The 144179-nt window shown below is 44.1% G+C and overlaps 1 protein-coding gene across 3 annotated transcripts; it reads right to left on the bottom strand.

Annotated features, from left to right (window-relative positions):
- Positions 1 to 21535: 21535 nt before the first annotated feature.
- On the bottom strand, positions 21536 to 97720 carry Uxs1 (UDP-glucuronate decarboxylase 1). Of its 3 annotated transcripts, none has more exons than XM_048430182.3 (15): positions 97563 to 97720; positions 76017 to 76044; positions 74191 to 74239; positions 73865 to 73908; positions 62768 to 62828; positions 57770 to 57950; positions 51255 to 51359; positions 49543 to 49602; positions 46635 to 46756; positions 38635 to 38754; positions 32412 to 32455; positions 29010 to 29070; positions 27497 to 27554; positions 25749 to 25852; positions 21536 to 22364 (listed from the first exon to the last, which is right to left on the bottom strand). In XM_048430182.3, the coding sequence occupies exons 1-15, from the start codon at positions 97654 to 97656 to the stop codon at positions 22233 to 22235; spliced, it is 1263 nt and encodes a 420-aa protein (XP_048286139.2). In that variant the 5' UTR covers positions 97657 to 97720; the 3' UTR covers positions 21536 to 22232. The 3 variants fall into 3 exon arrangements, with proteins under 3 accessions (XP_048286139.2, XP_048286138.2, XP_048286140.2); XM_048430181.3 differs by having other exon boundaries at positions 74191 to 74254; XM_048430183.3 differs by lacking the exon at positions 97563 to 97720 and adding an exon at positions 97004 to 97022.
- Positions 97721 to 144179: the final 46459 nt, after the last annotated feature.

Raw genomic sequence — 144179 nt, forward strand, 5'->3', positions numbered from 1 at the left:
TCTCTGGTTTTGTGTCTCCTATATTACATTGCAAAACTGAGTTCCTGTAAGAAAGATAAACATATGTCCCATCCCCTTCCATCTCCCTCACCCTCTAGGCTGCTGTCTCCTCACCAACAGCCCCCTTCTACTTTCATGACATATGTATTTTGAATCTAGATTCCATTAGGAGAGAAAACATACAGTATCTTCTCTGTGCTGCCTTAGTTCATTTGCCGTGATTATCGCCAGTTCTTTTTCCTTCTCCTTGCAAAAGACAGAATTTTGTTCATTTATATATGTGCCCACATGTGTGTATAGTATGTGTGTGCACATACACACATGTGGATGTGGAGGTTAGTGACCAATGCTGGGTGTCTTATTTGGCCCATTTCCACCTTGTTATTATTGTTGTTGTCTGTTTTTCACATAAAGATATAAAGTGTCTTAGTTATTTTTCTATTGCTGTGATAATATAACACAATCAAAACAACTTATAGAAGAGTTTATTTGGAGCTTACCGTTTCAGAGGGTTAGAGGCCATGACCATCATGGGGTGGGGGGGGCATGGCAATAGGCAGGCAAGCATGATGCGGACGCAAGTGCAAGGCAGAGAGAGCTCACTGGGAAATATAGGAGCTTTTGAAATATCAAAGCCCACCCCCAGTGAGACACCTTCTCAAACAAGGCCATACCTCCTAAATCTTCCCAAATAGTTCCACCAACTTTGAGCGAAGTATTCAAGCATATGAGCCTGTGGGAGGCCGTTCTCATTAAAACTACCATGCAGGATCTCTCACTGAATGGGAAGCTCACCAATTAGTTAGACTGAGCTTTGAGCTCCAGAGATTTGCTTGTCCTTGCCTTCGCTATTTACCCCTGTCCCTTCAGCACAAGAGTTACAGACTTGCACTGCCCAACTAGACTTTTACACAGGTGTTAGGGACCAGGAAGTCAAGTCCTTACATCTGTGAAACCGGCACTTTATTTACTAAGCCATCTATCCACACAGAATTATATATATATATATATATATATATATATATATATATATATATATATATATGTATATATACACATATATATAATTCTGCCTAAGTACCAAACAAGAATCAAAAGAGTCTTCCTTTGGACCAAGAGTAAACCCAAATTTGGATTCTCCACTGCTCTCTCCGAGTTTTCTCTCTACCTGTAGTTTGTTGTCTATGGCCTGCCTGTTGTTTACCTCATGTGTCTGATAGCTTTCTTCATTGTCTCTCCCTAACAAATGGCTCTGCTCTATTTTACTGAACACCATAAAAAATATAGTATAGCAAAGAGATGTGGCATTCTTTTCTACAGAAATCTTTAACAAAATTTTACGAGGGAAGAAGTCACTTGACGGACTCAAAACAGCACTCAAAACCATGCACAGATGTTATCAGCATACAACCACATGTTGCTTCCAACATGTATGGTGGATGTTTGTTTTTGTTTAAGGAGTCTGTCAACATGCTGTCTGATTTCAGCAAATGATTACCACAGCACACACATTCATTGTTCTGGGTCAGGGGTATAGAAGAGCACATGGTTTTTAAAGCTATGTATTTAGCTTAGGTTATAAAAGCTATATACAGGAAACCCAGGCATGCAAGGCTGGTCACACTGTTTTCTTAAAGGCAAGTTAAACTCAACGCAGGCTGATTATGACATAGGGAAACAGACTGAGGGTAATTTTAAATGATCTCCAGGCAGTCGGTAAGGTCTGCCAAAGTTCAGTTTCTGAAAGCAAGGGGTATTTTCAGAAAAAGACTTCATTGTATATTTATATGGCATTTTTTAAAAATCAATTCATCTGTTGACGGGCATTCCAGCTGGTTGTACACCTGGGTCCTTGTGTGTAGTGCCACAGGTAACATGGATGTGCAAGTGTCCCCGTGATGTGTTGATGTAAATCTAGGAGTGGTACATCTGGGTCTTGTGAAAGTTCTTGTTTGTTTGTTTTGTTTTGCTCTAATTTTGTTTTGTTTTTGAGGACTTTCCCCTGGCTGTGCTTGTTTATATATCCAGATGACACTTGTATAGAAGAATTCAGTGTAAAGGACCCCTCATATCACACCCTCGCCAGCATTTGTGGGTGTGCACAGCTCTACTCTCTGTGTGTATGAATTTGATTGCACTAGCTACCTCACCTACATAGTCTTACAGTGTTATGCTTTAAATATAAACTGTTTCCCACAGGCTCGCCTGGCGAATATTTGGTTCCCAGGTTGTGGTGGTATTTGGGAGTTTGTGGTAATTTTAGGAGGTGGGGTCCACCTGGAGAAATGGGTCCTTAGTGGGACATGCCTTTGAAGGTTTTATCTGGTTCCCAGTCCCTTCTTTGTTCTTTTACATGCCAACCCCAGTTCCCCCTCCCTCTCCTTCTCCCAACCCTATCTCTCCCCTTTCAATCCCCTATCCACTTCTCAGAGGAGGTGAGGCCTTCCTTGGGGAGTCAACAATGTCTGGGATGCCAATTTGAGGTAGGACCAAGTCCCCCTACACCCGTATCAAGGATGAGCAAGTTATCCCAACATAGGGAATTGGCTCCAGAAAGCCAGTTCATGTACCTGGGATAGGTCCTGGCATGACTGCCGTGCCACCCACAACATATTAAGCCATATAACTGTCACTCACATCCAGAGGGCCTAGTTCCGTCCCATGCAGTTTCTCCAGCTGTCAATCTGCAGTCTGTGAACTCCCAACTATAGCTCAAGTCAGTTTTTTCTGTGGGTTTGCCCACCATGCTCCTGACTCCCTTTAATTCATATAATCCCTCCTCCCTCTCTTCAGCTGAACTCCAGGAACTCAGCCCAGAGCTTGACTGTGGGTCACTGCATCTGGTCAGTTCCTGGATGTGGGTTCTATGATGGCAACTAGGGAATTCACTAATCTGATTAAAGGGGAAGGCCCTTTCAGGGACCCTCTCCACTACTGCTAGGAATCTTAGCCGGGGGTCATCCTGTGGATTCCTGAGAATTTCTCTAACACCAGGTTTCTCCCTAACCCCATCATGGCTCCCTCTATCAAGATAATCTCTTACGTTGCTCTTCCCTCCTCCCCTCCCCGAACTCGATCTTCCTGATCCCTTATGTTCCTATCCCCCATCCCCTCCCTTCTACCCCTCACAGTTTACCCAGGAGATCTTAACTATATTACTTTCTGGGACCCTCCATGTGTTCCCTTAGGGTTCCCTTTTCTCACCTAGCTTCTTTGGGATTGTGGACTGTGGCTTGGTTGTCCTTTGCTTTACATCTAATATCCTCTTATGAGTGAACTCATACCATGTTTGTCATTTGGGATCTGGGTTATCTCACCTAGGAGTTTTATTTTTTCTAGTTCCATCCATTTGCCTGCAATTTTTCAAGATGTCTTTTTTTTAAACCACTGAATAATACACCATTGTGTAAATGTACCACATTTTATTTAGCCATTCTTCGGTTGATGGGATTCTAGATTGTTTCCAGGTTCTGGCTATTACAAATAATGCTGCTATGCAGTTTCCCCATTTTACATTATCAGGGTTTTTTTTTTTCCTTTTTTTCACTCATGCTGGGCTGGCTCAAATGCAAGTGTAATGTTAAAGAGGAGGGAGACTGGACCACTGTGCCAGAGGACACCTTTCTCTTTGCTCCTGATCTCAAAGAGGGTGCTATGTTAATTAATTTCTTCATTAATTATATTTTCTGGTTTTGGCAGATGTCCATATTAGTCAGAATTCTCTAGAGAGCAGAACCAATAGAATAACGTTATCCATATGAAATATGGATCTGTTTAGGCTTGCTTACACACTCCCAGGATGTTGTGAGGCTGACTACCTGTAAGCTGAAGAAACAGGTAGGCAAGGTCACAACTGAGTCCAAGAAGCCTGAAATCTTACAACCAAGGAGGCTGGTGAGATAAACCCCAGTCCTAGACAGAGGCCCCTGAAGAGACACTGATACAAGCACCTGAGTCCAAATGGACAAGAAACCTGGGTTCTGCTGTCCATTCTCAGAAAGCCTGTGGGTAGGAAAGAGGTTTTTTTCTCATTTCTTCTTCCTGTCCTCCTGACTAGACACTCCCCTATCAGACAGTGCTGTGTGCATTCAAAGCCCATCCTGCCCACTTCCATCACTGATCCACATGCCAGTCTTTAGAGATGCTGTAGGAAGGACAGTCTGCCGGTTCTGTCACTGTCCCCCAGGCCAGCAATGTTACATCATTGTGTGCTTGTTCCAGTCAAGAAAATTTATTCTAAAAATATACTAAAAGGCCTGAACTTTTAAAGTGAAATAATATAACCTTTTCTTTAAAATAGGTTAATAGAGAGAATTTCATTAATACTAACCAAGTAAATGAATTCATCAGTTTAATTTCTGGGATACATCTAACTTGGCTATGATAGAGTTTTTGCCCATTGGTAGCATTGTTTCGTGATATCTGTTTGGAATCTCTGCATCCTGTCTCACTTTCGGTTCTGCTGAATTCAGTTCCAATGTCAAGATTGCAGTGGTCTCAAATGAATCAGGGTGGTTTCCCTGAGACTCTCTGTGTCTGAATGTTATGAATGAAGCTTCTCGCTAAAGAAAATGGAGAGCATCACACAAAACCACAACTGAACACAAAGCAGAAATTGCTGGACTGACTGTGGAAAGCCAAGCCCCAGTGGATGTATCTGCATCATGGTTGCTGGCCTATGTCTCAGGGCACATCACAGAAGAGCAACACGAGCCAGAATACCAGGAAGACTGCGGTGTAACAGTCTCTCCTAGAAGGCTGCATAAACAAGACCGGAACCATGGCAGTATCGATAGACATGCTAACACAGAAGGAGGGAATTTCACAGGATCCCACCCCTAGACAAATAACTGCAAGCAACTATTTATTGACTGCCAGAAGATGGAAAATTAGCTTCTCCCAGGGATGATCCCCTTACTGGTTATCCAATGAAGAGTGGTCAGCCATGAAACTATGTATACACACCATTCGTAGAATTGGTCTCAGTCACTGTGTGTGTGTGTGTGTATGGATATATGCATATATATGTTCATATATACATATATGTAACAGACATAGTCGAGAAAATGTAGCTGTCATCTTGAGAGTCAGGGGAATGAGAGGTTTGAAGGAGCAGCCGAAAAAGGCTAGAGAGAAGAAAGGGAGAAGAAAGAAAAGTGGTGTGATTTTATTTCAATTAGAAACATTTTTAAAAGAGACAAATGTGACAAACTGCAATGATACACATGTATAAAAATACCACGATGAAGCCCGTTATTTTGTAAGCTAATTAAAAGCAGATTTTTTTTAACAATAAAAAATAACAGAACAGCCTGTTTCCCTAGTGTTTGGTAGCACTCAGAATAAAGTTGTTTATGTGCAATGATTTCTTCATGAGAAAATTCTGGTAATTGTTTTTGACTACTGATTTGACTCTAACTTTACAGCCAAGAGGACTGTTCTAATTGTGTGTTTCTTTTTTAGTCTGTGTGCCTAACTACTGTCTTTCCAGGAAGCCGTCTATGATCTCAGCATTCTGAAGTGTGTCACAGCTTCTCAATATTCACTTGATCAGTTTTTCTCCGAATCTGTGGTTATGTTCTGGTCTACCGTATTTCATCCATGCCTTTACAAGTGACTCACACCCTTTGAGACAGGAAGCTTTACTATGCCGCCCTCTTCTTGTGTGGGTCTAGTTAGTGACTCTCTTGTTTGTTTGTTTGTTTGTTTGTTTTTACCAGTGTGAGCCTCCAGCTTAATTAGATGTCTACTCCATTCTGAGCTTCGTTGTGTAAAGGCAAATACTCAGTGTTCCAGCCATTGTTTTCCAACAGTTTGAATGAAAAATTAGATGATGGAATCTTCTAATTTCAATTACGATTTGTTTGGACCTCGGCTATGAGTATTGTTAAGACTCTAAGGGAATACATTTTTCTGATTATCATCGTGTCTTTGTGTTCAGGCCTCATTGCCTCCTGGTAAGCGGTACAGTGGGGCAGATCCTTTGATGTGCACTGCAGTCAACTGTGGTGTGTGTGTGTGGGGGGGTGGGGGGACTGCCAGCAACTCCACCTGTGCTTGGAAGGAAAGTTTCCCCCCACATGTTAGACACAGGGGTAGTTATTGTTCAAATTTCATGAATTTACAGTTAAATTTATTTTCTTACTGGGGTTATTGGTTTCTGCTTTTTGTTTGTTTGGCTTGGTTTGTGCTCGTTTTTTTGTTTTTTTTTTGTTGTTTTTTTTTTTGGTCAGGTTTACCTAGCAATTACTAAGAATTGTGTTAAAGTCTACTGTTATTATGGCTTAAGTACTATGTCCCTTTAACTTGTTGGCTTGACTTTGTATATATTATGTGGTATAACATACATTCAGGTGCTACACATATGTTTAAGTGCAAACATTTCCCAGTGATTGGAATGATCTTTTCCTTATTTTGAGTAATGTTTCTGCTCAAACTCTCCTTTGGTGTGAATATTTTTATCCTTTAGTAAAATATTCGTTACTATTTTACTAGCCTGTCAGGTCTATTAGCAGATTTCTACTCTTTCTGTATGCTTTAAGAATGCCTGTTGTAATAAGTCCATGGCTGGATTTTGTTTCATTTCTAAATTATACCAAGTCCCTAACTGGAGAACTTAATCCATTTATGCTTGCTGTCATTATCAGTTGCTTGTTCAGGCCCTCTGAGTGCTGTGAATGAATCCTACCCCGATCTACAATTCCAGCCCCTATTCCCAATACCACACTTGGGATTTCTGTCCCATTTTATTTTTTTCCTACTTTTATTTTTTTAACTTCATTTGACAGTTTTTTTTTTCCTTTCCTGATTTTTTTTTAATATTTCTTTGAAGGTCCACACTGGGTCTAGTCTACTATCATTTGCTGGACAGACGGACAGTTACAGGTAGTGCATGGTTGTTGTCTGTTCCTGGACCATGCTTAGGCTTGGATCCCACCTACCCCTTACCTATGTGCTAGTGTGACTTGGTAGTTCAAGTGTAGTCTGCCATAGTCTCCCCGTGGATGGCTTGCTAGGTCATCTCCACTCCCTTTGAGTCACATCCCTCAGAGACTGTCTAGTGAGGGTCCCATTGGATAATCTTGCTTGTGTGTTTCTGTATGTGTAGCATAAAATTCTCATAGAATTATTCAGTCGGTACTTTCAAAATATTACTTCACTGCCTATGGTGTATACCACTGATCTTAATTATAAATTTCACCCCTCGCCCAGTTGCCATTAGACACTGATACCACCCTCCCCAGCAGACTCTATTGGCTCTTCTTTCTCCCTATACCAGCGGGTTTGCCCGAGTGTGCTAATATTGCTTGACTGAGTTTCCCAATCTGAAAATCCATGTCTCCAAAGGTTTAGAAAATTCTCACCCATTATTTCTTGAAATGTCATTTATTTCTGGAGTTATCATCCTCAAGAGCACATTTTAGCATTTTCTTTCTTTTCCAAATGTGCTTGGCTAGGTTTTCTGTTCCCTGACCGAGTTTCTGAGCTTCTTTTTTATTTCCTTAAAAGCATATTTTAATTTTCTATTTTTGTCATTTCTTATTTTGTCATTTTTGTGACTCTTTCTGAGTCCATGTCACATCAATGTGATTTTACATGTTTTTAAAAGTATTGAGATGACACCTTTTAATTTCTTTCTCATTTTATACACATGGGTGTTTTGCTTCAGCGTGTGAATTTATTCCACATGCGTGTGTGGTACCTGTGGAGCTCAGAAGTACTGGAGCTGCGTGTGCTGGCACAAGCATTTAATCCGAGCACTCCAGAGGCAGGGGCAGAGACAGGGGATCTCTGTGAGTTCCAGGCCAGTCTGGTGTATATAGTGAATTCATGAGGGCTTTGGATCCCCTGGGAAATGGAGTTACAGATGGCTGTGAGCCTCTGTGTGGGAGCTTTGAATTGAACCCGGGTCCTCCGCAAGAGTAGCTATTCTTAACTGCTGAGCGCTCTGTCCAGCCCAGATTTTATATACCTAATAGCCCCAATCCATTTATTTTCTTTGGAGCCGGAGTTAATTCCTCCAGGCGGTTCCTGCATTTCCTTTTGCTAGTGGCTTGGGTCCACCATACTGCAACCACTTCAGATTCTGCTCTTGTGAATGGGGAGACAAGTCAGGCACCTTGCACTTGCTTGTCTCCACCCACCTGTTCTGCAAGTTTGAAAAGAAGCATCCACACTGCCCTCTTCTGTGGGACGCCCTGCTTTCACTGCTGCCTCAAGACACAGCGTCTCAGCCTGCTTTTCTGATTTGCTCCACAAGAGTCCGGCTGTGTGCCCCAAGCCCTCTGCAGCCTTCAAAGAAGGCGTGGCTCTGTAGGATTTGTGAGAGTCCTGAAGGCAAGGGTTGGTTGATTTGGGTTCTGCAGATTCCTTACTTTTCTTCATCATCAGAGGGATGCACCAACAAGATGTTACAACATCTAAAAGTTGGTGATTGTTGGGGGACATGTCCTATGTAGCCAGGCTCACCTGAATTTGAGGACCCTCCAGCTTTGGTCTCTTAAGTGTTAGTGTGGCTTGTTGCCTATATTTACCGTTGAAAGAACTACTAAGCTTGAGTTGGGAATTTGTAGAAATATGTATGTTTGATCCCCATTCCCATCTGTGAAATCCCTTATTTGAAACACCTCGTAGTTTAATGTGGCCTAGCAAGCTCCTGTGTTGCACACTGTAGGCAACAGCATTTGGAGGTGACAGGTGCTTCACTCCTGTTCTTATGAGTGCTTTGGGCCGTCCTAGGAGTGAGAGCTTGTCGGAAGAGTGGCTGTGACCCTTTCTTTGTTCTTATACTCTCCTACTCCTCCGTCTTCTGCAACAGAATGCTGAAGCAAGAAGGCCCTTGGGAGAAGCCAGCTCCTTGTGCTTGGACCTTCCAGTTTCCCAGAACTGTAACAAATAAACCTGTCCTTTCTAATTTACCCATCTCTTCATTGAGACAAGGGACATCTGCTCTAATTCCTGTAATACTTTTAGAGTCAGCACTCCCAGTTATTCTCAGGATAAAGATGCTGTGTGTTCTTGCTTGTCTCTGCAGCTCCCTCATTTTCCCATCCCTTAATTTGTATTACATTCATCTCAGCTGTTCAGTCTCTCGACGTGCCAAGCTCCTGTTAGCTTCTGGAAGGTTCCTGTGTGCCTAGCCAGCTTCCAAACTTGTTTAGCACTCGCTGTTGTCAACTTGTCTTCGCTATTTATCTAAGCCGGGTTTCTCTCCTCCCTCGAGAAAACCATGTGTCACTGATGTCACCAGTGTCTCTCACTTTGCTACACGGAGACCTTCTTGATAGGGTTCACACCCATCTGCTCACTGTGGAACCCTTGGAGTCCAGTTCTTTTTAATATGTGCAGAACGGCTTGTGACTGCATATAGGGAGGAAGAATTGTTAGTCTCATTGTTACACATGAAAATCTCAGCCAGAGAGATCTCACAGCAGAAAGCTCCTAGGGCTATCAAGTGAGTTAGGAACAAAACAGCCTCTCCCCGTACAATCTCAATTCCTCCCCTTCCGTCAGGCCATGTGGTCCATGTCAACCGATCTATTTATATCATTGTTGAGTCCTAATCCTCCTCCCAAAGTGTATTAATTACCTTTTTGTTTGGGAGTCCTCAGCTCTCAGCTTCCAGCTCCCGTCTTCATCCTCCCTGTGGTCATGCTTTCCCACCATGATGGTGCTGGACTTACATCTCCCTGGAATCCAAAGCCCAGGGAAGCCCTCTTTTTCTCGCCAATGGCATGGGAAGAGAGCAGTGTAGCGCTGCCCTCTTCTGAAGCTTCTGGCAGCTACTGCAAAGCAGCAGATGTGTCAGCTCTGAAGGATACATGGAAGCTCCCTTGCTACAAAGGACATGCCCATCGAGTGTGACTCAGAGCCATGCTGCTGCTGTTTCTGAATTGAGATGGCCTGTCCTAGCATTGTGATTTTTGGCTCCTTTCTTCTTGCTGAGAAGCAAATTTTATAAAGTAGGAAACAGGATATTCTGAATACTTTTGCGGAAGTGGCCCTGCCGGCTACTCAAGAGGCCCAGGCAGGAGCGTGACATGAACCCATGGGTTTAAAACCGGTCTGAACAACCCATTAATACCCATATGAAAAACAACAAAGGGGGAAAAGATTGCAAGCGAAGAATGCCAGAATGCAGAGAGAAATACTACTGAACGTAGCTGGACCACACTGTCAATAGATGAGTTTTACTTAGCTCAGGCCATCTGACTGAGAAACTGGAAAAGAAATTTGATGAACTGTCAAGTCATGAACTTCTGGTGGGTGCAGTTCTGCTCTGGGAAGTAATGAAGAGACACCGTCACTCTCATTTCTCTCCACTGCCATTTTGTGACATGGGAAAGCTAGGTGTCAGTCACCTCTCATCATTTTCAGTTTGGGTCTTTGTGCTGGACAGTTTTATGTCAACTAGACACAAGCTAAAGACATTCGAGAGGAGGAAATATCAATTAAGAAAATGCCTCCACAAGATCTGGCTGCGCGGAAGCACACAAGGCATTTTCTTAATTAGTGATTGATAGGGAAGGGCCTAGCACATTGTGGGTGGTATCATCCCTGGGCTGGTGGTCCTGGGTTCTCTAAGAAAACAGGCTGAGAAAGCCAGAGGGATCAAGCCAGTAAGCAGTACCCCTCGATAGCCTTTGCATCAGCTCCTGTCCTCACTGCTTTTGATGATTACTGTGAATATGTTTTATTACCATTGGTTAATAAAGAAGCTGCTTCAGCTTATATCAGGGCAGAATATAGCCAGGCTGGAAGAGATATATATATATAGAGAGAGTAGATGGAGTCAAAGAGACACCTTGTAGCTGCTGAAGGAGATAGACACCAGAACTTTACCCAGTAAGCCACAACCTTGCGATGATACACAGAATAATAGAAATGGGTTAATTCAAGATGAGAAATCACCATACTGATTTTCAAAGCAACTGTACAAGTTTGCACTTCCACCAGCAATGGAGGAGTGATCCCTTTACCCCACATCCTCTCCAGTATAAATTGTCATCAGTGTTTTTGATCTTGGCCATTCTGACAGGTGTAAGATGAAATCTCAGAGTTGTTTTGATTTGCATTTCTCTGATGGTGATGGATGTTGAACATGTCTCTAAGTGTCTTTCAGTCATTTGAGATTCGTCTGTTGAGAGTTTTCTGTTTAGGTCTGTACACCATTTTTTATTGGATTATTTGTTCTTTTGATGTCAAACTTCTTGAGTTCTTAGTATATTTTGGAGATTAGTCCTCTGTCTGATGTGGGGTTGGTGAAGATCTTTTCCCATTCTGTAGGTTGTCATTTTTTCTTGTTGACCATGCCCTTTGCTTTACAGTAGCTTCTTAGTTTCAGGGGGGTCTCAGTGTTGCTCTCAGTGTCTATGCTACTAGGGTTATATTTAGGAAGTGGTCTCCTGTGACAAATGTGTTCAAATGTACTTTCCACTTTCTCTTCTATGAGGTTCAGTGTGATTGGTTATATGTTGTGGTGTTTGGTCCATTTTGATTTGAGTTTTGTGCATGGCAATAGATATGAATCTATTTTCATTCTTCTACATGCTGATATCCAGTTATACCAGCATCATTTCATGAATATTTTCTCTTTTTTCCATTTTATATATTTAGATTCTTTGTCAAAAACTAGGTGTTTGTAGGTGTGTGGATTGATATCTAGGTCTTCAATTAAATTCCATTGGTCCTCCTTTCTGTTTCTATGCCAATACCAGGCTGCTTTCATTACTGAAACTCTATAGTAGAGTTTGAAGTCAGGGATTATGATGCCTCCAGATGTTTCTTTATTGCATAGGTTTGTCTTGACTATCCAAACTAAATGGAGAGAAACGCAAAGTGATCCTACTGAAATCAGGAGCAAGACAAGGTTGTACTCTCTCTCCATATCTATTCAATATAGTACTTGAAGTTCTAGCTAGAACAATCAGACAGCAAAAGGAGATCAAGGGGATACAAATCAGAAAAGAAGAAATCAGACTTTAACTATTTGCTTATAATATAATAGTATACATAAGTGACACCCCAAATTCTACCAGGAAACCCCTACAACTCATAAACCCCTTCAGTAATGTAGCAGGATACAAGATTAACTAAAAAAATCAGTAGTCCTCCTTTATACAGATGATAAATGAGCTGAGAAAGAAATCAGAGAAACATCACCCTTCACAACAGCCACAAATAACATAAAATATCTTGGAGTAACTTTAACCAAACAAGTAGAAGACCTGTATGATGAGAATTTTAAGTTTGAAGAAAAAAACTGAAGAAGGCACCAGAAAATAGAAAGATCTCCCATGCTCTTGGGTAGGTAGGATTAACAGAGTAACATGCCAATCTTACCAAAAGCAATCTATAGATTCAATGCAATTCCCATCAAAATCCCAGCAAAATTCTCCACAGACATTGAAAGAATAATACTCAACTTCACATGGAAAAACAACTATTTTCTTAATGTCAGGCTAAGCTGTAATCCACAACAGCTCTCAGTGGGAATTTATAATCCCTGATTTAGGTTACAAGCATTTCTTTGTATTTATTTTTATTCATCAAAGCGCTATATAAGTTAACATTATTAACATCAATTAGACTATATAGCTTAAGGAGGAGTCACCTTCCTGACAACCCACAGATAAAAATGCCCAGTAGAGTGGGATGTAATCGTGAGATAAACACACTGCAATACAGGCAGTGGGGGACCCCCCACATATAAATACATCATATCAGATACCAGAGAAGAGGGTGTAGTAGAAGCAATATAAAGGCACAGCATAAGCAAAAGACATTCTGGAGTCTACATTCTCGTAAGCTTTGCTTGAACAAGACATTCCCATCAGAGCTGAACTTCTGGTGGGCTGAAAACTGATTAGTAATTGCCATCTGCTCTATCAAATGATAACGGCCTCCAGCATCTCACACTTTCAGTTGTGGTGCTGGGAGCTCAAGGTCCTGATTTAAAGTTGCTTGTTCATTTCTTTTCTTTTCCCCCACTGACTTAAGTATTTTAGTGCTACAGCTTTTCCTCCTAGAACATCTTTGACTATATCCCTCAAATTTTCATGCATTTTAACTTTCAGTGATATCGATACCTTTTTAAATGTTTATTCTTCTTTTTAAACAACATAATATTTTTATCGATTATTTGGGAATTTTATACAACGCACCCTGATCACACTTGTTAACCATTCCTCCCAGGTCCATCCTCCCATCTTTGTGATACCCCCCTCGAAACACAGCAAGTACGATTTGTGTTGCCCATATGCTCATTAGAGCATGGTCAGATTCCCAGTGACCAGCCTCTTAAAGATAAGTGAGTATGTTCCTGTCCCCCCGCCGGAGTCATTGACTGTGAAAAGTTACACTTTGGCATCTTTATTACAATTTTTAAGGAGTCTCTTCGATGCCTTTCTGTCTAGACTGCTTCTTTTTTTGGTGGTGTGTGTGTGTGTGGAGGGGAGAGGTTGTAGCAGAAGCCTTGAAGGTTTCTCATTCTCAATTATGAGTCTGGAGTCATCGATACTACTGTAACTGAAGCCTCCTTTTCCACAACAACCATCAGCAGCTCAGATCATGGACTCCACATGGTTTCCGGAGGCTGCACAGAACATGGGCACCCACATGGCCTCCGGCTGCATCACAGAAGATGGATCCAACATGGTCCCCCTCAGCAGCACAAACCTCCAGACATCAACACGGCCCCCACCCACAGCATGGATCCCAGACGTCACCATGATCTCCTGTGGTAGCCCTGATCATGGACATCGACATGGTCTCTGGTGGTAGCACTGATCACAGATACCCACATGGCTGGCCTCCGGTGGTAACACCACAGACATGAAATGATGATTCTTGAGATGCCCTCTCTGGCCCATGGGGGAATAAATTGTGATAGCTTCCTGTTATCATTCCATTGAGGATTTCTCGCTCCATCTCGTTATAGCCCTATCCATCACATCCATGTTCTGAGTTTTGTTTTACAGCCCAGTGTGCCTGCAGCATCCTAACGGGAAGAGTGTGCTATAGATACCAGCTAGGTACTGTCAGTGGACGGTGTTTGAGTCCATCTCCACCTCACTCATTACCTGTCTAGCCGTGCTGCGATTGAGAGTGATGCTGTTTCTAACTACAGCCAAGGAACTCTGTGGCTTTCTTCTCAGGTCTGTTCTTGCTTTGTATAGTTTGAAGCCACGTTCCTTGCTGCACACACATTCAGAAATGCTGTGTCTTCTTGATGGTCTGACTCTTCTATACTAATGCACTCTCTCTGACTGGCAACTACTTTTAACTATTCAATTTGATGTGAACGCATCAATCTTTACATCAATCTTACAATTTTACTTTGCATAATTCTTCTGTTCTTCTGCCTTCATATATGCCCTATTCTAAGTGAGTTTTTTTAAAGTTCCTTGTAGCATATAACTAATCCCTAAAAAACCTCTATCCACCTGTTTCTTAATTTCTGTCATTAGACATTTACATTTTTTCCTGCTTATTATGTTGAACCCTCAATCTGCTACTTTGCTTTTTGTTACACTCTTTCCTGCCTTCCTGTGGCTAAAAGTTGCAGTTTCTGAGTTCTATATGTATGCATGAGACTGTTCACTCCTATAGTACCTTCCCACACTGCCACAGGTGCATCCAAGGCCCCCACAGATGCCAGATAACTTGGACAGTGCAGATTTTTGTACACTGATTCTACATCATGTCTTGATAAAGCTTAATTTATAGATGAGTAGAATAAGAACTTAATTAGAGAGGACACTTGCATACACTGTGATAAAATTATCTCCCAGTCCTAATGGCTTCTGCTCCTTCCCCCACGACAGACCCAATGCCTACTCCATAGGATGAAGTGAGGGAGGGCACAAACCATGTGATGCAGCAGGAGGCTTCGGTGGATACTCAGAATCAAGCTGTGACACCAGTACACAGTAGGGAATGGATTTCCAATCAACACAGACCATGCACAGGGAATACTTTGGGTGACCACTTTAGGTAAGACATTACACAGACATACAGCTTGTCTAAATATAATGGTTCCACCTTTCCCAGTATGAAGCTTTTATCTCCTTTGAGCATCTGGCATTTTTAATATACTCATCGATTTCCTCTTCACATCACATGAATAGTAACATTATTATTTAACTTTATGGCATCCAAGAGAATAAGAGCTGTTGCATTTCCCATTGTTGGGCTCCTGCATTCTGCCTTCCTATTGCTGTTTTCAGAGGACTAGTTTGAATTTTACCTCAGTAGGTTTATTAACAAACACATATCTAGAAATTTGGGAACTTTGGACTTTTTTTAATGACAGGGTGCGGTGGCTATTCTTGGTTGTCAACTTGACTACATCTGCTACATCTGGAATTAACTAAAATCTAAATGGCTGGGCACAACTGTGAGGGAGTTTTCTTCTTCCTCTTCCTCTTCCTCCTCCTCCTGCTCCTCCTTCTTCTTTTTTTGAGGCAGGGTTTCTCTGTAGCTTTGGAGCCTGACCTGGAACTAGCTCTTGTAGACCAGGCTTGCCTTGAACTTGGAGATCTATCTGCCTCTGCCTCCCTAGTGCTGGGATTAAAAGCGTGTGCCACCACCACCCGTCTTTCTTCTTTTTTCTTAATTAAATCATCTGAATCCACTTCCAATCCAGATCTTTGAGGTGGGAAGACACACCTTTAATCCAGATCTCCTGAGGTGGCCAGATCCACCTTTAATCTGGGCCACATCTTCTTCTGGCTGCCTATATAAAAAACATGGAAAAAAGCTCTTCTCTTTGCGCTCTCTCTCTCCTCTCTCTCTCTCTCTCTCTTTCTCTCTCTCTCTCTCCCTCTCTCTCTCTCTCTCTCTCTCTCGTCTATTTCTTCACTGGCATTGGGGCCTACTTCTTTGGGATTCTGGCATATACTGAGACATCTAGCCTCACACTAAACAACTACTGGGTTGATTCTTGGACCTTCCATTGGTAGGGCAGTCACTGTTTGACTGGCTGGACCACAGCCTGTAAGCCATTCTAATAAATCTCATACACAAACATGCATGCATGTTCCTCTGCAGAATCCTAATACACAGGGTCTCATTTTGCCCTGGCGAGTTGGCTCTGAACTCAGAAATCCTGCAGCACATTTTTGAAGGCTATAGTCCCAACTCCAAATTGATGTTTTTATTTTATTTTTTTTTCCCACTAGAAGCTGCAGCCATTCTAACAGCTTTGCCTCTGGGGATCAAGTGCCATTCATCTGAGCGGTTTTAGGGATTATCTCCACATTCTCCGTTAGTTCCATGGTGTGGGAGAATTTTCTGTATTCTGTCAATCATGTATTTTAATAAAACGCTGATTGGCCAGGCGGGAAGGATAGGTGGGTCAACCAGACAGAAAGTAGAGGCGGGGTGATGAGAACAGGAATTTTCTGGGAAGCACGAAGCTCCCTCTGCCATTCCTGCCCAGACCACCAGGGAGGAAAGATGTAAGCTGCCCCGCTGGAAAAGGTACTGAGCCATGTGGCTAACGTAGATAAGGATAATGGGGTAACATAAGTTATAAGAGCTAATAAGTTGCCTGACCTAATGGGCCAATCAGTTTATAACCTAATGTAGACTTCGTGTGATTTTCTTTGGGGTTTGCTGGCTGTGGGGTACTGGGTGGGACAGAAACCCCAACAAGCCAGCCCTCATGTTACAGTTCCAGGCCCAGCTTGACAGTAAAGCATCAGGTATGGATTTCTCTCGGTAGTTTTTTGCTTAGGATTTTTATTCTGTTGTCTGCTTTGCCTCTAAATGTGAAAAGTTGTCAGAACTTTTTTGAGTTGTCTTCAGCTCTGTCCTCCTTCTGGGACTCTCAAAACATGGCAGGTCTGTTCTTGGAATTGCACATTGAGCCCACCAGCAGTTCTTGATTTAGTTACCATTTTAATTTAAAATTTCCATTATTTTTTAATGCCTGATATTTGAGATGTCTTAATTTTTCCTTCTTTTATGTATGTGTGTGTATCAGTTATTTTTTGCTACTGTGATGAAGCACCATGACCAAGGCAACTTACAGAACGGCTTGTTTTGACTTACAGTTCCAGTGGGTTGAGTCCGTCATGGTGCAGAGGCATGGCAGTAGATAGGCATGCATGGCAGTAGGTAGGCATGCATGGTAGTAGGTAGGCATGCATGGTGCAGGAGAGGAAAGCTGAGCGCTCAGGTGCAAGCGTGACACAGAGGGAGCAAACAGGAAGCAGGGCAAAGCTGTGAACTCCCTTCCACAGTGGCATTTTCACCCCTCCCCTGCTTCCTGACACAACTGGGGACCAAGTGTCCAAATGCCTGATGCCACAGGGAACATTTCTCATTCAAACCACCCAGCTTGAGACCCCAATTGCTTTTAGACAGTAGTCAGATCTGGCCATGGAACCCTCGGTACAACATCTGCTCCCCTGCCATGTAGTTTGGGGATCGTCTTGTGTCTTGGGCAGAGTGACCTCTGACTGAAAACAGTGTTATAAGGTCCTGGCTGTGTTCTGAATATTGGTTTCAGCAGCTTCCTCAGACAGGGCTCTGGGGCTGGGGTAGAAGTTCCAACTCCTCCAGGCATCAATGGTGACATTCAACTGGGAGGGGTGGCTGCCTCGGCACTACTCCCCTCACTTCCGTGGGTTACCTATTGTGGTAACAGTCAAAAGCGCTCCACGCAGCCACCTTTGGACACCACTCTAATGGGAAGAGAGGGCTTCTCCATTGGAAGTCTAGGATCTCCACATGATCTCTCTGATAGCATAGTAGTCATACCAGCCAGCAGAGACTCAAGTCCAATCTCATGTCTAATCCCTGCTTTAAGAAATGCTACAACATGGTTGAGAATTGGAGGTGTTAAAAACCGCACCCCAGTGTTTTCACCAGTACTTCCTTGGTGCCAACGTGGTATGGAAGGGGTGAAGAGCATCTTGAACACTATTTGCTTCTAGCGGACCCATTATAGTAAAAATTGTGTTCTCCCAGGCACAGTGACTACAGGGAGCAATTTTTGCCCCCCCCCAAACTGTCTTGTTACAATCCTGGCTTGTGGGTTACTCCAGTTCCAAGTCTTGAATTCTGGAGACAAAAAAGAAAACTCAAGGAACTTACCACAAATGCTAGCTTGTTAGGGTGGCTACAGATGTTGCAGGTGGCTAAAATAATGGCAATTTGCTTGCAATGCTAGAGAATGGAAACCCAAGATCAGGAATAGGCAGGTACCAGGTACGGTAATGACTGAGTCAACATTTAAGAGGCTGAGGGAAAAGGGTCATGAGTGTGAGCGAGACTCTATCTTTACAGTCAAAACAAAATTGCCAGCAGGAATTTTCTTGACACACACACACACACACCTCCACCCTGCCCTTGCCTGGGCTTACATGTGGCTGTCTTACTGTGTTTTCACAGGGCCTTTGTGTGTGCAAAAGTACGGTGCTTAACTTTCCCTTTGTAAGGACACTAGTCTGGAATAGAGCCCACCCTGAAGACCTTGTTACAACTTAACCAACTTTACAGAACATATTTCTGAATTCTGGGTTTCTGAAGTAGAAGGGAAAGCTTAGATCACATTAGTTTGGGACAATGCAGTATAGCCCCTAAGACCAGTACGTCTTCTACCAAGTCCTGAGGGCCCTGGGCAGCCTACCGTTTCTATTTACATTCAGTCTGACGCCTGTTACATAGTTGATGTCCAAAATGCTTTACTGTACTTAGTTGGAAGTGTATGAGAGTATATCTACCTTGATCTCTTGGAAATGTTTCTTCCTTGCATTTTGAACATTTCAAATGATGTAGAGTCAGGTATTTGGACTTTTAAACTGGGTTTTTATATTACATTAGCTTAACTTCAAACATATGCTCAGAAATCAAAAAACGCAGATCCCAGCAAGTACCCAGACTTTTTAAAACGCTGGTTTGTATGAGTCTTTTGTTACTACATCAAAACACCTGAAGCAGGTAAAATTTTCTTTATTGGTGTTTTATGCTGTTAAAATGCTATAGACTTGGGTATCTTTTAAAGAAAAGAGGTTTTATTTGGATCCATCCCAGCAGTCATGTGGCTACAGCTTCCCAGTACAATGGTCCATGGCTTTAAACGGAGACAGGGAACAGACGCTTCTACTGCTGGCTCCTTGGAACTGGATCTCACGCAGGGGGCTGTGTTCTGATGACCGACCTTACCCTAATGAACCCCGGATGACGACACCTTGGAGCACCATCTGGGGCTTGAGTTCCCACCCTCTCAGTACCTCACGGAAGGGAGCTGAATTTTATCACATGAACCAGTGAGCTACATTCCAGCCCCACCCAGTCCACAGCTCATGTTTCCTGATAAAAATCTGTATTTTCCTTCTTGCAACCCAGTTGTCGGTGAAAATGCAAACAGAACCCAATCAAGAAAATGTGTGGGCAAACCTTGGCGATGAGAACAGCAAAGCTGTGTTGCCTCCGGATACTGTGGTATCAAATTCTCAGAACAGTGGAATTTTCTAACACCCCAACAAAGATACCAACTAACCACCAAGAAAGGGTAGGTCAACTAAACAAATTATTTTGATAGGTACATGGAAAAGTTAACTCACAAGTATTGTTTTAGAATAATCACTGAAGAATCCCCAAATCCCCCACAATCTTACTAGACAAAACTAACAGCAATTACAGGAGTAATGCTCCATTCACCCCAACTTCTGCCAAGGTCACATGACTGAGGACCACCATCCAGGACCAGGATCATAATCAAAGACAACGCCACGAGGTTCCACCTGGCTGGTAGGCTGGGCTCAGTATTCAATTCCCCAGTTGCAATCCAGTTCAGACTACGGCTACCTTGCTCAAGCCCACGTTGACTGTCACTAAATGAACAAGAGAACTGTGTCACTCTCTCCCCAAGAGCCACAGCAGTGACATCCCAACTGGGGACCACTTCCAAAATGCAGATTCAGGTGGCTCTAACAAGATGCTATAGAATCAGTAGTTAATAAACAGTAGGAAAACATCGCTCATAGTCTGAGGGCTACAGAGTCCAAAGGCGCTGACAAATTTTAGTGTTTGGTGAGGACCACTTTCTAGCCCACAGACAGTACCTTCTCAGAGTAACAGAAGGCAAGCAGGAGCCACTGGCTCTCAGGAAAGGTCCCCTTCTGGCCTCATCTCTCAACACTACTGCACTGAAAAGCAGGTATCTAGCTATACGGGGAGAACCAGAGGGGTCGAACATCTGGACCACAGCAGACACCTCCATTCCATCCCTCAATTTCACTTTCCTCTCTGCCCAAGATACTATCATGTTTATTTCAAAGCTCATGTTCTCCTTGACCCCCTCTCTTAGAGGATATTATACACATCTCTGTTTCTCTTCTACTACTTGGAAAACATTCTATGGATACAAGAATGAGTCTTAAGAAAGAATTTCAGTTATTAGTGAGTAATAAGCTAAGAGAATTCTGGGTCCTTGGGCTACTGGATATTCCCAGATTATACTGGCTAGCTTAGCAACACAAAACTCAGCTATTTCTGTCTACATTCTTCTCTGGTCCGATGCACCATTACAAATTTCCAAGCAAGCTTCCATTTGTTCACTGTATCTTACTTAGTTCAGATCAAAATAATGGAAACTAAAAATAAGAGGCTGGGGGTGTAGTTAGTGACTGAGTAATTATGCACGTGTGTGCATGTGTGCATGCAAGCACGTAGGGTTATTCTTGATTCTTCTTTCTTACACCATATTCAATCTTAGCCCCAGTTCCAGAATCTTAGGGTCAATTTAGCATGACAGAGTCACATGGATTCCAGGGCCTTTCATTCAAAAAACATATCCCCCTTTTTTTTTTAAAGCCCAACATGGTTTTGAAGGACAGACAAAGCTGAGATACTTACCTTTACCTCTTGGGCTTTGGGTTTCTGCTGCCACCATGCAGGGCCAATCGTTTGGAGATAGGCTGCTTTTGTGCACTGTGCTGTTCTTCCGTTCATAGGGCAAAGTTAGATACGAGCTGACACAACCCCGAGCAAGCTCTGCATGGAAATGATACCCCCAAGGCTTTCATTTCCCTTACCAAAGCTTGCCTGAATCCTACGCCAGAAAAATAAAAGGTTTTGTTTCATCTGGTTTGTGCGGCTACAGGATGCAAAGCCTATCCTAACCCAGGCTGAGTTCTGAGAACTTCACACCATAGTTAACAGAGCCTGAGTGCCCCTAAGCTCCACATTCCTGAGGCCGAAAGGACATTCGGACTACAGACTTCAGGACAGTTCAGGTTTGGGATTTAGGATGCTCAAGCTATACTCTATGAAAATATTCCCCAGTTAAACAAAATTTGAAACACTTGATCTCAAGCATTTCAGGAAGACACATAGAGTGTGTATCATATGTCAAAGCACAGACTCGGCCCAAGGAGCACACAGTTGATTCTAAACACCACATGAAGTTAAGTATGGTGGAAACCAGACATTTGCAGAATTCCCTCAAGCTAACATCTCCAGTGTTATTCTCAGCAACCCAACATCTGACACAAAGCAGAAAGCCAAGCTTTGTAGATCAAAGTCCATGACCAGCGAGTTTCAATATTTTATTAAAATAGCATATTTAACCAAGGTTAACCAAGAATACATTAACATTGTTTCCCTGCCCCACCCCAATATGCAGCACAACACAGTAGTGATTTCAAATATCCTTGATCAAGAACCAACAGAGATGTTTCAAAGTCAAGTTTGCAACTAAAAACCAAATTCTTCAGATAATTCTAAATTAAAAAAAAAACAGTACTTTCCAATGGAGTTTTCATTTGTCCCCAAATAAACGCTGGTGCACCGCCCACCTGACAATACCGCTAGAATTCTTATTCTTTATGCATAGTGTAACGTCTCATTTATAAGTACCCACTTTTATAAATAAAATCAGCATTTCCACCCCATTTAATGTTTCTTCTCAGCTTCACAAAGAAACCAGTAAATAAAACTGTCAACGACAGTTACAGCATACACTCTAACAGCAAGATAAAAAAACCTGAAAATAGCAGAGATGCATCTAGGCTGTTGTACATAAAAAGACAGATTTAAAAAGTGCAAGGCAAAGTCTGCAGGTTTCAAGGGAGCTTTTAGGCACATCCATGTCTTTAAAGCAAGCTTCAGAATGAAATTCCAGTTTGTTCTTCATGACACCTGTTTAAGTCTTTAAAAAAAAAATCCCACAAAAGTCCATTTCATTAAGTGTAAAACGGAGTCTCAGGTCCTAAGGTAACTCAGCTGTGGCGCGTCCGGCCCTTCTTCACTCTGGCGGGCTTAGGTTTGGGGATGTACTGGTTATTGGCCTGGTATTCTAGCTCCTTCCGGAAGTAGTGAATGGCTTTGTTCAACCCTTCCTCCAATGGAACCTGTTGAGAAAAAGGAACAAGGTCCTGTCAACAGAAAGGCTTCCTTGAAGCAAACTGAAGCAGAGCGCCCTGGAGGTAAGAGGGTGCAGTCAGCTGTCCACTTCGTGAGGACACTCAAGGACTCACACCGGCCAGGAGTACATCAAGGCCACTTTGGAGAGGCTTGAAGTTCTTTAGAGCTACTTTCAGAACACACTTTGCAACTTAGCAAGTGACACCTCAAGTTCCCAAAGCCCCCGAGTCCCCTCTTGCAGGCATGCCTACTCAGTCAGCTGCAGAGACCGTTTCTGAAATGTATGTGGGCCCACTCTTTTGAGGGAATCCTCCAAGGACTGAGGGGAGATGCTCTGAGGAGGCTGTCCCCACGACACACTCGCACTCACACTGACAGCACAGGTAGGGAAGGCCTCACGAAAGGTGACATTTGAGGCAATCTTAACCTGAGCTGGGAACAGGAAACAGTCAATTGGCGGCTGAGTCATACAGGCTAAAGAGAAAGCCAAGGAGGGAGGCATTGCTGAGAACTCCAGTAAATTTGCTGGTGTTTGTCTCTCTTGATTATGGTGCAAGTTTTATAGGTGTCAAAAATACAACAAAACATCGTTTTACATGTTTTAAATATGAAAATTTAGCTATTTATGCATTACATAAGACCCTAAAAAACAGAGGAAACAAAGTTGGACAAAAACCTTCTCTCAGTAAAATAAAAAGGCATGCAGAGATATGGAAGAAAATACCTGTCAACTATGTATCTGATAAGGAGTTGACGATAAAAACATATCAGGGCCACAATTTAAAAAATAGAGTTAAGTAGGCATTTTTTTTTCAAAGGAAGACACAAAAATAGCCAACAGGTTTATGAAAATGCTCAGGATCACCGAATATCAGAGGAACACACATAAAAACACCGCTTCCTCAATTTAAGATGCTTTCTCTATCTCAAAAGTTGTCCCCATTCACATGTACACACAATAATCATGGTATCTTTGAATGAGACTTTTCCTATCAATTAAGACTCATGTTACAAAGAAGCCAATGGCAAATGTCTCATATTCTGTATGTCTATGTCAGATACAACTTCTTACACATATCCTGGCTCTACATACACCTCCAAAACTAAGAGTGTATATTTAGTAAATATACATTGAATATTTTCCTAACACATCTTGTTTAAATACATGCTGTGGTGACAAAAGCACAAATGACAAACTCTTTCAAAAAGTTTGAGAACCTTAGGAGTGACAGAGATGGCTCAGCTGTTGAGACCACTTGTTGCTCTTGCAGAGGCCCTGAGTTCAGCTCCCAAAACCTATGGAATAGCTCTCAACCACCTGGAACTCCAGTTGCAAAGGTTCTGATGCCCTCTGTGGGCACTACATGAACATAGCACACATGTATACAAGGTAAAACATAAACATGGAAAAAAAAACATGGAGAATCCCTACCTCTGTTTCTGAAATTTGCTCTGTTTAGATGGGATGAGTAGATTTTAAGTCTGGGCATATTCATTTCTATTTCACGTACTAATTTTCTGTACACAGCCAGAGTTGGACTAAAGTTCTAATATCCCTTCAGAGTCCATCAGTTAGATTCTCCTTCCTCAGCATTTACTGTGCCATGCCTTTTTAACAGGTAAGCTGAGCTCTGGGCAGCACTCTGCTTCCTGGGGGGGGGGGGGAGGGGTTGTCCTCAAAAGCTCCTAGAGTGAGGTGGCGCCACCTGCCCTACGTTTATCTTCCGTCTGATAAGGTTTTGCTTCGGCAACAGTCGTTGGGATGGCTGTCATGATATGTGGGAAAATCACTCTCCAGAGGAGCAGAGCAAAGAGCAAAGAGCTAGACACAGTAGATGGACAGAAGCATCCTTGTTCCTGCAGCCTGGCAGGCCAGGAGAATTTTCTATAAGGAGGTGAGAACTTTCTATAAAGGTCAGACACTTGAGAGGTTACACACAGCCCTGGGACACTGGTGTTCACAGAAAGGGGAAGAGCTCTCCACCAAGAGACGAAGAAGCAGGGACTGAGGGTTTAGAGTGCAAATACAGTCTAGCAGTGAGGGAGAAGGAACAGGACAGATGTTGTGTCTAGTCCAGTGGTTCTCAACCTCATGAATGGTGCAACCCTTTAATATAGTTCACGTTGTGGTGACCTCCAACCATAAAATTATTTCGTTGCTACTTCATAAGTGTAACTTGCTACTGTTGTGCATTGTAATGTGACTATCTGACAGGTAACCCAAAGGGGTTGGGCCGCACAGGTCTGGTCTAACAGGTCAGTCTGTGGAGAGCCTGGCGGTCGAGGAGCACCAGGAAGTATGGAAGTCCACCTTCGTCCTTGTCTTTCAGTCTTCACGCTCTCTAGCTGGGGTTCCATCAACACGGGGACTGATATGTCCAGATGAAATCCCACTCAGTTCAGCCTGGACACCAGGCCCCTGCATTGAAGCTGCTGCCATTTTCTGATGCTCTGAACCTGAAATGTCCCCCAGCTCATGGCACCAGGTCAAGGCAGTGGAGTCCTTAGAAGGTGTGACCCTGACAGCAGATGTAAGTGCTATGGCGGGCCTTTGACGGCTATAGCTACCCCTGGCTCTTTACTTGGTTCTGTCCCTGCATTACATGAGGCCACTGCCATGGACTGCAGCTCTGGCTGCCACACCTCCCCCCTGCCCACTGGGAACCAAAACAAACCTTTGCTCCCTTTTAAGTTGCTTGTGTAAGCATTTTGTTAGAGCAGTGAGGAGAACAACAAGTGCACCCCCTTCATCCTGCCTTTAGATACTGCTGTATGTCGGGGTTCACAGTAACTGTCAGCCTGACAGACTAGAAACCCCTGGAAAGCAGTCTCAACGCAGCAACTGTCTTTATCAGGTTGACCTATGGACACGTCTGTGAGACATTGCCTTGGTTGTCTTTACTGATAGGGGAAGTCCAGCCCACTGAGGATGGGGCTGTTTCCTAGGCAGGTTATTATGGGATGTGTAGGAAAGCTAGCTAAGCATGAACCAGGGAGCGTCACTCCTCCACGGTACCTGATTCTGGGTTCCTGCCTCCAGGTCCCTGCCCTGACTTCCCTCAGTGAGAGACTATGACCTGGAAGTGTACAGATAACCTCATTTTCTCAAGCTTTTGGTCAGTGCTTCATCACAGAAACAGAATGAAAAGGGACATGTTTACACACTCTCCTGAAAACAACTCATGGGAGGCCTATGTCATTTTCACCAACAGAGGATGAGGCACCATTAAGTAGAGAAAATCTCGTAGCTGCCTGGACACTCAAGCCCACCCTACTTTGCTAGAAACCTGCCAACAAGGCCATGGACTGGGAGGAGAAGGCCCTGGGATGTTGATGTCTCTCTCCTGAGGCAGTGACCTCTTTATACTCACCACAGGCTCCCACCCCAGCATCAGCTTTGCTTTTTTGATGTCTGGTTTTCTTTTTTGTGGGTCATCCTGGGCTTCCGAGAGAAACTGAATTTCACTTCCACTACCTGAGTTTTTTAAAAAGAAAAAGAAAAAGAAAAAAAAAACCGGTAAGGACATGTGAATCCTTTATCACTAGGGGGCACTGTTTTCCCGTCTACGCCAGAAGATAATCAGACCTATGGTAGAAGAGCAAGGACCCAACACAAGCCGCTCTGACAAAGCCGTAGGACAGTCCTCACAATCTAGGTGTGTGCCTGCATGGTCATTGCCAAACAGTCACGTGCAGAATGGTTCTGGTTCCCCATGATCCTCCCACGAGAACAAAAGGGCTTGTGTCAAGAACAAAGCTCCATGTCAGGTAACAGATGCAGATGTGCCTATGGGGCACAATCCCTTAAACACAACATATAAATGTGGATGGGGCCACCCTGAAGGTGGATGCTCCTAATGGGTCACACCTGGGTATCCAGAATCTAGGAATCCCCTCCCCTGGAAATCAGACAGTCTATACCCCACTTAACCTACGGCATGCAGAAGGTAACTTAGAGTGCACGATGACCTGACCATCAATGCTCTAGCCAGAACAAACCCAGAGCCAACGTGTAATTGTCTGGACGAAGCATGCAGATGACAGAAAAGCCTTGTCTACCTTCCTGAGGTGAGGGGCTTGACCCTAGTGACCACAAGAGAAAGCTACTATAGTGACCGCTATGCAGACCCGGGGAAGTGCGACATGCAGCCCCACAGTAGTAACGCGGGGATCCCAAGTCCTCCTCAGTGGGCAGGTAGGGGTTTCCTAAACTCGGAAGTACACCTGGGTCACTGTGCACACTCTTATCTAGGGGGCCAGGGCTCGCATCTACAGTGCCATTATACCAAAGCCTCTGACCCATGGTTTCACCTGCACAGCAAAGGTTTCAAAGGCATGGTGACTGTAGGCACAGTGACCGAAGCAGGCCCTGCCTCACCAGTGGGGTTGTACAGATGGAAAGCGAATCTGCATGGGACTGCTGGGACCATAGAGCACTGGGCTTTTGTGGCAGAAAGACTGTCTCCACTGTCTGTCACACAGAATAGGATCCCAGCTGTCCACAGCTGCTCACCACAACTCTGATCCAGGAATGTCAACATGGAGGAGTCCATTCAGCCAACGGGGGCAGCAGGGTCAAATCAGAGCAGCCTGCAGCACACGCTTACGATGGTCCAGGCCAGACTAACACGTCCTGAACTCAAATTTCTGACCTGGAGACCAGACTTCCTAGAGCTGCAGCAAGCCTGAGGAAGAGGCCCGGCTACCTCCTTGGCACTTGTAACCCAAGGGCCGGGCCAGACCCAGGAACACCCTGCTGCTTCATGGGCACACTGTTCCAATGTCACATGGCCAAAGCCAGAATGGACAGAACTAATGTCACTCTTTCCTTGCTCCTGAAATTTGGTCTCAGTGGGGGTGATGCTTGGATATCAGTAATGGTCACCTGTGCAGGATGCGCTAACCTAACCTCATCACACCTGGAGGACAGATCTCTGTCCCACACTGCACCAGACCTGCAACTAACTAGACCTGGGAGCCAAGCTGAACGTGTTCCTCATAAACAACGGCTCTGGGCCAATCAGTTGGCAGCTTGTACCAATTCCCTACTTTCTAGGGACAGTGCTACCAATAGACACCGTAAATGCCGACGAGCCCTGAAGTGGTTGAGCATACTTACCAACAAGGTTTTTAATTAACTGAGCAAATTCCAGGATTGTGTGTTCTTCTGGGTTCCCCTAAGGAAGAAATGGATTCTCCTATAAGCGTTTGACAACGGCAGTACTCTCCTACTTGGGTACACATATGAATTCAGAGGCATTTTCTGTACGAATCATCATCAGCCCCCAGACTAGCCTGCCTCCAAGTAACGTCACCCCAGCTTCTTGTGCCACTGGAGCACTTTGGATGGGTTTCATTCTGGCCAGGTACAAACCTATACAACCTTAGGCCTTTATCTGTCCTGAAGAATAGTCTTCAGGCAGGACAAAGTCATTTAAAGTGGGGTTCCATACAGTGGGTGAGCTTCCAGGACAATCTACTCCCTTTTCTGTCACTTTAGTGTTACTCTGCATGTTTGGCTTCACATTACTGGCTCTGCTAGGACAACAAACTTCCTCTATGAGAACCATGCATGTGGCGGGTGTGGTCGATCGATAATTAACCAGACCAATTCAATACAAAGATTTAGCTTTTAATAAATGGGGAAAAACTTACAAGACCAGAGATCCTACGAACATCATACGAGCCAGGAACCAAAGAGAGAGAGAAGTGGCAAAGCACTTCGATTTTGTATTTGTTTTGTGTGCCCTGAGGGGTCCACACCTTAAGCAGAATGTGACTGACTGAGATTCCCCATCACGTGCAAACACCTTTTATGGTGCAGGATCAAAGATCTATAGAGAAAGCTGCAGCAGCAAGGGATGCTGTCACAGACCAGCTTACTGGGGTGGGGCAGAGAAGCTGCTATGCAAACCTGTCCCTTCCACCACATTTTCTGACAATTGCTGCCTTCACTTTTGCAATGCTGGAGATGGAGCTCAGGGCTCCGCCCACACCGGGAGCCACTTCACCACTGCTCCAACTCTTACCCCACAAGGACCGCCCAGCAGAGACCACAGAAAAGCCCAGCAGCTGTACAGTTTAAAATCCTCCAGCTCCCATTTTCGAGGCTACCCTGGACCCAGAGATCACAGTGTCAGGAAGGCCCGGGCCTAACTGTACGCACAAAGAAAGGCCCTAGGAAACAGAGCGGAGTGATGGAAGGAACATGGGAGAAAGGGAGGCGTCTGTGGGAGACGCCTGGCAGACACTTTCCTGATTTGACGGAAGATGGATTTTTAAGTAGATACAGTTCCTAAATGCTCTTGTGCAGAAGTTTCCTAAAAAGAGTAAAGCAATGAGATGCACAGAGAACAAGCAGGCATAAACAACGAAGCAGGGCCTTTTATCGTAAGCCTTTATCCATTCGGAGCTTTGATTCGCCTTACAAGTGTGACCTTTACACAAAGCCCTTCAGGCAGAGGGAGTTCACACACTGCTCACACATGCCTTGCAAGTGTTGTTTTTCAATCCCTTTCTCTGCTTTGTTTTACTTCTGTACTTAGCAGATGCCCTACACGAGCTAGTCGTGAGCAGGGAAAGCCTTCACCAAAGACCCTGCAGCTGGTGCAGAGAGGCAGAACGGTACTCACCAGGTTGACAGGGCTGCTGACATTGCTGTTCATGAGCGCTACCAGGCCATTCACCAGATCACTGAAAAAGAGGGAGACCTGGGTCAGGCAATGCTCGCCATAGAGCAGGAATGCTGAGGGCACACACCAAACCTCCCCAGACAAAAATGAAAACCCAAATGGAAACTGAATGTGGAAACGAAATCCTGTGAATTAAGATGGTGTCTGTAATGCTAGCATGTTCATGGATGAAATGAATCCTGTAACACTGGGATTTGCTTTTGGTGGGTGTGGAAGGGTGGTGAACAGGGTGGAAAGAATGGGTTAAATCTACCCTTTCTGTGCATTTCTGAAAACAATCAAGGACCAAAAGTAAGTTAAAGTAGGTATACACCCCCCAAGAGTCTCTGATGAAGCCCCACGTTTAATGTGAACCCATGTTAGTCAACCAAAACAAAAGCTACGACTATTTCATAAAACAAGCTCCACAGAAATGAATGGACTTCAGTATGCAAACTCCATACTGGCAAATCACAGCGAAAGCCAAACAAACTGAGCACTGAAATCAATGCGCACTGCTGCCCCCTCCCCCAGTCTAGTGCATCCTATGAGCTCGCTGTCAGGGGCAGCGGGATGTTTCCGATGGATTGTGATTGGCCGAGCCATGAAGGTGAAGAGAGAAGTAAGCAAACTTCCGCTTACCAAGGTTTGGTTCTTAGTTTCAGAAGCGTTAAAGTGTGGCTCTGTTAAAGAAAAGTTACTTCGTAAAAATGACACCTCACTGGGAATCGTAAGCGCTTGTTCTACGCCCATGTCCAGCAGCTACGGTTCTGAATGAATTCCACTTGGGAACCTCCCCCTCTTCCTCCGGCTTCCCCACAAGGCATAAGCCACTATGGGCCATGATTGGCTTCCAAAACAAAACCCAAGATAGTTTTTCTTTTCTTTTAATTGGAATAAAAATTTTTTTTTGGTGTGTCATTTCGGCTTTTCTAGTTTCAACAATGGGGATTTTATATAAATATGCTTAATGTTCTGTTCTCACAGATCAAGTGCAAAATGCAAACCACCATTGACCTTGAATGATTTCTTTTCTAGGAGAAACTGGCAAAAAAAGTCACTTCATTACCACGGCAGTAGTCACTACATCTACCACGCATTCTTACGGCATCCATCTGTGTGTCTGTAAGGAGACATTAAAAGCTACCATTCAGTAGCATCCACAATGGCTCCTAACACTGGAAGTAAGGGCAGGGTCATGTGGAGTTGGAAGACGGCTGGTTCTTAAGCAGTCATCCTCTTTGGGAGAGGAGGGAAGGAGGGAGGGCCATGCACCTAATACCTAACAGGTAGGCAACTTTTAAAGTCAAAGTCGTGTAAGTCATGCTCATTCAGCCTGAAGCTCTTTCAGTGTCATTTTGACAAAGTGACTTTTAAGGAATATATAACATGCCTTTGTTATGTGAATGAGGACAGAACCCAACCATGAAAGTCTCAGACACGTCATGCCAGATGTCAATGCAGATGACCATGTAGGCCTTGGGTCCCTGCAGCACTGCTGAGGCAACTGTGGCTCTGGAAACAGTTAACCCAGGACTGTAACTACAGATCCAAACCCTCTTACAAAGGAAGGGACTTTCAGTTTCTTAAAAGGGTAGGGGGTATATTTAAAACAGCAAGCCCCTGGTCAGTTCTCTGTGGAGACTTGAACCACTAAATGGTGTACATCAGGAAACTGACCCACAATGTCCCTAAGTCCTGGTGATCTCAGATGCCACCACAATGGCAGCATTACAGAAAGGGAATCTGCTGAAAGGGTCTGCTTCTATGAAGAGGGAAATGACTTACATCCTCTTTCCAAGGTGTCAGATAGTCTGGGAGGTGACCATGTGCAGGTCATAGCAACTAGGTGTGTGAATTGAGGCCATAACAGGCCTGACGCCAGGAGTGTGTTTTGTTCTAGGCTGGGTTAGCACACAGCATAGGCATTACTGGATTCTTAAAGTATTCTAACTACCTACCCCTTGTCTCCCCACCAAATGTATCTGAAGCTATTCAACTTAATTTCATAGGAGCTGCCACTGAAGCAGTGTGACCAGAGAGAAGGCAGGCTTCTAACCAGCCCCCCCCTTTTTAATCAGGTCTTAAAATGGTGGAGTATAAGGAAGTTTGGGACCCCGATTATGTAGTTCGAGGTTGAATCTGTGTACTTGAAGACATTATTCCTCCTTGGAAGTGCACGACTGGGGAGGGGGTGAAAGGGGATGGGATGAAAACGCAGTGCTACTATTATTATGAAGAGGTGGTTCAGTAATAGTGGTCTGACCAGAGACAGAAATTCACCCTAACATATTTCTCCAAGCACACAACCTCAGCTCTATACGCTAAAACAGAAACTGTCCCGGGGGAGGGATGGCCACTTGACCCCTGTGAAACCGTCTCTTGAAACTGTGAAGTTAACCTATCTGGACAACACATGAGCAGCTAGGTCTCCTTTCCAGGCTTTCGGCCCTGTTTCACAAGATACACATGGGTAAGGAGAGATAAATACTGCCTCTGGTATGTATTTATGCAGAGCACCTTCTGGATCACATTCAGGGAAAAATCTATACTGGTTGTTTTAACTTTGGGGGAAAATTAAAGCAGCATTTTTACTTTACTAAGTGACTTCTACTGAGCTCCTCAGCTACTGAGATAAGGTTGGTAATCAGACCCACACCCCATAGCTAACATCTTACCCTACAGTACCCTTGGATGGGTCTAAGACACCCGGGACAACATTTTCTGGACAAGAGGAATTTGGGGTATTTGCATTTAAAACAAAAGTACATGGTGTCAAAATCTACATGTGGGTTTTACAGTGATCAAGGGTGTTGGAAACAGCCATGCAATTTGTAATTGTTACCCATAAGCAGACGATACTTCAGCGTTGTAATTGTTTATTATTTCTAACTGCATTGACCAACAAAACCCTAGGTAGGCTTCCAAAGACAAAAGCACAAGTCCCCAAGTACATGAGCCCGTCTCAGCTTCAACATGAGGTCGCTGTTAAGAAACTTTGATCTCACATTCTTAAAGACTCTCTTCAAGCTAGAGAACTATGATTTAAACCATTTGTTGGACAACTGAATCTGAGGTTTGATGGGTGATTAATTGGCCTGCAGCATTAATTATCCAAGCTACCCTCACAGTGCTAGATAACATCATCTATGCAACACTAGGTGGCAGTGAAAGATTAGCCAGGAGTCACAGAAACGGTGGATGAAAACCAACTTTAACAGAGAGAAGAAAGAGGTTCCTAATCAAATACTGAAATGAACTTACTACATAGTTGAGCTGTGGAAATAGTCAGTATGTACAATATACACTGAACTCTTACTACATTCCTCTACTCAGAACCCAGGCTAAGGACCGGAGCCTTACCTGACATACTGGAACGCCCTTGTCTGAGACCCGGAACCATACACCTAGAAGGAAACCAAGAGTTAGATCTGAGAGAAACACCCTGACACTATTAGTGGGGCTCCTTGGAATTCTGTGGGTCTGATTTCAGAATCAGTCATTGACAAGGCACTGACAGGCTTACGTCTCGAAGTTCACAAATCCTCTTTGCCTGATACACGTGACTATGATCCTTAGCAAAGAAGCTTCTCATTGCAGCCACAGAACCCATCACAGAAAACCATGACTGGTCAAAATACAGAGAACTGAAGAGATGCTCAGCCTCAACAGATGCGTTTACAACACAACTCCTGTACCTAGGTTCAGGGAACATATGAAAAAGGAGGTGGAAAGATTCTGAGAGCCAGGGGAACAAGAAACCTGCTATGGTGTTGAATGGTGTCTCCTAGATGACTAGGAAGATACAAACACAATACTGCAGCAATATGGCTGATAAACAAGACTCAAACAATGACACACTTATAAACACATTAACAAGACCCCAATCCTAGAAAAAAACCAAAACTATAGGCAGCTAACAACTACTGAGAGAGGGAAAGCCAGTCTTCCCCAAGAATAGACCCCTTAGCTAGTTATCCAATACCAAATGGTGAAATCATATGCATATAAGCCACAGTGAATGGACTCAGCAGGTGCATTTATATATTATGCTTCTCTGTGAGTATGTGCAACAATAATAATCAAAGGAAATGAGATCATCAATCTGAAAGGGAGGAAAATGGGAAGTGTTGGAGGTAAAGGACACAGAAGGGGCTGAGGGAAGGGGAGGGGAGGAAACGAGGCAATTATATTTTAATCAAAACAAATTAAGGAAAACGAAAACATCTTGAACCATATCTCACACTCTGTACTTCAGCACTGATACTTAACATGAGCATGTACACCTATACCAACTTTTTCCTCAAAAGACAGAATTCAAGAACTGGCTTCTTGAATTAGGGTATGTCAGGATCTATGTAAAACTCAGGGGCTTTTTTCCTGGAGTCCAGTTGTGTAGCACACACTAATGTGAACAATATTTAGTGGAGGCTACACACATACATGCACACACACAAATGTGAACAATATTCAGTGGGGGCTCTATCCCCCCACGCAAGCATAAACACACACACACACACACAAACACACACAAACAACATTCAATGGGGGCTCTCCACTCTGGATGTATTACAAATGATAGATTTCTGCCTAATAGATTAGTAAACTATGGGGGCAGGCTTCTTCATAGCTATATAGCTGGCTCCTAGGGAATTCCAACATATGGCTAAGGCCGAACCGAGACCTTCCAGGAGAGTAATAGAATTCAGAGGTACAGGTTTGGAACATCTGTAGTCCCACTGAGCCAGGAACTGAGTTAAGGGTCCTCAGTGTTCATAAAAAGTCCAGGATGACAGAACTCAGCAGTTAAAATCAATTAACAATGGGAACCAGGTGGTCCTAGCTGGTGGGATAAACTATTTCTTGTGTGGCTACCAACCTTTCCTATCTGTCTGGGTCTGGACAGTTGTATTCCTATTGCCCTAAAAGCAATGCCTGAACACTAGCCACAGCTGGGTTGAGTTTCTGTGGGGGAGACCAAGTTTTATATTCCTCAAGCTCCTGCGGAGACTCTGAGGTGCAGCCCAGGCTCAGAACTACTTAGCAAATATCCAGAGGCTCCCCAAATCCCAGGCTTACTAAAACGTATGTTTCACTTCTTGCTGCGGGAGTACCTTCTGCTCCTTCAGCCAACAGTCCCTGAAGTACGAGCCCACGGTGCTGACTTCAGCGACTACTGGCTGAAGGAGCGGAAGGTACTCCTGCAGCAACTTCTGATTTGCAAGATCTTGGGAGCCGAGCCTGAAAATTCATCTTTCTGAGACTTCTGATGTGTGGTGTTGATATTCCTGGGTTCACAATCTGAGAAGCTTTGCACTAAAGGACATGAATATTTACAAAAATTCCATAATGACAGAAATGCAGCTACAACACCACTGTGGCGATGTTTGTCTTGACTTTTCCATATTGAATAATGGATACAAGAAAATGCTGTCTCAAGCATCTTAGGACCATCCAGGGGCACTGTAGAGTGAGGTGGGAGCTATAAGGACATGGGCTATATAGATCTGAGCAGCCCTCCTTCCTGTCTTAGTTGGAACAACTATGGAACTTTTTTTCTGCTTAAGTAAGGAGCCTAGTAGAAATCTCTCAGAAAAAAATGAAAATTGTACTTAAAAAATTCAAAAGTTCTAACAACCACTGTAGATTTTTCTGGAAAGTAAAGAAAAGCATAGTCTAGACTGTGAAGCTGTAACATGACACATTCAGAGATCTGGGCTTTCAGCTTCTGCTCAGGACCAGAGGGCCAGCGAGAAAAGGCACTGTGTATGGAGTGGTCTGCTGACAGGCTACAAAAGCCACGGGACCAAATCTCAGCAAAGGAGCACCGAGGACAGGGCCTCAAGAAGCACCCAATGTCTTATTGGTTGGGGGTGGGCATGCCCTTCTGGCTCACTGCCACACCTGCCTGGGGCCTGGAGGCTACTCTGTGTCCACAGGCCAGGTAGAGAGGACGCTCAGCCACACTCATGAGTCTGTACAGTCCCGCACTCTGGCTTCACTTCACAGGATGAGAGAGAGTCAAGGAGATTCTGGGGACGCAAAACTGCTCTCAGGGGACTAAGTGCTGTCTGTGTTCAGGTCACAGCAGTAGTGACCCAGGAGTCACTGAGATGTTTAGCGAGTAGGGGTGACAAGAACCGCAAAGGGAGCTGTCACAGCACTGTCCTCTACCATGTGCACTAGGGACTTTAGCTACAACAGCCTCTGCCGAACAAGCTCCAGAGTCTCCAGCTGGAAACTTCTCACAGAACTGTGTTAACAGAAGCTCTGCTTAGTGAATCCAGCCCTCATAACTGCCTGGGTTTCTCATCTCTCTCCAATCCGCCAAGTTGTGAGGCTCCCTGGCCTCCTTCAGCAAGAATCCTCTGATGAATCCCCCTCCCGAAATGCTTCTTCCTCTTTCTTTTTTCTCTCCACAGACTCACTCCGCTCCTTGGCTGGGATTCCTGCTTGCTCTTTCTGCTAAGGCTGCGCTTGATCTCCAGCATCTCTCCCCACTCTACCCCGCTGACCTCTACCAGAGCCACCTGTCAAGGGAGGAAACGCTTTTTCAATCCAGAGAAAAGCACCGGCAGTTCATCAGGTTCTTGGTGGGCAGAGAAGTCTGTGAAACAACAACAACAACAACAGAAAACCACAAAACACTCTAACTGGCTCCTCAGGCCTTCCGCCTGGGTGCTAGGAAAGAAGGAAGTCTGGCAGGCTCCGGATTAATGGCATTCGGATGGCGCCACTGATCTCTCCCTGTATCTCTGGCACAGAGTCATACCGGGCCTGAAGACAACATGAGACATGACCTCTGCCAACAATGTGCGCATTCTTGAGGCTGCCAGAGGACTTACTTTTCTCCTTAACATGGGGCCCTTGAAGCCGCCAAGGAGGCAATAAATTGAAAAGTTGTTTCTTCGAAGGCTGCTAACAGTTTTCTCTGCAAACAGGGTGAGCCACAGTCAGAGCTTCAGGGGTGTCTCCCTTCCCAATAGAGATCACCTGACCCTTAATATAACTGTCCCCTACTTTCCAGAACTTGGTTCCAGAACACTCCACAGATATTAAAATCCAGGACAGTCAAGAAATGGTTTAGTATTTGCATATAAGCTATGCACATTCTACATACAGGAAAACAACATCTGTCCGCGTTATCACAGACACCATGCTTCCTAACATTTTCTACTGCAGCTGGCTGAATCTGCAGCTGGGAAACCTGTGGAGAGAAGCCAGATGCAGCAAGAGAGGATCTGGAAGGCAGGTTGGCCTGGAAGTTACAGCCACAACTGCAGGCTTCTGTAGCTAACCGCTGAGTCACTTCTCACCCGCTACATCAGAGAGCAGTCACCACTCACCCGGTCATTAGTCCAATCATCATTTGTCTCACACTGCCTGCTGGGCCAGGGCCACAGCTGCACAGGGAGGGAACAGAGCGCCTGGTTTCCAGGGCGAACGCTGCGCTAGTGTCCTGGAACTGTAGTGTTTCAGTCGGCAGTGAGTGCAATGGAAAGAAACCCATGGTGACTGAAAGCCAAACGGTGCATTTGTACAGACAGTGCTCCAGTTGGCACTGGCTACAGAGAATGGGGAAGAGTGCCCAGGAAATACTCTCAGAACAGGCAAGACAGGAGCTGAAGGAGTCAGTCTGAGGAGTGGGAAGTGGGGAGGGTAGGAGCCATTAGAAAGGTCCGTGGCATATGCTGCTTCTGAGATGAGGGATCTTTGGGTTTGTCCTCTTCAGAAGGCTGACTCTAGGCCAGGCAGAGAGAAGACAGAGAACAAGGACGGAAGTACCGCACAGACAGGACACTATGATGGCAGTGTGGATCCAGAGCCAGGCCACCAGGATGAGCTGCTGGAGTCCATAATGGGAAGGAAAGAGAAGCAGGTGTGACTTCAGAACCTTCATCAAGGGGCAGCAAGGTGCCACTGAGGAGAAGGAGCAGAATGGGCTCGGCCCGTTAGGACCCAGAGCTGAGGTCTAGAATTACATCTTTTCTGGGATGTACTTATCAAAATTCACCAACACAGTGTGCCTGCCTTGAGGGCTACCCCACTACGGACAGGGAGGCTCCATCCTACATCAGCAGTGGAGCTGACACATATGAAGGAGAAATAACAGACAACAGGGATTCAGAGGACAGCCCCAGGTCCAAACCATGTCGTCACACTTTAATCTCTGTAGCTCAGTCTCCTTACCTGGAAAATCAAGGTAAGAGGAACCTGTAGCCCTGCTCTGAGTAGCAAACAAGTCATCAGAAATAGAGATCACACGACAGAGAACAGGTCTCTAACTCTGTTGATTAATCTGTTGGTGAACACACATGCACACACAATTCCTGAGATATCAACTTTACAGTGGGGTCACCTGTGGGAAGCCCCTCACGAGTCAAGGCACAAGTAGACCCAGAATGGTCTGACATGACATTTTCTGACTTTTCAGTGTGTCTATCAGGAGGAAACTTGTAGAATGGGGATAAGTATGTGAATAGTCAAAAGAGCTTTGCCTCTGAGAGATAATCTGGAAGTAAGCTAGAGAGATGGCTCACAGGGTAGTGGGCTTACCGTACAAACAGAAGGACCTGAATTCAGGTACCCAGCACTCACATTCAAATCCAGGTGTGGCAGTGTGCACTTGTAATTCTAGCAATAGGAAGGTTGGGACTGGAGGGATTCTAGAGGATTCTGGCCAGCCAGTCTAGTCAATTGGTTAGTTCCATGTTCAATAAGAGACCATGCCTCAGAAAAAAAGGTAGAATGCAACAGTCAACATCTAGACTCCACATATGTGCACATGCACACACATGTGCACACACACTAAATAATTTTAAAAAGGGAAAAAGATTTTAAAAAGAAAAAAAAATCAATAAACTATTATGCTGAACTCTGGAGAAAAAGGACGTTTAACCCCTACAGAAAGGAAGAACAAAGACATGGAGGCAGATCACCAAGGAGAGCCTGGGAAGGACAGAGGAAAGAAGAGCAGAGATGGGGAGAGCTAGGGCACTCATCAAACAAGGGAACCCAAGCCAAGTTCTACGTAGGCCAGGGGTACAGCGCCCCAGGCAGGCGAGGGCTATGGATGAGTGTGGGGTGCTCAGTTCTGCCGTCTAGATGATGCCCTGGGAGCAGCACGTGCCCTTATTTCTCACACATTCAGACCACTGAGCCGAGACCACGGGAGTTCTAGTGCACTATAGGAGCCTCTGAGAAATGGCACGAGCAGCTTTCATTCTTGCTTGTAAAAGTGCAAAGACCCGACAAAGCCAGGGCTCAATTTCCTTCCCACACGGACCTGCGCCTTCCTAGAACTACATTCATTCACCCCCGGGCCTTCGCTAAGAGGCTAAGGAAACAGTGGGGGCAGGTTAAGCAGGCCAGGGGGCACAGGTGGAGTTCAGGAGTACAGGGTGAAGGCAATAGGCACCCAGGCTCACTGGAAGGCCATTCCTGGTCTGTGTTCCACCCATTTGCTTCTATTCCTTTCACTCAGGTAGCACAAATACACATGAGTATGAAGAATCAACTCTGGAAACCCAAGTCCCTGAATCAAGTCACACTTTCTTCGCTATATGCAGACTCCGGGCAGACTTACCGTGAGTGGCTCCCCCTGGAGTGCTTGCAGGATGAAGTTGCTGACCACCCGCCCATCATTCATGTGCATTCGTGGCCCGAAGGTGTTGAAGATCCTTGCCACCCGCACTTCCACACCTTCCTGGAACAGAGAGAAAGGATGTGAGGCACGCGCATCTGCAGTGTGCAGCCCTCACACACAGTCAGTGCTTTGCACGGATGGAGAACAAAAGACGAGACCTCTTCTGTTCTGATTCTCTAATATGCTTATCATAAAGTAACTGGGTGTTGCAGAGCTACATCAAAGCTAAAGCTGCCTCAGATTCACTGCAGAAAGGCCAGTAGGATGGGCCTCTGGTGGGGAAGCTACAAGACAGTTGTGTAAAGGTAAACTGTTTATATAAACTATTCTCCAACAGGTGCCTATTTTCCGTGGAGAGGGGTTCATGCCCTAAAATTTATTAGGGAATTTCTGCCTATGAAGCCGATGACAGTAAGCAGACACATGCTTGTTATGCACTTCAAGTACAGCCATGGTGCATGCCAAATGTATGGTTAAGATGGAAATGGCATTAAATTATACCGTGCAGGCTAGTCTGTGGTTTCAGGAATCCGCCATAGATCTTAGTGCCTATCCCCTGGGGATGGCAGGGTTGATGAACTAACGAGGGAAAAGCAGGGATGCTGCTCTCGTCAGAGGATAACTCAAAGGTGTCCACTTGCATTTAACTGATGAGAAAGAGGATGATCAGAATATGGCATTATTCTCTGAAGAGGCTGGAAAACCTCAGCGATTACAGTACTCAAACAGGCATGCCCAGCAGAGGGGAGCACAAGTCAGATGCTCTTGCCCTCTTGATCTCCTTTCTTGGAAATGAGCATCCAGAGCATGGTCTTATGAACTGACCTCTACAAACAGTTAGTGCTCAACACATAAACAGGCAGCCCTGCTGATTTTTCTGTCTGAACCTGAAGCCATTAGGCAAGCTAACTGGAATGAGCTAAAGATTCTTAAGAGCTCACAAGAAACACTGAAGCAGTGAACCACTGAACCACTATAGCCACTGTTGCTACTCCCTCTGCACACAGCAGCCTCATGGCTTTCCAAATGAACACACTCAGGTCCAGAGATCACACCAAGATTAGCTATACCGAAGGAGATAAACTAGAAGCTCCTTTCAGTTGAGCCCTGTTCTCTTCCTGGACACTGGCATCTTCTGGAATTAGTATGCCCAGCTCTTTCTTCATGGTGTCAGCAAACCTTTGCCTTGACACAAAGTGACAAGTGTACAGTTCTCCTGACACACTCATCCTCTACCCTGGCAGTGGCATACTGCAGGTATAACCAGTAGGTGTCAGCAGGCTGAAAAACTAGGAAAATGCCCATCAGGGCACTATGTCATTGTGGGCAGAGCCAGCTTCTGAAGGATCAGTGGGCAAGCACATTCCTGTGTTCTAGACCACATGACACCAATCTACACAGCTGAGCCTGTCACCCACCACACTCACGAGTTTCCATCATGCCACAGTGCAGAGACTCAACATAGCCACGGCCAACAATCACAGAATTAACTACTGACTCATTCTTAGCAACAGCTTCATGTTGCTGTGTGCTCTGTCCTTTATAGGGAGCCATGAGTCATGACCCAAGACTCTGGACACTGAGGACAGGAACATCTCAGCAAGTATGCATTAGGTCAGCATAAAACCATAAAGCCCCAGGCAGAGAGGACAGGCCTGAACACTTGGCCACTGAACACAAGCATGTAGGCATAGCGGGAACACTCCAGGTTCGTCCCAGTAGTCTCCAGCTGTGTTTAACTGTCTAAGACTTAATGATACCAATGCCTGAAGTGGGAACAATGTCCACTCTGCTGTGTTCCACGGGTTAGAAAGGTGATGCTGTTTTGAAAACTGATCATGTCACAATTCTGAGCACAAGACAGACAGATGTTTTCTGGTATCCAGTATCCCTTGGACAGAAAAATCTGATGATGCTCAAGTCCTGAACAGGGTAGCACAAAGCCTTCATGATCATACATGTCAGCTCTGGATGACTTCAATACCTAGTTCAATATAAGTGCCCTGCACAAAGCTGTATACTCTATCACTCAAGGGAAGAGTGGATTCAATTTCAGCACCTGCACCATTTTTCCTATGCTTTCCCTTCATGGCTGGCACTACACCCTAATTATTCATGAAGGAGAGATGCCTGCACTTGTACCCAGCCTTTGTCTCCTGATTATGGTATCTATCAACCCAGCTACAAAACCTGAGATCTACAATGGTGACCTGCTAGCATGATGTGTCGGTACAATAGTGACACAAATGATGTGGGAGAACCAACACTGGATTTATATCCCCACTTGGAGATGAAACCCAAGATGGACAACGGTTGGGCGGCCAAGAACCTGTCCTGAATAGGATAGGGAGTCCAGGGTCAAGTCAAATACTATTGCTTTACTAAAAGGACACAGCAACAAATAACTCCTAACGACCTACCCAGAGATCAGCACCTTGCTCAATCCTCATCAGTGAAGCTGCTCGTTGCAGTAGATGGTAATTAACACAGAGACCCACAAGTGGACCCTGTGCAGAGAGTGAGAAACCTTGGAACACTCAGTCCTAACAGGGGTGTCGTCATCAAGCCCCTCCCCTCAGGGATCAGGGAGCAATATGGAAGAGGAGGTGGGAAGACTGTAAGAATAAGAGGGGATGGATGATACTAAGGACTCAGTGTCCTTCAAGACAACAGGACAACAGAACTAACATATCCATGTGAACTCAGAGTGGGGCCGCATGCACAGAGCCTGCACAGGGTCGAGCCTAATGGGGTTCTAGGGCTCAGAAGGCAAAGGGGACATGTGTTCCCACCCCAAACCAAGAAGCTATCAACAAATGACGTCTACTTGCAAAGGAAAAACTAGTTTTCTCCAATGGAGTCTCACTAGGGATACTAACCACACTTAAGGATAGGCCCCAGGCCCAGCAGTAGACGGCTAACACAAAATGAACTTGGTGGTATTTTTGTAGACTTTTGTCTCACATTGCTTTATTTAGGCAATTTTTGTCTTATTGGTCTTTTGTTTGTGTATTATGGTTTCCAATTTTCTGTCTGTATGTGTTTCTTGTGTTTTTACCTTGTTATTTTTTTTTAAACTCTGGTTTGTTTGTTTTCTTTGTATTTTCTAAAGAGAAAAAAGAAGCTTGGGTGGGAAGGTAGGATCTGGTAAGAGTTGGGGGAGGGGAAATCATAATCAGACTATATTGTTAAAAATTATTTTCAATTAAAAAAAGGGGATCATGTAGAGTGTTTCTCAGTTACCCCATGAGGTTGAGAGGGCTACATGATAGAAAGCCACAGCACTCTGGGTTTAATCACAGGCCTGGGGAAGAGAAACCGGATGGGACTAGTATGCCATCCCACAAGGATAAGCTGGCATCAGACAGGGCATTGTTCACTTACAGTGGCTAAATCTTGAGGTATGGCTCAAATGGCTCTCCCTCAAGACTGCTCTTAAATATAAGCTATGTTCTATCAGCCATGGATGGTGTGGCATGATCAGTGTACAAGGATGAAAAGTCCTTAAAGGACAAAGGAGCACTACAAAGGCTGGGGATTGGGTCTACCCAGAAGGCCACCCCACTACACAAAGACCTGTCCTGCAGGAGAAGCATTGAGTATACGGACCTGAAAGCTATAAATTGTGCTCCCAAGAATGGTAGCTCCTACTTTGCCATGTTTCCTTATTCTTTCCCACACCCTGCACATGGGTGAAGCAATGAGGGCAAGAGGCTGAATCATTTTATTCTCTGCCGCCTCTCACACTTGAACCTAAGGACAAAGTCTTGGCCACTGGGGAATGCGGTTCACTAGCCTGGATGACTCTCAAATTCACTCTGGAGGGCGGCAGAAGGTCACATAGGGTGGGTGATGGCAGATGTGTGTCTGTAGTTGCCGGACAATCCTCTTCAACTGACTACCTTAGCAGTGGATCTGCTATCTAGCCATCCAGACAGCAAGGAGGGTAAGTGCAGTACAGAGAGATATTATGGGGGCAGTATATGCCTATGAGTTTTACTACAGTGTATTGCTACATTGCTCTATTTTGTTACTGCAAGTAATCTCTTACCATGCCTAACTCATATTAAATTTTATCATAGTTATATACACCCATAAAAAGCATAACATGTATATAGATTACTGCACTTTCAGTTTCAGATACCCACTGGGGTCTTGAAGTTTATCTCCTTCAAAAATAACAGGGGACTACTGATGTGGGATTCCCCTCTGTATGCTGTGAATACCATTGATTAATAAAGAAACTGTCTTGGGCCTGTGCAGGGAATAAAGGTAGGTGGGGAAAACTAAACTGAATGCTGGGAGAAAGAAGGAGGAGTGAAGGAGAAGCCTCTGGGGTCGCTGCCAGAGACAGACATGCTGGAATCTTGCCGGTAGGTCACAAGCCTCCTGGTATAAAATAATGGAGATGGGTTAAATTAATATGTAAGAGTTAGCCAATAAGAAGTGAGACCTAATGGGCCAAGCAGTGATTTAACTAATATAGTTTCTGTGTGATTATTTCAGGGCTGAGCAGCTGGGAACCAACAAGCGGCCTCCCTCCAACAGACTACTCAAATGGACCCTCTTATACTTGCTATGCATCATACTGACACCACTGCAAAGTCAGGAGGGAGTGGATACCACACTGCAAACGCCTATGTGGGGTAGCAGGATATGGCCAGTGGGCACCCTGGGAACAAGGCCAGGGCCAGCAAACACAGTAAGTCTTCTAGGGCGAGTTTTACCCATGGAACACTGGGCTTGTTTGGCTGCTTATTTTCTTTCATTTTAAGTGTAATGTACATAGCAACTAGTAATCTAATGCCAAAAAATAAATGAAAGCCATGCCCTCAAGGTTACTGCCCCAGATGACTTCTGACTTCAAGTTCTCCTTCTGCTCTGTTGGTCTGTGGTTCCATGAATGGTGGCCTGTTATGCAGACCCAGCCGAGCGAGTGGGTGGGCCATGACTTCAGAAGCCGACTCACAGGGGGCTAGGAGTGCAAATGTACCCTGAGCCCTGACCACAGCCCCAGGGCGAGCCCCCACATTATAAAATCTCCATCCCACAGGCACACAGAAGCAGGAAACGAGTTCCTCCCTGACAAGTTCAACTATTCATGAAGGACACTCTGCTCTGTCCTTTGATCTCCATAAAATATGTGCAGTGAAACAGAACTTTACACTGAATATATTAGGGTAGTCACTAACTATGAGAATCATGGAAAACAACCTTTAAGAAAATGCGGTTTTATTTAATAAAAAAGGATATTCAGACTTCTATTTGTTTTGTTTACATTTTCATTCTTTACACGGGATTTATTTACACACCATGCAGGTCCCTGAAAAAAGATGATTATTAACAAAAAGGGATACATTCTTGTGTGTAAAAAACTAGTCATTAAAATAATCAAGCCAACAATATGCTAATATACACCACTCAGATTTTCTAACAACAGAAACCCTAACAACTAAAATGCATTTCTCTAAAACTACCAGAAAAGGCTGCATAGTTAGAATTCAAAATCGATGTCACCACGGAGTGACTCGCATATTCAGCTCCAGTTGAGGCGCAACTGGGACCTAGAGTATCACCACGTGGGCTGCTGCTCTGGGCATCATCAGAGACTGTGCTTACTGCCCTAGAGTTGATGCCCTTGGATTCCAATTGTGTCGCCTTCTCACTCAGCGGTACTTCCTTATCCACAGCAACCTGTCAAGACAGCAGGACAGAGCATGCTACACAGGTAGCCAGCCACAGGCTCAACCTCCACTTAGGAGCCAGGGTTCTGAGAGCAAGTTTGGAGCCCACTCTTTTATCTGAACAGCAGGCAACCCACACACAACTCAAGGATGCTTGGTGCAAAGACAGAAGGTTAAACAGACCTAGACAAAGCCAAAGCACGTTGCTGGTACTCTAGCCCCAGCTCCTGATCCTTCGAGCTTTCACTCTAGGCATGCATGGTAACCCCATATGCTATGGCATCTCTAGATGGTAGCATGCCTGACAGGCAGGACACCATGGTAGCCAGCAGAGCAGTGGGCTCGGTAATCAGGATCTGTGGGTTATAGTCTTTAAAGTGAGAAGTGAAGATCAGCAAATTCTCAGTCACAGACAGGAACTGCCACCATAAAGTCTGGGCCCCGAAGGAGTTCAGTACCAGTTCTGAAGACATCTTACCCCGAGGGCAAATTCACACAGGGTCACAGGTACCTGACTCAAGCTGCTGGTTTCTAAGGTGAAAGCTGGAGCTAAAGGATGCTCACTGTGTCTTGGATGCCCTGTGGCTTTCACAGTGGTGGTGGTTGTCTCATTTATTTCCCCTCTGGCACTATGAGCAGCAACTTTTCTTCTGTTTATCTGTGTCTTCTGACATTCCTGCAGCTCACAGATCATCCTGCTATACCCAGACCAGTCTCACAAGCACGGGGCCTGTTCTCCCAGGGTAAGAGGAAAGGCGGCATTTCTCTCCCTCCTGAGGATCTACTCAGACCCAGAGGAACAGGTGCTAGGGTGCATCTTTGAGTTGGCTGAAGTCACGGTCTAGACTCACGGCTCTTCCCACGTGAGAGCCCACTATTTACAGCAGGGGGAACAGGGACAGAAAGCTGGACGCTCACCCCATGACTTACGTTACATCTATTAGCATTCAGGCCCACTTCTGGCAGAGAAAGAAAGCAGAGAGGTCTAAAGCCTGATACGCACACAAGTTATTTTAGCATTAAAAACCGGAGGAAGCTAAGTGCTCCAGGCCCATGTTCATCCATGGAGCAGAATGTCTCCAGAAATTAGACAGAAGCCAAGGACTGCCCCAGCACCTTGTTTCCACACTCCAGTACCCAGGGACTCACATACTGTCCCCCTTGCTTGCCCACTGGCTAGACGTGGTAGACACCATATCTATACACAGCTGTCCTGAAACTACATCCCATACTCATGCTTACTTCCCATCATTCCCTGCTTCCTGAGGACCAGAGAGTACTGGTCTAGGCACAGAACAATTTCAGTGAGAAAATTCACAGAACAGCACAGGACCTCACCTGACCATACAACATGCCCTCTGCTGCTCTGCCCAACGCTACAGGGCAAAGCCACAAGCCCACATCAGAGGTCAGAGGTAAAAAGTGAGTGACCAGACATCTTCAGCTCGTGTTACAGTAGAGTCAGCAAGGGAACCTTGGCCTCTTGGTCTGTGTGTGAGACGAAACAGCCATGATGGAAGCTCCCAGTGTAACAATGAATAATAAGGCATGTGGGAGAGGGAGGTGAAACAGAAGCTCTCCTGAAGGTCCACAGTAAAGCACCCAGCGATATTAAAGCACCCAGCGATTCCATTCTACACTTAATAGATGACAAGAGGATGATTTAAAAATTCTACCAAGGCTAGTGAGGTGGCTCAGAGGGTGAAGTGCATGCTATACTAAGATGAAGGTCAGTGCCCCAGACCCAACATCAAAACCAGATGGGCAAGGCAGCCACCATAACACACTGGGAGGAAACAGGATTCCTGGAGCAAGCTGGCCAGCAAGGCCAGGTGATCTGAAAGTTCCTGAGACCTCCACAAAAGTACTCCTGCATGCAAATGTACATGAGCCCCCATACACAAACATAAATATACATACATAATAAATATTAAATATTAAAAATTAAATAAATAAAGATTAAAAATAAACCACACCAACTTGGAGGCCTTCGAAAAAGAGGCAGATATTAGCTGCTGATGGAGCAAAATGACACTAGGGACACATGTTGCTCCCAGCCCTCTTAGAGTACCGGAAACAAGTTCATCTCATTTTGAAAATGAGGAACTATGCAGAAATGGTTGGCAATGCTATTCATCTGTAACAGTGGACATCAAGTCTGGCCAACATTGGCTGATGTCATTGGCCCTGCGGTTGACCCTGCACAGAGAGTGCCTCACACATGTCTAGAGCACCAATGTGAATCTCAACCAATACCTGCTTCATGTAGGCATAGCACATGGTCTCCGCAACACGTTTGCCCTCGTCGTAGCAGGCCCGGGGTCCTATGGGATTCACGTGGCCCCAGTAGTCCTCACTTTGAGGGTGGACCTCAGGATCTATGAGAAAGCACAAGACAATGAGACTTCACTTTTCCTCCCCCACGCAGTTCCCAGCTCATTACTAGGAACAATGTCTATTTATGATGGGCCTAGGAAACCATTTACAACAGAGGCGTGCTCAAGGAAAGCTGTGCTCTGGGCCCCATCCTCAGTTTCAGGCCCTCTGGCATTCGCTCTGCCTCAGTAGTCAGGACAGCAGTCCACACATGAAAAAGCAGAGGCTCAGGGTCTCTCACTTTTGTTGTCCCTCTATTCCCTAAATCATGTTAATTCCCTAAGTTATGCGTGATGTTTGGATCGTGACACCAACTGTGGAAGACACAGGGCAGGGTCTCATGAGGTGTGCAGCGAGAGTAAAGCAGACACTCATAAGAAGGCTCTAAAACGCCTTTCTGTGGAGCGTGACGGCTTTCACACTGTCTCTGTCCAACAAATCTGAGGCCCGGGACAAAGACAATCCTGGGGCCCTGTGCAGGGAAGGTATTGGGGCAACGGATCCACAGGCAAACAGAATTCCCAATCCTAGCTTTTCTACTACATAAATAAATACTTTAAGATGTATCCAAGAAACAAACTATTTAAAATAACCAAATAACAAACCCTTTAACTCCTGTATTTGTAGAATATGAATTAATATCTACTTTATCTAGTGCACCAAGACCTTCCCACATATACATGTGCATCCAACCATGTTATAAAACGCTATAAATTTCTCCCAAGAAATATAGACAAAGCCATAAGCAACTCTGTGTTATAAATCCATAGTTGATTTATTTTGCACATGGCTTGACCCCAGACTTGTCAGGAAAAGGGGAAAGGAAAATAATGTATGGGTGGACCCTTGGCACATGGACCTGAGTCAGCTAAGCCTTCAGAAGGCAGCTTTGAGTCTGTAATCTTGTAAGATGTAGAGCGAGGCTTGAGTCTTGAGGGATAATTCCCCCAGCAAGAGGCAAGTTACACATGAGAGAAGAGGTCTAAGGCAAAGACTCCCTGAACAAGAAAACTAATGACTTACATCCATAAAGATAAGACCAAGAGCACTCTTTCTCCTTGCTTCAGACAGGCCAGATCCCAGAGGGTTCTGACATTTCTGGCACAGGAGGAAGCCAGGCATGGCCATTCAGTCTTGGCACCATACTGGGCTGGAATGCCCAGGGCGTCAAGCTTCTCAAAAATCTCCTTCACAAAATCACTTCAGAAAACCGTGGGGGTGGGGTGGGGGTGGGGGCAGTGGGGGTAAAGGGCCTGGAAGGTGACTCAGTAAAGTAAACAGAAAAGGGCTGGTGTAGCAGTACCCACTTTGTAATCTCAGCATCAAGGAGGCAGAGTCGGGTAGATTCCTGGGGTCTGCTGGCCAGGCACCCTACCCTACTTGGTGAGCTCTACACTAGGTGAACAACACTGAGGAACGAGACTGTAGAGTATTCTCTGCCCTTCACAAACACATGTGCACCTACATGCACATGGAATACCTACATGTGCTCATACTCCTATCATGTGTATGTGAGCATGTATGTACATGAAGGTTTAATAAAAATGATTCTTTGCCAGGTGTTATGTAGTGAGTGCCTATCATCTTGGCACAAGTGGAGCCAGCCTAAGATACACAGCACACTGGAGCCCAGCTGGGCTGTATTCTGTTTCAAAAGACAAAAGAGAACAAGGGGAAGTTTTCTGACCCTGGCCCTCTTAATCCCCATTTTGTGAGGCTGGCAGCATCGGCAAACGCCCCATTAACAGCACCAGTGGAGAAAGTGCCAAACCACAGGAACCACACCACCCCCATTCCCTAAGACTCCCAAAACACAGCTCTTAGCAAATATGAAGTAAATGCTGGTGAGGAAGGCAGGGTGTCCCTTGTGTCTTTTAGACAGAGATGGGTAGGGGCTAGGGCACCTACTTTGTCCTTTAATTGCCCAGAACCTCAAAGAAGAGGAGGATGTGCTACCCTTCCATGGCAGCCAGAATTACTCTCTGTGGAATTTCCCTACAGCTATGTGGTTGCTTGACCTGGCAAACTTACTTCAAAAGTGGTCTCTTTCAATTTTACACTTTCACATCCTCATTTCCCTTGTTCAGAAGAATAATGTAAAAAGAGAAAAAAATACAGCAGGTCAGGGTCTGGGGCCCCATTGTTCCAGGTGGAGGGTCTTCCACACCCTGTAGCCACCTGGTTTTGGACTGTGTAGGAACCAACATGAATTGAAAATCCAGCCTCCTTCCTGTTCCTGACCCAAGTTTCCGGGTACTGAAGCTCCAGAGAGACCACGAAGGTGGTGGGGAGGTAACAGGTGACCTGGCATTTATTGGCATGATCTAAGTTCCCGGGTGTTGAAACTCCAGAAGACTGTGAGGTGGTGGGCAGGTAAAATGTGGCCTGGCAGTTATTGGCACTAAGCGTTCTTTCAGTGATCTTTCTAAACAGGTGAGACAATGAGCAAGTGTCCATCACCAGCTAGCTCCCAGGTTACCCTGCGGGTGGTTGGTGGCTGGCCAGGCAGCACTCACTGCTCTCACTGAAGAATAATGTGCCAGCAACAGGTGAAGAGCAACTTCATGTTGGTGATCTCTGAGATCCAGAGCAGAATGGAGAAACTCCACATCCTCATCATTGGACAACTCACCTGACCCAGGCCTCACAGAGAAGGCACCAAAGAGAGGCGGTGTTGACAGTCTGAGTCTTCTAAATGGAATCCTGGACTCTGATTACATCTTACCTAGGATAGGATGCAAACAGCCCCATGGGTCAGTGGGCATCTTTCAGGGGCCCCACCACTCACCTCCATATACCTCAGATGTGGAGGCCAGGAGCAGACGGGCACCCACGCGCTTGGCCAGTCCTGCAGAAAGCACACACATCATCAGAGAAACTGACAGCTTACACGGGCAGGTACATTTGTGTGTGTGTGTGTGTGTGTGTGTGTGTGTGTGTGTGTGTGGTGCAATTTAAACAATGTTTTAGTCCTGCAGGTGCTGAGTCTCCCCCAGCTTACCTTTTCCTAGTCCATCTGCTGTGGAGCCACAGGAAAACAAAACAAAACAAAAAACAGCAACAAGGAAAATGCAAACGGACCTTAAAAAGCAGCATTTAGGTGGAAAATGGGAGTTCCAAGCAGGGCCAGATCTAGACTGTTGAGCAGTGTGGCTCCAGGAGCTTTACACAGATGTCTATGCTCCCCAAACACTAATTCACACCATCGTTTTGTTTTTATTAAAAAAATTTAATCATGGAATATATTCTGATCATGGTTTCCCCTTCCAACTCCCCCCAGCTCCTCCCCACCTTCCCACGCACCCAACTCTCTCTCTCTCTCTAGAAAACAAGTAGGCAAACGAAAAGCAAACAAACCGGAATTTAAAAATTCTGAAAGAAAAAGAACAAGAAACACACACACACACAGATATCCACTCAAAAACAAAACCCACGCAAACACAAAATTTTGGAAACCATAATATACAAGCCATACAAACACAAAATTGGAAACCATAACACACAAGCAACAGACCTATAAGCCATACGATGCCCAAATACTGCACTGCGAGACACAAAAGTCTACAAGAAGAGCGCTGCTCTTGTTTTGCCTTGACCATCTCTGCTGGGCTTTGGGCCTACCCTGAAACTGTAGTTGATATATCCAGTGAGAATCCATTGGAGAAAAGTAATTTTTCCTTTGCAAGCAGATGCCAGCTGGAGAAAGCTTCTTTGTTAGGAGTGGGAGCGTATCTACTGTGCCCTTCAGTGCTGGGAACCTGTCTATCTGTGCAAGCCCTGTGCGCGCTGCCGCAGTCTCTCTGAGTCACACGTACACCAGTCCTCTAGTGTCTGGACGACTGTTTCTTCTGAATCATCTTTTGTGGCTACCCTATATTTTACTAAGTAACCACCCTGGCAGGCTACATAGCGAGACAGGATGCTTCTCATCCTACTCCCCAAATGGCATACCTACTACCTCGCCTGCATACCCCACCTGGGCAACTACCTGTGTCCTTCTGCTGTCTTCCAAGCTCCACACACAGACATCTTTTAGAATGGAGCCACCACAATCCCAAGTCCTGTCCCACACCTACACTCAGCACCCATGGACAAGAACTAGACAATCACCAAGTGTGGGGTCAAGCAAACATGGAAAATTCTCCAAACTTTTCCAGACTCCCAACATAAAGAGGGAAAGCCCATCACCTTCTCTTAATCCTGAGGCTTCCTACCCTCAGGTTGAGGTGAAAAGAGCTACAGTAAGAATGAATCTTCTATCAGAGTACAGTGAAGAAAGAGAAATAGGTACTGGCTTTGCTTGTAAAGCAAAGTACACAGGGTTCAAGCACTGACTCTACATGGAAAAGGGACAAAGTTACAGGATTTGGTACAATCTAAGTTTGAGCAATCAAAGGGGTCTTGGAATATACATTATAGATGGAAGTCTTGCTACTGTGCACATTTGGAATTGCTTAAAATATCCCCAGAAAGAGAGAGAAAAAAGGACAGCTTACTGACCCAACATGTTTAGCGTTCCGATTGTATTAGTCTTCAGTGTCTTGATGGGGTTGTACATGTAGTTTGGAGGGGAGGCTGGAGATGCCAAATGGTAAATCTGGTCAACTAAAGAGGCAAAAGAGAAGTGTATTATTTCCAAGAAAAATGACTTTGCTTCTAAATCAAAAACTCTTGGGCACTATAGTATAAAGCAACAGCACCAGTTTTTCTTGTGCTGAAATTCTCCTTGCTAATATATTGTTGCCTATAGATACCAATTACATCCTTAATAACTTCAAACAAAGCGAACACTAATAATAATCACAAAGAAATTTATCTTAGAATAATTCTTTAGCATATGCATAATTGCAGCATTTATTGAAGATGAAAGCAAATCTACACTAAGGAGATGGAATCTTGGTTGAACGTTGCTACCGCGGGGCATAAGCACCTTAATGCTTTTTCAGAGCTGATGGAGAGTCCCACTTCAGAACCATCCACGTTGAGCGCATCACTTCCTGTAAGTGTGCAGTACAAACAGCAGAGTGTGCTTAGGACAGTTCAGAAAACTCTGAAAACTCTGGCTATTTCCAAGTTAGCAACCCACACAGCATTTTTAAAAATCAAACTCCATAACATAAACACAGTTCATAAGACACAACAGTCTCAAATCTGAGCGCGGCATGGCACTGCACCACAGGAATTGCATGTGCATGCAGTGCAGTGTGCATGCTGTGTGTTCAGTTCAAGGCTACAGCGAGGATGCACATTGAAACATGGGCGGGCACTGCCAGAAATGCCTGAGTCATTACAAATTTCACGTTTCATTTGTTTGTTTTCCTTTTTTGGGGACAGAGTCTCATGTAGTGCAGGACCTTAGACTTCTGTCCTCCCTGCCTTGCCTCTAATTTCCAAGTGCCTGGATTCCCAGTGTGTCCCTCAGCTACAGAACAAGATTAAGTCAGTCTGGGCTACAGAAGACCCTGCCCAAAGGGGGCAGAGCCAGGGGAACAAGAGGGAGAGTGCATCCTGTGGGCCCATTGCACTTCTCTGACATCGAACAGAAGCCATGAAACTGTAACCCCCTCCTGTCCATCACTTTAGTCCAGCCCTCTGCAAGGCTCACCTGATGCCATCATGTATGGGAAACTTCCTGCTGCCCTACTCAGAAATAATTCCTCTTGGGCTGGTCACTCACGCTGCTAGCATGTTAACTGATCTATCTGCCCAGAAGCCAACAAGCTACTTGGGCACTGTTTTCCCACCTCCACTCAGACAGAGCTACAGACCACAAATGCAGAGTCCCAAGCCCATTGCAGTGATTAGCTGCAATTAGCTGCAACTGACTCTGAACAGTCAATGGGAAACAAATAGCCGTCCACAGTGCTTCAGCCCCGGCCCTTGGGAACAGCACCGAGAAGAGAGTGGTGAACAAGATATAAACTAGGTCTTTTCCACTCCCTCCCCATTTACAGTTAGGCTATCTGGTTTGCTTTACTGCCATCTGACAGGCTGGCCTTTCGATTTCCCTGGAAAGATGAGGGGTGTCCTTCACAGGTATATCAGGACCTCTTCTGAAACAGGACTTAGGTGCAGTGGCCCAGTTAAGGAGAACCTGGACACCGCATGAAGATTCAGGGTCTACAGAGCCTGTCTCCCTGTGTACATGTGTTCTGCCTGTAACACTGCCCGCAACACCCCTGCTCCTGTCCTAAAAAGGACATTGCATGGACTGTTGACTTAATTAATCTGCTGAGGAATTATGAAGAGGGAAGGAAACTTTAGAGTAGGGGCAAACAAGTTCAAAGGTTAGAAGCCTTGAGGGATATTAATAGCTGGCTCTGGAATGTAAATAAAGCCACAAAGTTAACAGCGCTCACCACCCAGAGAAAAAGCCTGAGAATGTGACAGCCGTGAGTTCAAAGCACAGTAAGAAAGAGCCTAACACTCAGGCTGGAAGTGGGAGTGGCCTTCCAATTCATCTGCTGCACCTGCTGCTCTATGGCGTCTCCGGATGCAGGCTGCCAGCGCTGCTGCCCTGACCCTTTTGCATTTACAAGGCTATGAGCTGTGATCTTAGCTAGAAAAAGAAATCGAGAGAAAAATCTCTCGAGACTTTCAGTCATCAGGCATGCTTCCCAAAAGCAGGCAGTAGCCTGCAGCCTGGGAAAAGTAGAGCAGGAGGACACTGAGGCTTGCCAGGGGAGGGGGAAACACTGGTACTAGAAAGGGGCTTCCCATGTGTGCTGCAGGTGAAGAGAAAAACTCCCGAGAGAACCCAGAGCCATTTTCAGAAGCCACCAGAGAAATCAGGACTTGTCTTCCCCCAGACACAGATCCTTATGCAGCCAACTGCAGAATAACATGCTCTCCTGCTGTCCCAGGTGGCACTAAGATTCCCTGGGGATGGTGCCCGTGCTATGAACAGCTCTGGTACACACCAGCTAAGGACTACACCATGACGCGGGTATCACTAGGAGTCTCTCTGTGAAAATGTGCATAAAGAAAGCTTCTGTAAGATTCTCTTGGCTACAAGTCAAAGATTGCAGAAATGCAGTTAGCTCTGTTTTCACAGGATCTATATCCACAGATGAGACCAACCATAGGCCAAAACTATCCCCAGGACTGCATCTATCTTGAACACATGCAGCCTTTCCCTGCCGTGATTCTACATATTGCAACCATGGTGCATATGAGACTATGGGTGCTCTCGCTTCTGTGTGGGACCTGAGCATCTATGGATGCTGTAGCCATGGGGATATGGGACCATCCTCCACGGACACTGTCTTCTCTAGGCTTTCTACAGTGTGATAAAACATTATGACTGAAAGCAACTTGAGGGGAAAGGTTTATTTCATCTTACACTTCCATATCATAGCTCATCATCAAAGGAAGTCAGGGCAGGAATTCAAGACAGTAATCTGGAGAGAGGACTGATACAGAGGACATGGTAGAACCGTGCTTACCTGGCTTGTTCGTCTTCATGGCTTTCTCAGCTTGCTGTATTATAGCTCCTAGGCCCAGGGGTGGAACTGACCACAGGAAGTTGGGACCTCCAATAGCAATCAAGAGAATACACCCATAGGCTTGCCCAAAGGGCAATCTAGTGGGGCATTTTCTCAGGTGAGGCTTTCTCTTCTCAAACCACTCTAGCTGTGCCAAGCTGACACAATGAGCCAGCTAGCACAGACACTTAGAGAGGACTGTTCTGGATGAGTGCCTAGCATGGGGCTAAGTAGCCCCCAGCCTCATCTGTGACTGCAGTATTTACAGGGAGAAGCAGGGTTCCAGGACATGGACAAACTTTCACATTCCTCTCAGCTCCATGGAAGAGGGGGACTGGGCCTTGGTTCCTACCAAACAGAACTCCAGGTGAAGGCTGCACATGCCAGAGGCCTGGCTCAGCCTGGGGCTGGGACTTTTCAGGGCTCTCTTATCATGTCCCACAATGCTCTGCATGAAGCCCTCTGGTACAAATTAAACAGACAAGACCTCTGAGATCTACCACCTCCTTCAGGATATATTTGTACTTGGGCGTAAAAATCAAAGTTGAGACATTAATTCATAATTACAGTTAACTAAAATATTCTCACAAACACAACATGTCCCTAATGCTTATATCACCAAAGACCCAAGTCCCTCCGCACAAACTTTCCCAAGCCTGCTTTTCACCTGGGTGCCCATGAGAGGCAGCCCTGCATCTCTTACTTCCCCCTCCCTGGTGTCCTTTCCCAGGCCTCTCACAGCACTGAAGCGTTTGCGAAGGGGTTGCTGAGGCTGGGTGTAAATGAGGGTCCACTGCTGCCACGTGAACACGGGAAAAGCTGAGCTTGCCAAGGGGACAGGGTTGGTATTAGTGCTACCAAGCACTCTCGCCCCTTCTGCCCTAGGCTCTTTCATGGGTGCTGCTGCTGTCTGAGCGCTGCAGAAGTGCTGGTCTCCACATCTGTGTTCATGCAGATGCTGGAAAACCAAAATAGAAGAGCTCCCAGCAAGGTGCAGGCTTTTTGCCTCAGGGATGACCACAGAGGATGGCTTTTGAAGTAGGTTTCTGACAGCTTCAATTACCAACACTCTAACACCCAACAAAGAGAGTGAGACTATACCAAATTCATACGACGAGACTTTGTAGTAACACTAGAGAGAAGTGTGTCTTTGCAGAGAGATCTGGGAAGCCACATAACAGGACACCAGGTACCTGCTTAAAACAAGCAGATTAGCCCACTGAAGAAAATGAGATGCAGGGCTACGCCACAGGCTGCTTTCTGAGAAAGGAGAGCACGGATTTCCACTTGTACTAGGTGGTCTCTAGCAGACACTGCCAAGGAGAAAGTCTCTGCAGCAGTTTCCAAGGTCCGGTTGGGAACAGAGACTTAGAAGACTGCCTACAGCATTTATTCTTAATTCTGTGCAGATGAGACCTACGTAACTCCGCTGCCCACTACTCCTGATTTTAGAAGAATGGTTGAATGCAAAATTCAACAGATTCATTTCTGAAATGAAGATTCCGGATAGTTTTCTTTAGCTTATGATTTGTTTCCAAATTTCCTTTAACATACACATATTTTATTTTCATCACTAGGAAAGAAAGAATAATATTTTTTTAAAAAGAGAAAAAACAACATTTATCTCTCATTTAATTCTTTATCAATTATACATAAGCAAGAAACTAAACTTTCATTTAATCCAATAAACTTGTATGTTTGCTGCACGTAGACATACGAACATGAGTGTGCAGGTGTGCATGTGCATGTGAGTGCATGCAGACTCTAGAGTGGTCCTATTGACTATGGCAGGCTCCAGCTAGCCTGGAGTTGCTGGATCGTTAAGGGAGGTGGAGTGTGACACTATTTAGCTCCTATGCTACTGGTAGATTAACAAGAGCATGATGCTAGGTCCCCAGATGGCAGTTCTCACCAGCACACTATGGAGAACTTCAGAGGATGCTGTCAAGGTTATCTAAGGTCCCTGGACCATTCCCTTTGACAGATGTGGCTGTCATGCCATAACTCAGGGGTAAAACACCAGATGTTTACTTTCGTGCAGTTCTAGAAACCAGATGTCTAACACAAAGTTCTGGCTGTCCATGCACAAAGGCTCCAAGTGCAAACTTCCTTTCTAGGGCTGGGACTGCACAATGGCACCTGGGCTGAACCTTCACAGGCCCTTTCCCCCCAGTGTCTATGTCCTTTCTACTATAAGGACAGCCCCCACTGAAACTGAGAGTCACACTGCAACTCTCAATCACCTATGCAACGACACACTTGGAGCAGAAGAGCTCACCGACAGCTTCTGCAGGTTATAACATTGGCTGAGCCACCATCCTCCCACTAATGCCCGAACCACAATCTTATAAAGTGCCCAGGTTCCCTGAAGGCTTTATACAGTTAAAACTGAGATTTTATTATTCAAAACCTGGGATAACCACGTTCTAGCTGGGTGGTGGTGGTGCCTTTGATCTGGAGGCAGAGACAGGTGAATCTCTGTGAATCCTGAGTTTGAGGTCAGCCTGGTCTACAGAGTGAGTTCCAGGGTAGCCAGGGCTACATAGAGAAACCAAACCTTGTCACAAACAAAACAACAAACAAACAAAAAACCCTCTAAAACAACAACAACAACAACAAAACCCCACAGCATTTTGTCACTGTATCAAAATACCAAAAATAACTAATTTACAAGAGAAAAGGGTTCTTTTAGTTGACAATTCTATAGGCTATCACCCAAAATCAGATGGCTTTGTGATCTAAGGACTTTGGGAAAAAGCCACAATATGGCACAAGTGTAGAGTGGAACAAAGTATTTTTATGACAAACCCGAGGCAGAGAAAGAGAATGGGAACAGCCCCACAATTAATTCTCTTTAGAGTATAGCCCTGACAACCTAAGGGCTTCTCTATGGAACCCACCCCAAAGGCCCATAGTACTGGCCAATAAAGCCAAAGTTTTATAGACGTATCTTTGGTCCATTTTATAATAGCCAATTTCCTATAAAATACTAAAAGTAACGACACATAAGCACTAAGCATCGGCCTTATCAGAGAGCAGAGATGTTGTCTGGTTCACTCAGTGTAGTACAAAGAAACGCCATTTTGCCGCTGGCATGTAAACAGAAGAATCACTTCCACACTGGAGGCTGGGAAGTCAAAGAGAGTGGTGCTTGATGATATGGGGTCTGGGGAGGACACACTTCTTGGTTTATAAATGGTATCTTCTCATTGTGTTCTAAGGGTGGGGGTGCTTTTAACATTTTTAAGGGCACTAATCCCTATATGAGGGAATCACCCCATGAACCAACCATCCTCCAAAAGTCACACCTCCCAGCACCATTACCCTGGGAATTAGAACCTCAACCCGCAACATTTAGACCATAAATGATGTGCACCACATAGGCTATATTCACATGCCAATTTCAAGACTTGGGAGACCCCATGACAGTGGACAGGCATTCACCTGGCAATAACCACACTTTTCATGGAAACCAGGGTTGCACCTTACATATGATAAAAACATCAAAGAATAAAATGCGAAAACAATCACCTTCAATGTAGAGGGGCTCCACCACATCATGGTTAATCAACTCGAAGTTCTCATGGCCAATCCAGTGTTCCACATTTCTCTTTCTGCCTGTGAAGAAGTTGTCCACCACGGTCACCTCATGGCCATCCATCATGAGTTTGTCAGTCAGATGGGAGCCCACGAAGCCTGCGCCTCCAGTGATCTGTATTGGGACAGCCCCCGAAACAACAGAGATGGCATGGAGACAAAGCTCTGGCATAAACTAAATCTCTGGGGCAACTACCCTGTCCTGTTCTTCCTCACTAGGACTCTAGTGTACTGATGTTCTAATTCCCCTACAATATTACACTGGATAGGCTGAGGCAGAAGAATTAAAAGTGTTTTTAAGTACTGAGAAAATATCTGATTCAAATGCGACACACTCTAGTACCTGACTCAGGATGAGAGCTCATTTCATTTAATCTCTTCTTTCGGGAGTTCTGGGGGTTGAATCCGGGACCTCACACATGCGAAGCAAATGTTCTGTCCCAGAGCTGTGCACATCCAGACCCATGACCATCTTTTGCTTGCTGTTTTCTTTTCACTTCTGAGACAGGGTCTTGCTACATTGCCTGACCTCACTTTGTAGTCCAGGGAGGCCTTGGTTTAATTTCCTGTCTCGGCCTTCTGAGTAGCTAGGACTGCTGGCCAGAGGGGCCACCAGCTCCAGCAAATGTTCAGCTGTTTCACCCAGTACCCTTTCTCAAGATGTCCATGATTACAAACTTACGAACTCTCACTGTTTTGACTGACACTACACATACCACTGAGCGAAAGCTTCTGACATGAGCTCCTCTGTGGTGCTCTAGCGTCTCTGCAGCAAGAAGACCTGCAGTCACCCACGGGAGAAGAAGTGCACTGGCCAACGATACATGCCCGCTTCTAACATTCCCACAGCCTCAGCAGGCAACTCTTGGAGGCATCGTGTGCAGCAAGGACTAACGTGCACTAGATTTCTTTTGTTTCCTTCTTCAGGAATAATTCCTTCTAGCGAAAATGACGAAGGGTTTTTATAATATACACTATGTTTGTTCTAATGCTCTAACTGTAAATTTTATCTCGTCAGACAATCATCTCAAATGGAAACACCAGCAGAAATTCAGCCTTTACAAAGCTTTCCCAAGAGGACCAACTATGAACCCAAATGTGGCACAGCTCTGAACTTACAGCTCATCTCAACGCCACGTACTTCTTGCTTTTCTGGGCACTAATGAGTTGCTCAAATAGGCTTGTTCAAGGTGAGCATTTAACTTATGCTGCCCAGCAAAATCAACAAAAAGAAATATCCAGACAAACCTTCTCTGTGTACAAGGCTTTGACCATTATGCAAAAGGCTTTAGGTTTTAATAATATGTCAGATGTGGGCCCCGAATGATGCTGAAATGTCCTTAACCTATGAGCTGGCAGATGAACCAAAAATTCTAAGTACATTTGTGGCAGGAAGGTATAACGAGAAAGAAAATCTGCAAAAGAAAACCTTGGCAAGACCATGTGGTATTTACCAGTGTGCCTATGCTTTGAGTCCACCAAAGTCCCCTTGTTAGAAATTCACGTCATGAGGCACCTATGATGGGAGGTGGAGCCAAGGCCCTTCCTTAGGGATCTGCCCTCCTGGGTGCATCAGGGCCTGGGTGCACTGTGAGAGTGGGGTCCTTATAAAAGCGGAGGCTCAGCCTCTGTCTTCCCTTGCTCTCTACCTCTGCCGCTGTATGACATGGTAACTGGGTCAGATGCAGGACCCTGGTCTCTAGAATCACACAAGCCAGGACATTTCTCATCATCAGAAGCTATCACTCTGTGCGTGGAAATTATGTGCACGGGAAATTACAGCAACACAAGCACACAACTGCAGACCATCAGATCTGTGGTCAGTCTGTAACACGGCCACAGACAGACTAGAACAGCCTTTGCTACTGGTACCCTAAGACGTCCAGAACAACAGAAAGACATCCACGATCCCATCAAGGGTAATACAGCCTAAGGTTAAGACAGCAAGATGGCCCAAAGTGAGCTACAAATTTAACAGCTTCTACCAGAAGCACAGAGGGGGAAAGTTTGACAAGCTGATCCTAAAATTTTTAAGGAATTGCAAAGGAGTTCAGAATAGTCAAACCATCTTGGAGAAACACACACACACACACACACACACACACGCACGCACGCACGCACAAATGCATGTGAGCATGTGCACGCTCACACACTCACACACAAGGAGGGGGATAACAAAGTGGTATGGCATGCCGCTTAACTTCAAAACTTACTATGAAACCACAACAATCAATACTGATTTATAAGTCAGTGGATATGACAGTCCAGATATAACTACTTATATTCAAATGATTTTCCCAACAAAGGTACCAGATTGTGAAGGACAACTGAAGCAAAAGAAAGAATGCCCCTCACTTAACATCATATTCAGAAATTAACTCATAATATAATTGTGAGGTCCAAAAGAAACTCAGGACAAACGGCTAACTACAGTTCCTAGTAGCATACCAAAGTGTTTGCTGGACTCCAGGCTCACTCAGTACCCGAGGCTCCTCTCAGTTCTTCTCGCTCTACCCCCCTACCCTAAACTTCTCCAGCTCCTGGGCTTCCCTTTCCCCAGCTTCTCATTCCTATATAACCTGTCATTTGGCCATGTGCCTTCTTGATCCTTTAAGCTCCACCCCCGCCCTTTCTCCTCTTTGCTCTTGCTCCCTCCCCCACCTTTCCTCTCATGGCCTGCCCCAGTCCACTGGCCATATTTAGCCTACTATGCTAGGTTCTCTCCCTGCTCTGGACTCTTCCAGACGCCTCTGGCTGTGCTCTCCCTCATCTACAACAGAAACCTTCCCTTCACTTTTTATAACAATGCAGACCTAAATTTAAGTTTCAACCTAAAAAACTCTTAGAAAAAGACATGACAAATCTTTGTGACTTTAGATTAGATAGTAACTTCTGAACTATTCCATTAAAACACAAGCAACAAATTAAAAAAGTAAAATAGAGCACCTGAAGTAGAGTTGATAGGGACACACACACAGAGAAAGACAGACAGACAGACATACACACACATTTTCATGCACGTCTAACAAAATGAAATTACTAGTCTACATTATGACAGTGTAGTAGAAATCTTGCATTATGTTTTATTGTTGTGCTGGTACCCACCTGCTAACTAAAGTCCCTACTCCTTATCTGGGGAAGAGAAACACTTGCCAGAAACCGCCTGGAGGGCAGGTGCCCTCTCTCCCTTCCTCTGTCCAGCTATCTGAACAGAAGTCCTATTGTGGTCCGCTGGCTAAGAAAGGCACACTTTTATTGCTACCTGCTCTATCTGTGGCTTCACCACTGCTGGCAACTTTCTCTGTGTGCATTTATTGCTACCTTCAAAACATCAACCAGCAAAACATCTGTTCCTACCATTTCTGCTCTTGTAAACAGGCCTCACTGTGAGGAAAATTCCTTTCGGTGGGCAGGGGACCCAGAGACTACTCTTGGGTGGCTACACTGCCCCCTGACCTATGAAGGCTTTAAGAAATTGTGGAGGGTGTTGGACTTCTCCAAGGCATTAGCCGAGTCACAGCCCATGCAAAAAGAGGAGCTCTTCCATCTCTCCAAGGGCATGCTGATTATTTACTGGTTATTATTTTCACAAAATGGGAAAACAATATGCAAAAAAAAACTGTGGTAAAGAACTTATAAAAATATACAAAATCTCTATTATGATCCAACAATAAGAAGGAAAACCTTTTTAAAATAAGTAGCCAAAGAACAAAGACCGCCAATTAGCCCAAGAATAATCCCAGTGAACCATGGATGAACCTTGGAAACATGCTAACTGAAAGGAGCCATCACAGCCAAGCCAACATGGCATTAGTCTATCTGAGTGAAGAAGCCAACTGGTAGACTCAGGCAGACAGCGATGTGAGAAGCTGCCTAGTGTTGCTATATGGATGATGAAGTCAACTGGTGGCCTTAGGCAGACAGAGAGGTGAGCAATTGCCCAGGGTCGCCACACGGTAGCTCTGGGGCATCATGACTATGGTAAGCTGGATCTGGTGAGGGTTGTGCTATTTTGGGATTACAATAGAAACCAACGAATTACACTTTAAACAATGAATTACATGTTATGTGTATGGTACCCCAATAAAGGTGTGACTTCAAAGGAAATACAACAGTAAAAACTCTGTGTAGTGCCCTACAAAATAAGATACAGTTTTTCTCCTGAAGAGCTCGAGTTAATATTTATCAAGGAGACTCTTAGCCAGGGAAATTCCCAGGGTAATCACCACTGTGGTCCAAGCACCAGAGAAGGTTAAGGCTGCAAGGCTGAAGTTTCAAGGATTTCCATATAGACTGTACCCTTCAACTCTGAACTCTTTGGTTAGTTCTAGTAATTCTATTTAAGGGGAGCCTTTGGGCTTTATACATATGAACGTGTGTCTTCTCTATAGACAGTCTAATTTTGGCCTTTTAGTACACAAGAGAAAGCCACATGTCTACACAACATCACCTATATTCACAGCAACATGGTTCACAACAGCTTCAGAGCAGAAACCGCTCGCGTCCATCAACTGAGAAATGGACAAACAAGGTCTGGGACATCAATAAGACACAGTATTGTTCACCCATGGAAAGAAAGGTAGTGGGTAACACTGGAAACATCACTCTAAGTCAAAGAAGCCAGACTCAAGAAGACAGTGCATCACTTCAGCACATGAAACATCTGAATGGGGCAAAGCCCTGGGGACAGACAGCAGCCATAGTGGATGCTGGGAGCCAATGGAGAAAGGGAAAGCAACCGCTAATGGTCAGTATGTGATGCCACTAAAGCAGTGCAAACAAAATACAAAACACTGCATTGGATATAAATACACACAAATTTATACGCTCCAAATTTGTATTTTTTTAAATAAAAAAGTATAAAGCTTCATTTGAAGAGGTAGAAAAGCAAATTTCTTAATAACATAAATGGAATCTGGTGTGCAAACTTACCAAAATCCTTTTCCGGTCCTTTTCTGATAAAAACTTCACTGGTGGGTATTTCTGGGTAAAACTATAATACAAAGAGATTAAAAGGGAAAGTCAGCTCATTGTGGTTCCCAGGTCACTCCCCAGAAGCCTGTGGGCAAAGCCTGGCTTGACAATCCATGCAGGAAACAGCGTCACTCCACCAAGCTGTGTGCCAGCCCTGCCTGGTTGAAGACAAACAGCTTTGATCCCCTTTCTGTACTGATAAAGGAATGCCTTGTTTAAAAGTATATATACATGTATATCTTTTTGCTAAAACATCTCAGTTGACTATTTTTTTCTATTTGTTCTCAGAGCATGGCTGCCACTCCTTTCCCCTGCAGAGAGGAGCAGAGGCGACAGCGGCTAGTTTCCGTGTGAGACGCTCCTCACCTACCCCTGTTGGGACCCAACTGGAAAGAGACTGAAAGTTAAGGGAGCTGCTGGCTGGCAGCGGCAGATGAGAAGCATAGCTGTGCCTGGCAGGTCAGGTCAGGAATGCACTAGACGTGGTAGCACCACACAGCAATCCTCAGCCTGTGGCTGGGAGGAAAGAGGATCAACATTCCCAGGCCAGCCTCTCTCTCTCTCTCTCTCTCTCTCTCTCTCTCACACACACACACACACACACACACACACACACACACACACACACACTTCGTACTGTGGGGGTACTACATCAGATAAAGCACAAGAACAATGTGAAGTCACAGGTCCATGTGGAAGACTGATTCTCAAGACAGCAGAGGCAGAATAAAACTCCCCTGCTCTAGAAGTTTCTGCAGCTCCTTCCTAGTCAGAGTCCCCGACAGAGCTTTAATGAGTCTGTGCAGATTTGTAGTAGTTACTGTTGTAACAGGAGAGGGGTGGGGCTGCCTGCAATCTCCTTGTCCAGCACAGAGCTGGTACAAAATGCGCGCGTTAATGGTCACTGAATCGAACAGAGTAGCACACTCATTATATGGGGGCTGCTCCCTGAGAACAGACAGTCAGGCTGAAACGGAGCAGAGGCCTTCCTTTTACAGTATAGAATTTTCCTCGGAAGAGCTCCCATGCTCTCAGAATGGCAGGCTCCCTTGTACACTGTAAGCACAGGCAGACAAGAGTGGCAATCCGGGCTCCCAGTTCTGTGGCCTCCAAGCTGTGCCAGGCAGCTGTGTAGAGCTCATCACTTCCTGCCTCACCCAGGGCCCGCAGAGGCCATCCCAGCCACCAACTGTCCTTGTCACAGATTGCTTAGAGTCAGCACTTGAGGAATGTTCTCCGGGCTGTGGAGAGCAGACGGGGGTCTATGCTTTCACAGGGGAGGCTACGCTGGAAACGCTGGAAACGTTGGACAGATGTCCTACTCGCCAAATGGTCCTCTGCTAACCTATCTCCTTCCTTCAGGCATGTGGGAGCTGGTGTATAAGTCACTTGGTCTAGTCACACCTCGTCCGTCCCTCTCCAGCTTCTCAGTCGGGTCATAGGTCACTTTCTTTTCCCACACTAGACTGAGAGGAGGCAATGAAAGAAGTCACCAGCTGCCAGAAACAGAGAGCAGAGACATGGCCTCTACTAGGCGGGAAAGAACTGGACAGGATGGTGGCTCCTTCCCTCCCCGCGGCTTCCTCTTCAAGACTCCCTCTACTTTGTTGCTGCTGTCACAGAGCTGGGTATCATCTAGTCAAGCTCTCTATACTGTTGAATTACATCCCCAACCCAGGAGTTCCACTCTCTGTGTCTCAGGGGAGTGAGCTGGCAGGTACACACTGAGAAACAAAGGGGAAGGAAAGAGACATGGTTCAGAGAGGACCAGAGGCACAAGACTGCCAAGTAAATGCCAGGAGTGAGCATACCCATCAGTCACAGAACAAACTGAATCTAAGTTACTAGCTTTGGGTGTGGTGTCCTCCCTCAGCATTCCCAGGGGTTAGTTTGAAGACTCCAGAAGACCCTAATAAGGGAGGATGCTCAAGTCCCTTACACAAAGGATCAGTACTTACACAGTCCTCACACAACCCCTAGCATGCTTTTAAGACTAGGACTCAGACCAATCCCAGATGAGCAGATAAATAATAAGGGCCACAAATGGGTAACAAAGATGTCAACTTCCGGCTTCTTCCTCAAACTCCTGATAAGAGACAAAGGCTTGAAGGCCTGGTGGAATCCCCCCTACCCTGGCCCCCAGTAGAGACTCCCTGCATCAGACTTGTTTGATAAGTTCAAGTTTAAGGTGGGGACCAGGCCATGCTTACCACAAAACTATGGGTCTGTCAAACCCTTGATATTATTCAAGCTGACCAACCCCAAATTAGGGAAGGAAGGCCCCCTCAAAGATCCCAATTGTGGAGGGGGTACCAAGCCCTACCTCCCACCCCCACCTCCACAGCCAGGGGTTCAAAATTCTTCCCCAGAGGGTCTTCCCCTGTGTGCTTGCTGTGTGTGTGTTCCCTTACCTCTAACAAAAGCTGGTGGATCCGTGTGCAGTGTCTGCGATTTCCCTGCTGCAGCTGTGTGCTGCACTCAAGATCTTCCCTGCCTTTAAAGCCTTTAAAGGGAAGAGAGAACGAACCTAATCCAGACCCTGGACAGTAATGCTTTGAATCCTCTCAAGTGATGTCCAACACCAGCACAAGGTGTAGGCTATGTCAACAGTCACTACTTCACAGTGTGGGGAATAACAACCAAAACCGTGGCTCATGCTCAGTACAGACGCAGTTCTTCCCCAAATACTGTCAAACTACAGTTGGTTGAAAGCGATGTGGAACCTGAGGACATGGAAGGCCAATTACAGTTCCTTAAAGGAAACTTGCTGTATTATTTATACCAGGAAGGAAATGGCAAGTAGTCTTCTCAGAGGAGGATATACTTTTAATTTATAACTGATTTTTATTGAGCTACACATTTTTCTCTGTTCTCCTCCCTTCCTCTCCCCTCTCCTTCAACCCTCTTCCATGGTCCCATGCTCCCAATTTACTCAGGAGATCTTGTCTTTTTCTATTTCCCATGTGGATTAGATCCATGTATACCTCTGTTAGGGTTCTCATTGTTGTCCAGGTTCTCCCAGAGGTTACACTTGAGAACTAAAGCCGATGGTGTGCACTCCTGCTAACAAAGTAGCACCTCACCAGAAAGCAACTAGGACCCAGCTATCACTTTATCAGTTTTTAAAACCCTTCTAGACCTCAGCCTTAGGGTTTTAGGCCACACTCATAAGAATAAGAAGCTCTCTCATTAGGAATCTAAGTCACCCACCACTGGGTTAAGAATGCAGCTTAGCAGGAAGCGCTTGCAGTGCATTCAGAGTCCCTAAGTTCCATCCCCTAGACCACAATAAAGGTAAATAAAACCATCACCACTACTCAGGATATTCAAAGAATATTTAGAGAAATAGAGATGAATTAAGGCAACAGCATGCAAAAGGCTTCCTGAGTTCGCAGATCAGAAATGCTTTTCGTGTGTGGAGTTAGTGGACACATTCCCCGTCAATACTTCCTACTGCACAGCATGTTCGTTTACCAAAGCGGATCGTTAGAGATGATTTAAGTGTTCAGATTATGCCACCTTATGTATGGAAGAGCCGAGGATTTACTTTTCCATGGAAGGTACTAGAACTACACCAAACACCAAGACTGACTGCAAAATCAGTATTAATAAATGGAAACCAATGTGCAGGCTCAGGATAACATGAGCTACAGTGTGAGTCTGTCTGCAGATAGGAGGGGAGAGAATGGGAGCTATGTAGGGGAGGGAATGAAGGATGTGAGGAGAGAAGGGCAGAACCGGTTATGGCAGGAAGGTCACATATAACCCCTAGCAGCCGTGTGCAGAACCACTGCCCTCGCATATTTCCCTATACTATTTCCCTATACACAATCATCAATCACCTTGTTTCTTGTAGGGCACTTTGCACAAAGTAACAAGTCCATTAAAAACAAAACAAATGACAAAAAAAGCACATTATTTCCAGAAACATTCTTATCTCATCAAAAGGATGTTTCAATTGAGCAAGTGAAATCCAGTGAATTCTAGCACAAAGCCTCCTTAGTCACATCTGAGCTGTTCTCGGGAAAGGAGGCTCTTCGCACAGGCCTCGCTTACCAAGTAAAGCTGAGATGTTTTAGCAAGAAATCAATATGGAGACCCAGAGGGCAAATGTCAAGCCCTGCCTCTTTTTTAAGATGGCTCTGTCTCAGACTGACAAAACTGCACTGGTGGAAATGCTCCGATGTCTCTTCCAGTTTAAAAGCATGAAGAACAGCATGAAGGTGTCAAGGCGAGCAGCACCACTGCTGACTCTGGAGGGGTTCTGTCTGCAAACCGTTGCCTCGTTGAATTTGACATAAGTTAACCAGTGGGACTGTTTAGAGAAATGAAAAGCCGTGATGGGTTATTTCTTCCCATGAACAGTTTAATTGTTAAATCATGATTAAAATATTCTAAATTATGCAGTCTTATTGAAAGGAAGAATTTCTGGCTTGTAACCGATGAAAATGTAAACAACAATAGAATTTCTGTACAAAACCATGGTAAGGGATTTTAAAACCACAAATAATGTCATATTAATTCGCTGAGGAAGAGCCCTCAGTCTGTATTTCATCGAGCCTCTGCTTCATTCCGTTTTATGTTCTTCAGGAATTTGTTAGCAATGACTTCTTCAATAAGAGTTCGAAGTAAGAGTTTGCCTGGCTGCTCAGGAGATAAGAGGAAAAAGAGTGAACAGGTTTGTTGGGATCTCCCCCCATTCTTATGGCCTGTGAGTCCTTTAAACATTTTAGAATCAAACAGAAATAACTCCATTTCCTTCTCTTTACTCTGGACTTGCTAAGAGTTACAGAATGCTAACACAAATAACTAAAGAAAAACTTTATATTAGTGCTTCTTTTTGAAATTTCTTAGGATTCAATCATGACTTTTTATGATTTATTCTATTTTAATACAAAATTAGTGTGTATTGGTGTGTGGATATATGTATATTAGGGTGTGTATCCATAGTATACAGGAGAGGGCGTAGAATCCCTTGGAATTGGAGTTTCAAGTACTTGTGAGCACCCCAAACTGGGTGCTGGGAACTGAACCTGGGTCCTCTTCACAAGCAGCATGGGATCTTCGCACAGAGTCATCTCCCCAGGCCCTCAGCTGCTATTCTTGTCACACAGCACAGAGGGACTAAGTCCTAGGGCCTGAGATGTGACTGGTTTAGAAGTGCAAGTGATAAAGAGAAACTACTTGTATGACATACTTGTGCAATCACACATCTGCCAAATCAAAGGGATAAGGAAGACATCTGCTGGAACCTGATTCACATGGAAGCCTCTGTCATTCACTTGACCAGAACTAGATTTTGACAATCTGAGTAACTCTGGTGGCAAGGGTGGGTGAGTGGATAACAAAGCAGACAGTCCACAGGCAGAACTTTGTTTTATGTCCTCCAGATGACAGCTTGTTCTGAAACTCTCTATCAAACCACCGTGCAGAAGTGCAAACAGGGAAGGAGTAGCCTCAATCCATGTGCCCTGAGAATTAGGAATTCAGTTTGGAAAACTTCAACACACCTACATTCTTTTTCCAATATTTTATGGAGAAACTATACTTAAATGGAAAGGAAAAAAATGTTTTAATGAACATGTATTTAGATCATCACAGTTTATAGAAATCACAGTGATTTGAGAAGGAGTGTGTGTGTGTGTGTGTGTGTGTGTGCGCATGTGTGATAGGTGTAAAGGCCCAGAGCTGATGCTGTGTGTCTCCAATGGCGTTCCACTTTGTTTACTGAAACAGGATCTCTCACTGAACCAGAGCTCACTGACTCTACTGAGTACAGCTAGCCAGCTTGTCGGACAGTATCCCATTTTCGCCTCTCAAGTGCTGGTGATGCTGGAGAGGTCCTGGCTACACAGGTTGGCAGCCAGGGCTCAGAGTACCATGTGGCTATACCCTTCTTTCCCCACTTCCACAACAACAGCACAAACAGAAAACACTCCTTCTTCTGGTCTACTTTGTTTTCCTTTCCCAGGCTGATAAGCTCTCTCCTGATTGGTCCTTATTCTATACCTCATGTGCATATACACACACTTGAACCTATATAAACCTCTGACCAGCACAGTATTCTCCAGAGTCTGGCTTTTAGCCAGTTGCCCTGGGGGTTTTGAAATACAACCAAAGACTTCAGTGTTAGATTGCTCATCCGAGAAGACCCACTAAGGCAGACCACTGCAAGATCCAGCACTACTACTGCAGACAGGGGAACTGGTCATGTCTTTGAGTACACCTACTATTCCTATCCTCTAAGGTCACTGCCTATGTTCTCGGCCTCTGCAGACTAGTTTCTCAGCACACTGTTCTCAGCTGGCTGAGAACCCGCAAGGACAGAGCTGTAACACTCTCCAGTAACCTCCTGGTTGGTGTCTCCAGACCCAGACCCACAAACAGGTAAAGCTGTAATGGTTGCTAAGGGATCCTGTTACCAACCACAGTTTCAGTTTCCACTTTCCTTTTAAGTTGGTACTCCTGCCTGCAAAATAAAATTCCCCTTGTGTGATGATCCCTTACTCTACTCTTTGAAGAATGGCAAGACAGCTCCTTATGATACAAAATAAATTCAAGAACACATCACAAAATCATTCACCACGGTCAAGTCAGGCTTCTTCCAGAGATGCAGGGATGGCTCAATACACAAATCTGTAAACTGTAATAGATAATGCCAATTGACCAGAAGAACTCAAGAACATCAGTCACATGGTCATACAATATCCAACATCCCTTCATGTTAAAAGTCCTGAAGAAACACAGACTAAAAGGAACATATCTCAACATAATAAACACTGAATGTGATAAACATACAAACATACAGCTGGCTTAGTAAGTAGAGAAACTCAAAACATTCCACACAATCCAAAACAGGGGTGACCACTTTCTCCACACTTATTCAATATAGTATTAGAAGTCTTAACCAGAGCAATAAGACAAGCAAAATAGAAAAGATGGAAAGAAATAGAAAGAAAGATGTCAACGTACCTTTATTGGCAGATGATATGACTGGAAAAGATGAAACCCTAAACCTATACCAGAAAACACTTAGAACTGATAAACACTTTCAAGCAATCAGGATACAAAATCAACAATCAAAAACTCAGTATCATTCCTATATATCATTGACAAATACACTGAGAAATCTGGGGGAACAACCACATTCACCACAGCTTTAAAAAAAATAGCCAAAAACCATTTGAATAAACCTAACCAGGGATGCAGGAAAACCATGATGGAAAAACTTTAAAACACTAAGAAATTGAGAAAGCAGTAGAAGACGGAAAGCCTCCTATGCATATGGATTGGCGGAATTAACACTGTGAACATAGCTATTCTACCAAAAGCAATTTATAGATTCCATATAATATCAAAAGTTTAATGATGTTCTTCACAGAATTAAGGGGAGAGGGCTTAAAATTTATATGGAAGCAAAGACACTGATAGCCAAAGAAATCCTATACAAAAAGAATACTCCTGGGGTAATATCGTCCCTAATATCAAGTTATACTACAGAATCACAAAATAGAAACAACATGGTATTGGCACAAAAACAGACACATAGATCAATGAAATAGAATTGAGGACCCTGATACAAGGCCACAAAAGTACAGTCACCTGATTTTTAATAAAGATGCCAAAAGCTGCACACTAGAGAAAAGAGCATCTTCCACAAATAGACCTAGGGAAGCTGGCTATCTGCACGCTGAAGGATGAAACGGGATCCTTAACTCACCCTATTCAAAAATCAACCCAAGGCCATTAAAGCAGATGCCTGGAAGAAAGCAGTGCTAAGAGCCACACAGACTGTGGAAGCCCAGGCCAAGAGGTTTCAAAGCAGGACAATATTAGCAGCTGCAATAAAAACTGCTTTTGTGATATTGTGACAAAGAATGTGAAAGCTTTCTGTTTGTGTCCCAAGAACTTACCCACGGTAAATTTAAAAGTGATGGATTTATTTCTTTGGCAAAGGAGATTTCAAGGGAGCCCAACATAGATCCTGTGGCATGGTTATTAGCAATCACTCTTATGTGGGTCTACAATAAAAAGAGCTATTGGGGCAGAAAAGAATACAAACTGCATAGTTTGCAGAGAAAAGGGATACCGACAAGCTTAAAATAGTACAGAGGTTGGCAGAATAGAGGCTGCACTTGTTAGAGATGAACATGTTAAGGGAGAGGCCTCCTCTGAACTGCAACAATGGGAAGGGTGAGATCCCACCCAGGTAAGCTTCAAACTTCTAAAAAACAAAACAAAAACAAAATACAAACAACCCCCCAAACAAAAACTAGCAGGCCTAAGGGCATAAAGGTGTTTTCTGCTCCTAAAGACAACTGCAATCAAAAGCTACTCCTACCGTGGCTGCAAGCTGCTGAACTTGACAGTGCTGTTTGTATGGTGCAAGAGTGAAGGGGTTGCAGCAGCATCTGCTGCAGTTTCAGAGAACATCCACGGCCAGGCAACATGTGTCAGGAGAGTCCCAATGTAACAGCCCTGGGAAGTCACTGTGTGAAGCTATAAAAGCACAATCTGGGTTGTGCTGGAGACCATGAGACGTTAGAAATGCCAGAACCATGAGGTATCTGCCAAGATACCAGTACAAGGGAGGTGTCAAAGTTGGAGGGACGGCACCATCTAAGTCCTTTGGAACTACAGGCTATAGTTTGCCCTGCTGGGCTTCAGTTTTGCTTACTCCACCATTTCCTCGCAATGCCCGCATTCCTCCATTTTAAAATGGTAATGTATCTTCTGTGCCATTTTATGTCAGGGGTATATAATTTGATTTTACAGGTGGTTGCAATTAAGATACTAAATGAAATCTCAGAAGAGACTTTTGGCCCTTTACATGGTGTTGTGACTATAAAAGACTACAGGGACCTTTGAAGTTAGGACAAAATGCATTTTGCTTTACAGAGGCCAGAGAGTACAATGCGATAGTTTGAATGTAAAATGGGCCACATGTTCCAGGCATTTGAATTCTGGTTTCCCAGTTGTTGGTGCTGGTTGTGGAGGCCTAGGAGGTGTGGCCTTGCTGGAGGAGGTGTACCGCTAGAGAAAGGCTTTGAGAGTTAAGAGGCTCGCCATTTCTAGCGCTCGCTCTCTCTCTCTCTCTCTCTCTCTCTCTCTCTGCTTCCTGCTTGAGGTTTAAAATGGAAAGCTCGGCTTCTGCTCTGCCACTACGCCTATAACTTGTAGCCATCATGAACTCATCCCTCTGGAACCATAAGCCCGATACACCCTTCCTTTCCTAAAGCTGTCGTGGTAATGGTGTTTTATCACAGCACTGCTGACTAATACAGGTGCCCTGCATGGAGGGACAATGATGCGCCTAGTAATCATGGATTACTTAATTAAAATCTTGATGCCTATGTGTTATTAATGAGGAAGTTCCCACAGCACCCCAAATAGTACAAGCTGTCACCACTGCACCATAACTAGGTGCCAAGACTGCCACTGAAGATAGAAGACACTTGGGTTGCTGAACACTGAGAAACCAGTCTAGAACTGGACTGTTAACTTTGCCTTTGCTGGCTAACCTTTACAGAACCAAAAGGCACTGGGCCAGCGCTGGGGCAGAAAGTCTCCACTGGTAGAGCCAGAATGCTACAGTACCAACCAGCAGTCAGATGTACCCACTAGAGCAATAGTGGTAGAAAGGCTACAGGAAAGCTAACTGCTTTTGGATTAGATTGAGGTGCACTCCACAGGAAGGAGTTCAAGCCTGGTACTGTACACCTGGTGAAAAGGCTGTTGCTGGAGAGGTCCCAGATCTCAGGGAGGAACATACAACTGTTGACCTACTATATAGACACAATGTCAAACTACCTCATGGATGTATGAGTGGGTGATACAAACATACATATATATATACACACACATATATATACATACACATAAGCATATATATACACACATACATATATCTCCTCATGGATACACACACACACACTTAGATTAGCACTTTCGTGACCTCGGTCAGAGTCACCTTTGTTAGCAGTTGGCAGTAATTAATGAGCAGACTCATAATTTGACAGAGTGCTGAGAACAAGTGACTGTTTTGTGCTTAGTGTTAAGTGTCAACCCACGTCACACCCCAAGGCTCTTTGGAACTGCAGAGGTGGTAGAAAGAAGCAAAGAGCCAAAGGATGGGAAGAGATGCCGTGACATACTGTCTGGGGGTGTGATGGCCCCTGCACCCAGGAACTCACGGCAGCTGCGGTTACCTGCACAAGCCTGAACAACATTCCAGCCGGCATCAGAAACCGGACTTAGTCCATTACCAAAAAATAACAACAAAAAAGTGAGAGAAGGTGGGGTGGGGACAAGAAGGTATGTGTGTCGGGCACGGGGGTTGGATCATGGGAAAAAGCTGTATTAAAAAAAACTAAAAACAAAAAAGTAATCAGGAGGATCAACTGTCCCACCAAATTGCAGGAAATGCACATCGATGGGGCTTCCGTGTGGGTTTGGGGTTCCTAACTCCAGCTTCATTTTTACAGGGTAAGCACTTTACCAACGAAGTATCTCCCCGGCTCAGATTTTAGAAAGATTTTTAAAATTTAAGATCTCTTGTCAAGATTTTATCAAAACCACAGTAAAAAATAACTTCAAATCACAAACAAACAAAAGCTCCCTTTTTGTTTTCTTAAAGGAATTCTATTGTCTTCAAAGGAAATCGTCCTTAATGATAAAGGGTTTTTAACTGTTTTAAAACACCACATCAAGGACCTGATGTGGAAGTGCACGATTTGTAATTCCAGAATCTGGAGGACTAGGCAGGAGGACTGTGAGCTCGGCTCGAGGCCAGTGAGGATACACTGAGCTCCAGAAGACTGCAGAGCACAGACAGGCTGCCTCTCAACACCACCGCTACGTTCCGACTTTAAACACTCAGGTACGTAGGGAAGGGAAAGGTCTCTCTTGATAATGTCTTAATTTTTTATATTCTCTAAGTTCACACGTAACTTTCTTATGCAATGAACTCAACTGAGATGAACATTTTAAACACTGATACTTCTTGTCACTCACCTAAGACATTTTCTTAAAGTCAAAACAAAAAAGGGTACATACCTTTTTTCCAAATCTCGGATTTTCTCTCTTAATGGTTCAACAATCTGGAACAAGAACAAATATCAGTTTTAAAGCAAGCAGGCCTTCTATTACTTTTGCCCTAGCTTAACACTGGAGAGAACAGATTTTAATAGGGCAAATGGTCTACAGACTGACAAGCAAGCAGAAAGTCCCCATACAAAACAGAATGATGCTTCAGTTGCAGAGGCACTGAACAGCATCAAGGCGCATGAATCTCCCTGCCTCCCGCCGTCTCCCCCCACCCCAAGGAAGGTGGGTTGACGGATATATGAATGGGCCAGGAGCAGAGCGGAAGAGAGACTAACCTCTTCGATCTTGCTTTCAAGCCTTAGTTCACTGTTTTCCTGGAGAGACCTGTTGAGTAGAAAGCTGCAGAACTGAGATCAGTTGAAAGACTTCGTGCCTTCACGATTTGTTTCTGAACCAATTACCCCAAAGCAAATCCTACTTAGAGACCCTGTGCCCATCTTGCTCAAGTACTGACCACCAATTCCAGCTCTCCCCAGCAGGGGGCACAGAAGAGGACAATGAGAGCGTGTGAGGCAATCTCCTCAGGTCTATGAACACTTGGGATTCTCCCCCTTCCCCAACAGATTGGTTCAATTAAACTAAACAATCTTACTTCCATGTTACACCCAAGAAAAAATTTTAAGATGTAGGGTGTACCATGTCTATAGGAGTCTGTGTTTGTCTACTGGGCTTTCTGGGGGATTTAACACAAAATTGTAGTTATTCCAAGGAAAAACAGAGTACCTTTAAAAGAGACCTGGCCACCCCACCCATCCACACACAGCCGCCTTTGTTAGGGGACACACTGGCAGTGGGAATCAGATCAACACAGCCCCAGCAGCCTTGCAAGCAAAACCAACTCTACAAGAGGAGGCTGCTGGGGGTGGGGAAGCCAGCTTGTTTCTTGTGTGCAGCTCGAAGATCCCAATGCCAACAGCCCCATCAGGAACAGCAGTGGTATGCTTCCTTCTGATACCAGGAGATAACAAAGTGGAGCAAAAGTCTCCAGAAGCAGACAAGTGCACTATTGTTGCAAACGTGCTTGTAAAATGAAAGCTTGTTACTCTTCAGCTGGTTTTTAGGTGTTCTTTTCTTAACCTGGTACACAAGAATTCTTAATCTTACTAGAATCCCTACTGCCTATCAAAAAACAAACTTTAGAAGGCCAGATTGGTAATAAATGGCTGTAATCCTAGCACTCGGGAGTCTGAGGTGGGAGAATCATGGACTTGAGGGAATCTGAGCTGCACTGTAAACTCAAAGGTAGTCTGTGCTACATTGTAATACTCTGTCCCCAAACAAACAAGGCAAAATAGGAACAACAACAAAGCATGTTCACTCAAACTAGAGGGCTCCACAAGCCTTAGCCCCAGACAGAGGTCTAGACAGCCACATCTAGTACAGACAAACATCTCCAACTGAACATCTAAACATCTAAAATCCCAAATACTCAAAATCTGAAACATGGTGACACCAACAAGAAAATTCCACAGCTGACCTTAGGTGACAAGTCAGGGTCAAAATACAGGCTGACCAAAAGTATTATAAAGTCACTTATAGGCTATATATGTGTAAGAAACACAAGTGAACTCCGTGTTTAAACATGGGTCCTATCCCATGTTTCATTATACATGCATAAATATTCTAAAACATGAAAAAAAGGAAATAGAAACCCTGTAAAATCTGAATGTCTCTGGTTCCAAGCAGTTTGGAGGTAGGGAAGGCTCAAGCTGTAGCTGGCTCCATGAGGTAAAAGGGTAACAATGATTTCTAAGACACCATCTTTCTGGAAGAGCTGTGCAAGAGGCCCCATGTTCCCTCTTAAGCCAACCAGAATGCACTGTGCATGTGAGTAACAAAGGCTAGTTCAACTGTGCGCATCTATGGGAGGAGGCAGATGGAGGCAGGCAACAGAGTGACCATCATTTCCAGCTGAACTTGACTGGGATAAACTCTAAGATCCGTTGCCTCCCTTGAGAACACCCACTGAAGAGATAAAACACCCAGATGTGCAATAACATAACAGTTTCATCAAAAATACTCAATTAACTCATGATCAAACTGAGTTACAACCGACTCTCTAAAACCCAACCACAATGCCCAAACAATTAAAAATAATTACCTCATGTTCACAAAGTTGCCCCAAACAGCTACAAGAAAAAGGAGAAAAAAAAAAAAATCAGTGTTTAAATCTATAATATTCAGGGATTTCAACTGATCAAATTTTAATTTTTATATTTTTAAAATTTTTATATGTTTTTTTCACAGGAAAAAAAGAGTTCACAAAGACAATAAAATATATACTGTTTTCAGGAAAATCAAGACTATAAGACATGGAATAAGATTCCTATGTACATGTGCAGTTCTGGCATTTTGTCCTCAACATTCTGGTTTAAGAAAGGTTCATTCCTTAAAAAACAAAAAGCAGAAGTCAAAGAACTGCACACCTTAAAGAAGTCGGGTTCAACCCCACCTCTCCTCTAAGCATAATGATACAAGCGGGAGCCCAGAGAAGCTCTCTGGGCCTAAGTGGTGGAGCTCCATGGGAGTCCATTCCTTCAGCACTTCCCTGCCTCCTTCTACAGCAGGCACTTGTCAGCCTTCTCTCTCTCTCTCTCTCTCTCTCTCTCTCTCTCTCTCTCTCTCTCTCTCTCTCTCTCTCTCTCTAGGCACAGGCACCTGACCAGCAGGTTATCTACCAGGTGTCAGATCACAGTTATAATGACATCATAGATATCTAAACACATCAAAATGTTGAGGATTTCTATTTCCGAATCCAGTATCTGAAATGTGGCCAAATCTGAAACTCTGAGCGTTGGTCTGATACTAAGAAATCAGGAAATTCCATGTCATGAAATTCAATTTCATGTTCAAAATTATTTGGAATATTATATAAAATATCTTCAGGCTGCTAGTATAAGAAACAAATGAACTTTGTGTTTACAGTCAGTTCCCTTCTCAAGACAGCTCAAGAACATGCAAACACTCTTTTTTAAAAAAAACCCTGGAGGGCCTAAAGAGATGGCTCAGTGGTTAAGAGGGCTGGTTGTTCTTCCAAAGGTTCAGTTCCCAGAACCTACATGGCAGCTCATAAATGTGTGTAACTCTAGTTCCAGGGGATCTGACACCCTCACACCAATACACACAAAATAAAATTAAATAATTTTAAAAAATAATAAAAAAACCTCTAGAATCTGAAACACATCTGGTCCCAGTTATTACAGACAAGGGATATGAACCTACTATGTAAAATCCCTTTAAATTGCCAAGCAGTGAAATATTTCATAGACCCCTTTGCTGTGAGTGTTCAGTCCTGACATTCTACCCATGGTCCTCTCTGCCTCTTTCCTGTCAGGCATGGGGAATCCACACACAATGTGTGCAAATGTCCTTGCTGACAGGGCTGGACACTATGTGAACTTGAGATCTTAAGGTTAGCATCCAAAGAGCTCAGACATCTTCTTGTTGCCATTAGATACTGACTAGCATCAGTATCCAAAGGATACCTCATTAAGAAAGGGAATATAGCTGATGTAAAAGAAACAGTTCTCTCTGAGGAGACGAGGAAAGTACAGGGAGTGGGGTGGAGGGGGTGGGAGGGGACCTGAACTGGCTCACTAGAGGGAAGCAAGAAATGGGAGAAATTAATACAGAGACAAATTAGAGTATTCCTAAAATTTCTATTATTGCCTGTTTTTTCACTCAGTCTCATTATGTTGACCTAACTGGCCTTACTAAGTAGACCAAGCTGGTCCCAGACTCACAGATCTGCACACCTCTGCCTCCCAAATACTGGGATTAAAGGTAATGCACCACCACACTCCTCTTTGCTTGGTTTGTTTTTTAAATGGGGTCTTATTGTGCAGCCCAGGCCAACAAGAACCTGTGGCAATTCTCGTGCAAACTCTTGAGTGCTGAGATTACTGGTGTAAGCCACCAGTACCCAGACTGTATTCACTTAAAAACTTTCTTCAGAGAAGAACGGCACTGTGCTCATTTCCAAAACTTCCCTAAGCTAATCCCCAACCCTGATGCCATGTAGCCAATGTTCCAGAGTGATCTTAACTTCAAGGAAGTCCTCGGTAGACAGGAAGCCTACTCCCCTAGGAAGGCCACTCTGCAGTTCAGGATAACGGGCAGCATTGTCACCACTCTTTGGTTTGGCCCAGAACACTTCAATTTAGAAAATATTCAAAATAAAAAGTACAAATAGAAGGTGCCCTGAGCACATTTCAAGTATAACTGGCAAAGAAAGATCTAGAACAATATTGCTGCTACTGGGCAGGCAAGTGCTTGTCTCTAGCTCTTCTGGGTGAGTTTAGTGAACTGAAATGCTTCACCTGACCTACAGCTCAATCAGCGAAGTGCTCCTGGCAAAGCTCCACGGTGTCACCATGTTTTTACACAAAGGGACTGTCTTAGTCATACTTCTATAAGTGTGACAGAGCGCTAAGACCGACACAGCTCTCTTAGTCACTATTTCATGGCTGTGAATACACACCATGACCAAGACAACTCCAATAAGAGAAAGCATTTAACTGGGGGATTAGTTTCAGTGGTTTAGTCCATCATGATAATGGCGGGGAGCATGGCACCAAGTATGGCGCTGGAGCAGTAGATGAGCTACATCCTGATCCACAAGCAGAACTCTGATGTGTGCTTCTGAGACCTCAAAGCCCACCCTCAGTGACAATCTCCTCCAATAAAGACCACACCTCCCAGTCCTTCCCAAACAGCTCCCCCCCCCAACTGGGAACTAAGTATTCAAATAAATGAGCCTATGGTGGCCATTCTCATTCAAACCATCACGAGGACTCCAAAGATGGCATTTATAATACTTGTCCCAAGGGTGGGTGGCTCTGTGTCCCTCTCTGAGCTCCATGGGCTTTGTGCTGCTTTGACCACAAAGAGATCAGAAGTGACTTCCAAAGCTGGGCACAGCCAGCCTGGTGGCTCTGAGTCTCCGTGGAAGAAGTCTGGGCAGGGAGTACTGTGAACACACTGACAACCAGCGCTGAGTGTGTTGTTCCCAGGCTAGTCAAGAAGTCATGTGCTGGTGAGTCTTCCCAGTGGCTGTCCAATTTAAATCTAACCAATGTACCAGACAGTAGAAAACATGAAAGGTTTACCTCCCTTTTGAGTTCCCCATCCACAAAGGCCACGATACAATGTAATGGTAGTTAAATGGTCAAACAACCTGAATCAGAGCAGGGCTGGGTTTGGCACCCCCTTTAACTCACAGACATCAGTCCCAGCCCTCAAACAGAAGAAGGCATGAGCTGCGTTCCAACCAGCCCGCCTGTAGCATTTCCCTCAACAGAAGCAACCAATTCACAGGGGCAGATGGCCTTGAGACACAACACAGGAGTGCACAGGATGCCAGGATGCAGTTCTGAGGAGATCCTGACCATGCAGTGAAACAGGCTGCTGACAACCTAACTGCGCACTTCCCCCAATGAAACATCAGCTGCTTCTGGGAAAGATAGGCCTTGAAAACCTTCAAAACCCCAACAAGGCAAAATACTATAGGCTCTTAGGTGGCGTAATTCCTACCCCCCCGCCAGCAGACAAGGACATCCATCATCCTTGTAATAATAGCAAGAATTGACTTTTGGTCTAATTAGCCAAAAGGTTCAAATGAGAAGATGCTGTCTTTCATCCTTCAAATTCCAAAGGGGAGGAGATATGCAGATGCAAGGCAGCTTCCCTTTTCCACTTCCCACTGCAGAGGGAGCTGCCCACGCTCTCACTGCAGCTTCTCTACCCTCACAGACCAGGTCTTATGTGTATGTGCTAAGAGATCACCCATCACTCCCCACGACAATGGTGACTGGAAGCCAGGAGCACAGCAAGATATGTCAGAGCTCCCTGTGGTCCTGACCTTGCCCTGCAGGTCTCAATCCCTGGACAGCGCCTGCTGATACCTTACTTATATCAAGTCCTACTGCTCTCCTGCTATGGTTTGAATGTCCCTCCAAAATCTGTGCTGTAGTTTAACTATCACTGTAGCAAGCAGCCCCCAACCCAGAGTACCTTCTGATTTCTTCCATCACACCCGCGCAGCCCATCCTCAAACAATCTGCATCTCCACACGAGTGGGTCTCTCGGATGGAAAGAAGGAAGATGCCGAGGCGGCTCGCTCTGCACCATCCCCCAGTGCTACCGTGCAGGATTCTAGGCAGCCGGTTGGTGAAAGTCCCCCCCACACACACACACACACTGAGCACAGCGACGTCCTGCATGATCACTGCAGTCCAGGACCATGACCAAGGGAACTTACAGAATAAGGGATTGTTTGGGACTAAAGTTCCAGAAGGGTAGGAGTTCCAGCACAGCAGGGAAAAGGTAAGCATGTTTTCATGCTACACTGAGAGCTCGTGTCCTTTACGATAAGCACCAAGCAGAGAAAGCAAACTACAAATGGCACAAGACTTTCCAGTGGCGTACATCTCCTAACGAGGTTACATCACCTAAGTTCCTCAAACAGAATTTCCAACTGGAAACCAAGTATTCAAATGCCCCAGGCTATGCGGGACATTCTCACCACACAGGTGTACCCAGAATGCCCTTGTCTCATATTCCTGAGCAGGCTGCAATGAGGCTCGGCCACCACTTCTCTGGTCTCATCTCCAGGGTACTGCACAACACCAAATACTCTCTTCCCAAGGGGCCATCAGTCCTTTCTTCCCCTGCCTCTGGTCTTCCCAGATCCTGCCTAACTGGCCCCACCCCTCAGATGCTCTTTTTGGGTCCTTCTGTTCCACTGCAGAGCCCTCACCTGCACAGGAAGGACAGTCCCTGTCCTAACTACCCGCACATACACAATGTACATTATAACAGCAAAGAATGAACTCGGTGTGATGACTGCTTTTAAATGGCAATTTCCCACAAGTGTGGATCATCTGAGCAGAGTGTCAACTGAAGAACTGTCTTGATTGCTCTTGGCTGATGGCGAAAGGCCCATCTCAAATGCAGGCAACACCTTCAGGTAGCAGCCTAGATAAATAAGCCATGGGGAGAGGGGTTATCACCTGCCTTTTGATCAGTTGGCCTTGCCTCTTGCTACCAAATTAATTTACTTTGTGGCTACTGCTGATTTTTTCTCAGATATTAGAACCAACATTTCCTACCTTTGAATGTGGGCTGAGGACCAGTGGCTCTCTAGGAATCCTCCAGGTCTTTGGCATAGACAGGGGCTGCTGAGGCGCCAGTCTGTCACACTAAGCAAATACCAGACTCTTGGCCTTCTCTGGTATAATGCAACTGTTGTACTATTTCAGAGTATTGATCAAGCTGATATACTACATTCTAATAAATGTGCATACTCTGGTCTCTCTTCAGATTGCAGATATCTTTTGACTTTTACTAATAAATGTGTACGTGCACACATGTGTAAGTGCATTCTACGGTGTGTGTGTGTGTGTGTGTGTGTGTGTGTGTGTGTGTGTGTGTGTGTGTTCTATGGGCTGTTCCTCTAGAGAACTCTACCTAGCAGGGATGGCAAGGAGAACTTTAAAACAGCTGATCTAGGAGCCCTGAGCAGACTTTGAGCTAGGGTTCTATTACTAGTCCTGGGTGCTGTAAGAACCAGTTGGCAGGAGCAGAACTCTCATGCTGAAGCTCCTTATGCAAAGGCTTTGAGTTCTGTGCAACCATCAGATGAATGGGATATGCTCTGCAGAGAAAGCTTTCCTCCATATATAAAGATGGCAAATACAGAAAAACTGATAGCCTAAAGTCACCAGCACATTAAATGTGTCTCAATGTTGTTTAGAGACTCAGGATGCAAACAAATCTATTTGGATGACTCAGACACCTTTGGGGAGGGCAACTGGGTTAGCCAGAAGGGGAAGAGATGCTCCAAGTGTCCTGGGTTATTCGAATATTGACATTGTAAACTAAAACTAAATCCCAGAAGGTCACGTAAGGTTTTCATAAGGCCAGAACCTTTCTTCCAGCTGCAAATTGCCCTAAGAGCCTGGCACTCCCCAGGAGCAGGCCGACAGAAGAGCTTGCTGGGAATGGGCATTCACAGCACATGTTGTGGCTAATTCCCAGAGTTGGAATTCACTGTCTGCAAATCTCTGCCACAGAGTCACTGCTGCCATGTGCAGCAAGACATGGGCGGATCTTGTGTCACACTCAAAGTCCTCTCTGGAACTCCTCCTAACACAAACATCTTTACAAGTCAAACACAATCTTTACAAGTCAGAGTTTGCAGAACAACATCGAACTTGGTGAAGGTAGTAGGAAGAAACAGAAAGAAAACACAACTTTTAAAACAACTTTTCACCTCCAAAGAGCAAAACTTCTTTGACGAGCCAGGCATGGTGAGTCATGCATATAATCACAGCACTTAGGAGGCTGAGGCAGGAGGACCATGAGTTTGTGGCCAGCCAGGCTATATAGCAAACTTCTGGGCTACAGGGAGAGACTCATTCTAAAACAAACAACGGATAGCTGACTTCACAACTATCAAAGAAACAAGCATGAAGTGATAAGGAGTGTTACCCTCTCCAAGGCACCTCAGCCACCAACAGAGACCTGGGTGCTTTAGGAAATGCAACCACACCGCTTCTCTGGCTTTTGCTTGTTAAACAGATGTAGGATGGCCCTAAGGATAATGTAGTAAGAATAGAAATATACTTCCCCTGTATTATCTCTTTAGATTTTCTTATGAAAATGGAGTTGTTAAAGAGACAGCAAGAAAGGCAAAAAAAACAAAACAAAACAAAACAAAAAACCTCTCCCCAGTATCCCAGCATCAGACCAGGCAAAGTTGTTAAAGCACCACTCTCCCCATTGCTCTGGTACCCACAAAGCTCAGGTGCCACGGAGCCTCATCATTCAAGGGTGCAAACTATAGAGACAGCAGCGGAAGCAGTACCTAGGGACCCCGAGCAGAGCAAGCCACGCCAGCCTGTTTGTCGGGTTGCTGGTGTAGAAAACAGACACCAGTGCACTGTTGCAAACCTTTTCCCACCTGCATCTACATCCCGCCGCAGACAGGGCTTGAGAACAACCTCAAGAGTCAAGCTTAGAATCACAGGTGCAAAGAAAGTTAAGGATGGAGGAGCGACACTAGACATGAGGAAAAATAAATTCATCCGTCCCTTCCTGATCTCAAGGCTGCTGCCATCCAACCAGATCCAGAACACTCACAACAACATGAACGACATCATTTAAGAATAACAAGGGGGATGTACATATACCAAGGATGACCACGGATGACCACGGAAGGAAAAGGAGAATTTCTTTCTTTGGATGACATAAGTCTTTGGGCCAATGTCCCTGCTTGCTGTTGAAGATTTATCAGAATTGCTATTGGATCTTTAGGGGGATTGTGAAGACATTTGCTGGAAATAAACTATAAAACAAAAAAGTAGACATCTACATGAAAGAATTACAAAGGCTTTCCCAAGGACCAATACAGAGACCTGCCTAGACGCAGAACTGTGCAATTTCTGGATGGAAAGACATTTCTCTACACACAGTCATGAGCATCATGACCTTTACCCTCTTTGTACTGCCTGTTCCATCATTCCCACACTGAGCACTCACTTTTCTATTTCCACATTTTCCTGAAAATTTATAGACTAGAGCTTTAAATTTTTGAATGGTTAAGTCAGTCTTTTCATTAGAGTTCGTGGGGCCAAAGAGGGCCAGCATGTGGGGAAGGGGTCTAAACCAAACACCCAGGAGCACAATTCGCACCTGTCCCTGCGTCCACAAATATGACCCTCATTGGGCTGTACCCTATCTGAGGAAGCACTCAGGGCTCATTTTCCACAGGGGGAGCCATCAGTGTGGGCAGAGCCTACGTGACACAGCTGTTCCTGGGGGTCAGGCTAACAACATGTCCCAGCCATCATTAAGTCATGGGGCAGGGTATGGCAGGCGGAGTAAAGGGTGTGCGGAATAGGACTCTGGCAGTGAAGGGATGAGACCAAGAGAAAGGCACAGAGAGAGGAGGGGAGAGATGTGAAATAGTGGGAGAGGGCAGCTGCAGGTGGGGGACTGAGTAGAGGGGACTGCAAGTGTAGGGCAGGGCAAAGAAGGCAGGAATGGGGGTGGATGTCTCAGGAGGAGCCAGTCATGGAAAAACACAGCAGGTGTGTGTATAGCAGGGCAGGCATACACAGTAGATTTAATAATCTCTTCAAAGAGCAGACTCAATACCACCATGCTCAGAATGACTGGGGGCCCGGCAGACACAATACACAGAAAGAGATCACAACTGTTTGGTTAGAAGAACGTGCCATTCCATCACCTAAGCTCAGGGAATTGGTCTAGACAAAATGACAACTGACCACCTAGGACCGTCACAGTGTGCAGCCCTCTCCTCTTCAGCCACATCAAATGTCCAATGAAGGAAGACAGGAGGCTGCAGGATCTCCCACCAGTAAGAAAAGGGCAGGTGGAAAGGAAAAGGCCTCCCAATTCAATCCAGCCAAACCCAGTTAACCCCTGGTATCCATGCTGCCAAGGTTCCAGGACTCCTCTCCGGCAAGAATAATCACGAATGCACACGCTCCCCTCATTTTGTATTTGTATATAACCTAACACACACTTTAAATCACCTCTACATTACTTCCTACAATACAAATACTATGTAATATTATACTTATGCTTTTGTACAGGGACTAACCAGAATAGCTTATTGAGTATCATTTTTTAATATATTTAGCCCATGGTTGGTTTGATCTCTAATAGGAGCCCATATATATATATATATATATATATATATATATATATATATCCCTCTCACACACATCTTATTGGCATCCTATCAGAAACCGCGCAAAGCATTTCTTTCCAGCCTTGTCTCACGAAAAGCTTACACACCTACCCCGGGACCACGAGAAAGGCTGCTACGACAAAAGAATGAGCTGTGGGCTGGGTCTCCAGCTCAGTGGTGGGAAGAACACAATGTGGCTGCTGTGGAGTAAGAACTTAAAGCACAATTACCATATGACCGACCTGCTCTGCGTACAGAGACCAAAGAACAGGGACCAGAGAGATGGCTCAGGAGGTAAAACTGCTTGCCATGAAAGCTCCCGGAATCCACTTTAAAAAGCCAGATGGGGTGGCATAGAGCTATGATCCCAGCACTTGTACAGAAAACCTGACCAGAAAGCTCAAGGGCCGGCTAGCCTGAAGTATACTGCGCAGCAATAGAAACTACAAGAGAGGTCATTAAAACAAGGTAGAATGAGGACAGATTCCAGAGAGTTATCCTCTAACCACCACACTTGTGCCAGATCGTGTATACAACCACCAAAATCAATAAATCTGTTTTAAAAACAAATTAGAGGAAGGAGTGGGAAGTGGATATGATCAAATATATTGCATACATGTATGAAATCCTCAAAGAATTAATAAAAAGGATTGGAAGCAGACCTTGAGCTATTATTATACCCAGGCAGCATCATTTTCAACAGTATGAAGGTGGAGGCAACCCGAGTGCCTATGATCAGATGAACAACAGAGGGTGATAGACACAGTGGAACATCACTTAGACTTAAGAAGGAAATTCTAATACATGCTACAATGTGGATGAGCCTAAGTAAAAATACTAAGCACTCATACACATAGACACACACATGCACACATACATTTATGCACATACATACATTCACATATACACATGTGCCTGCTCACACACAGAGGCACATACACGTGTACACACAATGTATGAATATATGAAGAAGTTTTCACTGTGGTCATATTCATATAATAGGAAGCACAATAATCATTAATAACCCAGGAGCTGGAGGAAAGGCTGGGGATGATTAAAATATCCTGGGGACAGGCTATAAAATATATGAATATACTTGGCATTCCTGAACCACATACTTAGAAATGTTTAAAACACAGGCTGGGAGAGAAACGTGATACAGTACATATTAGCATACTCAGATGCACACACACGGGGGGGGGACGCTAAAGTGGTAAATTTTATATTATGTGTATTTTATCATAATGTTTAAACAAAGAATAAACCTAAAAACTAGCAAATGTCATAGGATTTTTTTTTTTGGTCCTTGTATGACACAGCACAGACTCACTACAAGATTAAACCAGGGCAAAATATGTAACTGTTGTAGTTTCCCCATCTATAAAACAGACCACAGCTCAACTCCTCACTGTAGGACAGCCAGGTGACCCAGGAGGTGACCCAGGAGGCCACCACTCCAGCTCCAGTACCCACTGCTGCAGCTGTACTAGTGGGTGGGGATGGGGTAGAGAACACAGGTAAGTGGGGGCCTGAAGAGGGCACTGAATGCCTCACTGTGTGTGTGGTGATGGTGGTGGGTCTCCTGCACCACATCCAGAACCTAGGTACGCCACCTGTAAGTAATTAAGGTGCACTGGAGTAAAGGGAGGGGGGAATTAGAAGTAAAGGAACTAAGAGGAAAAAAAACCAAAGATCCCACCTCGGCAGTCTCCTTCAAAGGACCCCTCAGAGTTCACGGCCATCCCAGAAGACCTGCCTACCACTAGCTCCCATGGGCAGCCCAGGTATTGAATTCTTTCTCTTGATTAGAGCTGAGCCGCCCCCACAACTCCCATCTGCTGCTGCTGCTGACATAAACCAGCTGCCTGCTCACTTCTTTAAATAAAAACATAAATGAAATCCAGGCACGTAGAGTATTTACATCAGCGAGAAGTGGTGGTTCTGTTTGCATTTCTGAAAATGCTATAAAAATGCTCAAAGATACTCAGAATAACACTGCGAGGTCTCAGCACCCTGACAGCATGGTTTTTCTTCCCTAGCACATTCAGACTCCCTCTGAAAAGCAGGCTGTTTGAAGAAGGCCAAATGTTTTCTCTTGTTGTTCTACTTTACTTATTTATTTTGGTTATAGAAACTCAAAATAGCTAAACCAGGAAGGAAGAAAAAAAAAAGATCCAAGCAACAAAAAAGTGGTCAAAAGATCTGAAAGGCACTCTGAAGGGAGCCTCCACTGCCCTTCTCGCCTGCAAGGAAACTCCGCCCCAGCAGTCTGCTTCCATGTGCTCTACACACACTGGCCTTTCTGCACAGTACGTTTTAAGTATTTATATCCCTGGAAAGCAGAGAGCATAGATGCTTCATTTTCTAAGGGAAAGAGCAAGGCTTGTCCCAAGTTACAATTTCCTGAAGAAGGACAGATGAAACCACTCTATTCGAAAAGACACAGCCCTAAGTGACTGTTCCTTGCCTTGACGCTTGTCTGTTCTCTGCGGTGTTCTTAAAACTGTCACATTTGCGGAACGGAAAGACATTTTTAAAAAGCAAAGGTGGTGTGGATATGGGCGCAGGGCACACACAGAACTGTGACTCGTCTCAGCAACTAGACGCTTACCACAAGAGCCACCGAGACTTCACAATAAACATTCCTGGACTTGTGTGAGTCACCTCAGGCAGCTGTGACCAAGTTCCAGACTCCAAGACTTACAAACAACCTAACTGTGCTAACAACTGTGAGGACAAACAGGCTTTTGTCTTATGAGGGCTCACAGGTTTGTAGATGACACATTCTTAACAAGTATTACTTGGTAGACTTACAGACCAGCCCTCTGGGGCATTAATATTCATGAGATTTCCAACACCATGACCCAATCAGGGCTCCATTTTCTCAACATTTGAATTCTAGGCCATGGTCAGTCCACAGCACTGGCATGGAGAGCACATGCCAGGGCTAAAACCTGCCAACATGTCTACCACCAACAGGTTGCACCCACAAGAGGCACAGAGGCAACATTCGGGGCAGAGAGGCCAACGTGAGGTTCTGCCCAAGCCCACTGATCTTCATTCATGTTCTGCCTTTTCTGGCTTCAGAACTCAATCTCCCTGTACCCTGCCTCCGGCCACTCTGGCTCATGCTCCCCTCCACCTTCAACTCCAATACCCAAACGTTGTCTGCTGTAGGACAGCAGACTTTAAGTTACCCGCCCCCTTGGGCGTGGCCTCTTATATTATATATGCTGATGTAAAGCACTTATCTGGCCTTTCCTGGCTGCTGGATTTGGTTGCCATTCCCCATCCGAGCAGAGGACTGTGATCTGTGAGTCTACTCTAAATAAATAACCTTTTATTATACTCAATTCTGAGCTAGCATGAGCTTTCTTTTTTAGAGCCCTTCTTCAGTTGTTTATCAGCTGAATGCTGCCCTTGTTCCTTCAGATTCGGATGGCTTTTTCTCGAGGTACTTGCCACTCTATCTTGACCAAGTTGTAAGGAATGGCACGAGAAACAGGAAACTGTTGACAACAGAGATCCTAAGTCTTGCTTCTGATATAGAACGTGTGTACTTTTCCCACACCGGGAACCCACTCACCAACTCTCCAAATGCCAGTCTGGGTTCCCAACAAATACACTCACTCTGCCACCAAGACCTCCCAGGCAAAGGGCTTTATAGCATGGAGCTGTTTTCACCTGAGAGACCAACTGCGCAGCTGGAGTTCCTGTGACCCCCACCCCCACTGACCACTTAGTGCTGGAGTAGATACAGCACTGTATCTACAGGACACACTGCTTGGAATTGCTAGTTGGTCAGCTTAGAGATGATATAACCGGAAACAGTCAAATGAAGTGCCAGCATATGCCAAGGTCAGAATTAGGATAGCGGCCATGCCTTTCCAATAGCTTCACCAATCCAATCTCACTGTACCAAGGTCTGTGGCCAGCACCCCCAGGTCCAGGGAGTGGGGCTGACACTTCCAGTTTGGTGGCAATCTTCTTTGTGACCAGCCTGGGGCCCAGGCTAACCCAGCTCCCTGGCATAAACTTGAGTATTTTAAGAAGGGGCAGAAGACATTCCCATCACTCAGAATATTACAAAGGTTTAGGACAACTGTAACAAGAACCCAGGGCAAAAACTAATTTAACATTGTACTCTATCGACCCAGGTTTGAAACACTGTCATTTGCAATGTATAGGACGGCTAACACCCCAATACAGACTCCCAGTAAATGAGAGGACAGTATACTAAAAACTCAACAGAAAAAAAAGACATACCAGTAGTTTCAAACATCTGAAGGGTGTTCAGCCACTCAAAAAGAGAAATAGGGAAGTACAGTCTTAGAAGACGAAAACTGTAGGGACAGTGTTAGGTTGTGATTAGTTACAAATCTACTGCTGCGAAGAGACACCATGGCCAAGGCAACTCATAAAAGGAATAATGTAATCGGAAGCTTAACAGTTTGGAAGGGTGACTCCATGATCATCACGGTGGAGAGCACGGCAGAAGCAGACAGACAGACAGACAGGGCACTGAAGCTGCTAAGAGCTTACACCTGATCCCCAAGTTGGAGGCACAGGGAGCAATCTTGAGCTTTTGACACCTCAAAGTCTACCCCCAGCAAAACACCTCCTCCAAAACAGCCACAACTTCTAATCCTTCCCCAAACAGTTCCACCATCTTAGAGACCAAGCATTCAAATATATGAGCCTATGGAGGCCATTCTCATTCAAACCACCGTAGGTGACTAGCCCAGTATTGGCACAGCATTTCTGCAGGCCAACAGAAGGAAGTCTGAGCCCTATCTCCGGCTCTTGGTAAAGACATTGCCTTCCAAACTGCCCCCAAATTATACATTACAAAGACAACGGTTGCTTGTTTTCTCAAGGTTGAAATAACTCTCAAGAGTTAATTCAAGAGCCCGTTGATCACCTGGCCAGAGGACCCCCCACCTGTTTATTCATGAAAGCTGACAGCGATAACTAACCCTTGAATGAGATATATGCACACATACATCCCAGAGCGCTTCCCTCCACATAGGTGCTTGCTCAGACTCACAGCTAGCCTGTCAGAGTTCTACCTCAAGTGCAGCTCTTTCCCCCTCTCTGATTTTTGGATACTGGCCAGAACCCTAAGCTTGCAGCAGGGACAGTCTAGGCATTCTCACTGCTGCTGAAAACCCTGCCCCTGCCCCTCACTCTCCCAAGCTGCATCACTGCTTTCTGCACTTTAACTCATAAGCTGTGACTCTCTTTCCACAGCCCTCTGCTGCACCAGTCCTCTTCTCTAGCCCTTCTTCCCAGCAGCCATCGGGATTTACAGCACGCCTGCCCTGTTGTTTTCCTCTCTCTGATAACATGGTCCTCGAGTTTCTGGTGTGGGAGGTCCTTTCTGTATGTATTGCTTTTATTGATTAATGAATAAAGAAACTGCCTTGGCCTGTTGATAGGGCAGAACTTAGGTAGGCAGGGAAGACTGAACTGAATGCTGGGAGAAAGAAGGGCAGAGTCAGAGAGATGTCATGGGGCCAATGCCGGAGACAGGCAATACACCGATTAATGGAGATGTGTTAAATTAATATGTAAGAGTTAGCCAATAAGAAGTTAGAGTTAATTGGCCAAGCAATGATTTAATTAATACAGTTTCTGTATTATTATTTCAGGTCTAAGTGCCTGGGAACCAACAAGTGGCCTCTTCCAACAAGTTTTTCTTTTCTTCTTCTTGTTTTATTAATCGAGAAAGGGTTTTTCTGTAGCTTTTGAGCCTGTCCTGGAACTAGCTCTTGTAGCCAGCCTGGCCTCAAACTCAGAGATCCACCGCCTCTGCCTCTGCTAAGATTAAAGGCATGTGCCACAGCTGCCCAGCCTAGTCCTCGAGTTTCTTTGCATGTCTGCTTTTAAGTACTTCTGTCGATGAATCTAAGAACCCACAAAAGAGAACCCCAACTTCCCTTTTCTCACATGTGTAAAAAATAAACATTTGCAAATACATTCTTTATGGGGGACACTTGTCATGAAGCTGGTGGAAGCCTGTCCAGGAGTCTATGCAGGAGTATCTGGAAAGCACGGCCCCTCCCTCTAGGATACTGCTCAGAGAATCACTACACCGCAAGAAAAGGGGGTGGCCTCCACAGACCCTCACACATCTCAACAAGATGGCATGCATGCAGACACACAAGTGTGCCTATATTTGCAAAATCCAACAGAGGAGGGAAAAGCAAGCTAGTGACGGGAACTACACGGTGAGGCAGCAGAAATAGAATTCTGGTAGTCCTTTTCTATACCATGTGCATGGCTGACACACAGTAAACACTCATCACAAACCAAAAACGCCTGCTCATGCTGGCTGAGCAGCACAGAGCCTTATCTACTGTGAGCATGAGCAGCTTCCCCTCAGGATCCAGAGTGTGGGTGCCACAGGGCTCTGCTTTGCTTTGCCACTGCCCAACAACACTTGAGAATTGTAGTGCATATTGCTAGCCTGGAAAAGGACCCAAATTAAAAAATCTGAAATCTGGTTGTTGCTAGCAAATTTGAACAGCTTTAGCAACACAGTTTAGCCAAGAATTTATCACTGAAACATCATTAGTGTTTTACCTATAGACAGAACAAATGAGTAACCCGCTGATGTTGGCCACAAGACTTTCACTGTGGGCAAAAGGAAATATAAGTGTGAACAAGGGGAGGGAGGGAGGTGGGAGGGAGGGAGGGAGGTAGGAGGGAGGGAGGGAGGTGAGAGGGAGGGAGTCAGCCACGCTGAAATTTATATTGGAAGTATCACCAAAAACTCGCAGAAAAAAAATGACTCCATTTCCCAGATAGACTGAGGACAACGATGCCCATCAGTGAAGCACAGGGCTGCGGCTCCACTGTGAGGAGTAGGGATCCTTGGGCAGATGGTTCATCCCAGACTCAGAACACAGGAAGAACAAGATGAGCCCAGAGCATGGAGAAGCCACAAGTGTTCAAAGACAATGCATGAGTACACAGTGCTCTTTGAAAGAGACCATAATAAAGATGACTGAAAGAAGGGGCTCACAAAATGTATCTTGTTCTGACTGCTAGAACTTGCATAAACTTACTGCTGATGTAATCAAGCATCTCAAGACAAAACGATCATTTCGGATTATCCAAGTGTGTCGTAAAACCAGCGATAAACGTCCTCCTAAAAAACACCATGAAGATTCTACAGCTGGAAGATGAGGAAGCCATGTGATCCCAGAGGCAGAGACTGGAGTGATGCAGACACAAGCCAGGACACCTGGAGCTCCGAGAGCTCGAGGAGGAAGCTCAGGCTCGACAACTCTGATGTCAGAAGACATTTCTCTTTTTCTAAAGCCCACGCATTCGGGCAACAGCAGTACCCACCAGAAACTAATACAGAGAATGAGAAAACAGGGAAGGATGGAGAGCTCTTTTCAGATAACAGTAAGAGCAGATGGATTAACTGAATGGATAACTGAGCTCTTTTCAGATAACAGTAAGAGCAGATGGATTAACTGAATTAGAAAAATCGCCACCTATAATCCCCCCCCACACAGAGAAATACTGCACCCGGCAGGAGAACCAGATACAAGCAGCCTGAAGAATTACTCTAGAATTATGCTTGGGACATGCACTTGTAAGAGAAGCAATGCGACAGCTCGCCCTTCCAGTCCATCAGGTTTGGTATCACCAACAGAAGAACCAACTCAACATTACTTGTCTCCTGATGTGATGATATCAGTTAGCAAGCATTAATTAGGAAACTTGGTTTTGATGCTAGACAACCACAATGCCACTGAATTATATCCCAAGTCTGTAATAGAATGTATACCCAAATTTAATAACAATGAAGCAATTAGCATTCCCAAAATGGGAATGTTGTGAAGACAACTGATGTAGGCTTTACATTTCCAAAAAGGTAAATATCATGAAAAACATGTATGTGTATGTACATGCAAGTGTGTGAATAAGGCTCTTCAAACGAGAAATTTATGAACTATGGCACCCAAATGAAATACAATACATACATCTTTGATGGATTCTATATTTAAAAAAATAAAAACAGACTGAGGAAATGGCTCAGTGGGCAAAGTGCTTGTCATACAAGCATGAAGGCTGAGTTTGAAACCCCAGCACCAATGAAAACTATCTTGCACAGCAGTGCAGGTCTGTATAAGCCCAACACTAGGGAGAGAGAGACAGAGAGAGACAGGAGGATCCGTGGGCTTGTTGCCCAGCCAGTCTAGCCCTATCGGTTTGCTGAGAGACGAGTCTCAAAATCAAGATGGAGAGGAATCAAATAGCTCCATCACCTTAACCAAGGTTAATTGCCAAGCCAGAGGAAGAGAAACCCACAGCAACAACTTAGCTTGCTTTCATAACAGAACACTAGCCCAAAGGTGAGAATCGGCATGCCTGTTCTGTCCTGGGCAGGCTGTGAACACAACCATTATTCAAGGTCACCAGACAGTAAGTGCCACCAAAGAAGGGACAGTAGACTGGACACAGTAGCAACTAGGTGCACAGGGCAGAGCCTGACATTCTCCAGAAACAGTAGAACTGGCTTCACGCTTCTCAAACAATACTACAAGTTGGGAAGGAATAGAAAATGCTTCCAAATCCTGAAAAGGTGCTATTCTGGAATTCTACCTTCATTCAATTCCTAAATATGAATGTAGAAAAGGCACCGTGGATAAAATGTCAACGTGCCCGATGGTAGGCAGAGCCATGCAGATTTTGAGGCTGGCAGCCCATCCCCAGCCACATCTCTGGAAGGTGCCAACACAAGAATGTTATAACAGTTACAAGCACTGGAAGACAACTGGGAAAAAAAGAAAAGAAAAATCACATTGGATCAGTCACAATACAGAAAAAGAAAACACATTTAAAAGGGGCAGGGGAGACAACCAAGAACGAAAACACAGGGCATGACTCCTATCCAGCAGCATTTTAGTCGTGCATGCAAACACCAAATGATCTCAAATACACCGTGTGGACATCGGGATGGGGTCAGCAAGAGCATGGTGAAGGGGAAAAGAAAGCAAACACCTGATCACTTTCCAAAGAAAGAAGTCACAAGTTGCGGTTCCATCTGAAAAGTCAAGAAGCATAAGATTCAGAAGGAGAATAAGGCCAAAATGATCGTAATCGTGAGCCAGCAGTGGGGAGCCTGGTGGTAAGTGCTGGGGACTGGTGGCAGAGGAAGCTGTTGAATAATACACCGTGCAGAGGTTATCTGACCACACACCTTGCAAAGACTCATCAGGTCCTCTTCCATTCTATCCAGGTTGAAAACCAAAAGCACAATTGGTAAGCATTTTGAACCTCTGCCAGCTATGTGAAAGGTTGTAGTGAATTTCAACTCATTCCCTAGGGCTCTCTCAATGTCTAGTCTCAAGTACCACAGCGGCTGAGGCAAAGGCAAGGGAACTTCGTGCAGATAAAAATATATATTTGCAAGAAAAGGAAGTGCACCACTGAGTCAGTCTAGGTAACACCCACCCACTGCCCTGACAGGAAGGTACAGGACAGCGAGGACAGCAGGTCGGCCACAGCAGGCACAAAGGCTGGGGAAGAAAGAATATTTCTCGGAAGCAGACTGAAAGCGAAGGCGCCATAATTGGGAGTATTTGTGTATTGCTACACATAGGTGGTAGTGATGTTCTATTGTAACAGGGGGCAGGATTATTAATGAGGAGTGAGATTAGGAATCACAGGCTTTCCAGAACTAGATGATAAATCTTCACTGCTGAAGACAACACACTTTGGCTGCAGGACGTAGTGAATAAAACTGAAACCAATATGAAAACGTGCTCCCTGCTGACTAGCTTTTATTGCGACAAAAGGTGTTACACAGGCCACTGGGGGTGAAAGGTCACTGATGACATCCTTGCAGTAACCCTCACGCTAATAATACCAGCGTTCCAGTGAAGATGTTCCCTGTGTGGCAATGATGTCACAAAAGTGATAGAGAGAGCAACCAACTGCTATGAATTGGTCTGAAGCCAGACCCACAGGCAATTCAGACCGAAGGCTATAAAGCTGGTTAAAAGCCCAGGGGCTCAGAAGGTCGTAGGCCCCAGGGTGCAACAAAATACTGTTGTTCTGTTCTGCTAAAGAAGAGACCTGGTCAAAGCACTGACATCAGTGTCTATCCTAAACAAGGCATTGATATAACTCTTCCGCCAACACTCAGAGAGCATCTTAGAAAACAGGAGGAAAGAGCAAACCGAAGGCCTAGAAGATGGGAAGGAGTGTTGTGAAATGCTACTCTTTCGCGACACAACCACCGTACCCATGAACTCATTGCTACCACGGTTACCTACACAAGATCAAGTCAACAAGGATGGGTCAACATTCTAGCAGGCAGCACTGACTGGACTTAGTGCATTGCTAACAGGGTTGGGGTATCTAGGAGAGACGGGGTGTATATGATTGTTTATACGTGTGAAACTGCCAAAGAACAAATAAAAGGTAATCAGGTTAAGCAGAAATCACAGGTGCTGCCAGGGAATACATTCCCAGCGTCCTCTGAAAGGACCAATCAGAAGCCCTGTAACATTCCTGGCAAAGCAACTCTGATTTACCAGTACCACTCATTATTAATGCGGTCTCCGACCTAGCCTTTAAATCCTCATAGGGAAACTCGGCGCCCATTCTCTGAGCTGGTCCAAGACCTCGCTGGCCACCAGCTCTAGCCTAGACCTTGCCTATCTGCGTAGCTTCCTCACTGTGCTGCCATGCCACACTCCCAGAACACTGTTCTTCCCCGTGTATTACCAGACTACTGTTTGCTCTTCCGCGCCACAGGACCTCTGCAAATGCTGCTTTTTCTGGAAAGCACCCCCTCCTGTTAGCTCCTAGGTATCCTTCATTCTCAGCTCACATCCTGGCTTCTCATGGAAACCAACTGTTCTTGACTGCTCTCCCTTGGGCGTCCCTGCCATAAACACCGAGCATTCTCCTGTCACATCAGTTTGCGAACTTAACCTTATTTGCAGGAGTACTGGATCCATGCCCTTCCCTCTCCTGGCAAATGGTTTTCCAGGCAGGATCTCCCTCGGAAGGACTTCTGCGTTGCTGAGAATCTAAGGCCACCCTGGACTCAGGGTCAAACCAAACCAAACAAACAAACAAAGATTCTCTAAAACCACATCAAAAGCATTTTAGAAGATATTAGAAAAAGGAAAAATTCCAGGCACATCCCAGACCTGTCAAATATAAAACAAAGTGTTTTAAAACCCCGCTGGGTGACTCTGATGCACTCAAGTGTGAGAACCCTGTGCTGAACTACTGGGTCCAGGTTCTGTACCCCCAAAGCAAAAGCCTGATGCTGGGGCACATCATGCTGTGCCTGGCTGCCACGTTCAACAACTTCCAAAGTTCAAGACTTAGTGAGATGTGCCAGAGAAATGAACGGCTGGTAAAAGCTCTTGCTATGTCTCTAAAAATTCTCTACTTATTAATTCTAAACACTGATGCCTACCTTAGAAGCCCTCTGTAAGAAAATCAACACCGAAACTGCTGTCCAAGGACTGAGTTCTAGTTCCAGATCAAGGCCTTTTAGGGACGAAAATGAAGTTTGACTCAGACGACTAAAGGTGCTCATCTCTCATGCTCTTAATTTTCTCACCCATAAAACGGTAATAATAATCGTATTACCCACATCTTAAGGTACGTGAAATAACCAAGCGTGGCAGTTGATGAGTCATACCTACACACAGTTAAGCACGCAGCTAACTCAGGCATTGCTATTATCACAGTAATAATTACTCAGCTGCAAGGGGTATTTCTCTCGAATATGAGTTCTTCTCGACACAGATCCTCACACTTGAGGCTAGTTCTTCCCTGCAGAAACCAATCCAGACCTAAAACTTCTCCTAGCAACCAGAAGCCTTTCCAGAGCGTCCTGGCTCCTCCTCCTGGATCAGCTGAGCAGTAGCAGGCAGGCTGCAGCCTACTTGCACCTTCAAGCCATCAGCTAAACTCACTTTCCCAAGTGTCTACTTACCTGGGAATAGAGTCTGGAAACTCAAATCACTTAGCAGGTTAGCAGGGCTTTTTTTTTTTTTCTGAATATGTCTGCCAGGGTGGCCAAGATTTAGAAGACACTCACTCTGAGAGCTATTTTTAGCCCAATTTTGGTACTCGGTAAAGTATTAATAGCAGCTATTATATCCCCACCGCACACTTCAACAACAACAAAATAAAATAAAATAGGACTTTGCCTCCTCTGAGAAGCGAAGGAGGAGGTCCCTCACCTGCCAGCGCAGTGACTTTACCCCCTTTCCAGATAGCCAGACTGTGAGGACTCAAATGACAGACGCCCCGCCCGGTCCTCTACGGTGTGCCTCCTTCCCAGGCTTGGCCCTAGTCCCGCCACGCCGCCGGAGGAGTACCTGGCACGGAATGGGGGGCGGAGGGGCTGAACACGGAGCATGGCAACACAGGACATCCACGAGGGATGGCAACACTCGACTCCCCCCAGAGTTAAATGCTGAGTAATTTTCCTGCGGAGCAAACAGAGAAGGGATCCTGCCAATGGCTACAGTATTTTTATCCTTCTTAATCAGCACCATCTCCAAGGGTGTCCCCGAGCGGCACTCTCCAGGATCGTTAGCCCGGACCGAGCCGGTTCCCCAGACGCCATGGACACGGTGGCCAGTACGAGCTGCCGGGGAGCAACGAGGTCGGTCGAGCCCGCGTATATCTACGGTTCAGGGAACATGACCACCGCGTCCGGGGCAAAGGCCCCTCAACCGGCCACTAGGTCGGACACCGGGCCTACGCGGAGGCGGGCTGCAAGCAAAGCAGCAGCGGCTCCACTGTACAAGTTCAGCCTCGTGGAAGCGGAGGACCCGGCTACCGGCCCTGCACAGCCCGCCACTCGGCCGCAGAGCCGGCTCCCCGCCGCCGCGCGGGAATGAATGGGCTCCCGCCCACCGCGCGTGCACTCACAGGCGGCGTAGGCGAGCAGCGCGATGGCCAGCAGCAGCTTCATCCTCCTGCGGTTGACTGAAGAGACCAGGCGCAGCAGCCCCTTGCTCACCATGCCAGGGAACCGCACGGGTCCGGGCCTGCCGCGCCGGCCAGCCGGGGCACAATGCGCGGCGGCCCGAGCCCCGCCCCCGCGCGCCCGCCCCGCCCCCGCGCGCTCCGCTTCCTGCCCGCTGAGCCACTGCGCTCGCGCGGCTCCGTCCCGGCCTCCGGCCCCGCCCATAACCACGCCCCGCCCGCCTCCTCCACCTTTTCCGCAGGCGCAGTGTTGCGCCTGAGTTTTCTAAGACAGTGCCAATCAAGACGAGAAGGGCGGGCGCAGCCGGTAGTGTGGAGCGCGCATGCGCAGGTTGATGTGTTTGCCAGCACTCATCCTCCGGTTGCTGTAAAACCGTTGGCACTCGCTGCTCGCAGAAATGCGACCGCCGCCCTCTGTGTCCGGCGAGGCTGTCCTAGCTGAAGAGCTGGCTTGTTGTCTGTAGTTGGTGGGTCGGTAAATGAATAGTTGCGTTTCTGTGAATGCGGTGCCCAGGAAGTTGCCCGGCCTTCCCAGCTGTTGTTTTTGCTTAAGTTGCAACAGAGCAGGAAACCAAACACTACCAGTGAATCGGCAATACTTTCTTTAGCATCGACTGCAGTTCCTTTCTTTTAAAGATAAAACGCATATTATCATAAAGGTGTTGCTAATTACAGGAATTGGGGACAAACCATGGTCAAAGGTGACGTGGAGGCAGTAGACGGACTATGGGTTTGGAGGGAGTAGATAAGCGGTGGCTATGATCAAAGTATGCATGTAAGAATATGCCATAAAAAAAGTCATTGCAATTATTATATACGAATAAAATTTCCAGGATAAAGGAAGAAAGGGGTAAATAAAATTGAGTTTTGCCAGAGAAAAACCAGTCTTTGTTGTGTGGATAGTGATGCTGTGTAGACTGCCTGTGAATTTCCTGAATTCATGTCTTTGTATTGTTTATGTGTGGTGGAGTCTCATTGTAATCCAGAATTCAGAATCCTCCTACCTCAGATTTCCAAATGCTAGGATTATAGGTGTGCATCTCAGCCTTCTAGCCTGAATCAATTACTTAGACAGATATTTATTGAATGCCTATCTCAAACCATAGGGTCCTCAAGTATCAAACTCACCCCTGGATTCAAAGAGAAGTTTGGCTGTATAGAAGGTGCTGATCTTTAGACTTCCCTGAGTCTCAGGCTGAAGGTCAGCTCTGACCTCTTACAACTATTTCTGCTAAACTCAGTCATTGCACACCCTCTTTGGCTTTATTAAAATCCTCCCAAGACAAAGCTGGGCATCCTGGAACACCCTTTAATCCCAGTACTCGGGAAGCAGAGGCAAGTGGATCTCTGTGAGTTCAAGGCCAGCCTGGTCTACAAAGTGAGCTCCCGGACTACCAGGGCTATTACACAGAGAAGCCCAGTCTAAAAAAAAAAAAAAAAAAAAATCCCAAGACAAAGAAATAGTCCAACAGGCAAGAAATCAAATAATAGTGTATTAGTCAACTCAAATATCTTCCCTCTTTGTAACTCAATTCACAATCTTTGCGAGACCCACGGAGCAGTGCCCCTAGCAGCAGTCTGTTGTTATCCTTATCTGCTTCTTGCGAGCCTAACAACTTGTCTTTGAGGTAACCAAGGGTTCTGCCCCATGACAAAATGCTTGACATGGGAGCCCACTCCTGGGTTCCCAGGGAGCCCATTCCACAGAGCAGACATGTTTGCAGCACTCAGTTGTTTTTGAATATTACTTTCTTCATTGATATTTAGGGTTTGGATTAAATCTGTGGGGTGTGTGTGTGTGTGTGTGTGTGTGTGTGTGTGTGTATACACGCGCTTGAGCACCGCTGTGTGCATGTGCCAGTAGAAGACAGACAAGGGCATCAGGCGTGGAAACCAAACTCCAGTCCTCTGCAAGAGCACCAAGCTCATTTGAGTAAACCATTTCTCCAGCCCCAAATCCATAGCTTTTTTTTTTCTCAAAAAGCGGTGTGTGTGTGTGGGGGGGGGGAGTATTAGAGATCCTCCCACTCTATTGATTAGAGGTGAGCAGAGAAAGGAGAAAAGAGTTTGTTGATATGTGCACTAGGCAGATTTTAAGTTTATTCGGTTGTAAGTGGGGTTTGCTTGATTGGTATATGTCCCTTTGCATAAACCAGAAACTTTCATACAGACCCCGTTAAGCCTATTTCTTCCCATCGGGTGTTTCTCTTACTGCCGGGCACTATTGCCAACTTGTAGCAGCATGGGCAAAGTGTGTGGAAATACTGTTAACATCACCATCACTAAAGTTGATACTGTCTTCCTTATCGCCAATCCGAAGGTATTGGTGTCCCAAGACCTTGGTGGCACTCAGTGTGTGTCCAGTGGAGGTTAAGAAGGGCTGAGGAAAGGAAGGTGCAAGGGGGTCCTGGAGCTTTTCTGCAAGGCCTTGACCCTGGCAGCTCCTTCTACACTCCCTACCTTCCTTTTCTCACCCTCCGCATCCCACTTCCCCAACAGGTCCAGGTCTCCTATCCTGGCCCCATCTTGACCTTGCTGTCAACCCCTTCATTCTTCAAATGTATGTGTCTAAATATTTTTAAGCAATTATTAGTTATAAAACAGTGTTCTAGACACTTAGGCTAACTAAAAAAATGAATTATAGTGTGACTCCTTTTCTAAGGGGAGGATAACCTGAGGGGCTTTAAAAAAAAATTTTTATTAGACTTCAACAGTGTCCTGAGAACTCTAAGACTCTACCTGTTACCACATTTCATTTTTGTAATAACACTGTAGCATTGAGTACAGTTTTGCTATCTTTTTTTAAAAAAAAAACACACATTTTTTTCTAAAATTATTTTTAAGTTAGTAAAATTGCATATATTTTATACAAGATGGTGTTACAGTATGTGTATTACTTGCACATATATATCACATATGAATATATATGTAGTAGAACAGCTTAGGTAAGTTAGCATCTGCTACCTTCGGCAAAAACCTAAAGAGCTTTCACTCCTAGAAAGCAACCGCAAACAAAAGCTGCTACTAAGGTCGTTTGAAGGGGGGCAGAGTCCATCCCAAGGTGACAACCAGACTTGGCAGCATTATCCACAAATTTGGCAGGTTATCTGTGTGGTGCTGGTTTCGGAGTCATGAATGATGCAAGAGTAAAGAGGTTGTGGATTCTTTGTCCACAGTTTGAGAGACACTTGGGGTCAAGCAATGTGTGTCAGGGTAGTCGTTGCATGAAGGCTCTGAGAGCTCACGACATTAAGGTGTGGAAATGAAGCCTAGGTTGCAGTGGAGACCCCAAGATGCTGGAGATGCCAGCTCGGGGGGTTATTTGCCAAGGAGAACTGCATACAGGAAGTGAAACTAGGCCAAGAGAGAGAAATGTGTAGCGGGCACATTGCTGCAGGGGTGAAGCCAATAAGCCTCTTGTCATCTAACACTGAGTTACAGGATTTGAACCTTACTCTGCTGGGTTTCCATCTTACTTTTGTGTGTGATTTCTTCATTATACTTCCATTCCTTCCTTTTGAAATGGTAATGTTTATTCTATGCTTTTATATGTTGGAAGTATATCATTTAATTTTTGATTTTGTGGGGGGCTTACAATTAATATATTACCTTGAGAGTCAGAAGAGACTTTGGACTTTTAAATAGTCTTGTGACTGTGAAAGACTATGGGGATTTTTGAAGTTGTACCAAGAGCATTGTGAATTGTGATATGGCCAATGTGACGATGGACACCAGGGAGTGTCCTGTGGGATAATGTTTTTGTACGCTGCAAAGATTTGTCACTCTTATTGATTTACTTAAACATGGATTGACCAGTAACCATGTAGGAAATATAGGTGGAGGGACCAGATTAGGAGAATTCTGGGAAGAAGAAAGGCAGAGATGCAGTTGCAAACCAGATACAGAGGAAGCAAGATGAGAATGCCTTACTGAGAAAAGGTACCAAACCACACGGCTAAAGATAGTTAAGAATTATAGGTTAATTTAAACTGTAAGAGCTATTTAGCAATAAACCTGAGCAATAGGTCAGTTTATAATTAATATGTCTCTGTGTGTTTATTTGATACTGAATGGTTGTGGGACCAGGTAGGACAGAAAATTCTGTCCATAGAGTGGAATGTGGTGGTTTGAATGAGAAATGTCCACATATTCTTAGGCATTTAAAACACTTGGCCCCCAGCTGGTGGCATGGCACTTTTTTGGAGGTTTAGGAGGCATGGTCTTGCTGGAAGAAATACATCATTGAGAACAGACGTTGAGATTAAAACCCTCACCGACTTGTAGCTTTCTCTCTCTGCTCTATGTTTGTGGTAGAGGATATGAGCTCTCAGCTTCTTGCTCTGGCTGCCATCACTGCCTGCTTCCACGCCTACCCACTGTGATGAACCCTTATCCTCCTGGAACCATAAATAAAAATAAACTGACGTAAGTTGCTTTGGTCATGGTGTTTGATTGCAACAACAGAGAACCAATGAATACAGAGGGGATGGCAAAAAAGACAGTACTGAGGAGGGAAAGGCTTATATGGTACACTTGAGAATCTTCTTTACAGAGTGAAGGAAAGGTTGGGATAAAGTTGGATAGGAGATAAATCAATCAATCATTAATGTTGGAAAAGAAAGACTCCAAAGGCCCGTGGGTCAGTACAAACCAGGCACCCACCATCTTAGCAAGGCTAGATTCAGCAATCTAGGTTTCCATTTTACTTCTGAATCCTGCTCTGAACTCTGACTGGACTGGGCACATGCATTCTGGACCTTTCTTCCTTCTCTGAGGTTCTGCCAAGGAGATACTTGGGTTGAGGGTCAGTGGGTAGAAGAGAGGTGCTTCTGTCTCCAGCTTTTTTAGTTGCTACTAAGCTTAGGTGATTGCTTCCATATACTCCAGCAGCACTTGGAGTGGAAAGATTCCAGCCAGCAGCAGTGACCGAGAGAGCTGCATCCATACTCAAAACCTGTCGTCCTGGTGGGCTAGAACTGACCGCCCACAGGCCTTCGTGTCTTCTCATCTCAGGATCAACTCCTCCGTGTTTGCTCCTTCACAGAACCCCACCTTCCTTTTCTTCATCCCACCAACACCTTTAGATCTAAGCCACATGTGTTGCTTTTCCTGGTCACACAGGAGAAAACATCTGTTCACCCTAGATAGGGTGCCAATAACATATCAGACAAGAATTCCATGTCAGTCTACAGCAGACCAAAACAAGTGATCCCACATAGGTCTAGCTTAGGGAACCAATGAATTGGCAGGAGTTATTTAAGGAAAATTAAGTGAGGGGTTTCTTATTAAGAACATGAGTAACTTACCAGTCACAGTAAAGCCCACCAATGTTGTAGGAGACTGCTCTTTCATTCCTGGCTTCCTAGACTCAATAATCACACAGAAATCTGTATTAATTGCAATACTGCTTAATAATTTGTGCAATATTAATAGCTTTAATAGCTTAATGCAATAGCTTAAGGATATTATTAGCTAGCTCTTACATCTAGAATTAACCCATTTCCATTATTTTATATTTACCACGACTCTCATGGCCTACCAGCAAGGTTCCAGCTGGCAGCTTGTGTCTTTCTCCTCTGGCAGCTCCATGGCGTCTCTCAACTCTGCCTTCGTTCTCTCAGCATTCAGTTTAGTTTTTCCTGCTTAGCTCTACTCTGTCCTATTACAAGCCAGTGCAGATTCTTTATTCATCAATGGTAATCACAGCATACAGAGGGGAATCCCACATCACACCAAAGCATAGACAACGATGCAGAAAAGCTGTGTTCCCATACCTTCTCCCCAGAAATTGCTACTTTTATAACCTTGGGGAGAAATCTTGTGAATTGTATACCTTTCTGAGACTCCTGAGTTTCATGGTCTTCCTGAGCCTTCTAATAAAGTTTCGTGGAATGCCTGAATTTTAAAAGTCCCCCTCTTTCTCTCCCCCTCCTCTCTGCAGAAAGAATTTTTCAGTAGAAAGGAAATAGCTACCCAACCCCTTCTACATTAAATCCTTACCATTTAAATAGTTACAGGCCTCCCTGGTGCATTGTCCTCTAGGAAATCTGAGATCCAAGACTGGGTCCCAGCTTTTCGTGAGTTATATCACTGAGAACAGCCTTGGCCCTGTGCAAGCTCTGCCATGGCCACGGCTATCTCCTGTAGGTAAGTGAGCGCAGTGTCTGAAGGACAGTCCTTTCAGGAGAGCAGCACTCACTTTCCGTGGTTCTCAAGAGAGAGGTAATGGAGAAGCGGGCCTTCTTCCCTGTAGCTTTCCTATCTGACCATCATCCCTACCTGACCATTATCTTCCTGGAGGTTTGGAGAGATGGGTGCTTTTAACTCAGAGAAAGGTTACAAGAAATTGCAATCCTACCATTCCCATTTCCAAGAGTGTATTAGTTACTATTGCATTACTCTGATCACTGTACCCCACAGAAACAACTAAGAGTCTGAAGGACTCATATTGGCTTCATCATGGTTTGAGTCTATCATGGCAGGAAAGGCATGGCATGGTGAAGTATCTTGGTGCCTGGTGGTGAGACCATGTGGCAGAGGCTCTTCCCATCACAGCAGAACAAGAAGCAAGTGAGGAACCAGGGACTGGACATAATACTGAAAGGTCTACCCTAGGGTTGTACTTCATCCACATAGACTACACCACCATAGAGCCCATAGACCTTCAGAATAACAACCATATGAAAAACAAGCCTTCAAACCATGAGCATATAAAAGAGATTTCAGGATCAAACCTTAACAAAGACCCTTTAAGAATTAGATTGTGTGTGTGTTATACATGTGCTTATGCTTGTGTTCATGCATGTTCACTTGTATGTATGTGAAGACCAGAGATTCAATGTCAGTTCAGCAGTCCTTACTGCCACGATTTGCCCACCATGATGAACCATATCCTGAAACTGTGAACGACAACAAACCTTTCCTTCCTTACGTTCTTTTTGTCATTGCAGCACGTAAAGTAAGACTTGTTGAAAGCACTGTCCTGGCTGGATCATTTCCCTAGCCCCCAAGTCTTTCTACAAAAGAAGAGTGTTACAGAAAACTTGAGAAGATAGAAGATTTTCTTATACCCGACATTAGTTAATTTTATATTGTTGTGATAAAGCATCATGACCAAAGCATGTTATACCAGAGATGGACTATGATGGCAGAGCAGAGGTAGGGAGCAGTGGCCGGCTGCTGCAGCGGCTGAGAGCTCACATTTCCACCCACACGCTGGAGGCAGAGAGCACATGTGGGTTGGAAGGAGGCTCTGGCAGCCTCAAAGCCTACCCCCAGTGACACACCTCCTCCAACAAGGCCACACCTCCTAATCCTTCCCAAACTCGACACCAATTGGGGTCGAGTATTCAATCATATGAGCCTATGTGGGCCATATTCATTCAATCCACCATATAACCCATAACTTTTTCCCTATAATAACATCTTGCATTCTAATGAGATTCCATTAGTTCATATCAAAAATTCAGGCCATAGCCATACTTTACAAGGGAGTGTTTATCGGATTTCTCCACTGAGAAGACACTCTGCCCATGGAATTTCCCTTTTTGGAAGAAGCCACTTGCACAGCCTGTGTGGGAGGAGACGCTTTCCATCCGAGGCCAGGGAATCTACAAAAAAATATTTCGAAATCACAGAAATTATCTCTTTTCTCCCTTTGTAGAATTTAGTCAAAAATTCATTTATGTTAGTATCTGCTCATAGGTTTATCTTTATGCCCTGACATAAAGCATACAGCTTTGTTTATTGTATTGCTCAGATTGTGCTAGGTTGTGTTACAGGAACATCTTCAGTTGGCCCCTGTTTTCTTTTAAATACTTCCTATCATTATGAACTTCCCCCTCAGAAGCTTTTTTTTTTTTAATTTTTTTTTTTTTAATTCTCTGCCCTGGTCACGGCCATGTTTGAAGAGTGAGGAAATCATTTCAGCACTGGTACAGTAGAAGCTCAGCTGACTGAGTGATCAAAGGCAGGTCAGGTTAATCAGTAACTCCCCCGAGAATACCTCTTTCCTTTTGCTGAGAAACGCTCCTAGAAACCAGGATCCGCGGCAACGTGTGCTATTAGTGCTGGGTAGAGGATTACCTCTAGATCCTTCCTAGTTAGCTATGCAAAGATATGTGCATGTGAGTATGCACTTGCACAGGCGTTTGCGTGTCTGTGCACGTATGTCTGTTCTATCCTGCACTGTTCCATACATCACTAGATGTTTCTACAGATAACCTATGGTTATATGAATGGGATTTTCTCCTGATGGTCTCCAGTGCTAATCTCTTGCCACAGGGATCATTCTGCCTCACTCTTGCTTGTCTGTAGTTTCTCATTACAAAGGAAAACGGAACCCACTCCCGCCATCTGTCTTTCCTGTGTCAAATTTTTCAGTTCCAATTCCCATGTATAGCCATGTCACTTGTGGCTCACTATGGTTCTATCACTCCTCCTGTTCCCTGTCCACGGTAGACCTCCACTCCCCCGCTCTGGTTTCATCATTCCTCTTGCCTTTCTCCCATCAACCCCCCACCCCTGCCTGTCTTTCTCTCTCATCCTCATAGACCCCTCACACCAATGCTGAAATTCTTGTTAACCCCTTGTTTGCTGCAATCCCAATGACAATTCCTTTTACTATACTTACTATAAAACTATTTTTACTTTTTTTATTGATTCTTATTGAGCTCTACATTTTTCTCTGTTCCCTCCCTGCCTCTCCCTTCCCCCCTTCAACCCTCCCCCAAGGTCCCCATGCTCCCAATTTACTCAAGAGATCTTGTCTTTTTCTACTTCCCAAATAGATTAGATCTGTGTAAGTCTCTCTTAGTGTCCTCACTGTCATCTAAGTTCTCTGGAATTGTGATTTGTAGGGTAATTCTCTTTTGCTTTATGTTTAAAAACCACATATTCGTGAGTACATGTAATAATTGTCTTTCTGTGTCTGGATTACATCACTCAAAATAACGTTTTCTAGCTCCATCCATTTTCCTGCAAAATTCAAGGGGTCGTTATTTTTTTCTGCTGTGTAGTACTCCATTGTGTAAATGTACCACATTTTCCTTATCCATTCTTTGGTTGAGGGGCATTTAGGTTGTTTCCAGGTTCTGGCTATGACAAACAAAGCTGCTATGAACATAGTTGAGAACATGTCCTTGTGGTACGATTGAGGATCCTTTGGGTATATACCCAAAAGTGGTATTACTGGATTTTGAGGAAGGTTGTTTCCTAATTTTCCAAAGGGGTTGTACCAGCTTGCATTCCCACCAGCAATGGAAGAGTGTTCCCTTTTCCCCACAATCTCTCTAGCATAAGTTGTCATCAGTGTTTTTGATCTTGACCATTCTTACAAGTGTAAGATGAAATCTCAGAGTTGTTTTGATTTGCATTTCTCTGATGACTAAGGATGTTGAACATTTCCTTAAGTGTCTTTCAGCCATAAAACCATCTTTCTATGTAAATCTTATTCCCTCCCTTGCTTCTCATCCCTAAAATTACATCATCAGGATAGGAGTCTGGTGTTTCTTCTAAGACGGTGGATTAAGACTGTCAGTCACTTACTTGCTCCCCCAGGCAGGAAGACTGTCTGGCAGAGTTGCTGCCAGATGTGGGAGGCAGGCAGCTGCGACACTGCAGTGGGAACAGCAGGAATGAGCGAGAATCAGAGTACAAAGTGTGCTGTGCAGGAATAATTTTAGAACAATAGATGCTTTGCCTGATCATAGTTATCAGAAGGGAGAGAGATTGCTCAAATAGACTCTTGCGCAATAGCCTGGGGATGGCTTCTTCTGGGGCATAGATCAACGAAACCAAAGGCACTTTTCTTCCCGGATGTTTGAATATTAATGAGGCTTAGCGATGGCAGAAAGAGTCACATGATAACAACCCTGATAGACCATAGAAACATGAGGACTTTGGGCATCACGGGAAGGGTTACCATTGTCCATATGGTGTGAGTGTATTGTGATGTTGGGATGCTTACATGCTTGAGGAGTGTGGTGGTTTGAAAGAAAATGGCTTCCCAAAGGGAATGGCACTATTAGGAGGAGTGGCCTTGATGAAGTAGATGTGGCCTTGCTGAAGGAAATGTGTCACTGTGGGGGTGGACGTTAAGGTCTCTTTTGCTCAAGTTTCACTCAGTGTGACCATCAGTCTACTTCCTATTGCCTGCATATCGACAAGCAGCAGCTCCCTCTCCAGCACCATGTCTACTTGCACGCTGCCAAGCCCCCTGCTGTAATGATAATGGACTGAACTTCTGAAACTGTAAGCTATCACCCCAATGGAATATTATCCTTTATAAGAGTTACTGTGGTTTTGGTGTCTCATCACAGCAATAGAAACCCTAACTAAGATAAGGAGGGAGGGACATGGACAGGAGACTCTGACTCTCTTTGGATTTTTATGTCTCCATCTATAAATCCTCTCCAGTTCAGAAATTTCCTGGTGAGTTTTAGGAGCTAAAAACTATCATTGTCAAAAGGGTAAATCTTGAGCCAAAGTTCTACTTCCTATCACATAGGTAACCTCTTTCTTGTCTGGTCTACAGCCAGTCAAAAGTAACTATAGGAATGGTGTAGAGCCCAGAGATCCCTGAACCTGATCCATGGCTTTTCTCTGAGCAATAGCGATGGGAAATGGGAGGTATTCATTGATTTTAGACTGTATCAGCCAGCACTGCATTGTACCTGTCAGGCAGTACATCTAAAGGAAACACATGCACAGGTCCTGCTAGGCCTTGGGGTATTAGTAAAGAACCAGAAAAGGCCCCCTTCCTTAAGACACTTTACATCATCTGTCATGAAGTTGTCATAATAAATATATACTCTATTGTCTGTGACACTGTGTGGACATACAAGTGTACATCCTAAGTCTGTGCAGGAAAAGAAATGAGTTGATTGATGACATATAAAGGAAAAAGAGAAAAGGGAAAGACACTGCCTTCCCTGGGCACTGGGGGCTACGGAGCTTTGTAGCTGAGTGTGCCCTAATGGGATTTCCGGGAGCACAGCCAGGCAATGATTACTAAGGCAGCTCCAAGAAAGCAAGCTGCTGTATCATGAAAATCATCCATAAAACAGTCTGTGTCCTCATGTCCTTGAGCTCCACTCCACTGACAAAGATGCACAGTCAAGGGCACAGAGAGAGCCAGGGGATGGGACTGAACTGAGACAAAGGAAGTGGGGGAGCATGAAATAATACAGCTCGTAACATAGACAGGAAGACAGTCCCTTGAAGAAGGTGATAATTTTGAAGGGCAACATTCGTGTGGACACATGCAAAAGTCAGGCACTTTACTATCATACTTCCTGTGCTTGTATATGACCAGCATAAGGCAAAAGCAGAGGTCATGATGGGGTGGCAAGATCTCCATCACGAGGTGGTGTGCAGATCTCAGCTGGGATGGGAGGGGGAACTTTTAATGTCAGTTGCGAGAACTAGAACATCTTAGCAGAGTGAAACAGAGTGGTGGGGGAGAAGCAGAGGGCTTCATGCACCGACTCCGATTGGTTCATGTTGAAGCACAGAAGGCCCAGTTTAATATGCAGGATTCGGGGAAAGCAGGGTACCCTGGAAAGACAGTCGCTCTAGAAAGCACAAGGCCTGACTCCCTTTGTATTCTAAAAGAAGCTATTCCTGAATCAAAGTTGACTCGAGAGAAATTTGCAGTGGAAATGGGGAACTTCGAATGGCATATTCTCAGTAGCATTAATAAATAATGCTACAACAAGGTAACATCACCCACATGATCCTCAAGCATGGAAAAGAAGTGCAATGTAAGTATATAACAGAGGGCATGAAGAGAGAGCTCCAGCAGCAAGGGTGTCTGCAGTACAAACCTGAGACCCTGAGTTCAGTCCCAGACCTCATGGGAGGAATGATAAAGCTAGGCCTTGTGGCCATGGAGCAGTCACTACAGAGACTTCCAGATGGTCTAAGTTTAGGGAAAAGGTGACTGCTGAATGCATGGACATAAGTGAGACATCTGTGTCACCCCCTCCAAAGCTGGAGGACATCTGGTGGAAGAGGGAGCAGAAAGAGGACACTTAACCTTCCAACTCACTCAGTGAACTGTGCCAGCAATTTATGCCAAAGCCTATGCATTACAGGCATAAAAGAATTAGAAAAATTTCATTCTAAGGGCATAGAAACCATTTTCAAAAACACCATAACCGAAATTTTTCTCCCGGAGTTAGTAAAAGAGATGTGAATCTAGACATCGAGGCATTGTCAGGACACCAAGCAGAGGAGAGCAAAAGACCACTCCATCCTATTGTACTGGGAGCACTAAATGTGCAGAATGAAACACTGTACTGAAAGCAGCAAGAAAAAAACATCAAGCCACATATAAAGGAGAGTCCATGGCAAGAAGAGATTATTCAACCAAACTTTAAGAGAAGTGAGTGGAATGATGTGCTTTAAGTGCTGAAAGGTAACAAGTACCAAACCAGAATACTGTATCCAGCAAAGCTGTCGTGGTTGAGGGGAAAGTAGAGCTTTCCATGGTAAAAACAAACTAAAGGAATTTATGACCATTCTAAAGAAGATACTTGAAGGAATATTCTAGAAAAAAGAAAAAAATCCAACCAATCCTATCCATGAGACCATATAAAAAAGGTCACACCTTTAATTCCAACACCCAGAAGTCAGAGAGGTAGGAGGATCTCTGTGAGTTCAAGGCCAGCCTTGTCTTTCCCAACAAGTGGCAAGCCAGCCAGGGCAGCATAGTGAGACCCTGTTTTAAAGCAAACAAATACCCCCAAAACTATGCTAGAGTAAAAGTTAAGCAAGAAAGGAAGGAAAAATAAAACCACTACAAAACAGTTTGAATCAGTACACACCTTTGGATTAAAACTCTGAATATTAATGGTCTCAATTTTTCAATGACACACACTAGTATAAGCAAGAGCTTTTGATGTAATATACTAGTGTTGTCTCTGAGAAACAAACCTCACCACAAAAAACAGACTTTACCTAAGTGTAAAAGGATATAAAAAAGCATTCCAGTCAAATGGGTCCAGGAAAGAGGCTCATATTGCTATTCTACCAACTGTCAAAACAGGTTCACCAGCACCAATGACAAAAGGTAACAGAAGCCACTTCATCCTAGTGAAGAACACAGTCCAGCAGGATCACATTAAACACATATTTCCTAAACACAATTGCAGCTAATCTTATAAAGCAAATACTTAGAGATGTAAAGTCACAAATTAACATCCACACAATAGCAGTGGAGGCTTCAATAACCCATACCCCTTAAATGAAAGATCATCGCAAGAAAATGAAACAGAAACCCTTGCATTAACTGATGTTATTGACCAAATGGATTTAGCAGACCTCTACAGAATATTGCTTTCTAACATTGTGGAATGCAGACTTTTATCAGCAGTCCCTGGAGCATCTCTGAAATGGAGCATCTCTTAAGAAACAGAACAAACCTTAGCAAATATAGGGACCTTGAAATTATCCCTTGTATTCTATCTCTTTGCAATGAATTAGGGCTACCAGTGAACAGTAAGAGTAGCCACACAAACTTGTGAACATTAAAACAACATGCTCGTGGAAGATGAATGGGTCTTTGAAGAAACCAAAAAGAAAACTTAAATACTCCTGGAAACAAGCAAAAAACTAAAAAACACTGCATCCCCAAATCTATAGGCCATAATGGAAGTAGTCATAGGAGTTTGTATCTCTAAGTGTTCACAACAGGAAAAAATAGATATCTCAAATTAATAACTTAGTGATGCACTTGGAAGCACTAAAAAAAGAATACAATAAACTTATTTCCAAATAAGTATATGGGAAGATCATGTCAGAAATGGATTAAGTGCAAACAAGAACAACAACAAAAAAATACAAATATTAAGTGAACACAAAAGTTAGTACTTTTAAAAGATTAAAAAAAAGACAAGCCCTTCCTTGGCCAGACAAAATAAAATAAAGAAAGAAAGACAAAGAAACAAGGTTACACATATGAGAGAGGAAATGGGAGGAGATTGATAAGGGAAAATCAGGGGTGAAAATGATAAAACTACATTATTCATATATGAATTTATAAAAAAATTAATACAAAAATAGAAAGGAAAAGACCCGAAGTAAGTAAACTGGAGGGAAAGGGAGTCATTATACCAGGCATTAATGAAATTCAGAAAATCATTAGGTTTTAACTTAAAATTATATACTCTAACAAACTGGAAACTCTAAAATACAACATATAGATTTCGAGATGTATATGACCTACAAAAATTAAACTATTAAGAGATAATCAAGATTGAATAACTTTATGGAAATAATAAAATTGAAGTAGCAATCAAATATCTCCCAATTAAAAGAAACTAGCAGACTTTTGAAGAAGTAACACCCACGCTTCTTAAACTATTCCATGAAATAGAGAAGGAAGGGTACAAACTAACTTTACATGAAGCTAAATACAAAAGCTGATAGTAAAATCAGATAAAGAAAATAAAAACTACTGACTTATCTTCAAGGTGAATACATATGCAATAATTCTTAACAAAATGCAAACTCAATTTAATAATACATCAAAAGGATCATCACCACGATCAAATTTGGTTTATTCTAGAGATGGTTTAATATGTCTATCAATAAATTTTTATAAATTTTGTAAATGGATTCTAGGCCAGAAATCAAATGGCATTTTGATGGACATAAAAGACTTTTGACAACACCAACATCACATCATGTCAAACATGATTCAAAATATACAAAACATATCTCACCATTATAGTATATATGGCAAACCTACAGCCAACATTATATTAAGGGGAGAAAACAAGAGTTTCCATTTTCCCTACCATTATTCAAGATGGTACTGAAAATCTTAGCTACAACAATTTAAGGAAGCAATAAAAGAGATCTAATGAGGAAAGAAAGAGGTCAAAGCATCTCTATTTGAAGATGATATGTTTCTATACATCAGGGACTCTAACGACTCTACCAGAAATCCATAGAATGGATGAATACTTTCCAAAAAATGGAAGGATACAAAAATGGACACATAAAGGTCAGCAGTAGCCTTCTCATATACCAATGAAAACTATATTGGAAAAGAAATCAGGGAAACAATTCTATTCAGAATCACTTTAAAAAATTGAAAGGCTGGGCAATGGTGGCACATGCCTTTAATTCCAGCACTCAGGAGACAGAGACAGATGGATCTCTGTGAGTTTAAGGATAGCCTGGTCTACAGAGTGAGTTCCGGGACATCCAGGGCTACACAGAGAAACCCTGTCTCAAAAAAAAATACAAGCAAAAAATCCTTTGAAATAAGCTTAACCAAAGAATTGAAAGACCTCAATAGTGAAAACTTTAAAACACTGTGGAAAAAAACTAAGAAGGACACTAGAGGATGGAAAGACTTGCCAGAGTCATGGAACAGCCATCTTACCAAGATCAATCCACAGACTCAACGCAACCTCAAGAAAAATTAAGGGAGTCGGGGAACATTTTCAAAATATATTACATACATGCATAAGAGCACCGTAAAGAAGTCCATTGTTAGCTCTCATATAATATGTATATTATAAAATGCAATGTATAATATGTTAGTGAAACATCTTTTTAAACTTTTTATAGACCCAGGACGCTTTTAGAAACACACACACACAGACACACACACACAGACACACACACACACACACACACACACACACCAAAACTCAAAAATCAAGTAAACAAAAAAAAAAAAACCAGTCAGGTGTATGGTGTTCTACCAGTAACCCCAGCTCTGAAGAGCTGGAGACAGGTTGATCCCTGGGGTTCACTGGCAAGGCATTCGAGTGAGAGAAGGATCTGGTTCCAAAAACAAGGCCAGTACCTGAAGAGCAATACCCAAGGTCAACATTTGGTCAAGAGATGCACGCACCACACACGAGCACACACGCACCACACACAAATGGCGCGTAATTCAGACGAAAAGCTACGGCACATCCTGACGCATCGATGCTTCAAGGATATTACGCACAAAGAAATAATCCAGTTGCCAAGAGACAAATATTATAAAATTTTATTTGCACAAGGAGCCTGGAGGTACCAAATGGATAATAATGAGAAATAGGATGGAGGTTGCCAAGCTTAGGAGAGGGAAAAGTGGGAAGTTAGGGTTGACTGAGTGTAGGGTTTCAGGCTGGAATGACGAAAGATTCTGGTGATGGATGTGAATCATAGTCTCACAATACTGTGCATGTTTTTAATGCTGCTCGACTGTCAACTTAGAAAGATAGAAATAATAGCTTTCATGTTACCTATATTTTAAAATGATAGTAAATAAAAGACCCTCCCTCACCGTAAAGTGATAGGAACCTAGGCCCTGTAGAAGTGGAACTCAGTAACAACAATGTTAATCTACTTTGGCCAGTTTCTTAACTGTTTCATTGCATTTTTATGATTCTATTTCAAAAATAAAGCAACATTAAAATCTCTGTTAAGATCTTTTCTAAGGTGTCTGTTGAAATCTGGGAGGAAACTCCTCCAGGTGACTTTTCATGGTGGTCATTGGTTTTGTTGTGCTGTGGAGAGGGCAGAATCATAGTGAAGCCGGAGTGGTCTGTGCAGCACCAACCCCAGCCCACACGGCGTGTGACTTAGAACTCCATCTCATTCGGCTTAATTCCCTCTGTGGAGTTTTACAGAATGAAAATTTACAGCGTTCTGATTGAGCTGATTAATCACAGGCGCTATCACAAGAAGTCCAGCACCAGATGCTTCCTTTGTCCTCAAATGTCCTTTTGATAAGTACATATTGCTGAGACTGAAGCCCCTGAATGCACTGGCGGTACCAGGAGTTTTCTCTTCACCAAATAAGTACTTGTGCCATCTTTGGATGGGGAGAGACACTTAAATTCATGCTGGAATAAGGAAAATATGCCCAGTGCTTCTTTCAATGTTTAGACTAAAGTTTCATCTAACAAACATCAGTATTACCCAGAGCATGGCAAGCCACCTTGGGGCAGAATAAGCAGTAAATGGCACAATACTTAGCATTCAACATTGCATGACTCAGATGCCAGCAGTGAGCCCAGACCAATGGAGCGCTGGCCGTATGACAGCCTCCTGGAACCTTCATCTGTAAAATTGACCAAATAGCACATATCTTTCAGAATTACTGAAAAATCGGGGGTAAAACAAATAAAACTGTGCAGGCACCGTCACCTAATGGACACCAAATAAACATTAGTTACTGTTTTTGTCATTGGTGTTCACGTCATTAGTCCACGCAGAATAGCTGACAGCAGTAAGCATATGCTGGTAAACAGTTTGTTTTCCCCTCGTTGGGGGATATGAGGAGATTGAGACTAAGACAACTCTAACAATTAGCGTTGTCAATTGACTTCAGTGATATCTTTCTCACGTGGTCTTGTTAATATTAAACTTTGTTAATATGCTACCCCCTTTTTATCTGTTTTCAGAAACAAAAATATCACACAAAAGGCAATATTAGGGCAAGCTGACCACTGATCTTTTTTATAATTCATTTATTTATTTTGTGTGTTGGTGCAGGAGAATTATCTGTATTCTGTCAATCATATTTTAATAAAACGCTGATTGGCCAGGCAGGCAGTATAGGTGGGAAAACCAGGCAGGAAGTAGAGGTGATGCAATGAGAACAGGACTATTCTGGGAAGCAGGGAGGTTCCTCAGCCACTCCTGCAGCAGACCACCGAAGAGGCAGCATGTAACGTGCCCAGCTGAGAAAGGTACGGAGCCATTATGGCTAACATAGATGAGAATAATGGGTTAATATAAGTTATAAGAGTTAACAAGAAGCCTGACCTAATGCGCCAATCAGTTTATAACCTTATGGAGTCTTGTGTGTGATTTTCTTTGTTGCTTGCCAGCTGTTGGGGTACTTGGAGGGATGGAAACCCCAACAAGCCGGCCCCCTCATGTTACAGTGTGTGTGTGTGTGTGTGTGTGCGCGCGCGCGTACATGCGTGTGGTGCCCTCAGAGACTAGAGGTGTCTGGTTCCCTGGAACTGGAGCTACAGACGGTTGTGAGCTTCTCAGTGTGGGTGCCGGGACCCAGGCTGTGGTCCTCTGCAAGAGCAGTATGTGCTCTTAACTGCTGAGCCTTCTCTCCAGTCCCACAACTGCTTTATTTATTTATTTTTATTTAGCAAACGAAGGAATACCGGTTTAAAAATTGTGTCACATTACCTGCTGAGGACTGACACAAACAGCAGATGCTGTTAAAAAAATACAGGTTATGATTTAGCGATGAGGCACAAGAAGTCACTCACAGTGCCAGAGGTGTCCCCTAACCATCCTCAGCCTTTTGCCAGATTTTCATCAGCCGTAGTAATGGAGCCCTCAGGCGAGGTGTTCTCAAAGATCTGACACTCACGTTGCCCCCGGCTTGCCCTCGGTTTGGGGCATGTAGAGAATTAGTTCCCGTTTCCAGAACGAGCACATATTGTCCCCGACTGTGGTGTATTCTTCCAGCTTCATGACTTCCCCTCAAAGTTTCTTCCTGTTCATTCTAATTTGCTTTATACTACTGTGATATTATGATAAGCATCATGGTCAAAAACAACTTGAGGGTTTTATTTACTTCATCTCGCGGCTTCCAGTCTACCATGAAGGGAAGTCAGGGCAGGAACCCTGGCAAGCAGGAACCTGGAAGCAGGAACTGAGGCCGAGACCACAGAGGAATGCATCCATGGCTGCTCTGGTTTTTTCAAACAGTCATGGACTACCTGCCCAGAGGTGGCATCGACAATAAATCGTTGGACTTTCCCATATCAATGATCAACCAAGACAATGCCCAACAGATTTATCCACATGCCTGTCTGAGGGATGCCTTTTCTCAATTGAGGGTTCCTCTTCAAAGATGAACCTAGCTTGCATCAAGTTTACAAACAAAACAAAAACCAACCAGCACACTGAGTCCTGACATTTCCTGTATTTCACCTCCCCGGGAGAGGATGCAGCACAAAAGCTTCTAAATCACATTGGCTTATCCACACTAATGCATTCACACGCTTTTCTCCAATTTCCTTTATCTCAGTCATTTTATTCCAGCAAACCTTCAGAGGGCAGAGGGGAAATTCCATTTACTCCAATCATATTCTATCCTGCCCCCACTGTACATCAGCTCAGTGGCTTACCAATGGCAAAGCTTTATTGCAGGTTTTTTGTTTGCTTTTAGCTCAGGGGTACAGTGTTTATGAATGAAAAGAAGTGCACCAAGTCCATTTTGTCCATTATTAAACACTGAATTGCTCTGGGAATTACCTTTTACACAGGCTTGATAGTTTCTTAATGAATCCATCCTAAAATTACAGGGTAGAACAACCCTTGCATTTAAAACTCAGCCGGTTGTGAAGCGGCTCAATAACCTCTAATGTTTCATTCATGGTTTGCAAAGCTGCTTATGCACGGCTCATGCTGCCACGTTTAAAAGAAGAAACAATGTCTCTACTTCCACGGAAGTCACAGTGGAAACGTTTTTTTTTTTTTTTTTTTTTTCAAACTGAAGTTCTGGTGTTTGGTGCACACATGAAACCTCAAGGCAAGGGAAACGGAGGCTCATACATTATAAACTCTTTAATAATGCAGTCAAGGATCTTAAGTTTAGAAACAACTAAGCTGAAATTTGATAAGCAAAGTAGCATATTTCAAGACAAAAATTCGATAGGCTTTGGGGAGTGGCGGCTCCTGAGCAACAGGTGATCCCAGTGAAGTCATGAGCTCATGGATTTATTTCAGTGATTTGCAATACCCGTCGCCCGCGTAAAAGTATATTTTAGTGATAAAGTGTGTGTTGTTATTAGATAAGCATTTACAACTGAGTCTAGGTTTGGCTTTAAAGAAAGCAAAAGAACTCTGCTACTCTCCTTAAGAAGCCTGTTGTGATAAGGAGTGTTTAACCAGAAACTGCAAGATGGTTCAGCAGGTAAAGCTACTTGCCACCAAGTCTGATGACCCGAGTTCAATTCCAGGGACACGCTTGGTGGAAAGAGAGAACCAACTCCTTCAAATTGTCTCTGGTCTCCAGAAGCACTTCTGAGGCTTACACACACACACACACACACACACACACATAAATGGAATGAAAATGCGGCATAGAACTATAGAAATATGAAATGGACCACAAAACACATAAAAAGAGATCTAACATGAATAAAGAGTTGCAGAAGAAGAGAATAGCAAAGAGTAAAAGTGGTTTTTGAAGAAGCGATAGCTTACTATTTCAAAGGGAAAAGTCATTTTATAAACAAAACTGAAATTAAAAAAATGTCAGCTTGGTGATGGTTGCTCATGCCCTTAATTCCAGCACTCGAGAGGCAGAGACAGGCAGATTTCTGTAAATTTGAGGCCAGCTCAACTGCAAAGCAAGTTTCAGGACACAGAGAAACCCTGTCTCAAAAAACCAAAATAAAATAAATGAATAAGTCTAGAATGAACTGCTTTTCTCAGAGAAATCACAGAACATCAAATTCCAAGAGAAAATTCCAGAAACTTCAAATAGGGTGAAAAGATAAAAATTAGCCTCCAAGTAAATATATCCAATATATCTATTACAAAGGTAGACACTAACAGGACACCTGAGGGAAAAACAGCAACTAACCTAAATTCATTCATTGTGGGCAAGCTTTGCTTCTTTCTTTCATCCTTTACCTTCTGCATCCCCATTCTTCTTCTTTCTTAAAAAAAATCACCATCATATTTTTAGTAGTATTTTCATTTTACCTTGCTTGCCAAGGTTTTGTTCATTTTTATTTTTTGTTATTATTTTTAAAAACACACCCACCTTTTGGGACTGGAGAAAGAGCTAATAGTTAAGAGCAGCTGCTGATCTTCCAGCGGACCTTCATGCTGGTCCCAGCGTCCTGGTGATGATCAACAATGCCCACATCCTATGTCCCCAACCAGAAGACAATTTCCATTCCCGCTCCTGACAGTTATTCACTAGGAAGGATCATCTAGCATTAAGTCGCTACAGAAATTTGTAACATGGAATGTGATGCCAATTCAATTAGTGTAGACGACATCTAACTCTGAAAAAACCTTCAATAATGTCAGTTTAGGGTGCTAATAGAGGCCACCTAAGAAACCATTTAAAAACAAAACAAACAAACAAACAAAAAATGGAAGTCCCCTTGAGAAAGGCTAACTAATGGCCGGTATAAGGGTCTCACTTTAGAAAGGTTGAATGTCATTGGACACAGACTTTAAATATCAATTAAGAAAGGGATAACTATTCAAATTTTGAGACCATGACAGGATGAATGGAAAAAAAGAATCTTTCTTTGTCAATCATGAAGTGGAAGCTTGTGGTTTCTTTCCCAGTTGGCATGTCACATGAAGGCAGAGTGCCATGTGACCACTGTAGGCCAGAACCAAAGTCATGCACTTTAGAATGCTTATAAGAGGTTCAACTCTGTAGGCCTTATAAAAATCTATACCTGTAGTCAGTAGTCACATCAAGAGTTATGTAAAACTGGAAACAAAAGTAGAAAATGAATATTATCTAATAAATACAATATTACATACACTTTATGATGCCGTGTAACTGAATCGATACATATGCTCATTAATATTATTGACTTAAACATTAATATTATTGACTTAAACATTAATATTATTGACTTAAACTTTAATATTATTGACTTAAACATTAAAAATCAAATAACTTTAAAATATTTATGTGCTCGTGTGGGTGGATTTGTCTACTTAGACACACATGTATGTGGATCAGAGTGCATAAGCGGACAATATGTAGAAATCGGTTTTCTTCTTCCACAGTATGTATTCCAGAGTTAGAACTCAGGTCATCAACCCCCTGAACCAACTCACTGGCCCTAAATGAATTGTTTAAATCTATATTTATATTCCTCAAACTTTCTATGTCCAAGTTGCCTAGAAAACAAAATAAGGATAATGAATATCTTGCTTCATTTTTTTTTGTAATTATAACAACAAGCCAGAGACTGGGTACATTTTAAAGAAGATAGGTGTGTTTGGTTCATGGCAGTGGAGGCTGGGAAGTTAAGAAAATAGCAACAGTATCTGATGAGAGCCCTCTTGCTACATTATAACATGAAGAGGGCATCACACAGTGAGACAGAGAAAATGTGCTAGCTAACGTTTCTCTACTTGTCCTTGTAAAGCCACTAGGGCCATCGTGGAGATTCTACTCATGACCACATCTAAACTCAGTTACTGGTCAGCTATTGAACACACTCAGCAAAAACTCTGATTCCTAGTATACAGCAATGGATGTTTTCTTGCTTTGACTGGAAAAAAAACTTTTCTCCATCAGGACCACACATTTCCTGGCCTTGAAAACCAGAAGAACTAGATCCAGCTTTTTTCCTGCTGCTCCCCTGAAAAGGAGTATTGTGCCTGTGAGTAGCGGTTACTTACTGTGCACAGAAGGGGAGGGAGCAGTCAGGTTTATTAGAATATTAGAAACATTAGATTGTGTTTAGTGTACCTCCTGCAGGTGGCCCTCCCAGGAGATATCTTCAGGAAGAAGTTAAAAACAGACAGCAATGAAAGCCATTATCTCTGGGTTTTGTCTTCTTTCTTTCTCTGGACAACTTTTGGAAGAGCAGAGACCAGATCAATGACAAGATGGGAGGATTCTTGGTGACCACTGTTTGACTCTGTGCCACCTCCCCCACACTGACCCTGTCTGGCCGTACATGGGCCAGACTAATGGATATTGATGAATCAAATCTTAGATTTTGAACATAACCTTGTCAGCTTTCATGAGGAGTAGCTAACAGTCAAAATACAGTCAATCCTCTATATCCATGGGACTTGGGTTCCTGGCCCCCTCATTGCTATCACATCTAGGGATGTCCAAGGCTCCTCTGTAAAACTGTGCAGTATTAGCATAAAATCACACCCTCCTTATACCATACATCAATGTAGATGTCTTACAACATCCAATATAGTGTTGATTCTGTGCAAACACATTGGGTTATTAGGAAACTATGACAAGAAAATAGATCTTTGCATGTTCAGCACAGAAATAACATCTTTTTAAACAGTCTCTTCTTCCTTTTCCTTCTCTCTCCTATTTTCCTTCACATATCTCCCGCCACATCCTCTTTTTCTTTTCTTTTCTTTTCTTTTCACGAGGACTGGTATATTAAGATAGGAATCTCACATATTTCCCAGGGTGGTCTTGAATTGAAGATCCCCTTGTCTCTCCCTCCCGAGGACTGTGTGTACACCATGCTCAGGTTTTTCAAGCTGAACCCAAAGATATGAAACCTTGAGCTACACCCCGACTGTCAAAACTCTGGGAAATTGCTGAAGCGGCGACAATATTGAGGAATAGACTTGGAGAGTACAGCCATCTGTTGACTCCCATTGGCTCCTGGAAGTCCACTACTATGGGGCTATGAAGGAAGCCTGACATTGATTTTAAAGCAGTCTGTTTCAACATGAGACAGCAAGAGGCACCAAATGACTAAAGACCGAGAGGGAGTAGAGTTTAAAGCACAGCGGAGGCATTCCCAAGCCAGGAGAGGATTCCAAGGACTGATTTGACAGAGTTGATGATCCTTGGTCAGAGAGGGTGAACCCCGTTGTATTGGGAAGTATAAGGGAGGAGGGTGTTCCAGAATACTTAGTTCTAGTTTCTGATAGTGTTTATTTTGATTGAAAACATGGGCACATATTGGATAAGGTAGAGACAAGGATCTTCCATACTCACGTGGTGGTCTTTCTAGACTGTCCTCCCTGTTCACCTCCCTACTACCCAACAGAGCATCAGAACCCAGGATTTGCTGCTGATACATTGAATCAATTCCAGAAAGGTCACTGTTGTCTGACTAGTGGGTTTTTGAAATGTTTAATTCCAAGCTTCTTCATCTGGAAGGTTTGCAGGAGGAACACACAGTGAGCCCAGGACCTTTGGCTGTGCTAGTGATGGACAGGGAAAGGAAACTCCCTCGTGTTTTCCTGAAAGCTTTCCTCCTCTTCTACATCATGCCAAACGTGAGCTGTGAGCTGTCTCTGAGATCTCGCGCTATCTCTCAGGGGTAGGCAGTTGTCTGAAAAGCAGGTAGTGAACTCTGGTTAATGTTCATGCCCACAGCTGTTGCAGCTGCTCAGTATTAATTATTGGCCATCTGACTCCCAGGAAGCACATTATACAGGGACAGCAACTTTTCAATTTGTTACTTCGTGAAGTTTGCACTAGCAAACATTAAATTAAAGAGTGTGATTTCTCTGGAGCATGCCCAGCAATTAATTTTGCCTCAGCAAATTAGGAGAGCAGCCTTCAGACACACATGTTCCCTCTCCACAGTCTGCTCCTGAAAACCGTTGTCAAGCGCAGTTCTCTCTCCCAGTCATCTTGGTTGACTACAAATCTGTTCATTACCAGAATCCAACTCATTTTAAGCGCATTAACTAAATCATGGGCACAGTGGTGATACTGGACAATTGTATTAAGAGTGAAACCTCATAACCCTTGCCAAAAAAGTGCTAATATCCCATCTTGGGAGCTCTTTTCACCCTCCCTAGGAAGGCAGGTGGAAGTTATCTGAGCTGGTCATGGTTCTACAGCTCGTTGGAGAAGACGGTATGCTACCCAGAGGCTTTCATTAACACCCAGACAACAGATCGGAATATTCCTTTCATGTGGGAGGATGGTCGTGTAAAATCCATGTGGGTGAGCATGCTCACACCTTCAGTTCTTCAGCTAGAGAACTGATCACATTCGGAACGGGCTACGGAAATGGTGCTCTGGAGATTCGCTCACCTGGACACCGTTTTCCTTTTAAAATTAAAGTCATTGAAAAGTCTAATTTTTACTTTAAAGTATTTTATTTGTGTATTATAAATATTAAATTAAAATTTCAAATGATTTTTTAAAACTTTATTATAAAATTTTCAAATAAAATGCCACAGATGAACATTTGTTTAAAGGAATTTACTGTATACAGTGTAATACCTTTCTCAGTATTAGTCTTTCATTGTTATCTCATAATGTTAAATCAGTTTCTGGGTGGCGCAAGGGTGTTCGTTGGTGAATGGGGGTCAGGTGAATGTGTTCAGTTCAAGGTGAGCTTGTTCAAAGTTTGTTCAGGGTGAGGTGAGGTTGTGCATTGAGAAGTGTGTGTGTATGCATGCGTGTGCACATGCATGCGTGTGTGTGTGTGTGTGTGTGTGTGTTCAGAGTGGGATGAAGGTATCAGTTCATTATGAGGTTACATATGGGTGTGTTAGTTACTTTTCTACTGCTATGAAGAAACACCATGGTCAAGATGATTTATAAAAGAAGACATTTAATTGGGGACTTGTTTACAGGTTCAGAGGGAGAGTCTATGAGTATTAAGGCAGGGAGCACGGCAGCAGGTGGGCAGAAATGACACTGAACAGTGACTGAGATCTTAAATCTACATGCAGTAGGGAGGAGGGGTTAGGATTTGCTGGCTTCTGAAACCATCCTCAGTGACACACCACCAAGGACAAACCTCCTAATTCTTTCTGGAAACAGTTCTGCCCAGTAGGAACCAAGCATCCGATGTATTAGCCTATCAGAGCCATTCTCACTCCAACCACCACTTTTCGCTCTCTGGGCCCCTTAGACTGTGGCCATATCGTCACACAAAAGTCCCCAGAGCCTTTCATAGTCTCCACACTGTTTCAAATCGTGAAGTCTCTTCTGAGACACAAGGCCATCTATCCGTTGTAAACACCTGTAAAATAAACTAGCAAATCCCAACATAATTCCCACATAAAATGGCATAGAATCCGTATTCACAATAGATAGGGGGCAGGGTGAGAAGCCCTGGGAGGAGCCATGGGTACTGAGTGAGACCTGTCCTGGGTTTGAGATCTAACTCCCCAGCTTTTTGTTGATGGTAAGGTGTGAAGCAGTATCTTCTATAACTACTTCTTACTGAAACTGGGGCATTAATGACAGGGCCCAGGAAGGCTGAAATAATGGTTAAGGGATAGGAAGGGAGAGAGGAGTGTGTGTGTGTGTGTGTGTTGGGGAACACATCTGTTTCACGTGCTGCCCACCTGGGACTAGGGATAGTTCTAGAGAAAAATTCTTTATGACTATTCTGAATCCCTTGGACTCTCAGAATAAAACAGAACTTAGCAGGACAGTATTCTACTCTTGTGTCTCATATTATTTATTTATTTGCTGATGTATCTCTCCAATCTGCAGGTATTGCCTTAAATTAAGATGCCTTTATATTGTATTACCTGCAACATCCTATGTCACAAAACACCAGCTTGCTCCCAAAGTCTTGGAGAGATTTTTTGGGAAAAGCCTCCAGTAGACGTGCATGAAGACAAACTTCTCTTCTGTAATTTGTTTCTGTCTGTAGCCAAGAGTCTTTCCCTCTCCTTATACCATGCTCCTGGGGAGAAAAGTGCTGAGCCCTACCACAGAAGACCTGGCTTCAAACCCCAGTGTTGGAGTGTGAGCGACTCTGAGAAGGGTAAGTGCGTGTTTCTGAGCTGCCTGAGGACTGTTGGCAATGTTAAGGGGCATGTGTTTGTGAGATGCCATGTGTCTGTGCATACACAGGGAGGGTATGCTTAGGACCTGGGAAGGCAGTGGGAGGACACCACCCCATGTTCAGATGTAGTTTCCATATAGCTGACTTGTGAAGTGTCAAAGTTGTCGCCTTTAGGCTTCCCAGCCCAGCGTCTGACATTCAAAGAAGAGGCTCAAGACTTAATTGCTGAAGGGATATAGCTGTAAGGTCAACTGTGGGAGCAAATAAATAACCGTCTCATGGTACTGCCAGTGTTGGGGAACAGACCACTGTGACTTGTTCTCTGGGTGTCACAGTGCATCGTTTATGGTCTCATTTGTCAGTGTCTTCCTGAGCCCCAGGTCTCCAGTAGTCCTATCTTCTGCACAGAAGATCCCACAAAGCATTTGCATGCCTCCTTTTATGTTTGGGCTGTGCTGTGTTCTCTTTGAATTGATGTACTGGAGCCCTAATCTCCATGACCTTGGAGGGTGACAGTATTTGGAGCTAGGGCTTTTGATTAAACTAAACATTGCAGTAAGGGTAGGAATGTAATCCAATCTACGTCCTTGTAAAAAGAGTAAATCAGAACACACAAGGAGATGCTCACACAGAAAAAAAAGGTCAAACAAGGACACAGTGAGAAGATGGCCATCTGTAAGTCAAACAGAGGCCACAGGAATGACCATATATGTCTGCACCGTCACCAGGAACCTCTCTCTCTGTAGCTGTGAGGCAGGAGATGTCTGTTATTTTGGCCCCTTGGTCTTCAAAACTTTTTTATGACAGCCCCAGAAAACTAGTGATAAATGCCCTTTTAGTTCGCCCTTAGCACAGTCATTCATGGCAAGTACTGTGGTCTCAGATGTACACATAGAGGCATTTGCAAGTAGAGTGGTCATGTGACCAGCTTCAGATTACCCAGCTGACCACCTTAGACCCTGTGGCTGCAAATCCTTGGCCCTTGCGCATGCTCTCCAGCAGGTGCTTGGTCTTTTTCTATGTGCCAGCCCCAGGTGGGTTGTAAACCAGTGCTCATTACCAAGGTATGCCCCGCGACCGCTCACCTCTGCTTCCACTTTTCTTTTCTTTGAAAGCCTGATCAAATAAGGACTTCCCGCCCCACCCTGCCAAATGTGCTTGTGTTGGGTGGTAGTGGGTAGGTGTGGGTGTACATGTGTGTTTGGCTGTACTTGTGCACATGGAGGCTAGAGGGCAACACTGAGTATCTTTCTTGGTCACTCTCAGCTTTATTTTACATATTGAACTCACTAGTTTGGGTAGGCTGGCTAGCCAGGGAGGCCCCAAGATACAGCTGTCCTCGCTCCAGGGCTCTGGGGTTGCAGAGGTATACTAGTATATCCAGTTGTGGAGCTAGAGCTATGGACTCAGGTTCTCATGCCTTCGAAGCTAGAACTTCACCTACTGAGCCATCTCTCCAGCCCAAGTCAAGTTTCTGATAGACAAAAGTTTGGGCCAATTTTCAGTACCCTAGTATACTAAAACAAACCCACAAATCAGAATGCCACTCTCCAGATCACTAGAGGTTCCTGATTCTTGTTTTCAGTGTTGGTGAGCCATTTAATAATTTTATTCTTTTGAGATAGGGTATGACTATGTAGCTCAGGCTGGCCCCAAGCTTGCAATCCTCCTGCCTCGGTCTTTTGATTGCTGGTATTTTTAGGTATGCAGCATCACACCAGGCTAGACTCACAGATTTCATTCTGGAAACTTCAAGGTTTCTGGGCAAATGGGAAATGGGCTGAGGGAGGCTATCTAGAGCAGCCTGTGTTAGAATGTATTTTCAGTATTCAAATGACTTTATGTCTCGACTCAAAGATGGTTAGTGTAGAAAATTGGGAGGTGAGAGATGGCCAGGGCAGGCGCATGGAGGGCCATCAGAAGTGACAGTTTGACAGAGTGAGTAGCAGGGAGCTGTCTGTCAGTTCCACCGTTAGCCATCCCTCACAGTGGCCTTGATTCACGCAGGGGCCAGGGACCCCAGAGTTCCCGGTCACTTCCAAGATGTCCTTGTACTCACAGTTTCATAAAGCAATTAATGTTTACGATGACCTTGAGCCATCGAGAGGAGCAAATTATACTCTGTTTACTCTGATCGAAGGCAGGCGCTTACATAATACACTTAATTAACATTAAAAATAACTAACACTTACCGAACTCTATGTGCCAGGGTTTGTGCCCCGTGCTTTATAGGGATTATCTCATTGCAGAAATATTCCCATATAAAATGGCTTTAACTAAAAATATTTTGGTGCTTAAGCTTCAGTTGGCTGAAAACTGTACATATATGGAAAACATTCACTAAGGAGGCGTTGATTAATTGATGGCTTCCATGTTCTCCTTTTGGACTCTATGTGTGTACATAAACATAGAGAGTTTGGTTAGTATGTTCAGTATGTATTTTTGTACTCTGGTGGATCCTTTAGTAGTACTAATAGTCCCTTAACCATGGAAAAAGATGACAAGACTCCAGTTGAAGAGCATCAGTTCCTCCAGTGGGCTAGCATCAATCCTTATGCATGCTATTTTTCTGTACATGAATGCTGATAATAAAGTTTAACCTATAAATTAGACACAGTAACAGGTTAGTAACAATATTTATATCTTACAGTAAACGAACGCCACACAGACGGCTTCTGCCTTAAAATATTACATGCACTATTCTTCCTGTGATGACGTGAGGCGGCAATCTCACTCCACAATGCGTTAAAACTAGGTAGATCAGACCTGAGACAGAGACAACAATGGAGCAAGTCACGGGCAGACAACATATACAGACTAGATACGAGATAACGGGATGATTTCCAACTTAGGTGAGGCCAAGAAAGACAACACGACATTGTTTTCTGTTCTTCAGCTAGTCATGTTTCAGATCTCGCACAGCCTTCCAGGACCACCCATACCGCTCGGGCCACTGTCCACATTCACCTTGGCCCCACTTCTGCCCTTCTCTAGGCTCCTGCACGCCCCACTTTCTGTCCATTGTGTAGCTACCAACTAGCGCTGCTACTCCCCTTCCTTCTCTGGACCACAGGCAAGCATTCTACCTCCTCTGTAGACTTCTCTGGTGCTGGTATGTCTGTCCTCTACCCGTCTTCCAAGAGCGTTACTTTTCTCTTGTAGACAATAAGGATTATACTACACATGTATACATGTACACAACATCATGTTGGCTGCTCTGTGCATTTATCTAAACACACAAAGAGATCACTGCACAGATGTTACTTTTCTGTAGCACATTTTGTATAAGATCCAGTGTACTAAGATGTGGTGTTCATGTAACTTTTCTTTTTAAGCTTTTTGGCAAAAATTACTAAATTTTATTGTGTGTATAGTGAACTTACATGTTATGGCACATGTGTGAATGTCAAGGCAACTTTATGGAGTTGGCTCTCTCCTTCCACCTTTGTATGAGTTTGAACTAAGTTCCATGGGTTTATGCAGCAAGTGCCTTTCCTCTGTGAGCCGTGTTCCCTGCCCTCACATAGCCTAGAAGTATACGTATTTTTTAGTAACAAACATAGAACAATCTGCCCAGCCTGTGCCTTGAGCAGGACCCATCTGTTGCTTCTGCATTGGCATCATGAGCCCCTGAGCCAGCCTTCTCCAAAGACCTAGACATTCTGATTTCTTTCTCTACTTTGAGATGGACTCACTGAAATACTAGATATTCTGTGTTGCAGAGTGAACGTTTATGTCCTTCTGAAATAGTGCATGGTAACTGGGGCCGCAGAGTGATGTGACTGCGAGGGGTGGCCCTGGGAGGATTGTCAAGTCACAAATGCAGAGCCCTTGTGGAGAACCCATAAGTGTGATTCTATCATTAGAGAAGAAACCCAGAGAGCGCTGTTATCCCTTGTGCAGTGGGGACGTCACAAGAAGATTGCAGTGAGTCTGGAAGTGGCCATCTGTGGACCTCAGCAGACACCTGAGCTGGCATCCTGACTTTGGACTTCCTGAATTTTAGGGTTTCTGAGCTGCACAATCTATATTACCGTGTTACAGCGACAGACACTCTCTGTTGGGTTCCTGAAGTGGAAATGCACATGTACCATGCGCCATCTGTGAGCAGTCTGCAATGACATGTGGATGTCGGCTTTGTGAGAACAAAGCCCGCTTTGGATAGCTAACAAAGACCAGTGCCCACATGGTCCTGTAGAGGTGGAATGTCCTTTGTCCCCACTTTCTTCTTTCTGGATCTCCTTATTCTAGTAGCCCTCTTGCTGCATTGGAAGGCTCTATTTTTCTGTTACTCTTTCTGTAACTACATTTCTGCTACTATTACCTTCCATCCACCATTTTCTTTAAATCAAAAGCATATCCATGTCTTTCATCTTCGATGTCTAATCAACCCACATATTCTGAACTCAAAAAACTCAAAAAGAAAAGTGAAGCCAGGTGGTGTTGACTAACGCTTTTAATTCCAGCACTTGGGAGACAGAGGCTGGTGGGTCTCTATGAGTTCAAGGCCAGCCTGGTCTACAGATCTAGTTCCTGACAGGCTCCAAAGGCTAAACAGAAAAACCCTGTCTCGAAACACCTCCCCCTCACAGGAAAAGGAAAAAAAGAAAGAAAACTGAGACAGTAGCATGAGACAAATGCCTTTTTATTACAAAGAACCCTGTCCCCCCATCCAATGCACAAGCAACTAAAAGAACGGTCACATTATATGTTCCCCAGAATTACTTTCATGAGTCTGAAGTGTTAAAGAAATGCATTTGGCTTTTCCAAACATATTCTGTGTTTTACAAGCCCTAGTTACTGGTACTTGTAAAATAGGGCAGGACTAGCCTGTTCCAAGAAGTGGGTGGGGTCAAGCACAAGCCTCTTTGCTTTTCCGCCGTCAAATCCCCAACCTTTATTTCGCTTTCATGTTCTTGGCTTTTCCTCAAACTTTGGCACTGTTTACAATGATTTGCAATCATTAATTTATGAGAGCTGCTCTCGCTTGAAAGCAGTCCCTTCCTCTCCTTTTCCTTCCCGCCCCCACTCCCTCTTTTCCTTTCCTACTCTTTTTGTTTTCTTTTTGATACAGAATCTTAATATGTAGCTCAGGCTGGCCCCAAGCTCTCTCCACTCTTCTGCTTAAGGTTCCTAAGCTCCAGGGATAGAGACATGCCATGCCATATGCGTGTATGACAACCTTTTCATTCAAACAAATGCTTTTCTGTAGCGGCAATGGTGTCTCTTGTCTATAGGTTAAGGAACCTGCAGGCTGCTGCCACCCCACACTCCCTTGTTCTTTCTTCTCTATCTATACTCTCTCTCTCTCTCTCCTCCAGGTCCTGCGATGTCCTGTGAAGTCTCCCACCCTCTCTCATGCGTCTACAGCACTCTCAGCAGAGTTCTGGCATGCCTTTCCCTGACTTGTCAGTCTCTAATTCCATCTGCTCTGTCCTCTGCCTTCCTCAGAGGCCTGCCAGGTCTTTCTAAAGGGACCTGCCTTGTGTTTGCATTCCCTCTTGATGCTTTGGAAGTCATGGTTGTTTACAATGTTTTGCTGTTTTGCTAGATCTGGGAATTGCCAAGTGTTGTTGCTGAGGGAACTGGGCCCCGACTCTGGTCACAAAGGTTTGGAAGCCAACTGCCGTGACTGAGATGGTTCAAGGGTCCCCCACAGTTTCATATGAGGGAATTTTGCTCCCTAATCATGAGAGGAAGTGGGACCTAGGAAAGTGCTGGGGTTACAGGTCCTGCGAGACCTCTGCTAGCTCTCACGAGAACAGGTTGCTGTTACTCGAGGCTACCTCATGCCCTTGGTGTCTTCTCCATGCAATTATTCTTCCTTTCCAACCGCTTTGCCATGTCCTGCAGATCTAGGATGCTCCTCACCAGAGACCAAATGGCTAGTGGCACATTATCCTGGATCTTTAGGCTCATGAACTATGAGTATGGATAATGCAAACATTTTTACTTTATAAATGACCTAGCCTAGCCAGGTGGTGGTGGTGCATGCCTTTAATACCAGCATTTGGGAGGCAGATGCAAGTGGAGCTCTTTGAGTTTGAGGCCAGCCTGGTCTACAAAGCAAGTTCCAGGACAGCTAGGACTGTTTCATAGAGAAATTCTGTCTCAAAAAGCCAAACCAAACCAAATCAAACCAAAACAAACCAAACAACCAAAAAAAACCTGAAACAAACAAACAAACAAAAAAAGAATAGCCTTATAGCCTTAGGTATTTTGTTATAACAGCAGTAAGTGGCCTAAGATATCAACTCCATTCTGTACTCAGTATGTGTTTTTAAGACCATATTTTTATGTGATGATAATAATAATAAATAGCAATGACATCTTAGGCTTTTGTAAGGATAAAATGAGATAATAGAAAGTATAGTGCGAACCTGGCACATGTCCAGGGGTCCATGGTAGCTTTATTGTCACTTAATATAAATCCTTGGGACTTTATTGAAAACTAAGCCTCAGAGCATTTAGTCTTCAAGAAATCTGGATAAAGGGAAAGGATATTTCATTCCTTTCTCCATGCAGAGATTTCTGGAGTTTATAATTTGGTATAAAGCTGTTGTCCCTAAAGTTTTGTTTTCTCCGGATTTGTCTATCTTATTTACTTCCGTCCCATGATCTCTTCCCTGTTGGAAAGCCCGGCCGTCATCACACAGATTCTTAAGCATGGGTGTGCACAAGGTATCCAGGAAGGTTTGTTAAAACTGCCCATTCTGGGTCTGCTTATGTAGTCTGAGGACAGTCTGGTCAATATGCATCTCCCCTCCTTTTCTTTTTCTGTTTTAGCAATTTGCATTTCCAACAGGGGATGCTGGTGCCACTGGTCTGCGACCCTTCTTGAGAACCAGTGGGCACTCCCAGTCCCTGGGCTGATTGTGTATCTTTCAGAACTGTAACTCTTTCAGTTTCTTGGAGAGAAAGGGTTCACGGGAACAGAGCGTGCTCACATCTCCAGACATGACTAAGGATTATGTCACTAACTCATAAGTGACTCAACTGATGGTCTCTCAATGCTTTTAAGTTATCAAGTTGACCTCTTAGGCAGAAACAGTCTAAAGTGACACTAGACACACGCTGACTTGGGAAATGTCTGATTACTGCATCTCACGAACTTGATGCACTCCTGTTGGGCTTGGTGGCTAGGCTAGCCTTTCCAAACTCTGAATCTTTTGGATGCAGGTGTAGGCAGACCCTCTGGGAGTTGGCCCTAACTTGGTTCCTTGTGTCGGTTCGTCCAAAGAATAACTCTTGCTCTTGTCAGTGATGCTAGCATGTTGGGAGGGGAGACAGGACTCATGGGACAGCCAGGAGATACTGGGTGTTGTTCCCTGCCATCTGTGAAGGAGCTACTTCCTCTGGGTTGGGCATGCCAAAGGACAGCAGCTCATGGATCACAGCTCTCTTCGGAGTGCTTGCCTCAACTTTAGCTCTGTAGATGAGGAAGCTGATGCTGTGGAGCGTGTTCAACGTCATCCCAGGGATCTCAGGTCTGAGTGGCAAAGCTGGGCTACGAGCCTTTTTTTTCAGCCCTGAACAATGAGCAGCAGGGCTGGAGAAATAATAGTCTCTCCTTTGATTGTCAAACCTCCAAGTCAGATACCTTGTGGGTCCATTCATTTATTTATACATTTATTAGCACCCTCTACAGGCCACCTATTGTGTAAAACCTTATACAAATGAGAAGCTAAACTTACCAAAATTCGTTGCTTTGAGAAGCCAGCCTTTTTCTCCCTAAACAGAAGGGTTCACACATTTATTGTTGAACCAGTCTATTAGTGTAGAATGATATGAACATGGGAAATTCAGTATTTTACAAATGCAACATGCCCATCTATTCAAATAGGAATCACTTTGACAGTTTAATATGAAAAGAGCCTGGTGCTTAATACCACATATATAGCTTTCATTTAAATCCATTGAGAAAGAACTCAAGCTAGTGATGGATCATGAGAGTAGATATCTTGATTATACACATTACTTGATAAGCAATACCTTATTTATAATGCATAAATGACATCACATTACTTACTAGAGGAACAAAGGACAGATGTGAAGAGATGGAGGTGACAGTAGATCAAGATTGATGTAGAAGAGTCCTCCTAACCCCATTACATTTGATTATCAAGAATACCCAGGGCTATAGGGAAGAAGCTCTGTTATCAGGTGAGATGCTGCTGTGTGGGAATAATCCCAATTCAGTGGGTGCAGAGGACAATGGGTGTCAAGATCCCTAGGAGTCCCGAGAAAGGGCAAGATTCAGCAGGGGTTCCCTGATCTTTCCGATTTTATTAAAGACCAGATGTCTCTGTCCTCATGCTGTGCTGGCTCTGGATGGACTTTGTCCAGGGCTATGGACCAAGAGGACAGCGTCCAAACTTGACAAGGTTGATGGTAGATGAGCTGTTCTCCCTTGTGGACATGTTAGAGCACTCAAGTGAAGAAAACCTCCCCTGAAGACTTGAGAGCAGATATCCATCCCTTCTGCCTGGTCGAGCATAGTTCAGCTTTTGATAAGGGATTGACAAGTCTAGTGAGGACCAATCAATTTAGTGAGAACCTGAGTCTCAGAGCACACCTGGGGTTTTGTCAACAAAGAAGTGGTTTTTTAGATAATAAACGTACCTATGTCAGGGTCACGGCATTAAGGTTGCCCCAAAGGGGTGTGTTGTGAAATAACACATAAGGCAAATGGCCCTGAAGGCAACCCCCAGTGCACTGCTTATTTTGAATAAAAATAGCAATGCTGTCTTTTTGCCTGTGAATCACTGTGTCAAGCACTTACATCCTCTCTCTGCTTGTAGCAGACTGCAGCTCTTAGTGGTTCATTTGAATAGATTCCCATCAACTTCCTGGAATCCATTTCTGTTTCAAATATAAAAAAAATAAAAAATAAAAATAGTTGACAACTGACAGGAACCCATGGGTCTATTTTTAGTAATTGTGCTAGAAACATCGTATAGCAAGTGGGTTTTTAATACGGAAGACTGTATGAACTCCGGGGGCTAAGCAGGGAAAGAGACGACTTGGTGGAGGATGCAATGCTCTCACATTTACACCAACTCAAGGTCGCCACCATAAAAATGTCCAAGCTGTGCCTGGGTTGCTTGTGGTGGAGTTGGAACGTCCTATTTTTCTGCCTGGGTAGACTTGATTGATAAGAACCCTCAGGAAGTTTGGGAAGGCAGAAAGGTGTGGCTCAGACGTGTCTGGTACGTGGGCCTTTCCATAGTGCTGGCTGCATGGGCACAGAAGATCTGAGGCTTTTCCAGGAACCTGCACTTTGTGGACAGGGCAGAGTTCTAGTTCTTCCTGCTGTTGGCGCCTCTGACCGGTCTTGGCATCCATGCCTGCAGCTCCTGTGAACTCCGAATGAACGGGGAGAAGGATTCCTGTTTTCCTCATCAAATCCCTTTGCTTCTATATTCAAATCCACTCTAAAACACAAACACACAGACAGAAACACACACACACACAAACACACACACACACTCTCTCTCTCTCTCTCACATGCACACACACAGACACATATGTTTTTCTCTCTCTCTCTCTCCCTCTCTCTCTCACACACACTTACACACTCACACCTTCACACAACTGATTCTGTGAGGCTAGTGTCCAGTCAGCTCCAAGATCTCTATGACTAGCTCCCTCTCCACCGTGCTGAGGTTACAGACAATTCACAAGCCCGCCTAGTCTTTAGGTGGGCTCTGGGGATCTTAACTCAGGTCCTCATGCTTGCACACAAAGCACTTTACGGGCCGAACCACCTCCTCTGCCCTTTTAATTTGTTGACCTGAGACAAAAGCCTGGCAACCAAATGAAAGTCTTGGAGACTGTTTCCTTCCACCAGCAGGCCACCTGCTGATGGACTGGCTCTAACAAGTTCAAGACAGGATCAAGATGTGTTTACCCAACAGTTGTGGGCGGTCAACCTTCTTATCTTCAAACTGACCAGCCCTGAATTAGGGGAAGAAAGCTCTTCAGGGACTTAAAAAAATCCCAGCCATATAGAAGAGACTGGGCTTTTTGGCTTTCTTAGCTGTCATCATCATCCCCCGCTCTGCTCTGCAGAGGGTCTTTTTCTCTATGCGTCTGTTGTGTACTTGTGCTTCCTTAACCCCAGCAAAGGCCTTTCCTGAACTGCTAGTTCTGTCTGCTCTTGTATGAGGTGTTTGAGATTTTCCCACTGTCACCTGTGACGCTTGACGTTTTCCCTGCCATTTGATTCTTTAACTGGCAGAGAAAAGGAAGCCAACAAGACTCTTAAACAGCAACATAGGGATATGGCTTTACTGACCTACTCACCATGGATTGCTCAATCTGCTTTCTTATAGCACCAAGCACCACTAGCTCAGGAGCTGCCTCACCCACAATGGTCGCTAATGAAGAAAATACCTTACAGGCTTGTGTACAGCAGGATCTCATGGAAACATTTTCTTCATTGTGATTCCCTCCTCAGAGATGACCCTAGCTTGTGTCAAGTTAACATAAAACTAGCCAGCACTCACATTTTGACCAATAACATTTCTGAAGAATAAACTGATAATGAAAATTTGACTTATTAACTTCCAATCTTAAGTACTAAATTTATCATTTCTAATTCAGCATCCTTGGCTCTTAGCCTGGAACTCTTCCAGGAAGGGATTTATAAATAATTTTTAGTAGCTTAATGTTATATTGAGCCACATACAATTAACATTTTTGAGTGTTAACAGTGGTTTAATATGTATAATGTATGGCTCATGCTAATACCAAAGTACAGGAGACTTGATCTACATTGATTGAATAGTTATTGTACATACAAGTCTCCATGTAGGATTAGTGTTGATGTTGGGATATTATAAAGACATCATCAACTGTAAGGAATCCATGGTAATGAGAGCAAATGACTAGCTGCCTGGGTCTCTTGTTGGGAGCTGAACTGCTTCCTTCCTCACAGATCGGCAGCACGAAGGCCAGTGTCAGTCTGTCCTTTCTTTGTTTCCCCAAGTGTAGGTGATGACAATAAAGTAGTCCCACACCAGTTCAGAATGGAGTATAATAAATGGTTATTTATTTAGGGGTATACTCACAGATCAACAGTTCTCTGCATAAGCAGGGAACAGGAACCAAATCCAGCAGCTAAGAGAGAGAGAGAGAGAGAGAGAGAGAGAGAGAGAGAGAGAGAGAGAGAACACTTCTACATCTATTTTTATAGTACCTGAGACCACACCCAAAGTGGTCCAACATCTCAAAGGTCATTGGTTGAAGGAGTTTCCCCCAAACCACCCCCTTTTGTCTTAATAAGGGAATTTCAAATCCAATACAAAACTATAGACAATAAGAACAGATATCAAATATAAAAATTAGAATTAAAACCAGCATAAACAATATTAAGCAAAAAACAAATGATAAATGTTTTAATAATTATCCTGCCCTAAGGAGTCTAAGTCTTTTATTAGAAATGGCTTAGCTAAGTCATAGGGGAAAGTAACTACGACTATCTAGTCTTTAACCCCATCGAAGACCTGAGAAAGAAAATAATACTGCTTGAGTAGATAAGAAGTGCAATCAAGCAACTTTCAAAATGTGCAATAAATGATAGAGACAACTGGCTACCTGGGAAGTCACCCAAAGTCTCATCTGCAACTTTGGAGCAAGCAACTTTGTCTAAGACTTAGAGTAACTGACAGTTCTCAGAGACAGGAAAACCCTGTCTTGACAAGGTTTGGCTGTCTTTTTTTCTTGTATCCTGTTTATCCAGTTTGGACACCATGCATTTTGTTAGTGGTTGAGGCATGAACAGTTCTTTGCCAAAAGGCCAGTTTTGCCAAGAAGAAAATAAGCTTCAAGTGGAGTATCTTTGGTGCCCAGCATTCTCTCAGGAATAGATTGATGCTGTCACACATCAGAGCACCTCACATAAACATTACCCTAAAGTTATTTAATTGCCATATTCTACAGTTTTTTGAAGTGGTTAAAGGTTACCTATCTATGTGGAATACAATCTCTATGTATTAAAAAGTACCTGATTAGTCTAATTATAAGTAGGACAAACATGGATGACTATTGACCTATAATTTTTAATACCTATATATCTTAAAGATTAAGCTTTCATATTAGAATACTAGAAAATTTTTAAACAACTGTGAAGCAAATGAGGATAATGACTTCAAAATGTAAACAATGTATAAGTATCTTGATCAGAACTTGAAATATATAGTGCAATATAGTAAATATATCCTAAAATTGTATCAATATACAAAATGTCTGAAGCAGAGATAGAAACATGCTTGCATACAGTATGACAAAAATAATTTTGCATAGGTGTACAAATATTTTTAACAGAAATAGGAGTATATTCAATGTAACAAATATAATTTGAATTTTTATAAATATATAAGAATGTATACTAATTTAAATTGTCTATAAATAATAGCTCACAACTATTCACTCTATTGTTCATTATTATTATTAACGTGAGTAAGATCACACTAATCTACCTATTATTCCATTCAGTTTCTTAAGAACCAATGATAGATACCAAATATATAACTCAAAAATTCATGGAATATTAAAAAGAAGAAAATATCTGTAAATAAAAAAACTAAAATCACATAAATCATAAAACCAACCAGCCACATTTGTAACCCAATTAACAAGCCAGTCAAAAACCTATACACATAGGTATGCCACACTTAAATTTCTGAGAAGATTTTGAAGGCAACCATTAACATAGAAATGAAAATAAGAATTATAGCCATTTCTTATCAGAACTTATGAGAGCTTTAAGATTTCTTTAATATGCCTATAGGAAGAAGAAACTATCAACCCAGAATTGTACATATAAACAAAAGGAAGAAAAACAGACTTGGGCAGGTAGACGAAGTTAAGTCCACATCATCAGTAGATCTACTTCCTGCAAAATACTTAAGGAGGTGTTCAGGCAAGAAAGACTATGACACCAGAGAGAAACTTGAATCTATACTATGCAATAAAAAATGTTGAGAATCAAATAAATAAAAATTGAAATACATTTTGCATTTTAACTTTCTCTAAAAGAAACTAGACAGTAGGAGAAGTAGTGGGAAAAATTTATATGCTTATAGAGCACGCAGAAGGAAAATGTGTGCTAAGGCTAATAATAGCACAGAGGTGGGTGGGGAAATTGAGGATTTATTATAATGAGGTGAATATGCAAATAGTACATGCTATTTGAAGGTAGACTCTGAAATATTAAAAATGTAAACCAGAAACACTAGGGAAACGACTAGTATTAAAAACAATTACAATGCTCTTTCATGTTGGATGCTACATGCCCTCCAGATCAAGGAAGACAAAGAATTTTAGAACTATGGTGTCCTTTGCTACATGGACAAGCACTTGAGAACTTGGAATGTCAGAGTAGAGCTGGTGTATCACCTCAGGATCAAGTTTGGCAAATATCATGTCATTTACTTTGGGCAAGTCAGTATAAGATAAACTTGAATAAGTCATGGGATCCATTTGTCAGACAGATATGAGCAAGTGTTGCCAGAATCAAGTCTGGAACTCTAATGCTAGATAATCACATAAATACAGGGTTCTGGAAAAAAAGAAAATTTCTCAGATGGACTGTCATCACGAAGGACAGACTGTTTTGCAGTGAGCTAAAGAAAGAGGAAAGTGGGTCTTGGTGGCTTGAAGTCTAATGTAGGAAAATTCATGAAGTGTTAACAAATGCTTTTCAAAGAGAATAACAAGAAATGAGCAATAATTCAACAGTAAAGAAGAAGCGAATAATGAAAATGTTCAATTTCTAGCTAGAAATGTCACAGATTGTAATGTAAACACATAAAAAATATGTTAAACATGAATGGATAAACATACCAATGAAAAGACAGTGAGTATTCTGTTGGTAAAAAGAAGCAATATTAAACTTTATACTGTCTACAAGAATATTTGTGGTGCAGATATAAGCCAATAAAATTCTGCAGTAGCTATACTGTCAGACCAAGTAGAACTCAGAAGGAAAAACCATGAAGAATGTTTTTATTTAGGAAGAAGAGGTTAATTGCTAGGAATATATAGGTAGAAATCCCAGAAGCATATGCACGGAGTGTGAGAGCTGCTTAGGAAGCGGAAAGAAAACTCAAAAATCCCTAAGGAAACGTGAAAATCCACAATATGAATTCAGACTACTTTCTTGTGCTGAGTATGGTGACTCTTGCTGTCATCCTGGCGTTCAGGAGGCAGAGGCAGGAGGATTGCCTTGAGTGTGAGGCCAGCCTCAGCTCTATAATGAGATTCAGTCCAGCCTGAACTACAGTGTGAGATTCTGCCTCAAAGAAAACAAAACAAAAACCAAAAAAACAAGAAAGGGGAAGAAAAACCCCAAATTCCTGTCTCCCAGTAACAGAGATAGTTGCAAGAACAGCGGCTTTCACAATGTTCTTACCCATTCGTGAACTTGACCAAACTGTCATTTTTAGAACATTTGATCAATGAGAAAGTAACTACGACAGTGGGAACGAGAAGAAGCACAACTGGTGAAGGACTGTGACTAAGGCTAACAAGGAAACCCCAATGACTGTCTTTCCAAAAATGATAGCAGAATAAATGGGTCACCACCCATAAATGCACCCATTGGATACCTGTCTGTCCTGTCACCAATGCGAATGTCATTACTGGAGCTTTGGAGTGATGTGAATCCTCTGATTTTTTTTTGTCTTGTTTACAAAACTTTTTTTGACTATCTTAATTTCTTTAAGCTAAGGAATGTACATTTTAGAATCAGCTTGTCTATATTGATTAACTAGGCTGGGAGTTTTATTGGGATTGTGCAGAAAACCTTGTAAAGCAGTAGCTCTAATAATGGTGAATTTGTCAATCTACAAACACAAACTAACTGTCATTAGAAAGTATTAGTTTCTGCTGTAACATCTATTAGTAAAGGGCCAGTGAAGGCCACAACCTTCTCCTTTGTAACCCCATGCTTTGTCTATGACACAATGCTAACAGCATTCAGGATGTGAGACATGAGCAATTATGTTGGTATGAACATGCACTAATCTTGCCTTTGAGTCTATGCATGAGTTTCTTTGTCCTACTATGTATGTGTATTTGGTTGTTACTAGCTTAGGATGAAGATAATTAGAAGGTTTATGGGGCTTTGGGGGCTAGTTTTCCTGGTAGACACCTGTGTCCCTGGACTACTTCAATCAGTTCAACCTGATAAATCTATAGGGTAATAGTCCTCACAGGAATGAGTCATTTGACAATTAGCAGTGTCTGAAAGGTGCAAGAGACAGATGATTGCATTTGTCCGTGCACCCAGGTACATAGTCATCCTCCACTCTCAGAATGAAGTCAAAAGCTTCTTGGAAAATTGAGTCTCTATGGGTAAAACAGCATGAAAAGTCACTGTTTTACACAATGTGGAGTAATAGATCAGGGCACAGCCACGTTTCAACAGTCACCTTGGCCATAAAAGTTCATGGGGAAAGCTGGAAAGATTTTCATAGATGCCTTCTAGTGGATCATCCTTAAAACTGTAACCTTGATTTGGCAAAGTGGTCAGAGGACACGGGTGAGTCCACTGTGGGCTCAGTTTTCCCTCAGCTTCCGTGTCAGCTTCAGATTACATGTCCGTAGAAGCAACGTAGTAGATCCATTTCAAAAAGCAGGACAAGGCTCGGGAGATTCCCAGTCATTGCTTTCCATACTAGCAGAGGCTTCAGGTACTCTGAGGACATTCACAGCCTTGGAAGGTCATGAGGGTCCCTTGCCTCTTGGCTTGATCGTTTCTGTCCTTCCCGCCCAGTGAGACAGTCTTCAGACCTCATCAGTCCCTTCCCTTTTGTCCTCACCTCCTGTGGGTGCAGGGATGGAAGGGACAGGGCTTGGGGAGAGAAGAATGTATGGTGACTGCTTCCCAGTCTTCTTGCCTGTCCAGTTGAAGCTATGGTTCTGTCTTGTCCTAGAGCAGAGTAGGTGGCCTATTCACAGGTCTAACTTTTGGTATTACCCTCTCAGTGTTGGGGAGATATCCTACTTAAGGAAGGTACAACTTCCCACTTGGAGACGCTTGTGTGTGTCCTATGGCCATTTTATCAAGCCAAGGTTATAATTTTAGGGATAATCCCAAGTAAAGGCACGCATGAAAATTTTTCCAGTTTGCCCTTGTAAAATTGTCCAGCCAAGATGATTGTGGAGATCAGGCTGTGCCTTGCTGTGTAAAATGGCTCCCTACTATCCTTGGCCTGTGGTTTCTTCCTTACTCCCTTCCTGTCCACCAGCTCCCACCTCTGTAAAAAAAACAAAAACAAAAACAAAAACAAAAAAACTCTTTCAATGCAGCCTCTCTGTCCAATCAGGGTAGAAAAGCCCCTTATTAAGAAGATTAAGTAGGACGATTACAAAATGGGGAGGGGGCAGTGGTGCCTAGCTGGATACCATAGTGCTTTATCCATCCTAAGGGACATTTCATAGACTGTTTAATATACTGTCTGGGAGGGTACTCCATGTAATTTGTCAAAGGCCTAAAACCTTGACATCCCAACTACTCCTAGTGACAAAGCAGAGTACATCGAATTTACATCATCAAATGTAAATTAGTGCGGTTTTCTGGGAACCAGAATAGAATGCTCCACCCCCATCCCTGGAACCACCATGTGACTGTGGTATAGCTAGCCTCCCCCGGATCTGTTATATGCATGGAGAGATATTTGGACATTCATATTTATTATTACACTCTTACAATAGCCAGGAAGTAGAACCAGCCACCATGCTCACAAGGATGAATGGATAAAGAAACCATGGTTCATATACGTAATGAAATTTTCGTCGGCCATAAAAAGACTGAAGTTGTGACAGATCTTTGCAGGAAAACGAAGGCAAATGGAGATCACATTAAGTGACAGAAGTCAGACTCAGAAATATAAATATTGCATGTTTTTTCTTAGAGGCAGAATCTCCATTTCAACAGGAAGACATGGGAGCAGGAGGGCCTTTGTGTGGAGCAGAGCAAGAGAGGGTCATAGGTGCATAATCATTATTAGTGCACTTTGTTCATGTGAATGAAAATATTGTGAAACATACGAGGCTGTAAGATTAATATAGACCAGTAAAGTGGCTGTTCTCCACAGAGCTGTATCATTTTCATCCGATCTCACTTTACTATAGTTAATATAAATTAGAATATTAATCAAACTGCACTGCCATAGAGTGGGAATCAAAGATTGACTTCATTATTTCTTCTAGCCATGCCGTGCAGCTGATAACCACCCTCCCCAAGCTTCCTTCGAAGGCGCTTTGCTTGCCCCCACCACTTCCTGCCGTTTTTTCTTTCCTCCTAGAGAAATGTCTCCAGCGGTTCCGTTCCTTCTTGCAGGATTATGTCTGATCTACTGTGCATCGTTATTCATTCTTACTAATTCAACTCCAAAACGTTTGCAGCAGCGCCATTCTCCCAGGTGGCTTTTCTTGCCTTCGTTGTTTTTGCAACAAATGACAGGCTTTCTGCGCTTAGTCGCAGAATTCGGCGGCTCGGAGAGTTTCTCACAGCTGAGTGTTTCACAGGAAGGAAATGATAAATGGAGGCCTCCGACTGCCGAGCGGATGCTATTGGTACAGCGTGTACACCGAAGGAATCGTCCCTTGAGAAGAACCTGGATGATAAATGACTCATTTTTAAAAAGAATTTTTTTTAAAAAAAAAAACACTGACATTTGAAATAACTGAAAGTGCAGACATGTCTGTCTACTCTTTAACCAGAAATCATCAATTTAGTTACCAACTGGGAACCCTTAGTTGGTTATTATGTGTGCCAGTCTCTTTGGCTACTATGTAAAGCCCTCTACAGTCCGAACGGAAGGCGTTACTAATATAAAGTCTCGCGAGCCGTTTTCCTTTCCTGTATTTATATTTTAAATGGAGGTGGGGTGGGGAGTGTGCAGGCTGTCGCGCATGTGGGGATGTCAAAGGATGAATGGCTTTTCTCCTGCCACCTTTATGTGGGTCCCAGGGATTGAACCCTGGTCTCTGGGCTTGTCTAACAGCATCTGCTTCTTGCTTCTGGGCCGTTTCACAGACCCAGTTTCCCTGAATCGCCACCAACTCTTACAGATTAAAGCTTCACACGGAGCTTGGAAGGTAGTCTGGGCCTTTCCCTGGAGAACGAGTTCAAGACGGGTTCTGTGAATGGGTGTGCAGTTTTGGCTTTTTGGATAGATGAGAATTTTATATATGCGGGCCTTGTAAGAGTTGTGGGGTCTCTCTCTAAAAAAAATCTCCTTTCAGTATGTAACAGTGGCATTCTTGGTACCATTTAGTAATTCATTTATCAATTCTTGGAAGAAATTTGCATTTTGAACCCTTTCAGAGGCATAGTTCCAGGGCAGTGCTTCCCCACCATGGAGAATTTCGCCCTGCAGGGGACATTTGACTGTATCTAGAGGAAGTTTATTTTTATTTTTTTACTTTCTCCCATGTGTATGTATGTGTGTTGGAGGCTCTAAGCTGATGTTGGGAGTCTTCTTCTCTTGTTTGTTGAGGTGGAACCCTTCAGTTGAATCCAGAGCTCTCGGGTTCGGCTGGCCAGCTTGACCCGGCATACCTTGTCTGCCTTCTTAGCTTTAGAAATATATGCATGCTGCCACACCTACCTGGTATTTATGTGGATTCTGGGGATTTGAACTCTGTTCCTCATGCATGTGTGACAAGAGCTTTAGCCTTTGATCTGTTTCTCCATCCCCAGAGATATGTTTGATGGCATGACACAGGAGGGAATGGCTCCAGTGACTGGAGCCCTAGAAGTGACTTATGTTCTGCTCAGCCTTCCCTGGCAGAATAAAGAATGGCTTGCTTCACAATGTCCATAGCGCTGCTGCTGCTGCTGCTGCTGCTGCTGCTGCTGCTGGTGGTGGTGGTGGTGGTGGTGCTGCTGCTGCTGCTGCTGGTGGTGGTGGTGGTGGTGGTGCTGCTGCTGCTGCTGCTCCTGGTGGTGGTGGTGGTGCTGCTGCTGGTGGTGGTGGAGGTGCTGCTGCTGCTGTTGCTGAGACTGGTGCAGGACACAGAATGATGGGGGACTCTGTTTTCCCAGAGATTGCAAAGACCTTTTGGGTCAGGTTTGACTCAGCCTCTTAAGAAAACATAAAAACCAGGACATACCTAAATAATAACTGAGTGTGAGGCGTGGCCTTTCTCTCTCTCACTCATGCAAATCTCACTAGAATCTGCTTGAGTTTCAGTAAGACTTAACTCCTTTAGACTGGTTCTAAAGGTGTGTGTGTGTGTGTGTGTGTGTGTGTGTGTGTGTGTGTGTGTGTATATGTGTGTGTGTGTGTTTGAAGCCCGCTAGAGCTAAAAGAAATATTTCCTTTAGGCTATCTACAAAACTTACTTATTTTTCCTTTTCAAAACTTGCTCATGGAGTTTGACATTTGTATATACATTTGTATGTAGATGAAGAAAGCAGACTGAATGGTGGAGACTTTCCAGGCAGAGAATCTTTAATCAGAAGAACTTATCAAAGGGAGCAGAAGCCATTCAACAATTTGTGTCATAAATGAGAAGACAGAGGGATGTGAAAAACCCTACATTGTGTAGGGGTTCAGATCCTCATTCGCTAAAACTGTTATTGTCTCCAAGAATAAAATCAAGACCACAGACAAGGAAGACCTGTCCTTAAGCAAGGAGAGGTGAATGAGTCTCCATAGACCTTGGGTCATCTTTGACCTTGGTTTCATCACTTGCTTCTGATGCCTTTAAAACACACAGCAAAGTCATCAAAACTCCTAGGAACATTCAAAAAGCACTTTGGTTCCTTAGAAGATGGGCCTTCGCAACAGAGGCTGGGCCGTTATTTACATTGGACTCAGCATAGATATAAAATAGATAGGAACAGGTTGAGTAGAGTTTTGAGATGACTTTATCTTCTTTCCCGTTGACAGCTATCAGTAGCCCACAGAGGACCATATGGAGAGATTGTCACATGGCTTGTATTATATTTCTAGCTTGGTATATTTGTCGCAATTTCTCTATTTTAAGCTAAAACAGAAAAGGCAGACATATGATTATTTTTTAAAGTATAAAATGAGCCCCAGATATAAGAGCCTAGCAAATTGTTATTTATTAAAAATAATTCACCTTTTTT

Source organism: Myodes glareolus, chromosome 18 (genome assembly GCF_982192425.1).
Source record: "Myodes glareolus chromosome 18, mMyoGla1.1, whole genome shotgun sequence".
Classification (NCBI taxonomy): domain Eukaryota; kingdom Metazoa; phylum Chordata; class Mammalia; order Rodentia; family Cricetidae; genus Myodes; species Myodes glareolus.

What these genes read in the sequence shown, in the direction of transcription:
- Uxs1 (XM_048430181.3), bottom strand. Translation starts at nt 97,656, where the DNA reads ATGGTGAGCAAGGGGCTGCTGCGCCTGGTCTCTTCAGTCAACCGCAGG. An exon ending in AGGACCGGAAAAGGATTTTG is followed by an intron (nt 57,951 to 62,767) that starts GTAAGTTTGCAC and finishes GTCCCAATACAG; the next exon opens with ATCACTGGAGGCGCAGGCTT. An exon ending in CGGAACGCTAAACATGTTGG is followed by an intron (nt 49,603 to 51,254) that starts GTCAGTAAGCTG and finishes TGCTTTCTGCAG; the next exon opens with GACTGGCCAAGCGCGTGGGT.